General features: G+C 39.4%; 10 protein-coding genes across 12 annotated transcripts in view; 7 read left to right on the plus strand and 3 right to left on the minus strand.

The window, feature by feature from the left end:
- The first annotated feature begins 14,965 nt into the window (after nt 1-14,965).
- On the plus strand, nt 14,966-17,827 carry slc32a1 (solute carrier family 32 member 1). The gene is made up of 2 exons (XM_053316342.1): nt 14,966-15,358; nt 16,640-17,827. Exons 1-2 carry the CDS (start codon nt 14,966-14,968, stop codon nt 17,825-17,827), a joined length of 1,581 nt encoding a protein of 526 aa, XP_053172317.1.
- Nucleotides 17,828-20,569: 2,742 nt separating this feature from the next.
- On the minus strand, nt 20,570-27,845 carry aurka (aurora kinase A). The gene is made up of 9 exons (XM_053316147.1): nt 27,571-27,845; nt 26,962-27,009; nt 25,642-25,954; nt 25,500-25,542; nt 25,193-25,384; nt 23,752-23,890; nt 23,392-23,540; nt 23,089-23,263; nt 20,570-21,371 (listed from the first exon to the last, which is right to left on the minus strand). Exons 2-9 carry the CDS (start codon nt 27,004-27,006, stop codon nt 21,189-21,191), a joined length of 1,239 nt encoding a protein of 412 aa, XP_053172122.1. The 5' UTR covers nt 27,007-27,009; nt 27,571-27,845; the 3' UTR covers nt 20,570-21,188.
- A 1,799-nt stretch (nt 27,846-29,644) lies between these two features.
- Nucleotides 29,645-35,837, minus strand: prelid3b (PRELI domain containing 3). The gene is made up of 6 exons (XM_053316148.1): nt 35,735-35,837; nt 34,342-34,510; nt 32,899-32,988; nt 32,392-32,462; nt 32,194-32,296; nt 29,645-31,685 (listed from the first exon to the last, which is right to left on the minus strand). Exons 1-6 carry the CDS (start codon nt 35,764-35,766, stop codon nt 31,569-31,571), a joined length of 582 nt encoding a protein of 193 aa, XP_053172123.1. The 5' UTR covers nt 35,767-35,837; the 3' UTR covers nt 29,645-31,568.
- A 2,044-nt stretch (nt 35,838-37,881) lies between these two features.
- On the minus strand, nt 37,882-41,415 carry tubb1 (tubulin, beta 1 class VI). Its single transcript, XM_053315415.1, has 4 exons — nt 41,340-41,415; nt 40,024-40,132; nt 39,744-39,854; nt 37,882-39,338 (listed from the first exon to the last, which is right to left on the minus strand). Exons 1-4 carry the CDS (start codon nt 41,394-41,396, stop codon nt 38,212-38,214), a joined length of 1,404 nt encoding a protein of 467 aa, XP_053171390.1. The 5' UTR covers nt 41,397-41,415; the 3' UTR covers nt 37,882-38,211.
- An 8,415-nt stretch (nt 41,416-49,830) lies between these two features.
- On the plus strand, nt 49,831-78,476 carry LOC128355742 (guanine nucleotide-binding protein G(s) subunit alpha-like). Its single transcript, XM_053316081.1, has 12 exons — nt 49,831-50,771; nt 52,488-52,560; nt 56,667-56,721; nt 57,144-57,263; nt 61,633-61,730; nt 72,782-72,836; nt 73,640-73,713; nt 73,905-73,963; nt 74,177-74,297; nt 75,894-76,024; nt 77,123-77,190; nt 78,282-78,476. The coding sequence occupies exons 1-12, from the start codon at nt 50,633-50,635 to the stop codon at nt 78,426-78,428; spliced, it is 1,140 nt and encodes a 379-aa protein (XP_053172056.1). The 5' UTR covers nt 49,831-50,632; the 3' UTR covers nt 78,429-78,476.
- Nucleotides 78,477-84,499: 6,023 nt separating this feature from the next.
- On the plus strand, nt 84,500-100,328 carry ipo9 (importin 9). Its single transcript, XM_053316304.1, has 24 exons — nt 84,500-84,740; nt 87,357-87,418; nt 87,559-87,645; nt 87,752-87,953; nt 89,304-89,392; nt 89,594-89,680; nt 89,868-89,987; nt 90,258-90,358; nt 90,740-90,798; nt 90,917-91,068; nt 91,154-91,252; nt 91,972-92,078; nt 92,249-92,388; nt 92,794-92,956; nt 93,300-93,526; nt 94,792-94,940; nt 95,736-95,864; nt 96,084-96,359; nt 96,507-96,673; nt 96,988-97,121; nt 97,311-97,430; nt 97,720-97,836; nt 98,001-98,077; nt 98,985-100,328. Exons 1-24 carry the CDS (start codon nt 84,581-84,583, stop codon nt 99,093-99,095), a joined length of 3,135 nt encoding a protein of 1,044 aa, XP_053172279.1. The 5' UTR covers nt 84,500-84,580; the 3' UTR covers nt 99,096-100,328.
- Nucleotides 100,329-103,736: 3,408 nt separating this feature from the next.
- On the plus strand, nt 103,737-112,139 carry shisa4 (shisa family member 4). The gene is made up of 5 exons (XM_053316237.1): nt 103,737-103,930; nt 106,354-106,531; nt 109,054-109,190; nt 109,286-109,477; nt 110,681-112,139. Exons 1-5 carry the CDS (start codon nt 103,852-103,854, stop codon nt 110,719-110,721), a joined length of 627 nt encoding a protein of 208 aa, XP_053172212.1. The 5' UTR covers nt 103,737-103,851; the 3' UTR covers nt 110,722-112,139.
- A 1,866-nt stretch (nt 112,140-114,005) lies between these two features.
- Nucleotides 114,006-118,564, plus strand: lmod1b (leiomodin 1b (smooth muscle)). The gene is made up of 3 exons (XM_053316082.1): nt 114,006-114,411; nt 115,631-117,478; nt 117,563-118,564. The coding sequence occupies exons 1-3, from the start codon at nt 114,124-114,126 to the stop codon at nt 117,587-117,589; spliced, it is 2,163 nt and encodes a 720-aa protein (XP_053172057.1). The 5' UTR covers nt 114,006-114,123; the 3' UTR covers nt 117,590-118,564.
- Nucleotides 118,565-122,197: 3,633 nt separating this feature from the next.
- Nucleotides 122,198-128,797, plus strand: timm17a (translocase of inner mitochondrial membrane 17 homolog A (yeast)). The gene is made up of 6 exons (XM_053315030.1): nt 122,198-122,261; nt 124,582-124,681; nt 125,364-125,427; nt 125,859-125,987; nt 126,845-126,955; nt 127,847-128,797. Exons 1-6 carry the CDS (start codon nt 122,236-122,238, stop codon nt 127,921-127,923), a joined length of 507 nt encoding a protein of 168 aa, XP_053171005.1. The 5' UTR covers nt 122,198-122,235; the 3' UTR covers nt 127,924-128,797.
- A 2,842-nt stretch (nt 128,798-131,639) lies between these two features.
- The window catches only part of LOC128354919 (ras-related protein Rap-1A-like), a 20,729-nt gene continuing 9,074 nt past the window's right edge, over nt 131,640-143,294 (plus strand). The window contains exons 1-5 of one of the 3 annotated variants that reach the window (XM_053315028.1): nt 131,640-131,724; nt 139,200-139,291; nt 140,845-140,913; nt 141,255-141,311; nt 142,295-142,435. In XM_053315028.1, the coding sequence (XP_053171003.1) occupies nt 139,235-139,291; nt 140,845-140,913; nt 141,255-141,311; nt 142,295-142,435 (324 nt within the window). In that variant the 5' untranslated portion in view covers nt 131,640-131,724; nt 139,200-139,234. Of the gene's footprint in view, nt 131,725-134,563; nt 134,661-139,199; nt 139,292-140,844; nt 140,914-141,254; nt 141,312-142,294; nt 142,436-143,294 lie in introns of those variants that run through there. The other 2 variants (XM_053315027.1, XM_053315029.1) reach the window with 2 other exon arrangements.

Genomic DNA, 143,294 nt, shown 5'->3' on the forward strand with positions numbered 1-143,294 from the left:
TAACACTGCATACCTAACACAGTCAAATTCACAATGGGCAAATTAAAAAGAGGATCAAAATTGATGCACAACTGAGCAAAAATCATTCTTCTTCTGTGTTAAAGCTGGTGCCTATATTACCCACAATGCAACTACGTTGGTCAGAGATTTGGGTGTTTAATACACCCTAAACTGAAGCTACTTCAGCCTCAAGCAAATTAGAGACTTTAGGTAACTTCTCTCCTTTCCATTTCCACACCCTGAGATTTCCTTTTTTTTCTTTTCTTTTTTTTTTACACTGCCTCAAGCCACATCACATGAGGCAATTTATCATTTATTTGTGCAACTCCCTCTGGAGCCACAAAGGGCTACATACAATTTAACTTTCAATGGATGCCTTTATTATTTCCGTTAAGGTTACATTCTGCCAAATTTTCATTTGATTAAATTATCCCAAAAAGTGAAACACACATTGAGAATCTGATTTTCAGCAGCTAGTCTTGAGTGCTTCTTCAATCATTTTACATAAAATACTCTAGAAAACTCTTGAAACTTGACAAAATTTCAAAGTAATATACATCAGTGTCTTTCCTTCAATTTGACATCAGTAGCTGAAAAATCAAAAAGATGTAGAACTCTTCTTGTTTGATGTTTGCAGAAGAAGACAGGGAGTCAGTACAGGTTATAGCCTGGATCAGTTCTGTCTCTTCGCTGTCTCGGGTACGGCAAAGTGTTTTTTTTTCAGCCGTGTCAGTCAGCCATTTACACAGGGCCCTGAAAACCACCGCTCCCCTGTGCCATTTGAATCACGCTGTTAGCTGTGCCGCCTTGGGGTTAAATTGTCCTTTTTGTAATTGAAAGAGCAAACAGGTTCTTTTTAATAGCACCTTGCTTCTCTCACCTTCCATTAAAGTGGCTTTAAATACACTGTAGTTCTTTTCTTTTTAAACTTTAGTACTTGCGGTAAAACTTGCAGGATTTAATTTCACAGGTTAATGTTAAAACATGTAACTCTAAAGCCCATTTTAAGACATTTGTAATCATTGAAAATTGATCAGTTGAAGGAGGGACATTTTTGAGCCTGTAAATCAAGTGTGAGACTTAATCTATAACATGATCATCTTTGCCTCCTAAAACAGCCCATAATTTACAGCTGCTGCTCAGTACATTCAAAATGGGGGCATTCAAATCGAGCTGGGTCTTTTCACCCGTCAGAAAGCACCAGCTGTAGGAGACAGCATTGACAGAAAGTGGAGGAAAGGGGGGTAAAAGAGAAGGAGAGAGAGGGGGGTGCTATTAATCTCTCCCCTTCATTCACCACTCTACAATGAATTGCAGCTGTGGCTACAGATAAAAACTGAGCTTTTTTTCCTCCTCTGAGTGATTATCTGCAGTCAGGTGCCTGGTGGAGGTATGATCACAACAGACCAGAGGGAGAGAGGACACAGCCAGAAAGGGAAGAGGAGAGGGAGGACTATAGTAAGAGGAGGAGAGGAGAGGAGGAGAGCATGGAAAGGGAACGTAAAGGGAGGGTGGAGTTAAAATAAGAGAACAACATAAAGGGAGGGTAGGATGGTGAAGAGGAGAGGGGAGATATGTTGAGAGCTTGAGGAAAGGTGGATGATAGATGAGGACATAAGAGGCATCATTGTTACAGGAATAGTTTTGGGAAATCTGCTTTTTCACTTTGTTGCCAAGAGTCAGATGAGAAGATCGACTCTTACGTCTGTCTCCATGGTTACATATAAGGCTACAGCTAACAAGCGGCTAGTTAGCTTAGCACAAAGACTGGAAACAGCTAGCATGGGTCCATCCAGATGTGACAAAATCTACCCACCAGCACCCATACAGCTCACTAATTAAAATGTAAAATGTAACTCCTCATAAAATAACAACGTCTTGTTTTTCCTTGTATGTTTTTGTACAAACGTTAAAACGTTTTACAGTTGCTGGTAGGTTGATTTTGTTACCTTGCACAGAGCCTATTTCCCCCTGTTTCAAGTCTTTATGCTAAGCTAGGCTAACCGGCCACTGTCAGTAACTGAGAAATGTGAGTGGTACCCTTAAAGCATATTTCCTAAAATGAAAAACTGTTCCTTTGATGACTGCAGATGATAGTGACTAGGGTTCCTACAAATTTCCTTATTCTCATTCATCAATCAATCTACTGATTCATTTTCAATCATTTGGTCTATAGAACAAACCGAACAAGGAGATAAATACCCATCACCTAGAGCCCAAGGTGATTTTTGTCCCTCCAGTCCAAAATCCAAAGAGACTCACTTTACACATAAGACACATTTCAGAACCTGTAAGCACTCAAGCGACCAACTGATGATCAATAAAAATTGCTGATGGTAGCACCACAGTAGCTGAATGGTTACTGCACATGTCACACACGTGTCCCTGGTTTATGTGCAGCCAGAGACATATATTACATGTCATACATACCCATCTCTTTCTCTCCCCTTGTGTCTTATCGACCTCGAAAAAGCACTGAAGAAATCTTAAAATAGTCACTGATGAATTGACTAATTGTCGCAGCTGTAAAAGTGACAACACCTGACAGAGAGAAACAAAACTAGTAAAAGGAAGGGGAGGCCACTTAACAACAGGGGCAAACTGAAATTGCTCCTAATCCATCTGAGACCATAACCTTCATTGGGATGCACAAACTAAGAGGGGTGGGGTCAGGGGTGGGGGGCACATTACAGAAGACTACAGAGAGCTGCAAGATTGAAATGCAATAAGGCGGCAGAGATGGACTATGCAGGGAGAGATGTGTTTAATATTGTTTGCTGTTTATCTCAACTAAACAGAGGCACACAATAGAGATACTATCTTGTCCACCTTAGAGTGAGAAACATTTCAGATCATGGCGGGAACGTGATAAGCTACATTCAAGAATGAATTAGGGAGCGGTGTGATCTGATCGCTTCACTTCTGTTGCAAATGATATGACCAGAGGAATATTTACGTGTTTTTATAGGAATGTCAAACATCAGCGGAACTGACGGCCATGTAATGTAACAGAAATATTACAAACAGTTGATTTAATGAGTGCAACACAAATAAAAGGGATTGAACATTTGACATGTGTTCCTCAGACACTGACAAAACCAAGAAAAGGCAAGGTCTTCAAATATGTCAAAGTGTAAATGCAGTGACATATCTAACACTGCCATAACAATAATACTGCTTATACTGTAAATTCACCTTGTGTTTAATAATTGAAAAGACTCTCCAATGCGCCTCCATCTTCAAGGTTGGCAACCTCATATACTTTTGTTTTTATTGTTATATACACCATTTTTTGTGATCCATTTTTCCTGAAATGTTACACAACATTTAAATACACAGTCTCATCTGGGCAATTTAAACAAGATTTAGAAATACAACCAAAGAAACTCTGATGGTATACAGTGAAAGTAATTTGAATGTCATAGACATAAACAATTAGCCGCCAGGAGATCATGTCTTAATATAATCCAAAATCACACTATGGAGTTTGGACGAGGTAGCGTCAGGTTCTTCTTCATTGCAGTGATGAAAGGATTGTAGGCCAATATAAAGAGTTTTTAGAAATAGACCCTTGTTAGCGCACATTTATGAAGAGTGTGTGATGACAAGTTCCTGTTTTGTGTTCTTTTGATATTAAAGGACCACATCAGAAAAACTGCAACTTGTGTACACTTGATGTTACAACTGATCATTTTCCAAACTATATCCTAAGTTTTAAGATCAATTTCCTTCATTCTAGACAGCCACTGGTTTCATTTCATTTCAGCATGTAACACTTTCAAATATAAAACATTTCAGATAAATGGGATGAATTTAGTTACATTTACATGCTTAATTAACAGAAGATTGTTTTGTAATTGTTTCTTGTTGATGTTTTAATGTGTTTGCAGGAAACTTGTGTTCACCTATACTAAGACAGATATCCTCCTTCCCCGCAGGTTGTTTTTCATACAGTACCATACTAGTGTGCACTGAATGCATTTAGGGAGGAAATGAATGAGAGAATTTCACTTTGCTTTGGTAAATGGTTGCCAGGACTTGACTGAAATTTGTTAAACCAGAAAGCATGGAGTTTCAGGTTTTGTCAAGAACGCTTCCACAGCACTCACAGGATAATTAAATCTAACCCTGTTTCCTCAAATAACACATTAAGGGGAAATGTGGGTAAATGCAGCTCTGTTAGCTGTGCACGCTGGAGACCAAAACATCAGCCTGTGGTCACATAGCAGGGAGGCTGCTGACAGGACCTGACGTGTGCTTCTGTCAAACTCCAAAGATGAAGAGAATGAAGCATGGAAAAGGACACATCCTACTTTACATATCACAGGTTGGAGTTATTTTGAGCTAATAATGTATACTAATCACCAACATCAACCATTTCTATATATATATTGTCTAATGTTTTCATGATGGTCATTTCATTGTTAATTTCAACAGATAATGGCTGCAGTATGTGAATATGATACAAAATATTAAAATATATCATTAGTTTGCATATTGCCATAATAAAAAAACTCACTTGACATTTAACGGACTGTTCTGCGATGTAGAAAATCATCTGAATCTCTAAAAATGTGTGTATGTGTGTGTGGTCCCTGTCTGGCCTGCACGCCCTCTGCAGCTGTGCATGTGTTTCCCAGTGTTGTGCTTAAACAGTACAAGCAGGAGATCAGAAAGCAATCAGTGCTGGATTGTAGACACATAGGGGGGGAGAGAGAGAGCCTGAGGGCCGCTGCTGAGAGAAGTGAGAGAAGTGTTGAAGTTGAGTTTATTGACAGGTTTGTATGAGACGTGTTACTGCAGTTACCCTCTGGGGAAATGGCTCACTGTGGCACAACTCAGGCAGAAAACAACAGGCTGGATTAACCTCCGGTCTGTCAATGAAGTGAATGAAAGATGCTTCCAAGAGGATACCAGAAGCTCAAGTGTGTAGGACATCTCAGTCAGCTTCTTACTAATGAGCACTTGGGTCCTACAAGAAAACTTTTTTGACAAATGAGTTCTGGTTATTTCACATGAGCAATTTCTATATTTCTTTTTTTTTTTTTTCGGGGCTCACATCTGAAATTGTAATATCTGAACCATAATCTGTTGACTGTTGGTGGGTTGTTTTCTCACTGTCGGTCAAATCTCATTAAATTACACTGACCGAGTTTTTGTGTATTAAATTTAAATCCTCAATAAATAAAGATGCTATTTTATAACTTTGTTGCTCATTTAGTCACTACTATTTAGTGTATTTCCCTGGGCTGTCAAAACTGTGTGTATAAGAATACAGTTTTAGTTTCAACATCATCAGGAAAGAGGAGAGGGAGGATGATGGTAAGAGGGGAGGAGAGAAGGAAAGAAGGGGAAAGGGAGAGTAAAGGAAGGATGAACTTGAAATAAGAGAACTACAGAAAAGCAGAAGAAAGGATGGTGGAAAGGAAAGATGCTGTGGCCATAGACTAAAAAATAATGTACATGGCTACTGTGAGATCACTCATTGGTTTGTGGAATCCTTGCCTTGACTTTGCATTTTGGCCGTCGCCATCTTGAATTTTTGAGTGGAAGTTTTGGAGCCAGCCTCAAGTGGCCATTTGAGGAACTGCAGATGGCTTAATTTTTAACCCCTGGTCATAAACTACATCAAACTTTGCTTGCACAGGCAATACTGGTTTTATTATTAATCATTTAAAACAAATACATAACATCTCTTGACTTATGCTTCAAAGCTACTAAAGCAGGAAAGTAGATTTCAAAGAGTTAAAATGAACACTGATTAAAAACAACCATTTAATTTCATTGCTCTCCTCGAAATATCTTGTACACTCAGTGTCTGGTCTCTTTATGTGCTTTCAAAGCCACTTTGGGCTCTAAAAGGAGTCTTGCAGGCAGGAGTGGTTCGGATCAAACTAAAGATTGGAGCAACACAACATTTCTGTCTGTTCCATAGCTGTATTGACCTGCTGTCTAAATACAGAGGCAGTCATTGGACTGGTGTTGCAGAACGATTATAGCTCTTGAAAGACAAAAACACCTTTTGTAGCCAGCCTTCTGTATTTGTGCAACGTCTCGCACATCAGCCCAGAAATCAATAGTAACATCCATTCTCCTGGTGCGTGTTGTGCATTTTTTGTGTGTTCCTGTGTGTGTGTGTTTGTGTGTGTGTGTGTGTGTGGGGGGGGGGGGTCTTGTGGTTGAGCTCATGATAAGTGCTGGAGTTTTTTCCCCCTGCTCTTGATTGTGCCACTGACAATAGCAGTTAATGACAGCCCAGAGTGGCTGCACAGTACGACTGTGGGGGATGGGGGGACAAGGAGAGAAAAACCCATTTTCAAAAGCATACATGGTTTTTATTCATAAACCTGTATGCAACATGGCCAGCGGTTGCCTTTATTAAGCTTCGAGCACTCTCCATGAGCGCTGCGACTTTCAATTAAATCAAAGCTGTTTGAAGGCCTGCCGACATCACAGGGACAGAACAAAAAGCTTTCAGCAGGTTGTGAATGTAGTCAATTGCAAACAAGATGTGCATTTCAATGAATCATTCAGGCTGGATGGGGAGAGGAAATAGATGGGTTATACTAATAAAAACACAGGGATGCGTTATAATAAACAAAGCATCAATGCTAATTTGAAGAAGGGATTCCCTGTATTGCCAGGATATATTCGTTTCATCTCATCTTTTGATGCAGCAGCCAATATAAAAAAAAGGAAACAATTCATGCTCCTGCAAGAAACACTTGTTAAGCAAAATACAATAATAATGAAATGTGTTTTTAGAAATGTGAACGTTGAATATTGAATGCATGCAGCTCAAGAAGACAACATATTAGATGGATAATGAAAAATATCTTGAAAAATGTATTTGCTTTATTGATTGTTGTAATCAATATACAATCAAATGTTTTGTCCCCTGTCACATCCTAAAGTGATTTTGACACCTAATTTAATACTTCAATAACACTAATAGCAGCAAATTATTATGAGTAGTATTACTTGTGAACCAGTCTTGCATTGCCAGGTGCTGTGGCATTCATCTCTGAGTGAATACTTTTTATTCATAATTGAGGAAACAACAAACAGCAAAAAACAAAAAACACATATAGCTATCATTTAAAAAGGGACATATTGTGCACATTTCCAGGTCTTTATTTATATTCTGGGGCTCTACTGAAATATCTTTGCATTATTTAGAGTTCACAAAACTACTTACTTGTCTTATACTGACTCCTAATGCAGCCCCTCAGTTCAGCCTCTGTCTCTTATCAGGCCGTTTTAGCTCCTGTCTCTTTAAGGACCCCCTCTCTTTTGATAGATAAGCCCCTGGAAACCACCTCTCAGATAACTATTGGCAGCAACAAACATTATTAGTAAGATTTCACTTTTCTTTCTAATTTTTTACTTTCAATATAAACTTCTCAAACACATTGGTACATGTTCGAGCATGAATTCGATCCAATATATGAGCGTGAACAATGCAAACAACGCATGGACAAACCTTAGCAACCAAGGCTACAGAACAGACAGCTCATGGGCACACACACGATGAGCCGATGTCCCTCATCAAGGTAGAAAAAGTCACCTTAGATTAAACATTCAGAGCAGGTTGAAGCTCCGACCTTTGACTTCCAGGAAGCATTAGCGTTAACCTCAAGATTTGGAACTTTGACCACTTTGACACCTTTAAATGAAGGAAGATAAAAACATTGAAATATATTTGTTCATCAGTGTTTTTGATTAATAGTTTTTCATTAATAGTGTCAGTGACAGTTTGTAAAATACCTTTTATAATATTGTCCATTTTATAACAATCTTCAAGTTGAGCTTATCCTAAATCCTGTCTGTTTGTCATGACAGACAAATGAAAACTTAAGTACATTTTTACATACAGGGTGTAATGAAGTGAAGTACACTCAGTAATGAAGTGTATCATCAATATAGAGTTTGATGTTTAACTTAACTAAAGCCCCTAATAACCTGGTTTCAAATCTTTATGACATATGATTTGCTGTATTAATCCTATGTATTTCCAAACTGTGTCAATCAGAATCTCCATTGGGACCATGAATAGGTATGGTAATGTCAAATCAACATTTAGAACAAGTTTTAAATTAAAGAAATATCTGGAAGTCGTCAAAAGCAAACTGTACCTTGGCCTGGATAGCAGAAATCAAAGTTAATATAATGAAGAACTCTGTCTTTATGTTTATATCTGATCTGCTATGTTTTAATACATATGTATACAGGGACGCCGTAACCATTGTTTTACTTGAGTCCTGTTTTTTGGTTGAATTGTTTTTTTTCGTTTATGCATGAGGCTAAGACTAAAATTCAAGTTTAAAGAAATCTGTGCCTCATCAGGCTTATTGAACTGGTGGCAGACTGCCAGTTACTGTGTGTAGTTTTGACTGCGGAGAGCAGCAGCACGAAACAATGTGAACCTTTCAGCTCTCTCAGTCAAAGTGCAGTCTGATTCAAGCATGGGAATCCCTGTGAGATGTTGCTGCTCTCGTGACATAAAAGTTTAATGAGAACAAAACTATTACACGTTGGTTAACCGGTCACTGAGCTCTGCTTGTTTATTGACTTGGCTCTGGGTGACAAGACCACACACACACACACACACACACACACACACACACACACACACACACACACACACACACACACACACACAGACACAGACACAGACACAGACACAGACACAGACACAGACACACACACACACACACACACACACACACACACACACACACCCTGGTTAGCACACATTATCTATTAAACATGCACTTGTGAATATGCACACAGACAATCACATAATGGAAGGAGTTGTCACTGTAGAAGGGATAGGTGTCACATTAATGATTTTCCATCACCTGAAGTCCTGATCAATAAAAAGCTATATCAGCTATATCAATAAACATGCTCCTTGCTTGACTAACAAAATATGTCCAAGAAAATATTAACAAATAATCACAATAATGTTTTAAGTCACTTTTAGACTATTAGTATTATTAATTAGGTCTGTTATTTCATATTTTTGCCCCCTCCCCCTCCCAGCCTGAAGGCAATTGTCAGATGTACATCAGATACCCTACATCATCTGCAGAATTTCAACATGGGGGGAAAAAAAGGGAAAAGAAAAACATGCATGTACAGGTTTTTTTTTCTCTCTCTGTATGTGTATGTGTGAAAAATCGATGGCATAGCTTTGTGCCAGCCTCCGGGCCCCGCAGGTCCCCGTGGACTGGCTCAGTTTATTGTGCTCAAAAAAAGGCAATTACAATGTTAATGTGTCGCAGCAGGAGGGTGAACCCGACCCGCGCCAGGAAGGAGGACGTCAAAGGTTTGATGGAGAGAACAGAGTCACCGTGGGTTAACAACAAAACGGCGTCTGGGGAGCGTTTTCTATCAAACACACACGGAGGCAGAAAGGAACAAACTCACCTATAGATAGAATTTTTTTTAGGTTGATTGAAATCATTTGAGAGATTAAATTTTCCTTTCCCAAGTGGAGAGATACATAAATAGACCTAGTTAGGATTGTTAATTAACTTGCATGCATAGATGATTAGATCGAATAGATAGAATAGATAGATAGATAGATAGATTTTCGGATTGCTGTTTGTCACTGTTGTGTTCTTTGCTCAGGCAGAAGCCATCATGCAGGACTAATGCAAACCCCTTTCCGAGGAAGTCTCTCGGGAGCCCATAATAAGCCATTAAACAGGCACATTAAGAGTAATGAAAAGGCTCTTAGTGGTCTGCCACTGCCACCTGGATTTCTCTCTCCTGATGTGGGCGGCGGCTGTGATTGCCTGATGGCGCGGTTAAAGCTCCATATTGAGGAGAGTGAAAACAGAGAAGATGATGATGATGATGATGATGTATTTGCATGCAGTCTTTGTGTCCAGTATCTCTTACCACGTGTTTGTACAACTTTAACACTCAGATGTGTCTGTGTCTGATCTGGTATAAACACTGTTTTGTATGGGACAGGGTGAAGATGTTCTAACCTCTACAAGGAGTGATGTAGCAAAATAACACGAATGTATAGCCCCCAATTTGATGAGCCCCCCCCCCCCCCCAGAAATGCGTCTGGACTTGCACTTGACTAGACTGTTGGATGAGTTAGTTGGTGTTATTCTTATTTAGTCTCAAAACGCAACTGTGTGTAGGTAAATCTCATGATTTACATGAAAGCCACCTTATTACTGGGATTATTTCTATAATACGTTTTAATATTTTACTTTAAAGCAGCTCATCTTTAAACTGAACCGCAAGTGGAGAAATTAAGGTAATAATACAGCAAATACAACATCACCTGGACATAAATCCTTCAGCCGCATTGAACCCATGGTGGGGCACATTCAACTAGTCTAATATTTAAATTCAGCTCAACTCACTGTAACCTTTTTTATCAAATATCTCAACATGTCTATGAGCCCAAACCGCCATTCACTACTACAAAATGTTTCATCGCATGATATCAAAACCCCTCTTTCTCTTTCTACTACTTTGCACGTAGTGACGTTAATCTGTGAAAATCTCTGTAATAAAGTATTGAATTGATGAATTTTCCCTTTTTAAGAGGCCGGATAGAAACACCCAAACGCTGTCCGTGGTGCTGAAATCTCGACCACCTCATGCACTGGCATTGAAGTGTTTCTCTTTCAAAACGATTTGCACAAAAGTGTTGAGCGCAGACTCATAATATCCAGTCAATAACACAAACAGCGTGCTATATGATTGTGATGCAAATATTAATGGAGTCTGAGGTCCTCTGATTAGCCTGATGTGGGCTCTATACAGTCCCCAGAGAGCCCAGACTGCCTTTTCACTGTCCATTATTAATTGAGAAGTGTGTGGGTGGTATTTTCAGCCAGCAGTCAGCCAATCATGGGTTAAATTATAGGGAATGCAGCACAGAATGAATGCTTCACCTTCCTGATAGATCTGTAAATCTTGTTCTATTCTTAACAGAAAATTATTTCTACATCTCACCCTTTTCTCTCCCTAAAAAAAACCTCTCTTGGTTCAATTTGGGTCGTGCGTCAAACAATTCATGTAACACACTCCTCTCTCTCTGTCTCTCTCTCTGTCTCTCTCTCTCTCTCTCTCTCACACACACACACACACACACACACACACACACACACACACACACACACACACACTCACACACACACACACACACACACAAACCATTTAATGGATGAGGTAATGATAGCCCACAATGAAAGGCACAGGCTATTGTAGACCTACTTGATTGCTGTCAATGCCATGGAAACAAACCCCAGATAGAAATCTTTGGCTTACAGTAGAAAATAAAAGCAAAGGGCCTCTGGATCACGTATTTTCTGAAATATGCTTTTCCATATATTTGTACCAACAAAAAGCTGCAGTGCTAGTTCGTTCACTTCTATTATTACTTATCATAAAGTCATTTAGGAAAAATCTGCACCAAAAAAAATAGGTTTTTATTTTTGATTCGAGGAAAAGATGGGGGGTTGGGTTGACGTCGGCGGCAGGAGGGAGGTGGGGAGGTGGGGGGAGTTATACATGAAGGAGGAGAACCTTGTGCCAGCTCACCCATGTGTGTAATGTGAAAAAGGCGAGCCGGGGGTGAAATACTGAGGGAGGGAGGGGGAGAGGAAAATGTGCGTGCGCGCGAGAGTGCATGAGGAGGGAGGGAGGGTGGGATTGGAGGGGGAGGGGGGGGGGGTACACTGGAGTAAATGAATGAGGACACAGTGAGATTACAATGCCGTTTTGGATTTAGCTTTCTATCACAAAAAAAGAAAAGCCTCACCGGTGGATATCGTCTTTTGTTTGGTGAAACATGCGGCCGGAGCACAAAGCAGCGCAAACTCGGACGCAGATAAAGAGCTTTGATTGCCCATATCTGTATCGACAGAGATGTGGATCCTCCTGGGACGTGGCACCCTGACCCCCCTCCAATGACTCTAGGGATGGGTGATAAACTGAGAAAATCACTTTCCTTCTCATTGCAGATGAAGGATAACCTGCTCTCTCACATCAGACACAGCGTGCGCGGAAGTATAAACTGTGATCAAATGTGCTAAATTACTTACAAAAAGGCCTCAAAAGAACTTATGATGATCTTATTGTCACCTTTGTGTTTGAGGATCGTCTGAAACCTCCAAACTTGTGGATCATATTAGGATGAGACACTTTTTAAAACTATAATAAGGACACAAACCTGCTTTTTACACGCTGTGACAAGAAATACTTTGTCCTCCATCATGTCATTTAACCTACACAATCAAATACCTACACAATAACGAAAAGCTAAATAAAAATATTGTATACATTATCATATGTATTATTATGATGATGAGTACAGCAGGTCGTAAAAAGGTGTCCAGTCTCTGTAACCTGCTGGCTGGTGGTGTCAGGGCTGCTCTTTTCATCTTGCAGCACACTCCATCAGACAGCTCAGAGCGCAGATCAGAGGAGGGCTGCAGTCCGCTGATAACAGCCTCTGTCATTAACTCTTTCACTCAGACAGGATAAAGCAGCCATTTTCGTTCCCACAGCTGAAAATTACAACCAAGAGGAAACACACACACACACAAACATATGCAAAACCCGCATGCAGCAGGAGCGCGTCTTTATTTGCCTCATATTTTATGATTCAAACGCTGTTGTTTAAAATGCGTCTTGAGGTTTAACAGTGATTCACAGCAGCTCGGCCTGTCCTCTCTATCTGAACCTGTGTGTGAAACCATGTGGTGCAGCTTAATTTTATCCTGCATTTTAGCAACAAAATCATTTATATTATATTATTTTAAATAACGAACAAGAAAGCAAACATTATATATTTTGTTCGCATTGAAGTTTGAATGGATCATCCCTCATTTTCCAATTTTAATTCGCACCAAAAGGGTTAATTAATAATCTTCCAAAATATTATTAAAATGATGACTGTACATTTTAAGTTGTAGCCACCTAAAGTCATGTAATGCTCCTTTGAGTCGCTGGCACACATTCATTGCAGGCCTCTCAGACTAATCTGTGTGATGCCCTGAGCAAAAAAAATCATGACTGACTTTTCTTCGCGTTCATGATCATGATCATCATTTGGAGATGAGAATGGACTCTTCCGGCATCACTGGTCTTATCAGATTACAGCGTAACAGGTTCAGAGATTTTAATAGGTCGTGATATTTTTTCTCAAGTGCAGAGTAAATATCCTGCATGTAAACAGCATCACAACGTGTTTCAGTAGTCTGTGTGTTTCAGGCTATTTTAGAGTATACAGAGCGAGGCCGCGGCTTTGTATCGGAGTGATGAACTATGATATGCAGCCTGAGGAAACCTTCAACATGGTGGACACAAAGTACAAGTGACAAGGCAATGTCAACAAACTGTTTACAGCACCACGGGCCTCGGTTACTATCATCACTTAGGTTACATTAATGGGGAAAAAACATTTAAATGCAATTAAACATTTAATTGCATTTTTTTTAGAGACGAAATAAAATGTTGTAAAGAAAAAAAAAGTAGAAGCTTGAGATGATGTTTGAACCAGGTACAGGAGCAAAGTTGACTTTATAACACCAACATAGTGAAGGTTTGATTAGAAAACAAGCTTCTTAAGAATAAAAATTTCAAAACAAAAAATAAGAATTTCAAAAAATAAAAACTTAAGACCAAATCAAGCTATAATTTGATGTGCTGTCCACATCCTCAACATTTCTGGCTTGCGTATTTTTTCATTAACAAATCTCGTAGCAGGCTGCCTCTATGAGACCACCGCCATGTCTCAGACTGTCACATCCTCTTCTCAGACACAAAGTCACTGAATGCATGAATGAATGAATGAATGAATGAATAAGCGACCGGAATGAAGACTTCAGCCTGAAAATAAAGCCAGTGCAATGAATGAAAATCACACTTTTCCGTTTAAATTATATTTTTTAGAGGATGCATGTTGCAAAAGTTGAATTAAAATACGCGCAGTCTCCAGTTCTACATCTTAACATTTTTTCTTTTCTTTTAGCCAAAAACAAAATTTACCAATCAGTTTTTCTCATCAATAACAAACCCAGCACGTTTTTAAACCCGATAATCCCAGAAACAACTACTAAAACGATGCTCCATGTCCTCTTCTGGTTCAAAATAAATAGAAGGCGGTCAATTAGATTTTCTTAAATTACAAAAATGTTGTATGTTACATATTCTGGTCCATAGAGTTTGTGTTTTCGACTATTTCAACCTCCTTTTATACACATAAAGTTATGCAAGATTTGAGGCCCCCGGAATGTCATTGGACGTGAGGATGAGGTATTATAGATTATGGGTTGGGGAAGGGATGGTTGGGGTACTGCAAGCACCTCCCCTAGAAATGCAGCAAATCTCTCCCGTTTTCTCCTGGTGGGGCACTAGGAGGGCTGGAGACGTGCTTTGCATTGGCAGGCTGATGAGGACACGTGTCTCCTCCCTGCCTCCCCCCCAGGCTCCACGGTACCGCATTGGCATCAGTAAAGGCACCTGAAAACCGACAACCAACTCATGCAAAAGGCTGCCTGCCACCTTGTAGCCCGAAAGAAAGCGATATTATAGGCCCTAAAGAAACCTGTGGCTCGCCTTTTTTCGTGCGTAAAGCTTTTGCGCACACCGCTGAACTGCCTCTCCAAGACTGAAAAGGTGCGCTACTCGTCGAGCATCAGAGCGCAGTGCCAAGATGCAGAAACGGAGCAGCGACGTCTGAAGGTGACATGAACCTGGGGATAATCAAGAGCAGCAGGCGCACACTGATTAAGAAGTGGAGATAGCAACTGAAAGCCGTCGGTGTCTTTAAACTCAACTTGCGCTTTTTTCCCTTCCTCGTGGCTTTATCTAATGCAGAGAATCAAGAGCTGCAACCCAAAGTAGCCTCACATTTTTTACTCACTTGGAGGAGAAAAAAAAACACTAATTAAACTGCAGACCGCTGAGAGTCAGGAGAGGAAAAATGGCGACGTTAATCAGAGGCAAGCTTTCTAATAAACTGTCAAATGCAGCCACCGCTGTATCCAACAAATCCCAGGCGAAGGTGAGCGGGATGTTCGCCAGGATGGGGTTCCAGGCCGCCACCGACGAGGAGGGTCTGGGCTTCGCAGCCTGCGATGACCTGGACTACGACCACCGACAAGGCATGCAGATGGACATTTTGACAACGGATGAAATGGGAGGAGAGGCGAGCGGAGACGGAGGGACGCTGGACGGGGACAGCCACTACCAGAGAGACGGCACCGGTCCATCACCCTCAGCCTCAAAGGACGGAGGGTCGACGAACGAGTTGAGTGAAGTCAGACCAAAAATCACCGCTTGGGAGGCGGGCTGGAACGTCACGAACGCAATCCAGGTAAAGACGCACTTCGCGGATTATAAAACGGGCAGTACCGGCTCTAATTGGCTGAGCCGCCTCCGAAACAGCTGTGAAATTCGAGATAAACGCACACCTGAGCCCGCATTAAGGGTTCATTAAAATACAGAGGACAAAAGTCAGCAGGCTCTGTCCCTTAGCATATTTTTCAACTTGACAAAGTTGCTCAAAAGATTTCTTGAACAGCTTTTTTGTCTGATAGTAACAGTATCAGGGCTTGTTTTTGGAACAATACACAGGTTTTAAGAACAGTCAAGGTGTTACGATGCGCTGGAAAAAAGGGAGGTATTTGATGTCCTGTGTAGCCCCCCCCCCCCCCTCCCCTCTACACACACATTCTTTGTCTGTATAGTGATGCTGATGCACGCCACTGATAACAGCTCACCTGATATTCCGCAGGGCAATGAATACATCAATCTGTGAGGGAAACATCATCTTTTAGATTTTGGAAGTATTGTAGTCAAGTCACATTTATTTATAGACAGATTTTATATAGATTTAAATGGTATTTTGGATATATAGGTTGATATAGATTTTTGGGGGTATTTAAGGGCTAAAGGCACCTAAACTAATTGCAGCGATAACACAGAAGCTATGTAGGGAAGTGGGCTAAAATGTATGGAGATAGATTTTTAGTCTAATCAGTCACGTTTGTCCATTTTTTATGATTGTTTTGGAACTTGCATTCACAGACAGAAATGAATAACATAAAGGACATTGATGTTTTTATTTTTATAATACTGCACATAAGTTATCCAATTACGCACAGAGGCCCATGTGCTCGCGCCACTATTTTTGCCCAAAGCGCGTTGATAGCTGCGTGTTATAAGAGAGAGCATCATTTAAAGTGCGAGCATTTACTCCAGAGGGGGAGTCTGGATGTGTGTAGGCTATGCGACAAATAATCCCTAGACTCAATCCTCTCGTGCCTTATAAAGGCTGTGGTCACGGCAGTCATCGTGACGTCAGAGTGTCTCCTCCAGCTCGTTGTGACGTCAGAGGCGGGCGGATGAGCTCAAAGCAAAGTGGAAAACCCACAACATGAAAACGGGGAATGACATCCATGGAGGAGTCAGGCTCGACCAACCCACATTAAAATAGGATCTGGTTCATTTGGGGGGGGGGGGGGGGGGGGATTAAACATCAATTAAAATAAATAATTATGTGTTAATTGTTAATTCCTAATAATAATAATAATAATAATCATGATTTATCAGTTTAACATTCACAATGTTTTCTTTCTTTTTTGTGTGTCTATAGGGGATGTTCGTTCTTGGGTTGCCCTATGCCATTCTGCATGGAGGATACCTCGGACTCTTTCTCATTATTTTCGCTGCCGTGGTGTGCTGTTACACGGGGAAAATCCTCATTTCCTGCCTGTACGAGGAGGACGAAGACGGGCAGCTGGTCCGTGTGAGGGACTCCTATGTGGACATTGCCAACGCCTGCTGCGCGCCCAGGTTCCCGTCTTTAGGTGGCCACATCGTGAATGTAGCCCAAATCATAGAGCTTGTGATGACTTGCATCCTGTATGTGGTGGTCAGTGGTAATCTAATGTACAACAGCTTCCCCAACATGCCAATTTCCCAGAAGTCGTGGGCCATCATCGCCACCGTCGCTCTCCTCCCCTGCGCCTTCCTCAAGAACCTGAAAGCCGTCTCCAAGTTCAGCTTGCTGTGCACGATGGCCCACTTTGTCATCAACGTCCTAGTGATAGCGTACTGCCTCTCCAGAGCGAGGGACTGGGCCTGGGACAAGGTCAAGTTTTACATCGATGTCAAGAAATTCCCCATCTCCATTGGGATTATCGTGTTCAGCTACACCTCGCAGATCTTCCTGCCGTCTCTAGAGGGGAACATGCAGAAACCCAGCGAGTTCCACTGCATGATGAACTGGACTCACATTGCTGCCTGCATCCTCAAAGGCCTGTTCGCCCTGGTGGCCTACTTGACCTGGGCTGACGCAACCAAGGAGGTCATCACAGACAACCTGCCCCCCGGCATCCGAGCCGTCGTCAACCTCTTCTTAGTGGCCAAAGCTTTGTTGTCGTATCCGCTGCCGTTTTTCGCCGCCGTTGAGGTATTGGAGAAAAGCTTTTTCCAGGACGGGGGACGTGCAGTCTTTCCAGACTGCTACGGTGGCGATGGACGCCTGAAATCCTGGGGACTGACTCTCCGATGTATCCTTGTTGTGTTCACCTTGCTCATGGCGATTTATGTGCCACATTTCGCCCTCCTCATGGGCCTCACTGGCAGCCTGACGGGCGCAGGCCTATGCTTTCTGCTTCCTAGTCTCTTCCACCTCAAGCTTTTATGGAGAAAGCTGCTATGGCACCAAGTTTTCTTTGATGTCGCCATCTTTGTAATAGGAGGTATATGCAGCGTATCTGGTTTCATCCATTCAATGGAGGGGCTCATAGAGGCTTTCAAATATAACATAGAAGAGTAGACGCAAGCCATTGCTGGAACTAGATGTTAACTGCAGCTCCCCATTTAGTGAAAAAAACACACGACTTCCTGGCAAGTGCAGCCCTTCTGCTTAATTCATGCGTAAAAAGCGCGCACTCATACAGTCTTGCATCAATTCAGAAAAAATGCGCGCACACACCGAAATAGATACGTGACAGTGAGGGAATCTAATGCATCCACAACACACTACTATATGGACAATACATGTTGTATAAATATGCGAACAAAAGTACATATACATATTTCCAGTGGAGTGAACGTTTACAATTATTGACCTTAAACTAAATTGCAAAAAGGGCAGTTTGTCTTCTCGTCGCTCTTGTGGTGCTTCCCCACATGAGACTTCACTTCATGTAACACTCGAGTTTGTGATGGACGGACATAGTGTGATTTAATGAAGATTAAGATACGCTTATTTAAAAGATTAAAAATAAGAACAAAGAAATGCCACTTTGTATAAGGTAATTTGCAATATGATTATAGGCAATGAATGTGGTATTAAATCCCAGAAACGAAAACAAGAAGGGAAAAAACACAAAGGCAATAACCAGCAGTAGAAACACGTGAATGAATATAGAAATATTTCAAAGAAGTTTCGTTAGAAATGAAGAAATTGGACCTATTTTCCGCCCCGAACAGTTTAAAATACTGGAAATGCAAAATATCAGATAGCACACAGCAGCTATACAAACTATGCATTGAATGTATGATATTTAATACTCACAAAACAATGAAACTGGGAAGTGGAAATCCAAATTTCGATTCTTTCTGCGTGAAAGTGTTTTGATTCTGTTTTTAAGATCTGAAAGAAAAAATGAATATGTGACGCTTCTTTTATTGAGCTTTTACAGAGGCAATAAAAAAAACACACATTCTGGTCCAACCTCACAACCCCTGGCCCACATTTCAAACTAGATGGGGACCCCAAATTTGAAATCCTGCACATTCAATTTAACATGTTTTTATTTTTCATCACATTTGAAACACATGGCCTGTTCTCAAATTAATTTCAAAGACCCCTGTCTTCAAATTCGATGTCTTAAAAATCAAGAAAAAAAGAGAAAGAAATCATTAATGAGGAAAATGTGCATACAGACATTTTTCATTCTGTGCAATCCAATGGGTCCTGTGGAAATGTTATAAAACCGTATGTGTAGTGTGTTATTGTGGTTACAAAAAGATGGAATGTATATCTCAAAGTCGTTATCATATATCGTGAAATTAATATTAAAGAATAAAGATTAAGTGAAATTATATTGTAAAAATGTGTGTGGTTTTATGTAAAATGAAAAACGGTCAGAACATGTATTTTTTTTTCTCTCTATAATAAAAGACAAGAAAATGGTGGAGAAAATAGTCGCATTCATATTCATTATTTTTTAATTAATTGAGGTTAATTATCAAAGACTTCATAGGCCTAATAGATTATAAACTATCATTTACAGTGTGTAAGGCTTGCAGTTGGCTTGAATGGAGTCGATACTCTGTCATAATCCTATTAGAAAACCCCCACTTTTTTTCTTTTTTTTTTTTTACTCTGGGATCTTTATTCTCTGGTTTCATCTGTATAGAAATTCAGAGTATGCGTGTTTTCCACTGTGCGCTCAAATCAAGATGTTGGCGCCAGGTTTTGTGCTAGAGGCGGGCATCAGGCCTTCTGCTAGACCTGTTCATCCACCGTGTTGATTTCCTGCGCGGACATCTGAGTGGTCTCATCTCCAGCTGTTAATACACCTGGTGCATGCACAAATGCACGGATTTACCTTTAAGTCATGAATCCGGTCTACTGCAAACTATTAAACAGGCTTAGAGATCAGCTTCAACTGTAACGAAAGTGCAGAACAATAGAAAAAGAGAAATGCCGAGATCATTTCTAATGTTTCCAGCAGATGAATAGCTGATAAAGATAAAGATAAAGCTTTAGCTTAGTCCGAAAGGCAAAATGTATCATATATAATATATACAAGTAATCATATTGTATGTATTGCCAACGAAGCACCTTTCAGATATTTTACTATCAACCACTCAGAGAAAACTCATACAAACTGGAAGATAAAAGAAAAAAACCCTGACCAAACAAAGAAAATTAACTAAATTAAGTCATTTTGTTATCAAACATAAGACAAGATGATATTCTCCACATCATCTCCAAGACAGCGTTTCACCCAACTCAACATAATGCCTGTGGCGCCACCTCGCGGGCTCAATAGCAACTACTGCAGCAGTTATTAGCTGGACAATGAACATGCGAGCTCATTTAAATATTTATTCACCTCAGTGTTTTCACTTGGCAACTTGCTGGCCTCATAGAAATCTGAAGTAATGCTTAATGTTGGTAGACCCGTTTAGTAGATGTCCTTTCACATGCGCCCGTTTCATTTTTTATGTAAAGCTCTATTAGATCATTTAAACCTTCTTGACTACCATGTGGTCACCACGTCTCTCTGATTTAACATGATGCCCGCAGCTTACTCTCATGGTCTTGACTATATTGATACAGACGGACGTATTCTGTACTGGAGCTGTTTTTGTATTTATTTTTTTTTTTTTAAGATTCACCCCCTGTCTGATCCGTATGCACCTCTTGAAACATGCCCCTGGCTTTATGTACAGCCGCTATGTCAATATCCGGTTTTATTTGTGAGGCAACCTGCAGCACTTTGCAGACAAGTCGTTTTAGTCAGTAAATAATAGAGGGCAGTTACTTAGTTCTTTACATTTAAACTATTTTATTGTAATAGAAATGTACTCAACAGGTTCATTACAGTGGCATTAATACTTTCCCAAAATGTGTAAAATGCTCAAGTCAGGTGTAGTGGTGTGCTGGCGCCCTCTGCTGTCTTTAGATTAACTTGATGGTTTTGAGCATCTCACACACTGGAGACATCTGTGCAAATTCTCCCTTTTACTACAGATACGTGAGACAATCACCTGAGAGCTCAAAATGCAAAGACAAACTAATCACAACAAATCACAATTGACATTCACTGCATAATTCAAAAGCCATATTCCACAAGAGATAATGTTAATTTCAAGTAATGGCATTTTAATAAAGGCCAATAAAAATTTCATAATTATACACAAGAAAAAAACAAAAACAGTGAAATATTTACAGGCAAAAGAATGCCATTCAAACAAAGAAACTTTAAAGACAAAGAGAGAAACGAAGTTTCCAAGTGGCTCAAGATGCCTGCAGACAGAAACATCCACGTAAAGTGAAGTGATTTGTAGTCAGTTTAGTAGTAAAAGCATGTTTATGCTCCACACTGGCCAGCCACGCTCTGACCACAATGCTTCACCTTCACACCTCCAAGATGCTGGGTGGAGAGGAACAGAAATACTCATTGGCTAGGCTCTTCACTGGTCCAGGCTTTGGGCTTTTTGGTGGAGTACTCAACCACCCAGGGGTGGCACAGGACTCCCTCAATGGGCAACCTGTGCATGGGGTTGTGCTTCAGCAGCCTGGCAACCAAGTCTTTGGCTCCAGCACTGAAATTGGTCTGCGGAGGGTAAGTGTACTCCACCTGGACGACAGACAGAAACACAGGTTAAAACATCATAAAAACAGCAAATATAAGCAGAACTGTAGACATGTGAAGGAGAATAAACCAATACTTTTTATTGTCAATACTGTCGTATTGAGATACTGTAGGAATGATAGAAAACATCAGAAACAGACAATGGGGAAAAAGTTATTTACAATAATTTTTGTTTTGCTGATTTGTCCAGTACAAAATTGTATTAGGGATGTCAGTAGGGATTAGGGATTTTTGATTCAGTCTGTTTTACAGGTTTAATTTGTCTTTTTTTTCCAGCAGAGCAATTCAGATAGATTAGTGTTTGTCCTGAGGTGTAGAAGTCCACCTCTGTTAGAAGATGATTCGTGGTCAGAAGTTGTGTGGTGGAGGGGAGCTCTGACCCAACAACACTGGACTGACCTACAAGCTAACTGTTCTATCAGATTGCAAAAAGTAATGGACATAGCCATCATGTCACCCATCTGTTTGAGGACTCCTGTTTTGAAGCCTCAAGTTTGCATTTTGACCATCACCATCTTGGATTTTTTGCAGCCAGAAGTGACCATATTTGGACAAGAAAGTGGAGCTGACCCTAATGCTAACAGCTAGCTGGGTTAGCACAGTGCATTTACAGTCTACAGTAAACTGTAATACTAATTTTCAAAACTAAACACAAGAGCACTTTTAGTAAAACAAAACACTGAACAAGACTTTCTTTGGGCAACTAAAATGTTACAACATTCATAACCTGCAAACACACTGAATCAGTGTCCACTTACAGCAACGCCTACACTGTGAATCTGGGTTTCCAAACATGGTTTCGTTACAGCCTTCATTTTCATTATGGTAGCAACTTACCTGTGATGGCATCACCCCTCAATCAAGGCAGGCACATCTTTAATAAGGCATCATTTTAAGCCTGAACAACTAAGCAGCTGAGTTATACAAAAACACCTCCCTGTACAGCTGTCATAAACGGGGAATCTTGCTACAGAGACCATAACCGTTTTTGTACCACGCTGTAACCATGTTTATTTCTGGTGTACAGTTGTGCATTTTAACATTGGGGGTATTTGGGGAATGATACACTTTTGGAGCCCCGTCTCTAGTCGGCATTAGAGGAACAGCAGTTTTTGGCACTCCGACATTGACTTAAATTTACAGCTCTGGAGGTTGCCACTTGATTTCTACACATCTTAAAACCATGTCTGGGAGGGATGTTTAACTTATACCACAAAATGCTTCAGATAATCAGTGAAGTTGGATTTAAAATATTCTGTCTCAAGAGCAGGCAGCTTGCCCTCTTGTATCAGTGTCATTTCTTTGCAGACTTCCCTTCAGATGTCGAAAAACTAACAGCACGTTCTGATAAATGTCATCCACCCACTCAGACGAGACCCTCAAAAAAAAAACAAAAAAAAAAACGCAACACGTTTTGTCGGTCATTTCAGAAACATCAAGATGTCATTGTCAAGGATGTTGTGTGGGCAGGCCTGCAAGATTGGCAATCTCAATTGTCTGATTCTTTTGGGTACACCCACAAAAATAATTTGACAGATTTTATTATTTTTTAGTCAGCTTTTGCTGTAAAACACTTTTAAATAGACATTTTTTCCTTATTGTGGCCGTTTTATATTGCATGATAAAGTCTCGGTGGATGTGGCATTCAAAAGTTAAATCATACATTATTTTGGGCTCCTTGTTATCGTTATCCTCCCCTTACCCTTGATATTCTGCGGTAGGTGTCCTCATTAGTTTTTGCTTCAAATGGGGGATGTCCAACCAGGAATTCATAGCAAAGGACGCCCAGACTCCACAGATCCACCTTCTCATCATGAGTTTTCCCCTCAATCATCTCTGGTGGCAAGTAGTCCAGCGTTCCACACAGAGTGGACCTCCTGCATGAGGAAATGGGGGTGAGGGGAGAATAAACAAACCCAATCAACATTCCTTTCCAAATACTTCAGTGGTTAGATAAAAGGTCTCACTTTATAAACATGTTAAAGACAAAAGCATGTGTGAATACCTGGAGGAGGGCGTGTGAACAGACCAGCCAAAGTCTGCAATCTTCAGCTCCCCGTTGGCCCCCAGTAAGAGGTTCTCTGGTTTGATGTCCCTGTGAATCACCTTTTTGGCGTGGCAGTAATTGAGGGCATCTGCAAGCTCCATGATGTACTGGTGAAGCACATTAATCATAGTTAATAAAACATGGAAGACTGTTTAAAAAAAGATATACGTTATTCTGACAGTTTTCACACTCAATAAGAAATAGTGGCATACAGAATTTAAAGTGGCCAACAGTGACTAAATGAAACAATACTTATGTGTAGGTTGCTCTAAAGTCAGATTTCAAAAAAAGATCTTAATTTAAATTGACAAGACTTACTGTAGCACTTCTCTCCTCAGAAAAACCTCCACAGCGCTGTAGCTCGCTGTAGAGCTCTCCCCTGGGTGCAAACTCAAGGATGAGGTACACACGCGATGCATCATGGAAATAGCCGTAGAGGCGCAGGATGTTGGGGTGCCTGCAGGACGCCGAGGCAGAGGAGAAATGTTGTTGACCAATATCTTAAGAGTTAAAGCTGGAGTTCAGTATTTTTGTCTCCCTCCTCTGGTAGGGAGAGTAAAGCGTCGTTGATTGCTTGAAACAGGCATGCAGCTCCCTCTCAGACATACCCAAATTGACAGGCACACAAGAGGGCTGGTAAAAATGAATATGCTTTGATGGTCCACCAGCTCACCAGGATTTGTCCCAGTGTGCCCGATGGCCAGTACGCCACTGGTCATAACCTAATGTTGCGGTAAAATGGTGGATAACTTGTTTTGAGCATCACACAACCTCCAAGAAATGACTGAATCAGAATTTGATCCATTCAGTCTTATAATTATAACATTTGGAGAGTCTAGAAGAGCTATGTGATTAACGGCCAGGCATGGGACTGCTGCACTCAACATGAAATTTAAAGATCCTGTATAGCGAGGGACTTTTACCTGCTGGTGATACATTTAAAATCATAAAAATACACTGTAGGTTTAACGATTGAAGTCTTAAAGCTGCAGTTGGTAAGTCTTATAAACATAACTTTGTCATATTTGCTAAGACTGTCACTATGTAAAGTTAGCATTATGTGAAACTAGTAAGCGCGCAGGTCAGCCTCCTCTGGGGGAGGGACTTTGGAGGCAGGGCAGGAGTGCAGCGGAGAGGGAGGGGGATCTGAAAGTTGTACTTCAAATTTGATGCCAAGTCCTCTCTCCTCAAAGTTACCAACTGCAGCTTTAAGCGCAAAGACCGGCAGACCTTCATTCAACAAAATGTCAAAAGAAAAGTCAAAAAGCCTTATGGGATGAGCCATGTCACCGCAGACTGACCACCTTCTGTTCAGGATGAACGACCGAAATAGGTAACACTGACCTCTAAAAACCTGATATGAAGCATTAATTTTCAGCATGAACTCCAAGTGACAAATATCATTAAGAGGTCTGAAACATGTCTAATAATAGACATACATGTCCAGACGGGAGGATGAATGATTATATTATATTATATTCAAATATGCCAATTATACATAAACTGTTTATGTATGATTGGCATATTTGCAGTTTGGCTATCTCTGTTTATGTACTTTGTGTGTCTCCCCCCCCCCAAACAAATATTATATATTACTATATAATATTTGTTTTTTTAAATAAAAGCACAGAGTTGCCCTTGTGTATGAAATGTGTTATTAAAAAAAAAACAACCAGTGTGTCCAACTACCTCTGCTTGTCCTGACTACAGTCAAGGCTGACATACGGCAAAATACAGTATACAGTGAAGACTGCTTTACCTGAGGTGAGACTGGATCTCCACCTCTCTCCTCAGCTGGTGCTCCACCCCCGCCTTCTCCAGTTGCTTCTTGAAGAGCACCTTCAGGGCCAAGATGAACTTGGTTTGTCGCTCTCTGGCCAGGTAGACGTTGCCAAATTTACCTTTTCCCAGAGGACGACCAATGTCGAAGTTTTCCAAGCTCCATCGCTTTCTGTGTGGGCAGAAACGTGCATTGATACAGACAACAACCCATCAAGATTTGTAATCTTTCTAAAGACCAGAATAATGATTAAAGTAGTATTAGAATAAGGACTTATCAGACATACTTTGAATCAGAGACTCTTGAAGACTCAGTCTTTGCAGGCATTTCTAACAAAAGGGGAAAAAAAGGAATTTTTTTTGGTTCCAAACCACACACACAGCTGATGACCATTTCAATTAAAAAACAAAAATACAAACTATACTTACTCTGTGACTTCTCAGGCTTTTCAGATTCTGTTGCTGGCTTGGTCCGCTCCGGTTTCACCTTGGGCTCAGTCATCTTTTGCTGGGAGCCAGGTTTGGGCTGAGTAGCAGGGTTCACATTCTGATCCCCCGGGCACATGGACTTGACGACACCAACATGAGATACAGGTTTCTGTTGGCTCACGGGACGCTGAATGCGCTTGGGACCGTTTGACACACCGAGGACCTGCTGAGGCGGCGTTGGTGTGAGTAAAGCCTTTTGAGTCATCTGTGAGTGTTGGGATACAGGAATCCGCTTTGGTCCATCACTGTTTGGCTGCAATTAAAGAAAAAACACCAAATACTGAATAAACTGGCATCTAAGAGTAATGTGAAAGCTTTGCCTAAAACCTGTACTTTATTTTTGTTGTGGCCTTTGTCATTTCACTGTCTGGGGAAATACTGACAGCTAATTCAGGGTTGCCACTCTTTTCTTGAAATAATTTTCCAGCCGCTACAATATGACAGACACTCAGACTATTATTTTGTCGTATTTTATTATTTCAAACTATAAAGCACTTTGAATTGCATGTGATGTGTTTGAAATGTGCTATATAAAAAAAAAAGACTTAGTTGTGAGTTTCCCCATTAATTTATGCTAATATCAGCAATATGAACAGCGAGTGGTTCAAATGAACATGTACGTCTTTATGTTTCGCTGCCTGCTTTTCTCATGTCAAAGGGTGCGCCATTTCCTTTTGCTCACTCCTTCCCTATGATTGGTCTGTGTGCACTCAGGTGTTGCCAACTACTTTCATTGAAAAGTCACTAATCTCTATCTAATGTCAGCACTTCACTGTGTCCATGTTTCCCATTGAATACAGCGTAAAACAGACTATGCGTGCACAAACCTTCTAAACCTTTTGTGTTCGTTCACAAGGCAGAGAGAAGCAAAATAATTTTCCAGGACATTTGACTTTTCCTCTCATTTTTTGTGTTTTCCACAACTGGAAAATTGGTCAATCACTTCCAGGTTTTCCAAGATGCGGAGGAACCCTGTAATTACTTTAATTATGTTACTGTTGTTGTATTAAGCCTCTTAACTTCACTTCTTTTTTTTTGATGGTATGTTTTAGTGTCCAAGTCAGTCATCATAGTTGTGTCTGGCATCTATACTTAGAACCAAAAACCTGTACAGAGACATCAGAGTGTGATGTGAAATACTGTGCTTTAAAAAATCCATGTCAATATTAAAAGAATAATAAAAAAGGTCAGCAAAGTGAGTAAGCAAATTAAGAGTTAATCAGTTTGATGGTCAGGGTAATGGATATTTTTTTACATTACCTTCACTTTCATCTCTGTCAACTTGGCCCTGGCAGAAGCATCCATACTCTGCAAGAAAAGGAAAGACTTTTATTAACCAAATTGTTAGTATGCTTTTTTTATAAAGTATGGTTAAATCACTCTGAGAGAAAGGCCTGAGGTCAAGGATCTCTAAGCTTTAGTAAAGCTAACATGGACAAAAATACTTGGCCAGACCTCATGATCATATTTTGATCCGGTTACCTCCCTTAAGTGATGGAGAACAACTGGCATGTCAAGAATAGTATATAAAAGCTCCTTTTTTGATAGTTCATTGTCATTAAAATCATGCATGAAGCCTTTTTATGACCCGAGCTCGTATTAAACGTGCATTGAAGAGAGCTCCTGGTTTCGTCTCGTTTTCTCACAAAACTATGTTGCGTACCGTAACACTGATACTCCCTTAAACTTTTTTTTTTAACTGGACAAAACAAACAAAGTACGCTGTAAGACTTTCAATCGTTAGCCGTCACCGTTGCTAAGCTATCGTTACCGTGAGCAACGACTGCAGACGTTAACTTTTTTGGAAACCACACGAAACCAACGCACCCCACATAAAACTTTTAGCAAGTATTGTATAGCATAATTTACCTTAATGTAATATTGCACGGAGACCGAGAGGAACCGCTGTCTGGTAGCTTATCCAGAATTCAACTAGAGCAGGCAGAGTTTGCTAGCTGGCCAACCTAGAAGCTAACAGTTGAGTTGGCGTTTGTGGCTACATACATAAGTTGTTGTTTTTTAACACTCTATCCTTAAGGCTAGATTTAACTGGCGTCGATGTTATAGATAGATAAAAATGGACAAGGCAAGATGCAGAATCGATAGAGTTCCGAGGAGAAATGTGCTTAAAGCGGCTTCCTCTCGCCCTGGATCCAGCTTGTTTGATTTCAAATGTCCCTCTGTTCAAACCTTTAAATATACCGCAGGCTCCGATTGGCTGAGGGAATGCTCTGTAGGCGCTCCCCATTGGCTGGAATGGTGATTTTAGAACGGGTGAAGGTTTACGTCATATTGAGTCATCCACAACAGCAGAGGGCAGCAAGTAGCAAACAAGGCACATAAAAATAGATACAAAAATAAAAAAGATAAATACATTAATAAATAAATGAATGAATAAATAAATAAATAAATAAATACAAATGACGAATACAAAAACAATCTGTTCATTAGCCCAGTATGCAAGCCATCCATGACGCAAGCACACAAGGTATTTGTCTCTGGCATGCTCCCACAGCACACACAAGATAACGATAAGATGTATCTTTATTGATCCTTTTTGGGAGAAATTCAAATTGACACAGCAGTACAACCAAGGATAAAAGTGATAAAATGATAAAACTATATACAGTAAAACAGTTCTGTGTAAATCAATCCACAATATATAAATGTGCAATATGCAGAAATTCTTGAGATTAAATACATATGTGCAATGTCATTTTTTTTCTTCTTTCGGAGCGGCGATTAACTTCCGCCTGACACTTCCGGCAAGGATTGGCTATAGGCTACAGTCTATGGATATATATGAGCGGCGATTGACTAACTTGGCACAATGAAGAATTGAAAGTTGTCGAAGAAAAGTAAAACTAATAATAAAAATATAAAAAACAAGAGTAAGGTTATAACAATAACACAAATAATAATAAACAAAAAGTTTATAACTAACAAAAGTAGTACCAAAATTAAATGAAACACTTTTTAAAAATGACATTACAGAAATGGAATAGTAATAGTTCTGACTACAAAATATTGACTGTGCTATAGACCACCACCCCACTACTTTTAAATGAATGCTTTGACTACATTTTGCTGCTAATACCAATGCTAGACATTTTATTTAAGTTGGATTTTTAATGCAAGACTTTTGGGGTACTAGTACTTTGGTGGTTCAACATGATAATTTCATTCAGTTTGTATTCATTGCTGTTGGGATAACTCAAAAGGTATCTTGTAATCTCTCCTTCACCAGACAATATGGTATATTATATTTGTACTCGTTTTCACTTAATAAATAAATACATCTAAAATTGTCTATATTGATGGATTCAGACCTGAGTAGAGGGGAAACACATTCAGAAAGAATTAACTGCACTTAACACCCTAATATCAATGCTACACACAAGAAAAACAAATGCCACAGATAATTTAGATAACTTTAATTTAAATAGTTACATGTCACATTTTCTTCCAGCCAGTAACTTTAAAACAGCAGCATCTTATTAATTCATTCTGTCAAATGCAGATCTTCTTTCTTTCAGATGACAACATTACATAGAAGCCAGAGTCCCCCATCTTTAAGTTTCTCAAGATGAAATTGGAAGTATAGCATTGTTTGGCCACAGTGTGGCAGCATGTCGCTCTTGCAGCTCAAACATGCTGCTGTTCCAGAACATCAGTGGATTGTCCATGATAAAAGAATGCAGTTGTTCTGGTCACCAAGTCTTTCTACAGTATGAAGTGAGATATAGTGTCTGCAAAAATATATTTTAATACTCTACAGTGACTAATCAGATAAGCTAATATTTTGGCAGAATCATATTTTCATCAGAAAAAGCTTTCACATAATCATTTTTGCTATATGAATTAAATTGGATAAATACCCACCCTATAATAAATAGTCTATAACTTATATTCATGTTAAATACTAACTCAACAAGAGGACATTTACTTGTTAAATATATTAAATTTCCCTTCAGTGGCAACTTTTTCTTATTCTACAGGTATAATAAAGAATTACTGGCAAACATTTTCTATGAAAACTCATCAAAATGTTTTATTTCATCACCACATTCTGCAGTTGGTGTGACCATTTCTTTTTCAGAGGCACAAGTCACAGTTTCTAGCTACGCATCACATTTCTCATCGGTCAACCCAAGTCACAACTCACTCCATCAAAAGCAACTGTTCTAAATAAATATTCCTGTTACAGGGAAAAAATACATTAAGAAACTAAAGCATTCACCATCACCGCACTGCTGCGGACCTTCTCAAATGCCTTTTGTCCAAAATACTCAGGAACTATCTGCTCTCTCAGCTTGTGTAGCAGCTGCTTTTTTGTTAAAATGTATTTTGTAAGTGCAAATCAATGTAAAAGTCTCAACCTTTACATTGAGAGAATGTGCTGAGAGGACTCTATTGCAACAGACGACTGTTTGAGCTCAGCAAACATGTTCAGGCAGGGGCGCCGTAAGGAGGCGAAAAGTTAGAATGATTCTTAGGTCCCGTAACTAACAGGGGCCCTAAAAAATATTAGAACATTAGTTAATTTTTAAATTAACCTATCATCATTAATAGAATGTTATTTACAATGTACTTATTAAACTAATGCCATATTTTTGTTGTTTCTGGAATGAATTAACCATTCAAAGCCTCTGTATTGCCCAAACACCCTCCTCTTACGAGCAGTGAATTGCGAGTGAAGAGGAGCACTATATGAGCACAGTGTCTTAACAGCTTCATAAAATACAATCAGGGTTGCAAAAATGACCACATAGAGTTGCTAGCTTGCACAGGTGTAGGTGTGGTTACAGCAATTGTGCATGTTTGGCGTAGCCTATGTGTATGGTGGGACCCAATGTGATATCTTTTCATGGGTCCCAAAATCCCTGGTGGCGCCCCTGTTGAGGTACAGTATGTCACATTTTTACTGTTCAGTTTGTGTCTAGTCGTCAGACTGAATTAGTTACATGAACACAGCATTTGAGAAGGTCTTCTGTATTACTTTAAACATAAATATGGCAAGTACCTTGATCCCTTCATTTAACTTAAATACCTTAATAACAATATTAGTTATTGCATAATAACAAAATACAGTTTATACTCAGGCTTGTTTATGATGCCCGATACAGTGCATCTTGTTATTATTGAGGTCCCAGAAGAAAACAATGTTGAGGAGATGGATGTAACACAAATAAACCGGCCAGGGACACATTTCACTGATGTGTCACTGTCAATGCTGTGTTACACCAACGTCTCCAAGTACCCTTGATATACAGTACATTGCATTTGACCCCTGCCTCGACAAGGCATTGTTTTCTGCCATCATATCTCAACAGGAGTAATCCTCGTAGTCACTTCTATACATCTCACCATTAACTAGCAGAGGAGACTTGCTGGTGTTATGAGGTGTTCTGCCAGATGAAAACACAGCTGGCAGTGGTGTTTTTAAGAGGCTCGACAAAAAGCAGTGTGTCTGCGTTGGCACTTCACAGTTCACCCAATGCCTCCGGTACCTCTCTGCCAATGCTACATGTTTTCAAACACATATATAACAGCAGTGTTTGAACTTGTTCCTAAGCGTGCCATCCACACTTCCTCCCCAAGTCTCTCTCTTGACACTGTGGTCCTGCTTAGTGGCATCCCTCCCGCCCCCCGGAAGCACTCCACAGAATCCCTTTATGTTGCAATCCACTGTTTTAAAATATATCTAATGTAGATAGTAGTGTGTACGAGATGTTTAAAATGAACCCTTAAATAATACAAAAAAAATCCCATAGCACCAAACAGGATTAGAGCATCATAAAGGGAGGCTGGTGGCACCATATAGTTTTTTTTCTCAGACTCTACTGGAAAAAAATGAGAGGCAGGTGTCATTTCTCAGTGACTGCAGCAGCCATGGGGGTGCGTATAGTCCCACGTGCAGTGGCTGCCAGCTCCTCGATTTCTGCGTTCAGTCGCCTGATAACCCACTCCATGGCTTCACGGCCCTGCGCAAAGAAACACCAAACAAGAAGAATTAGTACACTGGAGGTAATATTTAGCGGATTTCATCAAGGACAGGAGTTGGATACTGGATACAGGATACTGTGTCATATGTTCCCATTAAATGAATTCAGTGGTTCCCATCCTGGAGATCACCATCATTCCAAGGGGTGACAGGATATATTTGAGGGGTCATCGGATGATTGAAAAAGATAAAAGTGTCAGTATGCTTCAAACAAAGGGCGACTGAAACCGCTCCTAGACAGCAAAATGGGGAGGGGGGGGGGGGGTGCTACTCAAAATGTAGATAAATTCAAAAGGTGGGAAAGTTGGCAGGAATTAAATTTTTCTCTGAAGCTCTTCTTTCCTTCTTCACACAACTACTTTTTGTCACTTTTTGAATGTATAGTCTCTGCATCGTTGGGAACCACTGAAATGAACTCTAAAGCCACAGTTTTATAAGTAGTAAAAAGGAGTATCCATAAGCCACATATGACAAAGAGGATATCTCACCTTTCCAGCGTTAGCAGAGATGGTACTGGCCATAACTCCCTCCAAATAACTGCTGAGACTGACTCCTTTTACAGAGATGATAGCCTCCTGTGTCAGTATGGTTCTACAAAGAAAAGGAGGGGTTAAGAATATTTTTTTTAAATTGCTTTGAACAGCTTTATAGTCCTGTTTGTTTCAGAAATTCATGATTTAACTTACTTCTCTTCATCTTCTGGGTGTGGTTTGTATGTTAACCGTTCATCCACAGACACCAAGTTTGTGAAAGTGATCTACAGAGGATTGAAAAGACACAATGTTGAGTTCTGTAATGTCTCATATCACATTCAGAGTTGTCAGAAAAGTCTCAGCAGTGTGAACATACATTGTTGAAATGCGAGCTATCCACCCTGTGTAACAAGCACAACTTCATTCCAGAAATGAGTCACCATTTAAACATACTAAGCTTATGTGTTTGGGAAAATGGAGGTCATGAAAAGTGAATCTAGACAGGTTATGGCTGTTTGATGTTGAAATATCCAAAATAAAGCATGTTTTGTAAACAGCTGAGAGTTTGATAAGAATATGTACAGTAAAAAAGTGGGTCATAATGTTCCAGGTTTTTGTTAACTGTTACCTCATTCTCCAGGCAGATATAAAACTGTTACTGTATGTCTATAGTATCTAATTTCAGCTGGTAATATACAGCCATTTAATAAACATACTTACATTTGTGGACTGAAGTTCGAACATCTTCTCTTTAGGATCCACAACCGAGTCCTCCTTAATGTACGTGCATGTTCGTGTGTTACCAATGATCTGAGGAAATAAAATATAGAGATGCATTTTACTTCAAACTGAAATGAACTTGATGATGTCCGTGTTGTCAGTAGAACTACACCAGCTGTACACTGCATTTGAATTACATGCAGTAAATTTGACCTAGTCACGCTCATACCGACCTGCTACTTCAAAAATGCAAATTATATCTTTTGTAATTCACAATTAGCTTCTTTGGTATTATACTGGGTCATTCTTAAGAAATAAAAGAATACTTAATTTGTGAATTTTTTTCTTCTTTCTTTTGACAACTACAGCTCCCATGAGGCTTTGACAGTACCCCATTGTCTTAAAACATAAGTGATGGGTCCCATTTCTGTCTCAAGACTTATGTTCATCATTGTAAACTAAATAAGAAAAAAACCCTAATGACCTATTTTATTCTTAAAGAGTGCAGGAGTAAACTGACGTCACAGGAAGAAGACGTCTTAAACGATACATCTAGGTTACACTCATACAGTCGAGCTTAGGAGTGATTTGCTTGGAGACAATCTGATTAAGGGTTATCAATCACTGGGACAGTCTGTGTCATAGACTGTCCTTGGAATTAAATAAGCTATTCATAGACGTAGTCACAGACTACAACATCATCCTCAGACATCTAAGCAAAGGTCAATGTTGAAGAACAGCAGCTGATTGACTAATGACTAAAGTTTACATTGCCTAAAACATGATAGCGTAGCAGAGTATTATCACAGCCTTATCTTTACTGAGTTCACAAAGTCAAAAAGACAGGAGAAGGCTTCAAATGACAAGCTGCAGAAATCCAAAGGCCTCCTCCACTACTCCGTACTCTAGTGGCCTCTACTTTTAACCTAACTGACGCAGAGACATAAAGTTACATCACAAGCCGTCATGGGTACCTCAGCTATGACAGAAATGGTACTATAGTGTTCTGTACAACACGAGCTATGGCACACAGCCATGAACTTACTCCGGCACCAGTAGGAAACCAGGTCTGCTGCCGCGGCCCCCAGACAGAAATAGCCTTACGGGTTAAGGTCAAACTTACTGGCTGGAGAGTATTAACCTATCTCCGGTACTGAATGTATTCAGTATATATAGCTGGATACTTGCATGGTGTCAAATAGTCTGACTTTTTTGCCAAAAAAATTATGTATTTTGTCAGTGATATTTCAACACTTCTATATAACGTTCTTTTCTCATACTACTTTGACTCAACAACCTCACATAAAGGGCAGCAGACACAAACTTGCACATAAGGTCATGCTTTTTCCCTCCATTCAGTTAAACATGAGGCCAAAGCAATTAAAGCACAAGCTTCACATGATTTTTGCAGGTGAACTGATGAAATAGAGTTTTGACACTCACAGATTTCACTATAGACGGGAGGCCCCATTCTGTGCTGAGCAGTCTTTTACTGTGGAGACGTCCCTGTTTGTCGATGGCTCGGTCCAGAACATCCACTCCAAACACGCTGGGATTCATGGGGTTGGGATACTTCTGCATAGCAGCCTTGATCACCGTCTCCCAAGGATGGCTGTTGAAGGCCAGCCAAAAAAAACAAAAACATTATTTTAACATTGCATTAAATTGCATACTAAGTAAAAGCACACTGTTCTATCTGATAGTCAGTTACCATGTATTTACATTTATGATTTTGGATTAAGCAATACTTCCTTTACAATTTCACACAAAAACTACTACACAGCTACTTACACATTTGTCAATGATAATAATCAATTAATATAATATACAATAGCATAACACTTACAGACGCTATAGATGTTTGATATTGTAACACTGTGATATGGCATAAGTGTTGTCTTTCCCTGGCTTTAAAGACTGCATTACAGTGAAGTACATTTTCTGAACTTAGCAGACTGTTCCAGCTGTTCTACCCACCTAAAATATTTATTCCTAAAATATTGTTACAATATCGATATTGAGGTATATGGTCAAAACTATTGTGATATTTGATTTTGCCCATACTGCCCAGCACTACAGCAAGTTAATGTCAAGATATTTTCAATAACTATTTTAAATTTAGCCTGGTTTCAGACCTTTCGATGTCAAATCTCCTTTTATGGATTGAATCATATTAATCTAAATCTAACTCCGTCTCATTATCACGGTAATTTCACTGTAGTAGCAGCAGCAGCAGCAGCACTGAAAGGTAAAGATGAAGCACTTTATATAAAAATGCCGGTCGTGTCCAATGTGGTAGTGAATGGTTGCCATGGAGACCCGTGAACGCGCCGTCGTTCCCTAGCCTGTGACGCAGACAGGCAGAATGTAGGGGAAAGGTTACGCGCAGAGGGGCTGGCTCAGACCGGCTGATTATGCAACTAGAAAGCTTTTTTTCACACACAATTAGCTATTTCATGTATTATATTCACTTTCGTTTTTACGTCTATTTTTTAATCATACCTGCGCTATCTGTGTGTGTGCGTATCTACAGTGTTGTAATCCGTCTATGGTAAAAATGCACCGACTACCGTGAAGGCTATGTAAGGTTACTAGCTTTACGACTAGCATACCAGCTAGAAACACAAAAGTAACGCTAGCCATTCACAGTGTTTCTTTTGTCTGGTTAAATAGTTCAGTCATAAACTATATCTGTGCTGTTTACTGGGTTAAATACAGCCCCAGCTGATGTTACTACTTTAACCGCCTGAACCACACAGTGAACACCATGACAGGTGGACCATCTCTAACTAAACACACGGTTGGTACAGTTATTAAAAAACGAGTTAATACTCACTTGAAAACGTGCTCAGATGTCCAAATCTTCATGGTTACAGGTGAGTTGACCGGTGCTGGTGATGCCGGGAGCAGCAGACTGGTGGATAAGCCGGTAAGTACTGTCTGACTGCAGTCACTGAACCACGTTCAAAGACAACCACACGTCCCCTCCCACTGCACGGAGAAGTCACATGAGGAGTAATACGCTCTTCCGCTAAATGCGTCCACTGATATACCATGTGACACCGGCTGGTAGCTGAATGAAATAGCTCTTATTTTCAAATTAGACATTTATTCCCCCATTTAACGCACCCAACCCCACGTATTATCTTCTTCACCCAAAATTGTAGCATGCATGAGCTTATATTAGTCATATTCAGATATTTACTCTTAGGTAATGTCGTCCATTTAATCTTTGGTGTTACACAATTCAGCTCAGTGAAGGTTGAAAGGTCTCAGCAACCTTGAGTGAATGGGAGTAAGTGGGTCCTTGACGCAATGAGATCAACTTAGTGGTCAAACGTTTGTGTAAGTATTTGAGCATTTTGTCAGTATTGCACTGGAGTATGTCTCTGTAGGCAGGGGGGGTGACCATTTAGGATGAATTTAAGGCCCTGTGACTGACAGGGGCCCTAAAAATATTAGAACATTGTTATTATTATTAACCTATCTTCATTATTAGGTATTAATAGAATATTTTATTTACAATGTACTCATTAAACTAACAATTTATTTTTGTTGTTTCTGGCAACAATGAACCATCCAAAGCCTCTGTATTGCCCAACACCCCCTATTGCTAGCAATGAATTGCGAGTGAGGAGGAGCACTACATGAGCATAGTGTCTTAATAGCTTCATAATATAGGCTACCATCAGGGTTGCAAAAATGACTGCAATAGAGTTGCAAGCCTGCACAGGTAGAGTGTGGTTACAGCAATTGCATATGTTTGGCGTGGCCTATGTGTGTGGTGGGGCCCAAAATCTCTGGTGGTGCCCCTGTCTGTAGGTTAGCCTATATAGGTGCAATAGTTTTGTGGGGGTATTCATTTTTCTCTATGCAGCTATTAACACAAGATAGTATAATATAATTTGTTATTGCAGTAACTAGCCTTGATAATTGTTAAGAATATGTCTAAGTAAATGCTGTCTGTTGAGTCATGATTAAACTGTAAGACGACCACTACTCACCATCTGTTCATTGTGCACACCTTGTAGCCTACAAGTTCCCATCAAGCGCAGTGTACACGTTTCTCATATAAATGTGGTTATTTGATTAAATAAATTCATAAACTTTGGCACAGGCCTCAGGTAAGATATGTCTATAAGATTTGCAGGTGGAGTTGATATTATACTTCAGGGGACCATTTGCTTTATAGTAACACTGACAAATGTGCAGTTCCAAAAGCCATTTAACATGCAGTGGATCTGTTTTTGGGGGGTTGGGGCCCTGCAAGTTGGATAAAGTGTGGTGATCCAGCCTTGTGTTGAGTGAGTGATGGGTTTATCTCTAGCAGTGCTGTTTTACATATCCAGTCAACAGCAAGTATTTTTTCTGAGTTTTCTGAGAAGAGAAATCTTATTAACACATATAGTGCTATTCATGCTGCCTGTTACCCCACTGATAATATTTATTTTTAATCAACTACACACATTTACTAGACAAACTGAGTTTTCCCCTCCTTGACCTCATTGCCACTTTGTAACTTTAAGACAGATTACACTCTGTTCAGCAATACTATGCATTTATCACCATAACCTATATACACATATGGGTTACAAGCAGTACTATCTGCCATGTCCTAGTGTATGAGTGGAGTCAACTTTATGGCACTGCTGCAGGGACATTTCCACGTCATATGTGCTTATCGCAGAGCACAGGCACTCAGGCCAAGTTATGTGTAATCTCTATGTCCCAGACTCGTTGCAGTGGGAGGAAACTGTGTGGCAGCCTTGCACAGTATCACTGTGCTGTCAGTGTACTGTCTGTCACTCCAGCTGAGTTACTTTTAGTACACTTTAACTTCAAATGACAAAAATAAAATAAAAATGTTCCAGTTGCATTTTGTTGAATTTACTCTCAGTAGTCATTACTCTTTGTTTTTAGTGTGTTTAATCATAGTTATTACATAAATACATACAATGCAACAAAGATTTTTAAAAAATACTTAACAAAAGAATTTAACATCACAAATAGCAGTTTTTAAAAGCAATATATAAAACACAGTTAGTGTAGCCTATATACACAAATGCTGATGACAAAAAAACCCTCCAATCCTTAAAACAAGCAAACTGGCATCAGTTTTAGTTTTAAAAGAAAACTTAAAAAAAAAATGTAAGTACTATTGTGTAAATATGTCAGAGCATGTAAGTATGTTTATCCGCATAAATTATACTACAACATAAAAAATAGTTCCTTTTCAAACCAAAAACTTCACAATTCTTCCACGTTCTTACAACAGGGTGTCAAATCCACACACCAAACTATTCCCCATGTCTTCTACTCATCTATAGTCTCTTGACTCGTTTCAGTCACTGTTTCCAGTGTAACTTCCCTCCGAGACTGAACCTTCTCGGCCACCTCCTCTTCTTCTTCCCCTTCCGATTCAGGGTGAGCAGTGGCATCTTGGTACTGCTGGTACTCGGACACCAGGTCGTTGAGATTGCTCTCTGCCTCAGTGAACTCCATTTCATCCATACCCTCCCCTGTATACCAGTGGAGGAAAGCCTTCCGCCTGAACATCATGGAGAACTGCTCGCCGACACGACGGAATATCTCCTGAATGGCCGTGTTGTTACCGATGAAGGTGGAGGACATTTTGAGGCCAATGGGTGGGATGTCACACACGGCAACCTTGACGTTATGGGGGATCCACTCCACGAAATGGTTGCTGTTTCTCTGCTGGATTGCAAGCATCTGCTCATCTACCTCCTTGGTGGACATCTTGCCACGGAACATACCAGCCACCGTAAGGTAGCGCCCACGTCTGGGGTCGCAAGCTGTCATCATGTTGCGGGAATCGAACATCTGCTGGGTGAGCTCAGGCACAGTGAGGGCACTGTATTGTTGGCTGCCCCGCGCTGTCAGGGGGGCGAAGCCTGGCATGAAGAAATGGAGGCGAGGGAAAGGCACCATGTTGACAGCCAGCTTCCTCAGGTCTGCGTTGAGCTGTCCGGGGAATCTCAAGGAGGTTGTGACCCCACTCATAGTCATACAGACTAAGTGGTTGAGGTCCCCGTAAGTCGGTGTGGTCAGTTTCAGGGTGCGGAAGCAGATGTCGTACAGGGCCTCATTGTCGATGCAGAAGGTCTCATCTGTGTTCTCCAGGAGTTGGTGGACTGACAAGGTGGCGTTGTAAGGCTCAACCACCGTGTCAGAGACTTTAGGGGAGGGCATGATGCTGAAGGTGTTCATGATACGGTCGGGGTACTCCTCTCGGATCTTGTTGATGAGGAGGGTTCCCATGCCAGAGCCAGTGCCACCCCCCAGTGAGTGAACCAGCTGGAAACCCTGCAGGCAATCACAGCTTTCAGACTCGTTCCTGACTCTGTCAATCACCTGGTCAACCAGCTCTGCTCCCTCGGTGTAGTGACCCTTCGCCCAGTTATTCCCAGCTCCTGAGTTTCCTGTAACACCAAAAAAGAGTTAATCTAATTCTGTTATTGGCCAAGATAATTAATGGATGGAAAACATACTGGTCATAACATGTATTAAAATCATTTAGAATACTTTATTCTTTCACTTTATGAAAACATGTTCTTCAATGGCTTGAAATAATTCTCCACCTTCAGGTTTATGAAATATTCCCAGAGCCATTGGACAAAGTAAAAAACAAATGTTGTCACCAAGCTGTTTTTCTTCAGAATACAAACTTTTCACCTCACAGTTTCATGAAACACTCAAGATTTAAGAAATATAAGATAGCATCAAAAGGCCTTTTTGCAGCACGAATATTTTCAGAATCACAATCAGGACCAGGTTTACACATACAGGGAATGTGTGTGTTGTGGTACTTATGTTATTTGTCTCACCATGGATGAAGTTATCTGGCCTAAAAAGGGTCCCGATGCGGCTCCCCCTTACACTGTCCATGGTGCCAGGCTCCAGGTCAACCAGCAGGGCCCTGGGCACATATTTACCACCTGGAAACAAATCAGAAATGGGCATCTTGAATTCAAACATGTCTTTACTGTGTGTCGAAGTTCACAGAAAGCAAAATACAAATGCAAAACTAAGCAATGAATTATAGAGAAATTTACATCTAAACACAAGCAAATTGTCAAGCTGCATGACATATATGGTCTGTATTACCATGCGCCTCATTGAAGTAGACGTTGACCCTCTCCAGTTGGAGGGGGCAGTCTCCCTCATAGATACCGGTACAATCGAGCCCATGTTCTTGACTGATCACTTCCCAAAACTAAGAAGAAAAAACACATAAAAATACCATCATCATGATGACAACATAATTCATGGAAATCATGAAACAGGTCAGTTGTTGGTAGGTCACGGAAAGTTGAGCTTTAAATGAGTTTTCATCCAAAAAGTATCTTCCACCATTTTGCACATTTTTGTCTGTTACACTGTATGGCTGTTGAGATTTTATATGCAGCTGTGGAGTAAGTATATATTGTTTTAAATTTACCTGTTCAGTCAGCTTGTGACTATCTGGCAAAAATATGCCTATTCTGACTCTTCTCCAAATGGGCACATGTTAAAGTGAATTATATTTTTATATTACATATTGCATATTTCAATTTATTGCTCTTATAGATTGTTAATATTTTATTTATTTCTTAAGTTGTTTTTAATTGTATTAAATGTTCGTATGGTTCAGGGAGTGCTACCTACATTTCGTTATATTGTTGTCTGATCCTCAATATAATGACAATAAAGCTAGTAAACTAAACTAAACTCATTAATCTCGGAGTTCAAACTAAGATTTTGCCCACTTATGATGTCCACATAACAATCATATAAATAATATTGATAAATATTTAAACAAGTAACTTCTTATGTTTCAGACTGTCACGATCTTCCCCGTCAAGTAGAGTTATGCGTTGCTTTAGCTTCAGCTGTATTATCTTGTAGCTCCTCTCTCTTGTTTTGTGTTGACTATGATAAAAATGTCCCACCCCTACCAGTCTCACTATGACTCTTATCTTCACACTGAATGCAAGACAGGAAACACCCTGTGTCACTCACAACTGTTGGTGACAACATGCAAAGAACATATCAGGACAAATGTCATAATAAATGAAAGAAAATAATAATAATTATAAAGATAATGTTATGCTTTAGGTGATATAATGTAAAGTCAAATAAAACAAGTGGGTCTTAACATTCCCACTTGCCAGTTTGACAACACCCAATTCTTCTCTTTTAAATGAATTAAATTGTCTAGCTGACATGGCATTAGTAGCTTATATTGCAACAGATGAAAATCACATACTGGGTTTTAATGAGACATAAGACACTTTATTGTCATTGTAGGCATACAATGAAATAATGCTGGTCATGGAAGTATAGAAAACGTTAGTAGAGTCTTAACATTATCCACAAATTCAGAACTAATGTACATTATGACTTTAGCAGTGGAGTTTAAGGAGTAAAGTTTATTTTGTTACCTTTGAGCCGATCTGGTTGCCACATTGTCCAATTTGAAGATGTACAATTTCACGCATGATGATTTGATAAGTTACACCACACAGAGAAGGTGGGGGTGTCTGATATGGTACAGTTCTCCAACTCGTCTTATATACCAGGAATGATGTCATCAGTGATGTCAGGGAGTCACCCTCTTCGTTATGAGGGGCCATAATATGTTATGTAACCCTGAGCATAATAAGAAGTATAAATTAATCCTTATATTAAGGATTTTGCCATATTTTACTATGTTTTCTGTATGCTTAATTGTGTTTATTACATATAAAACATGCAGTGGAAAAGCAATGTGCACTCACCATGTACTTCATAAAGTAATGAATGATCAAATGTTATAGAAGGAGGCATTGGGTTACAATGATCCACCTACTGAATGGATGGATAGATGAAAATTAGCTATAAGCTAACTCTGGTCCAGTACATCAAATGGTAACATGTATGTCTAACACTGTTCATGTTCCCGATAAATAAATTACTGCTACTACATTTTACAAAGCTACTGTACATCTGTGACCAGCAGGCAACAACAGGAAGGAAGTGTAGCCAGGATGAATGGAGGCACTGTCAGATAACGCCCTTTTATTAATGACATTAACATTACAGTACTATACACACAGGCAAGTACTAAGCACATTGTTCCCATGTCTGACAGGAACATTTTTTAACTTACTAAGTGATTTGGCCTCAAATTGTGTAAAAGTTTGTAATATTACAGTTCATCTTTTTGGTAACACAGAATATTATACATGCCATATTTTCCATTCTTAAAAAACTCACATGCTATCAAATGAACAATATTTCTATTTTAGCTATTAAGTCAGTGTATGTGTAATAATAAGGAGCAAATGTGCAGTAATTGGGAGCCCATATATGAGGGATGCTACCATCTAGAGGACTGACATGGGCACAACATGAGCTTATTGGATCAGTTATATCACATATTATAGATAGACAAGTAATTGAATTTATAAATTGTAGAATTGACTCATTCATTTATTTTTGCCCACTCACTCTTTCAGCTCTTAAAGGACTAATACAAATTGTTTTATAATCACAATGTTGCTTGTGGCCCAAATTTATGTATATTTTCACCACAGTAAGACAGATATTTTGATCATGTTCTATAAATAATTATATAAATGAGCCCCAGAGAAATAGTTAAACAATAACTGTTGGCCAAATAACTCCACAGTATCCTTGTTCTTATCCTCACATATTGTACTTGTGTACTTGTACTTGTATGTTAGAAGTACAGCAAGTACATTTGGCTGTGGGTGCCCGGATCACGCCCGCATCTTAAAGAATAGGTTCACAATTTTTCAAGTCTGTGTTAAAACAATATAGTCAGGTACCCATATGAACACTGGAACAGATTTTGCTTGCTGTAATCATTCCTTGTGTTCATCCAGGCTGATCTTGCTCTAATGCACCTCTAATGTATGTGATGGAAGAGAAAATGCTCAGGTCTTGCTCTGTGTAAAAACGTATTCAAAGTTTTATATGAAACCTCAGTTGTCTGAATTAGTTCAATCAAATTAGAGTATTTTTTTAGTATGAAATTCCCTCTTTGTGTTTCCACAGATGTGTTTCCTTGCTGAGCTTCCTTGCTGATCCTCTGTGGATCGATAGAAACAAAAAGAGGTAATTTCATATTAACGAGGATCACTTACATTGAAACTGTATTCGGAGAGGTCTCTTTACAGCCACAATAAACAGACGAAACAGTAACAGCAAGCAAAACCTGTTTCAGTGTTCATACATGCAACTGACTATTGTTTTAGAACAAACCTGAAACATAACTGATTTGTCCTTTAAACAAGTTAAGTTTTGGTCAGATGGAGCCTGTGATAGGTTTCCTAATATATATATATATATTATTAATTATGAGTAATGATTCGGACCAATTGCAAGCTGCCAAGGTATTTCAGATACTTGTGAGCTCATTTTTAAATTGTTCTGTGTGTCTTCAAAAGATGAGAAACGTGTTGATAAAACTCCTAACCTGTAGGTATCTGAAAAAGTTTGGGTAAGGCTGATGATTATAATGGCTAGGCTTTAAAAAAAAAGGTATGGGATATCGACAAATGGGATAAGCAGTGTTGCTATACCTCGGTATGTTGATAAAGAATACTGAAAAATCACACAGTCAGAAATGTCCCATGAATTAATGTATTTTCCAACAATGCAAACAATTGCACAAAGGTCCAGTGTTCATAGGTAAACCAGTAAAACTAGACATGTACCAGATACTGGGGCCTTTAGATAAAAAGCTTCCTGGTCGGACCGCATTAAGTTTAAACACAGGAAAAGTTCAGTAGATAGTAGGACAGGATGGGGTCAGGATGAGTGTTTGTGTTGTTTCAAGAGGATGGGATTAATTTGCTTCTGAGATTTAAGTCATTACTTCTTCAGTTGTCTGGTGGGGTTCATTAGAGAGCCACAGTAGCATTTAGCTGTCATTGATGACCTTTATGTGTTTTGCCCTGAGCTTCTTTCCCTCGCCTTTTGACGTATTTGCAGAGGGAGGTGTTTGTGTATGTGCTAGTCTGTCTGTCTGTCTGTCTGTCTGTCTGTCTGTCTGTCTGTCTGCTCCAGTATGTGTGTCTGTCTGTGGGTGTATGCACACACACACACACACACACACACACTTTGCAAGGGGAAAAAGCCGGCAAGCTAGGAAGAAAAGCCATTCAATTTATTTGAATGATTTTGGAGTTTAAAGGTGCTCATACAAACCATCAAGTTATTTTGACCCATATATACTGCGGGATAGATAATTGTACTTTTTTTAAAGCCAAAAATGAGCAGCACCACAGTGAAAAACATCATCATCTTTAATATTGTACTTTTTCCTTGTTTTTTGTTTCTCAAGCGTTCAACCACACCTTATGGCCTTCTTCTTCTTGTAGATGGAGATGCTCAGCTTACATACAGGACTGGGCAAAAGTTTTAGGCACTAAAAGAGGATGGTTTCCAAAATAATACTATAATTTACCATTTAACTTTGTACAAAGCTCAGTAAACAGATAAATGAAATTATCCATGGACCTGCTTTGCCTAACCCTTATTTAATCAACTGTTTTCAGTTGAATAAATAAATATTAAATAACGATCAGAAAATAATGTTATTGTTGCGTTATCGCAATTGTTAAAAATATGAAATAACAGGTATCATTGGTGCCTGATTGTAGCTACATCAGGGAGAAGTTGCCACAGATCTTCATCTTCATCTTAATCCCAAACTGACTCCATGATGTTTTGATCAGGTCTCTGTGGGGCCACCATCTGTTGCAGGACTGCTTGCTCTTCTTGTTGCTGAAGATAATTCGTTATGACTCCGGCTGAATGTTTGGGGTCATTGTCATGTTGCAGAATAAACGGGGGACTAATCAGATGCCTCCCTGTGTGTTTTGCATTATGGGTAAGAACCTAAACGTGCTCAAAGTGCCTTCAAACGTTTGCACAGTACTGTAGATATGGTTTAGTTTGTTATCACAAGACCAAAGTATGGAATTTCAGTCACTGCTAACACTGATAACAGATACCTATTTCTGTTGTTTTTAAAAAACAAACTCTAGTATTTTTGTCCTTGATGGACACAGCATGCATACTGCACATAGTTCAAGGTTTTAAAGCTGTGGTATGAGACAACACAGACGAAATGGACATCATATCTTGAGTGTGTGTGTGTGTGTGTGTGTGAGTGTGTGTGTGTGTGTTTGTGTGTGTGTGTGTGTGTGTGTGTGTGTGTGTATCCCAAACGTATCAAAATTCTGCCTTTTATTGAAGCCTGACCCAGAGAGCCTCCACTTTGGGTATATAAGGTAGTAACCTAATTATTTTATTGTCCTGGCTTATTCTTGGGATTGTACCAAGTGTTTTAGGAAGGTGTTAGGCCACTACTGGTCTCCAGAACAGCATCAGCACTCTTTGGAACAGATCCTACCTGCAGTCTCTTGAACTCTCCGGGGTGAACGGACAGCATTCTTCCAAAGTTATTCCCTCATTTGGTGTTTTGATTACAGCGATGGTGATTACTGTCTCACATAGGTTTAAAAATCTCTCATTAATTGTTCGGTTGAGTTGAGATCTGGTGGTTACCGGTTTACCTCATTTTCATAATCATCAAAAACATTTAGCAGCAAACCTTTACATTTGTATCTCTACTGTTTCATTTAGACTTTTCTTTATCCTTCACTATTCTGCTTTTTTGTAGTTTACTTTACATATTTGTCAGTGTGGATTTTCCTCCAACGTTTATGAAACCAGAGTCACAGGAAGTTGAAACTCACTATTTATTATTATTATTATTTTTTTTTTTAAATTTTGTCTTAATTTCACATAACTAAAGATGCTACTGGGGTGATCAAGATCCTGCATGGAATAACTTGACTGAGGAGATTTATTCAACAAAATTATTATATTTCATTTCTTTATTATTATTAATAGTAGTAGTAGTAGTAGTGATATACAGTATTAGTTATATTCTTATTAGTTGTATCATATCTGTTAAAATATATATGATGACATTAACAGTTTATGTTGTTTTGTTTGGATATTTTTTAATAACTTATTTGCATGTTTTCAGTGAAATTGATTATTGCCTTTTTGGTGGATATAGGTTGATAATCATTTTGCTTCAAAGAGGGCGCCTCTCCCCTTCTGTACCTCTGCTTCATGACGCTCCGGGCAATCATGTGATCCGACCCTGCTTCATTCCAGATGCGTCAAGTGTCAACAAGGAGGAAACCGGAAATACCGTAAGCCTAACTTCAAATTAAGAGCACAGCCTATCTCTCTCCTCTGTAGAAAAGATAAAAGTGAAGATTTTAGTTGTTTGTGGATTTTCATGTCTTTCCTAAACTTTATATAAAAGTTTTTATTAATAAATCTATCATGTATGTATAACATTGTAATTGTTTGGAGTAACAGGGGCATTTTCAAGTAAAAAAAATGCAATAATTATTTTTATCTGTAACTTCAGCGTCATGCTACAATATATTATCCAAAATAACTAAATTGTGAGTTACTATAAAAAATAGTATAATCATTTCTGTTATTAAGGCCTCAATCTTGAATCTTATTTATTGAAGATGTTCATTGGGTTTGGGTCAGACGTAAGGAAAAAGGAAAGTATCAAATTACATTAAAATTGAAATAACTAATTAAATAGATTGTTCAACTGACTGAAATCTAGCAAATATTTTGCCAAACTCTCTAGTTTCAGCTTCTGAATTGGTAGGTTTTTTTGTCTTACGTTATCATGAATTAAATATATTTGGGTTAGAACTGTTTGCAGGACAAAACACAAAAACATCAAATTAGAGAACATGATGGGAATTTTTTAATATTTTCAGAAAAAAAATATGAATTGACCAATTGAGAATATAAATGGAAGATTTATTAAGAGTGGTTGTACCCCTAAGTTACATATGTGATGGTACGCACTACATGTTTTGTACAAATGTTTTGTACTTTAAACTTTCTGTGTTGGGGAATTGTCCATGTAAATGTTTTCCAACCATTTTGGCTTCTGACTCCTAAAAAAGAATCATTATCTACTTGAGAGCCCTTATCACAGATTTGACCTTAGTGGAGCTAAAAGTTGTGGATAGTTCAACAACAGAAGTATTTTTTCCTTCTTAGGACTGTTTTATTTGAAGGACATTTAGAGACCCTGTTTGGGCTTCATTGTGAAGAATGATGTATGTGTGGAGTTTGACACTCGATGGATTTTTGCACATTCATCTGCTGAAGAGAAAATTTTCTCTGAGCTCATTGAAAATCTGATTTTTCGGGGTGGGTCTACAAGCAGGATTTGTGTCATCACAACTAGTTTGTAAACTGATTGTGGTCCAATATTCAACTTACACAACTGTGATGTGGAAACTTGAAGCCTCCAGTGCACAAACTTTACTGACAGGTGTGCTTGTATTCATCTTTTGGAAATTTGCACTTGTTCTCTCCCTTAATATTTTTCCTTCTCTTTTTTCCCTCTTGACTTGAATGGGTTTGGTTTTAGTCTTACTGGTCAGTCGGTTTTTACCCAACAGCCACCAAACTTCATGTGCTACCTCAGGTCACACCACCAATCACTTACTGAATGACATTTGACCCCCACCTGCCTTTTTGTCTGGAGGACTGGGAGAGGACTTTGTCTGGAGGTACTATTGTTGCACATTACTTTAATGTGAGTTCATTTTTTAATTTCTTGGACTGGAAGTATTGTTGCACTTCTTGCGCTCCAGTTGAATATCTTGCCTAGGGTACCAACATAATCAGGGCCAGCCATGTCTGGAGGGGATGTTAAAGCCCCCTCCCCTCAAAAACATGTTTCTCTTCTTGTTCCTTCAGTTGGATGTTTGAGCTTTGTTGTGCAGAATGATGTATGTGCAGAGTTTGATGTTTTCATTTTCATCTGCTGAAAGTCTATACACGCTTAAAATCCAATTTTAAGGGGCGGGTCTACAAGCATGATTTTTTGATTATTCATATTTATTTTATCTTTATTTAATCAGGAAACTCTCATTGAGATTACAATCTCTTTTCCAAGAGAGACATGAACAAAAAACATTCAGAACAGAATCATAAAAGACTCCAGTTTTGCCAGCATTAGTGCGTACCTGAGGGATGTCTAAGCTTACGTAGTTACTGGATCATGTACTGTAGTTACTTGAGACACGACACGTGAGGTAACATCAACACTGGAGATTTATATGTGGGTAACATGAGATGTTGTTTTTCCTTCTTGACTATAAGGAAGTCCTACCAACCTGGTGATACAGAGAACAATGATGATTCTAAAATTCATCATTTGTAACAATGCGTAATGTACTATGACTCACGGGTAGAGATTTGTGGTAACTCAACCATATTAATCTTACACAAGTTTGAAACGTCAAGTCTTACAGTGAAGTAGGAGACATCTTGTGTCCAACAGTTCAACTTCTGAAATAAAATATATTTCCATATATATAGATACTGGAATTATTTCCAATGAGGGAGAAGGAGCAGCAAGGCCTTACACGCATTCACACACGTATACACGCACATTCAAAGTAGAAAATTTAATTCACATCTGGAGAGGATCTTTATAGAATAAAATAGACATCTTTTTAGTAATTGGAGCAATAATAATAATAATAATAATAATAATAATAATAATAATAATAATAATAATACGCTAATAATAATGATGATGATAGGGTAATAATACTAATAATAATAATAATAAAAGTAATAATAATAACAATAATAGTAATAGTTTATTTGTATAGCACTTTTCAAAACATGGTTACAAAGTGCGTTAAAAAGGTTAACGCTATACTATAAATAAATAAAAACATGTAACAGGTAAACACAACATGACCATAAATAAAAACATACAACCTTTAGACTGTATAATTGAACATGTAAGAGGTAATCAGTAGAGCGTATGTTGAGCTTTACTGTGAAAGCTGTAACCGGAGGTGGAGCGTCTCATCCCGGGACGCTTGACCTCCGTCTCTCCGTTCCCAGGGTTCCGTGAGAGCCGTTTTGCCCCACCCCACCTCTTCAACGCTATCTATCTCAATGTACCATTCTCAGAGAAAAAAGGGGGCAAAAATAATTCAGAGTAACACCGCAAAGAAAACGACTCTCGCCTCCCCGACCGGTTTCATCGGAGCAGACGCGGACTGACGGCGGTGAAAAAAAAAAAAGCCAAAAAAACAAAAAAAAAAAGAACAGAAAAAAAAAACACACACACACCAACACGAGTGTGTCGCCGTCGGATCAGTGATTGAAAACACCGCGGTATGTTCATGTATCATGCACATGTAACCATAATCTACCATACGGATTCAAAGGGAATACTAAAAGCTGAGAGACCTGACAGCGGGCTGTACCTGCGCCAAACGGGAAAGTAACGGGGAGGATTTTCCACCAATATCACCTGGATATATTGCGTTATATTCAAGGACATCCAGCTGCCAGAAAAAAAAGCCTCCCTTTGCTCAGCCTCGGAGAAGCTTTTCCGATGTGAGGAGAAATACAAATTATTACACACAGAGAGAGAAAAAGGACGGAGAAGGGGCCTTTTTTTGGGGGGGGGGGTCTGGTCAAACCCTCTCTGTTGACGGGGGGAGAGAGAGAGAGGATATCATTTTGGCTACAAAATAACCAAAACAGGATATTATTGATAAGGTTGCTCACATCAACGACAAGAATATATATATGTGTATCCAAAAAAAAAGAAGAGGAAATAAAAACAGGGTGTATATAATGTGACGGGCTGTTGTGATCTAGAGAAAAAGAAGCTCCGGTGTAGTCTGATGATTCACATGCCGTCATTTTAAGAGGAAATATTTATTTTTTAATTTTTTTTTTCTTCTCTTCTTCTCCCACCCGCCCTCTGATGTGCTTTGGTTAGGTGGAGAAAAGGATTGCAAAAAAAAAAAAAACAACCCTCTAAAAAAAATAATAACCTTACATATATATATATATATATATATATAGGCCTATATATATATATTTATATTTAAAGGGAGGGGGAGAGAAAAAAGAAGAAGGAAAAGAAGAAGAGGAGGTCGAGGAGGAGAAAAAAAAATTGGGCTTTGGTTGTGAGTGGAAATGAATTGAATGGCAGTGTGGAGATATCTGCCGAAGATGGGCTCCAGAGGAGACATTTGCTAAGAAAATTAACATACAATAAGCGTGAATATAGAACCTTTTGATTTTTTTTTTTTTTTTTTTTTTAAAGCACCTCTCTCTTCAAGGAAAAATCAAGGACCACCGACCCTTTCATTCATGTGCATTGCAAGGCTGGAAATCTCACATCCACTGTCATATCAATGTTGATGACTTCATTGCGGATTTACAGTGAAAAAACACAGGAATCAAGCGTCTGAGAGGGCGGCATCGTTGCTCTGCTCCCCCTTTTCTGACTGATCTGTGTTGATGATTTGCCAGTAAATATCCACATCCATCCCTACAAGCCTTGGTGGAGCCCACCGTCTGCTAACTAACTAACTAACTACCTAACTAACCAACTAACTAACAGGTTCACATCTGTTTTAATTCAGCATCTGGCAACATAAATGTCACCCATTTTGAGCCAGGTGTTCCTCTGTTGGGCCAGTCTAGGAATTTAGGATTAATTGATTTCTCTCCTGATCAACACCTTCCCTTCCTTCCTCCCTCCCTCCCTCCCTGCACCCACACCACCCAACCAACCACCCTGCCTCCCCTCTGAACCTATCACTGGGTTTTTGGGAAGATGGGCTGTCTTGGCAATAGTAAGACCGAAGACCAACGAAATGAGGAGAAGGCACAGAGGGAAGCCAACAAAAAGATAGAGAAGCAGCTCCAAAAAGACAAACAGATATACCGGGCAACTCACCGGCTACTACTATTAGGTAGGTTTTCTGTCATTTTATCATTTATATATATGTGTGTGTGTGTGTGTGTGTGTGTGTGTGTGTGTGTGTGTGTCTATCTATCTGTGTCCTCGCTGTCCATTTTGTGCTGAATTGTTCCACCCATATAAACAATACATGTATTTTCACTTGTCTAAATACCAAATGTAACAGCTATTGTTTCAGATTGTACCTATGACACACACACACACATAAAAAAAAAATGTTTCTTTTACGACAATTTCCTCAGCCGGTATCAATGAAGCATCAACAAATGATGCAATGACATGATGTCACTACACGGCCGGTTTTACAGTGTCTTTCTCGACACAGGACGGTTGGTTGCTGCTCACGGAGCATGATTACAGAACATGTGAGAGACGGTGGACATGACACCCACCATTTGTGTTGAAGGCATACACACATACACACACACAGAGAGGCAGGCACCATGCAGAGGCTGGGAGGCCACCAACAGGAGATTTGCATGCTTGTTTCTTTAAATTCACACATAACGACATACAGGATAGCACCCTCTATAAAAATGTGTGATCTTGTATGTTTGTGTGGATCCAGAGGGCCTTCACCTTGACTCATTTAGGCTTATATTCACGATCGGGGCTGTTTTACAAAACCTTTGCATCATCGTCTCCACACCAGCTTCTCTAGAAACGGATATTCTCTCATCATTCTCTTCATGCAACGTTATATATATTTAATCCGATGAAGCTATTTGTCACTTAGGCCTCGATGTCATGATACAACCTTAAGGCTCGGACTCTTCATCTGCTAAACTGATTGTGAGCACAGAGAGCGAATTAGGATTACTATTTGGATTACTAGCATTTCCCTTGAATGACGGTCCCGTTCATTCTAATCTGAAATTGATCCAAGATTTGTTCACTTAGCCTCTAAATGGCTCCAAGTGTTCAGAGGTAGGAGATGCTACATCTTAGCTTCTTTCATTTTCATTTTTCTTGGATTAATGACACAGTTAGGACTTTTTCTCTGTCTTCTTCCCCCTCGTGTAATGTTTCAACTCATTTATCATGCCCCCCAATCATGGAAAATGACATTTCCTTGATCTTATTTGCTGTTCTGACCGGCGTCTCAATATTCTGCTCCGATCTGGTCAAGTGGTTAGTCCGATTCCTTCCTGTCCTCGTCCCTGATGATGAGAGTCCTTCTCCAGCCTCACTCGGCCCTCTGATTGGCTGGTTTGAGGTCTCACCATCTTGCTCAGGCCTTCGCCCAAATGACTGCACATTTACAAAGGACCTGCAGGATTTGAAATATATCAAGGTTTACTATGGATAAGGATTTTGAGATTTTGCTTTTATGTGACGAGGAAGCATTTAGCAGAATTCAGGAGTGTTCTCGTGCAGTCTGACAGTCTGACAGTATTTTGATGGTGCAGAGAAACAAAACCCCAAAATTCAAATTTATGGAGAAAATCTTTGTCATCAAGGTTGTATCTCTCTTTCATTTCATCTTTAACATGATCCCATCCTCCACCAAGACACCAGAATGCCTAAATGTGTGTCCTCCACAGATCCACGGTCCAATATTTTCACCCATAATCCACCAGGTTCAGATGGATCCATATATCCTGGATATTTAAGTCAGAGTTTTGTATGACTCTGAGTACCTAATGACTGATATTTCTCTCTCTCTCTCTCTCTCTCTCTCTCTCTCTCTCTTCTTTCTTCTTTTCAGGGGCCGGTGAATCCGGGAAAAGCACGATAGTCAAACAGATGCGAATATTGCACGTTAATGGCTTCAACGCAGAGTAAGTTGGTTTCACTCGCGCTTTATTCTGTTTCTCTGTTACTAATCGCACACCTGCAACACCTTTCACATTTACTAAACAAGCACAGACAGAGAGTTTGTGGTGCTTTTACATCACAGAATATAGATGAACATTTAAAGGAGACTCAGTAGAATTGGGCAATAGTGAAAGTAGAAGGTACAGAAATGATGTTTTTGGTGGAGAAATATTGGAGTATTCAGAAGATACAAATGATAGAAATGACATGCTGTGTCACTGGTGGCATGTAAGTACAGTAGCAGCGCCATCAAACAACATGGCCGATATTAGAGCCTAAACTATGAGTCGATTAACACATTTATCAACAACTGTTTTGTATTTTTAAAACATAAATGCCAAATATTCCTCAGTTCAAGCTTTCTAATTCATGGATTTCCTTCTCTTATTTGCAACCCGTAAAAGACTTTAGGAAAAACAGAGAGGTGCTAGAGATGCTAGATTTAATTTCTAAGAGACATAGAGAGGCTTTTATTTTAATATTAAACTGCATTTAAAAGGGATGACTTACTTTACATGTAAGTTTAGAAATGGGTAATTTAAGCTTTATATATAACATTATAATACTCAAATTTGAGCCAATATAGATCCTCATCATTAAAATATTCTTAAAGATAAAAGCATTATAGCTCCCTCTAATACCAGCCATGATAAAAGTATAGAAAAATCACACATTTCTTGTAAATTGAAAATGAAAAAAATAGTTTTATTGTATAACTTATACATATTGTAATCCCTAATAAGATATTTTCTCATATAGGAGGACAAACTTGAGCGGTTTAAGTGCTGTCAGTTTTCTTGGTAATACAAAAAAAGCAGAATATGATGAGCTTTTTGTTTTGAAATATGTGCTCTTCTGTCCTTGGAAAAATATCTAATTGAATTGATCGTTTATAGGAAAACTTTTAAACATGAGGATTATTTTTGACTGGTTCAAACTTTTTGCCTGGCTAGTAAACAACAATTTATTTTTCCTAATTTCTGGGAATAGAGACGTTATCTCTCGTTGTTGTTATAATAAACTAATATGGACTAATGAAGAAAATGGAGGCCAATGTTTTGGGCAGATTTTTGTAATGTTTTGGGAGTAAATACTCATAAGTTGCATGACACAATAAGAATGCTTTATCTGTTCAAGGTTTTCATGGAAACATTGCCCAGGGTGTTTTCAAGCCACCCCGTCTTGTGAATATTCTAAAACTCAATCCCAAGTTGATGCAATGGAAACAAGTCACATTTTTCTATTCTTAATCATCAGTTTCCTAGAAAGGGGTTTGGGGGCAAGAGCATCATCATGTGCTTATTTTAGGGTCATGTTGAACAGATGCACCTCACAGACCCAGACACTCTGGTGTAATGACAAATCCACGGTCACGCTGGGCTCCAGGGTTTGTTGCTGCACTCTTTGGGCTGCAGGGTTTCACCTTGCTGCTGAGTATCCCTTGCAGTGCAGCTAGGGCAGTGCCAGGTAGTGCAAGGTGCTGAGGGGGGGAGGGGGGAGGGGGGCAGAAGGAGGTGATGGGGAGTGACACAGTAATATAGAAAAGGCATGAAAGGAAGGGAGGACAGGAGGAGAGAGCGAGAGTGGGGGGCAGTATGGCTGAGGTGAGAAGAGATCAGTATGGCAGTTCACTTCAAAGTGGGTGGTGTTTCTTTTTTTTTTCTTTTTGTGGAGGTCCCAGTGTGAAGAATGTAGTCTTTCTTCCCTCTGTCGTTCTGCTGTCGCTCCCAGTGAAATAAAGGAGCAGAGAGAGAGAAGCTTTCTGAAGCAACTCCCACCAAGTTTAACCTCTGTGTTTCCCAGCACATGAAGAAATAATCACATTGATCTGATGTTTGGTGATCTTCATGTCATTTGTCACCCTGAGTGTAAGACCCTGTCATGGTCAGCACTGATAAACATAATCAACTCCAGATATTTGATCAATCGACTAAATGAGCGACAGAAATATAATCTGCAACTAATATAATTGATTATCTTTTTTTCCCCAACATTCCCAAGTTCAGCCTCTCTGTTTAGGAAATTTGATGGGTAGGGTTAGATTTAGGGTTAGGGTTAGTAAGGGTTATTAATCAATAATGAAAATAATAGGAAGTTGCAGCCCTATAAACAAGCTTCTGGCATTCTCTTAAAACCAGAGATTTGAGTATTTTGACTAACTAATGTAAAGTCAGGAGCATCTTCATCTTCTTCATCTTCATCAAATAGAAAACACAAAGAAATCAGATTGTTTGGCTGAAAACTTCCATCTAGGTTTATTCCAAAACTCAAAAACTGTTGATTAGTTTTATTAACGAGTGATCTGCTGGTTATTTTCACAATTAATCATTATAAATTGTTATATAGTTGTGAAAAATGATTTTCATACTTTCTCAGAGCCCACAGTGATGTAATCAGTTTGCTTATTTTGTCCAATCAATATTCCTAAAGCTCATTTTTCATTTACTGCCACACATGACAAAGATGAGCAGCAGTGTTAGTTTACAGTGACATAAAGAAAAGAAAAGCAGCAAACGCTCACATAAGAGTTTCTGCTTTAAAAAAAAGTCAAATCATTTACTGATTATCAAAATAGTTGCTGATTTAATTTTCCACTGATTCAGACGTCTGGCTGGAAGTGAACCAACAGTTTTTAAATTACCTTTAAAATGTAGGAGTTTTTTTTTTCTCCACATGCTCTATGATCATTCCTTAAAAGTCTCAAGTATTCTTTGAAAGCACTACCTCAAATATTTTGTCAGTCAACTGTATTTTGAAATATGTGATTTAGTCAGTATCGCCACAAACAACGTGACAATTACAAAATGTTCACTAACCTAAAGAGGATTGTTTTAAGAACTATGAGAACCCTTTTGAAAGCTGAAACTGTCTTGTCTCCTATAAGATCAAGCCAGAGTTACTTTAGCACCAAAGTCACCAAAGAATATAGAAACACATTCATTACTAAATATTTTCATCCAGGCTGTTCATTTGAAATCTTGTCGACTCAACAACAGTAATACAGGTTTGATTTCAGTGTTCGCAAGACTCTGGGCACCGTCTGCCGCTGTATTGTTGACAAAATATATATACTGCACAGTGTACTCACACACACACACACACACACACACACACACACACACACACACACACACACACACATATATATACTGTAGATATGCAATGCTTACAGTAGTGTCCTGCCAGAGATATTCTGATCATCTTGTGCCATTGTGCAAGCGGCCCTAAGTGCGTTACATTTGGGGAATTTCAGTATCAATTTCGACTTTCAATCGTCAAACTGGTCTTTTGTCAGGACATTGGAAAGAATTGAACGCTTACAGTGGAAACTCTGGTTTTCTGAAAGACTTGTGTGACGTTAGAGCACATTACTGCGTACACTGGTATCAGTGACGCTCACAGATAAACTGAACTCTGGTGAAATTCTTTGGTGCATATAATCGTATCCGTTAATACTTTGAATCTGGTATAACTCTACTTTGTGCTTGTGGTCGGTTGTAGTTAAAAACTGCCTCAAAATGTACAGTAACAGGCTGTGTAAACCCCCCCCCCACACACACACACACACTCTGCTGTTTTCTCTTAAATAAATGTCATTGCCAAAATTAAGACACATTCTGCTGTTCTCATTTGGTATCAGCAAGTACACACAATTCAGGAGTTGCACTTTGTCAGCAAATGAAAGGTATTTGTGCATCTGGAGCAGCCATAATACTCCTGATGTCTGGTGTAATTTACCTTCAGGCTGACAGAGACGTCCTGGAGAAGTTTGTTACACAGCATATTCCTGCTAAAAGCTGCTGGCACAAGCTGTTAAAAGACTTCCTTTTGTATCTGCGATGAAATTGAATGTAATTTTAGTTTGTACAGCTGTGTTATTCATGTTTTGATTTACAGCTGATATCTTTTGCACCTAGTTTAGGAAATCTTTTCCAGTTCCCCATGGAGCCGTTCTTTTGATAATAATGACGTTTTTATTAGTGTGTAAGCAAAGTGGCAGTCGTCAGTGTCCTCCCTGTCTTGCTTTTGTGTAAGAAAAAAAACTCAAAGTCTTTTTTGTTCTTCACAGGGAGAAAAAACAGAAAATTCACGATATAAAAAACAACATTAAAGAAGCTATAGAGGTAAGAAACTGATCTTTTGACACATTTTGAATGATTCAACCTGAGGTTTGGGACATTTGAACAGTTTGTAGTGATGCTTCTACCATGAAGGCAATGATAAAGATACATAAATACATTTATAGTACTTCATGTTGGTAATAAAGAAGAACCTAATCTGTTTGAAAGTGTGTTTGTATAATAGTGTGACATCAAAAGCAATTTTCAATATTTCTAAATTATTGCCAACAACAATTTTTCTGGATGCTTTAAAATGAACTTCAGACACACTTTTCTTTTAAAAATGAAAATGAAGCACATTCAAATGAAGCTCCTTATGCAGTGAAGATGTAAAACAACTTTTTATGAACTCATTTGTACTGTACGTGTCTTACTGATTGTATTGTATTTATTACAAGTTTTCTTCTTCTGCTCTCTTCATCCAGACGATTGTGTCAGCCATGTCTACGCTCACACCTCCGTGCAAGTTAGCCTGCCCAGCAAACCAGTCCCGAATTGATTATGTCCTGAACCAAGTACACCAGAAGGATTTTGAGTTTCCTTCGGTAAGTTGCACCTTATTTCCTTTAGATATATATCGACTCTTTTGACTTCTGTGTGGTTGTTTTCACAGCGGCTTGTTTCCTGTTTTCTTTTATGCATTTTATGCTACTAACCACTTTTAATTGAATGTCTTCTGGAGATCCATGAAAGGTTTTTTATTATCGTTACCAGACACAGTTTAGAATGAATCAACCAACATCTGAAGCAAATCTTGTGGCTGTAGAGGCAAAACCTTAAAAGGTCGCAAATCTTATTCACAATTGAATAAATATTTTGTAGCTTTTGGTGTAAAATTGTAAGTTAGATTAAAAATTTTAGAGTATCAGAAAAATGCTACAGGTGCTGGCTAGGTGTGAGTGTGCCTGGTGTGTTTGTGCTGTGATTCAGTAATTAGCAGGTGTGTTCCCGCTTGGGAGGCTGTCAATTGAATGAGCTTCTCACCTGAGAGATCCACACCACCTATTAACACTGATTGTCTGTAATAACCCTAAATGTGTCTTGTGGGACCTGTCCTTCAGAAACACAGAGACTCAGAGGGATTCCCCCCCCCCCACCCCCGGGCTGCAGTCGGCTCCCGGGGGCCCGTCAGGGAGCCACTGCAGGTCCCACTACCGGACCACATAGTAATTTATTTATTTACTAACCTTTTTGTGGATGATCTTTTGGTGTTTAAAACTGATGTTACAGATTAGTTGATCTAAAAAAAAAAAAAAGTTGTTAATCCTAATAGCATCTGATGATAATCCTGTAAAGCTGCAGAGACTAGAGGCTGTAATCTGGAGCTTCCGAATCCGTTTCATTAGATTCATTTGTGGCTTGTGTTGATTCACTTAAAGGTGTAATGTATGTATGTGACTGTGTACTGGTAGGATTGGTCAGTGAGTTGAGAATGGACAGGAAATTGTCACTGTGAACTCTCCTGCATGAACACATGAAGCTGTCCAACACTTAAGATGAAAGCGATGATACCGTTCAATTAATAAGCCCTTTGGTCAGTCATCACAAATGGTAATGAGACCATAAGCAAGTCCTGTTTCAGTGAAAACCGACTACTGTTGAACTCTCCTAATTGGATGAGACTAGAACTACAACCAATGATTACTTTCCTTATCAGTTAACCAGAAGATTGATTAGTTGTTTAGTCTATAAAATGTCAGAAAACAGTCCACAACTAGAAGATATTCAGTTTACTATCACAAATCACTAAAATAACCAGAACATATTGACATTTGAAAAGCTAAAACCAGAAAATGTCTACTTTTTTTTTTTAATGAATGAAAATGATCATTGCAGCTCTAGACAAAAATATGTAATGCTACCCTTAAAGTCACTGTTAAAGTTATGATTCTTTTTCTAAAATAGGTCATGCTTCTGGTTTACTGCTCAGTCATGCGTGTGATTTATTGTGAAAGTTGTATAAGATTATACACAGTAAATCTAGAAATGTCCATTTTTGATGTGACAGTCTAAAAGATATCAGTTTTCAGATTATTATGACTTTTTGAAAACATATGTAAAGACTGGCATGTAGTTTCAAGCTTTAACAGAGTATAGATGTGATATTGTCAAACGTTATTCAGTCAGAAAATAAATGAAGAACTTTTTGTTAAATAGCTATTGGGTTCTTTTCCAATAAGGGAACAGCTTGGTAGAGGAAGAGGAACTTTTTTCTGGATCAGTAGCTTCTCTGTTTAAACTGCTGTTTTATTTTTTTTTCTCGTAGCGGCTGAGTTTCCAGTGAAGTGTGCGTGTATTTGTGTGTAAGCAAAAGGTAGTCTCCTGATATTGTCTCTGCAACGTCATGGCACATTTATTATGCGGGCCTATCTCAAGCTGACCCTTCCCTCGGGCTGTCAGTCATTAGACTTCCACTGAAGACCTGCAGGGTCTCGATGGAGGCGAAGGCCAGCCCCCATGCTCTGATCTGACACCAAGCTTGCTTTTTTTAATATGGAGTTTAGAGGCTTGAAGCACGTTAAATGTGTTGTTGGGGTTATTGGAGCAATGTTAGCACAACCTTTAATGAAGCATCAGTTCCAAGTAGTAAAAAAAAAAGTTTGGCTTAGGTTGAACCAAATTGAAGTGAATGGGTGTTTGTTGGGGAAGAGAATAGAAGTAGAAAACTTTCTGATAGGCTCAACCTCTCCTCTGACTCCTCCACCGCCTCCTCCTACTCCTCCTCAGCCTGCTGCCCCCCCCACCCCCCCCTCTCGTCTGGCCTGAGGCCCTACTGGAAACCAGTTGGACTGGTTGACTCTGCCTTTAGCAGGAAAAGAGAGAGAGAGAGAGAGAGAGCGAGAGAGAGAGAGAGAGAGCATAAGCACAAGGCCTGGGCTGAATCTGTGTAGCCTTTGAGCTTCGTTTCTCATCAACGATCCTCGTAGTTATAATTTACACACACAAAAAAATTCTCCTAAAATGATTGGTCAAAGAAAATGTTAATAAAATGAACCACACCTGTGAGCAAGATAAAAAAAAATGTGACTGGGAGTATTTGCTCAGGCTCTTTTCTTCCTTGCAGAATGATAACTGTCATGCCCACCTGTCCTCAGCTTGCTGGCTCCCAGCGTAGTACACAACAGCAACGGCTCACTTTCAAATCACAAGTTGATTTCAATTCAAAATTAGGAATAAAAAATGCTTTAATGTATTTCTTTGCTCAGGTGGACTTCTCAGACTATCAACTTGTTCTTTCTTGATTAGTCTTACAAAGAAAAAAATAGCTGGAAAGCCTGACTTTGACCTTGTTGACCTCTGTTCCTGAAAATTCACTAAGTACTATATGTCTGATTATTATTGCTGTGAGGTCAATCTGGTACAATTGCAGAAAGATGACAAACACAATCATCAGAGAGTCTATGGTTACACCCTGGTGTATGAGATTTAAAGCCATTCATTAGCCATCACATTATTCTTCATTCTTAGTTGAATTTTTGAACTTTTGAACTTTTTAAAGCTGAATGCTGAGTATTTATCTGTTTCTCTTTTACAAAGTTGTAGCTTATTTTGACTTGGGTTAGGGTTTCTCACTCACTGTCACTTTGACAGTAGAGTCCTGAATTGTGTTGCTGATTCAAAATAACTAGAGCTGACAATAACTATTTTCATTATTGTTTAAACTGACAGTCATTATTTAATAAATTGTTGAGTTTAGAAAAGGTCAGAAAAGGTGACAAAGCTAACTCCAAGAATGTTTTGTGTTTACCAATCAACAAAATAAATTCAATTTAAAGTTACATAAGAAAGAAAAGTGGCAAATTGTCACATTTGACAAGCTGAAACTACCATATTCAGCAAACTTGATACTGAACTGTAAAATATGAATGAATGATCCAAAAGGCTGTTGATTAATCTTCTGTTGAGCTATTACTCAACTAATTGTTTCAGCTTTAAAAAAGTTCAAATCAAATCTTTTTTGCTCATAAATCAACTAAATAATCAACTTGCATATCTTTAACTTGCATACCAACAGATGAAAGAAAAGTAAAAACCCAGTCTGTAAACCAAACTTTTACCCTTCCACTTTAACTCCCTTGTTGTGCCTTGTGTATAATTTCTAGCGCTTGTTACAGGCAGTTACTGGAAAGAAAAGACAAATTAAGGTACTTAACGGTGTTGGTGATAATCTGCTTTATTCCTGTTTGACAACATTGTTTCGTGCTAAGAGAAAAAAAAAACTCTGCTAGTTTAATCTCAGTCATCCTGTTCAGTTTCCCAAACTTCTGTATATCTGTCAGTCTTAACTCTCCCAGCGGAAGTTTTTAAGAGCATCCAGCATAACCCTGTTGCTCATAAAGGCTTATTTGTGCCTGACCATAGTGTGTGTGTGACCAGCTGAAGATCATAGAGAAGAGATAGGCCCCTACACAGTGACAGCCAAGCCTTGTGTCAGTACAAAGCTCTCCATTTCTTCATGAACTCAGTGAACTTTTCTGTTTCCTGCCTCTGCCAGAGCCCGCTCATCTGCTGCTCCTCTCCAAATCGGCCTTAAACTTCCAAACTAAGCAAGGGAGTATCGCTGCTGCCTCTCCCCATCTGTCCTAACACATTTTCACCCAACCAGACCCAGACGAGGGTCAACCAAACATACCACTATACCAACTTTCACATTTAACATTATTTTTCTTCATTGCTCTGGAAAAACTTTTTTAAAAAAAAGAAAAAAAAGAAGATGAATTAAACTTTTTAGGATGCCATGTTTGGACTGATTGGATTACTCTTATGCTCACATGTGCATCTCTCCTGCAGCTCTTCTCTTTTGTGATATCACATTGTTATTTCGGGGCTCCTCAGCCCTAAAACAAGCACCCGACTTGCAGTTATTTCTAGGTGTGGTATGTTGCTGATCCAGACCCCTCTTTCTCTTTCCAGGAGTTTTATGACCATACAAAGATCCTCTGGCAGGACGAGGGTGTGCGGGCCTGCTGGGAAAGGTCCAACGAATATCAGCTCATCGACTGCGCGCAGTAGTAAGTCTCGTCTTTTCACCTCTATACATACACTAGCAATTAAACACATTGCACACACATATATATATATTACAAGTGTAGGCAGACAAAGACCTGCTTCCATTTTCTTTCCTTTGCTCTTCTTTAGTTCACACATACACTCTCACAAGAAACGGCTCAGCGTGCACACTGTGGGGAGCTCGGGGTTTTTCACTGTGTGGTTTATGTGAGCGTAAGGTGTCAAGGTTGCTGAGGTGAACCTTACGCCAACGACAAGTTTGTTTAAGAGTAGGTTGATAAGAGCATGACTGGAATTCATCAGAACCTGCTTCATGTGTACTTTGAAGTTTAGTTTGTTAGATAGTAGAATGAGGACTAAAACTTTTTCAGAGATGGTTAAAAACATGAAAACCTTTCAGCCATCTTTACCTACTTTTACATCTTTAAATATGATGATATAAAATAAATATAGATCTAGTTAATTTAAATAAAAAGGCTCAATACATTTCCTAAAACAGCCTGGGCGCTGTTACTCAAACAGGAATAAAAGTGAATTTGGTCTGAACTATTTTCAGCTGCAGATTTGGTGCTTAAGGAGTATTTACAGCAGTAGGATAGAGTATGTGGGGCTGACTGAGTATAAACTATTTCGCCCATGTTCAGGTTCACATTGCACATTGTGTTGGTCTGTCTGATCCGTCTACCACTCTGGTCCAGACTGATGCATGGCCATCAGACAGTCATGGTGCTCAGGGGATAATTCCCTCTGACTTCAGGGGGTCTTCTCATTTTTCCTCTCATGCCATCAAAATCCACAAAGTTCAAACTCATCCTGTGAAACTTGATGGATCACCACATATATGGTGCTTTTAGTTTTGTGCTAATAAGCTAATGTTAGCATGCTAACACGCTGAAATAAGATGGAGAACATGGTGAACATTATACCTGTTTAACTTCAGCATGTTAGCATTGCTATTGTTAGCATCTAGCTGAAAACAGACACTACTTTCTAGTAGGATCAGTTCATCACCAGTTTTGATCTTTACATGGGACTAAATGACGTTATAAAAATGAAGATGATCACCAGACTTGTCCTGTAAGATGTGTTAGTTGATTATTTCAGGTTGATGTTGAACAAGCAGTTGCAGGATTACACTTTTATGTGTCTGCATGTGTGTGTGTGTGTGTGTGTGTGTGTGTGTGTGTGTGTGTGTGTGTGTGTGTGTGTGTGTGAGTGACAGTGATTGCGTCCTAGCCTCGCTGACACTTTGGTGTTTTTGTGTATCAGAGTTGTTTGTCACAAACGTTGAGACACTACAGCTTCCACAACCTCCTCCAGCTTGGCTCTTTCTTTCTTTCTTTCTTTCTTTTTTTCTTCCTTCCTTTCTTTCTTTCTTTATTTCTCTCTTTCTCTCTTTTTCTTTCTTTTGCTCTCTCTTTCTTTTCAGTTTTTTTTTTATCTCGGTCAGGCCTGCCCCTGTTATAAGGCATGCAGTGGTCACATGAAGTCTGAGCTGTTGGACGGCGGAGGTAGTCGTGTTTTTTTGGATACAATTTTGGATACATTACTTAATGTGTGTGTCATTTACCCTGCGTGCACAGCCACAGGTGTTTGCCCACTTTTGGGTGTTACTGTACGTTTTTTTTGGGGGGTGAGATCGTGGTGAATGTGAAAAATCTTCCTTGTAGGAAATATAATAGAGGAAGAGAGGGCTTCCCTGCATTGCGGGACCTCTCCTCTCCTCCTCTCCTCTCCTCCTCTCGTCCTCTCCTCTCCTCTCCTCTCTCCTCTCCTCTCCTCTCCTCACTCCCACACCCAGCAGCCCCAGTGTTATGGATCAGATGCTGGGCTGGGTGGCCAGACCGGAAGTGCTCCCCCTCCCCCCTCTGTGTGCTTATGTAAACGGAGAAGCAGAGAAAGAGAGAGGGGAGAGCTATTTTTAAACCAGGCAGGCTGCAGAAGGAGAAAGAATGAGCGAGTGTGTTCAGAGAGAGAGAGAGAGAGAGAGAGAGAGAGAGAGAGAGAGAGAGAGAGAGAGAGAGAGAGAGAGAGAGAGAGAGAGAGAGAGAGAGAGAGAGAGAGAGAGAGAGAGAGAGAGAGAGAGAGAGAGAGAGAGAGAGAGAGAGAGAGAGAGAGAGATTCAGCATTATTGATGAAGGTTGTTAGCATTAAATGAAAATGTCAACCTTGGATCAGTAGGCAAAAGTGAGGACACCCCATATACCCCCCCCCCTCCTCCTCCTGCCTCCCCCCTCTGCCTCTTTCTTTCTCTCAGGTAAATGATATCATCTGATTCATGTCCTGATGATAAAAATAAAAAGGCGAAGAAGAAGAAGTTGACAGGGCGGTGATGCTTTGTTGTCTCTGTCTGACAAGAAGGAAGTCACTGTAGCTTCCCTGACTGGCTTTCTGCTCCGTCATGCTGCTCCACAACGTGTTTTTTTTTATTATTTTTTTTATTGTTTGTTGTTTTTAAAGTAACACTTCCTGATGCCTTTTGTCACATGCTTTGTTTGCGAGGATGTTGTCGTCCTTGAAAACGTGGACCTCGTGTTCGGCAACTCGCAAAAAAACAAACAAACAAAAAAAAAAGGTCCAAACAGAGCGAAGGGTTATTTTTGATCCATAAGGAGATCACTGAGTTGTAAACTTGGTCCTGAAATATTGGGCTGCTCTCCTCTTTTTTGATTGTGAATTACTGAAGAGACTCTGAGAAGAAAGTTTAACGAGAGTCAGTCTAAAAATTAAAATATCTACACATGTTAATCAAAGCCTTGTTCATTTGAATTACAATCATTCTTCATTGTGCCATTAAATTAAGCACAGAATAACTATTTTTCAAAATAAGATGCTGTAATAACATATTTAGGATAACAGAGATTTATAAAAGTGTAGTTTTACATTATGTTACTGTTGGTTTTTGGATTTTAACATTGAGACATTTATGGCGTTTGCACTGCTTTTGATTGAAATAAACAAATCTGGGCTGGTTGTCAAATATTTGTCATTGTTTAACAGCAGAAACCAGCTCAGTAATTATATTACAGTTACATTCATGTTTATTATCTATTCAGCTGTCCATTCATTACATTATCTTTTATAATAAACTGTAGAGAAACAATCAATTCATTCATTAGTCGTAAGTTGTAAGAAGATTAAGTAACAGTGGCAAATTAGCTTCAGGTAGCTGCTCTATAAACAAACATCTGTAGCATTGCTCCTCCCTTTGTAACCATGGTGATCTGTAGCGTTCTAAACAAATACATTTAGTACTTCAAACTTTCTATCCACACTGAATTGCTCATTTTTGGCATATTTTCTACCCAAAGATGAACTTAAGAAAATGAAAGGATAATGAAAATAAGTGTGAGTTACAGCTGTATTAATAAATGGTGACGGTAGAAGAATTTAAATTGTCTCATAGTATCGCCAAAAATTCAGATCACTAAGTTTTAACGTATTTTATTAAAGAAAAAATGCCAAATGTTAATATTATAATATAATATTAATATGATGATTTGTTGTTTTTTTCTGTTTTGTTTGTATTGAAAAAACAAAAAAACAGATCGACAATGAAGCTAACTGTTATTTATTCATTTATTTAGGGAAACGAGCTGTAGTAGCCTAATTTTCAGGCCTTGCACCAAGTTTTTATTGAGGGCTTGAAACGTAATCAGAATGAGTTAACAGGTTGATATTTGTGTTGAATATTTTTTGATGAAACCAGATGTTTGGATAAAACTGAGACTGGTGTGTGAAACGACACGGACACAGGAGGAGGAGGAGGAGTCTCCCGGCCCAGTGTTACCAACGACTTTATTATCCGTTGATTCTTTGAATTCTTGTCCCAGAGATAATGTGTCATCATGTGCCCAAGTCCCCTTGATTTACTTCTCTGGCATCCTCCCTGAGCCTCCACCTCCTCCTCCTCCTCCTCCTCCTCCTCCTCCTCCTCCTTCCTCTCCTCTGTCTCTCTCTCTGTCTGTGATGTGTAGTGGTGTTTCTGCAGGGACAGAAAATGGCTGGGATTGAGTCTCTGACTCATCGCGAGGAGGGAGGGAGAGGGAGAGAGAGAGAGGGAGAGAGAGAGAGAGAGAGAGAGAGAGAGTGAGAGAGTGAGTGAGAGAGAGAGGCAAAAAGACAAAGTGATTGAGAGAGGGGAGGGAAGGAGGTGCAGGATCAATACTCAGTGTTATTATTGTGAATATCCTGTATGTGTGTTTTGAGAGAAGTGTGCAGATGTGTGTGAGCTGCAGATGTTGAAGTTGGTCACGCTGCTGTGTAGCATGAGTCAGGTACATCAGAGCGTGTGGAGGGGCGAGCTCGTTACCCGTCGTCTTTGGGAAACTGTAATCTGACTGTATTGTGATTTAGTGAATGGTGTGTGTGTGTGTTCAATGATTGTGCCGCTCCCCAATGTTCAGCTGCTGTTTAACAGGCCAGTGTTCCCGTCCCTGGCTTTACACTCCTTCTTTCTTTCTTTCTTTCTTTCTGTCTTTCCTGTTTTTTTTTCCTTTTCTGTTGCCTTTTTTTTCCTCTAAATTGAAGAAATAAGCACATGCTTGATTTAGTTTAATAGTCATTTTTAAACTTAAATCCTTTATTTCTCTCCAGTTTTTATTTCTTTGGTCTGTCTTCATTTCTTTCTCTCTTTCTATATTTCTTTCCTTTTTTTCTTTCTTTCATTCTATCCTTTTGTCTTGTTTTAAATTGTTTCTCTTAATGGCAGAAAAAGACACATGCTTGATGTAGTTTAATAGTCATTTTAAATTTAAATCCTTTCTTTCTTTCGTCCTTTCTTTCGTGTGTCTGTGTCTATCTTTTCCTCATTATTTTGTCTTTTTTTTACTTTTCTTTTCACATTTTCTGTTTTTAATTAATACATTCTTATTTTGTTGTGTCTCTTCTTTATTTTGTTTTTTTTTTCTCTTTTTTTTCATTCGGTCTCTGTCATTTAAATTTTTTCTTGTCCGACTTTTGTCTTCAGTCTTTTATGAATTTGTTAATTCTTCTTAAATGAGTCTTTCTTTATTTGTTTCCATTCTTTCTATCTGTCTATTTCTTTGTCTTTTTGTCATTCTTTTTTTATTTATTTTCTCTTGTTTTTTTTATTCTTTCATTAATTGTTAAATTCTTCATTTGTTCAGTACATTTTTTCTACCTTCCTTTTTGTCCTGTTCTGGTGTTGTTTCTGAACTTCTTTAGTTTGTTCTTTGTTCCTTTTTCTTTTTCTTTCTTTCCTTTCATGCAGTTCTTCCTCCTCTCTCTTTCTAACCCACTCCATTCCCTGCATTTCTCTCTGTTATCTCTTTGTGTCCCGCTCTGTCCCCCCCCCCCCCCCCTTCTTTCGCTCTCGTCTTTTCTTTCTATCTGTCGTGCTTTCTCTCTTTCTCTCTTCCTTTCTCTCTCTCTGTCTCTTTCTCTCTCTCTCCCGGTCTGTCTCTCCCTCTTTCTGGCCCCACTCCAGTCGCACAAGATTTGGAGCCGATTGTCTATTTATAGCGCCTGTGGTTCTGTCGCCATGACAACCAAGCTGGAGGCCAGGGCGCCAGGGAGCTATTTTTGGAGCAGCGCTGTAATGTCAGACACAGCCTTCTCTCTCTTTTCTTTCCTGATCTTTTCTCTCTCTCTCTCTCTCTCTCTCTCTCTCTCACTCTCTCTCTCGCACTCTCTACCCCCCCCCCCTTCTCTCTCTCTCCCTCTCCCACTGGATGTGTGTGTGTGTGTGTGTGTGCGTGTGTGCGTGCGTGTGTATGCGTGTGTATGCGTGTGTATGCGTGTGTATGCGCATGTATGTGTGTATGTATGTGTGTGTTTGTGTGTGTGTGTGTGTGTTTGATTAAGGATCGGCTGTTGAAGACTTTGGCTTGGTTGGCTCGCAATGTGAAACGTTAACGTTACAAAGAAGCCCCCTCGAATCGCTTCGCTTGGCGGGCTGTGCACGACCCCCCCCCCCCCCTCCTCCTCCTCCTCCTCCTCCTCCCCTTGAGGAAGCCAAGACCATTTTCTGACTGTGTTTCGGAGGCTTTTGAAGCTCCAGTTTTTTCCTGTGCACAGATTAATTTTTTTAGTGTCCTGAAATAACAAATGAAAGTGTTTTTTAAAACTCTGTGTTTGATAAAAGACTAAAAACTAAAATTTACTTTAAATTTCCAAGTTGTTCAGTTAAGTTTAATGAGACTTTAATGCCACGTTAACTAAAAGTCTTGCTAATAAAGATCTCTCTTTTTTTCATACATGCAATATTTACAAATGTTACAAACGGTAATATGTAATATATAAACACATTTTATCTTCTTAGTATTCATTTGAAATTAATGTAAGTTTCTGTAACACTAATAGTAAACTCTTATTGATTTAATAGTGATTCATCACATATTTAGTGATATTCTGCATTTTCAGTTTCTATTTTCTAACCTTCCTACCTGTTTTATTCATACATTAACATTTTTACTGTTTATTTACTCCATTCTTACATTTTTTTCCCTCTATTAATTAACTTTATTCTAGATTATTTCAGTGTGCTTTCAAAAGGAGATGATTTGAGTATTAAACTCAAACTGTTTAACTTACTTTCTTAAAACACTAGTTGATGTTAATGGATCTGGACAGATGTGGAAATAGATGCTTTTTAAGGACATAATCTCCAGATGTTGTGTTTATGTTTAGTTAATCACATAAAGAAACGCTCTTCTAATTAAAGTCACTGGGGTCGGTATTAAAGTTGGTTACAAATGAACTCTGCTTTCAAATGAAAAGGAGACTTTGCCAAACTGATGTTAATATTAGATTATGATATCATGATTTAACCAGGAATGTTAAGGTCAGTGAGTTAAAACAATCTTTTTATAACCTGCTCAGGGTGTCATTATTATAAAGTTCATTTTATAAATAAATGAATCTAATAATTCCTCATATTTTCCAGCTGTAAGTGTGCAGGGCATGACAAGTCAACACCACTGTGAAGCTTAGAGCTGCCTAATCCTGTGTAGAGCTGGAGATGTATACTAGCTCATAATCTGGGTAATCCTTTGTCCTAATACTGCCACTTTAACAAGATGAATGCATTATGGGAGTGTTATCAGCTTTGTTGGGCGGCGCTGTTGATGCTGTGGCCTCTTCTGTCCCTCCAGCACGTGAAGATCTCGGTTAAGATTGGGGAGTAAATTCTCACCACAGGAAATATAGTTCAAATGTTGTTGTTTTTTTTTGTTTTTTTTTGTGAGTTGCAGCTTTGCTTCGTTTTGAGATGCAGATCAGTGGTAAAAGATTAAATGTCCTCTTATAATTTGGATTTTGAGTGTGGGAACGGGAGAGATGAAATGATTGTGAAAGCAAGAAAAAGTCTTCACACTGCAGCTCCCAATGCAGTTAGATTTAATAGTATATCACAAGTGACATTTCAAGCTTACTGCTCCTCTTCAGAGATGACATCATTATTATTATTATTTTCAGGAAGTTTATTTATATTATTATAGCAATAAAAGGGGAAGTTGAAGGAGACAATTGCAGAAGTTCATTTTGTAGATTTGTTATTTTTAGAAATTGATTTAGAAGAGAAAGGATTTTAATTAAAGTCTTAAACTTTTTGTTCTTTAAATCTAAATGTGCTTCTAATAAATGTTCCCCCCCCAAATTTCAAAAGAGGCCATTTATACAGCAGTAAAACAAAAAGTGAATCAACTAAATAGATAATGTTAAATATATATTTTAGTTTTGTTCTTTCTATCCCCAACTGTTGAACCCACAATCCCACATAATGATAACAAAGTCAAATTCAACCAAGAGTTTAAAAAAAGAACTTTTATCTTGTTATGTAAATACTGAGTTATTTTCACTCACCACACCAGTGTCTTGTGTGTATTTCCAGAGTTTAAATCAGCCTGTCTGCTACCCCAGAATACCCTGACAGGTTATACATAACACCGCAGACCTCTCTGTTACTGGGGCAGCCACTATTATTTAGTTCAACTTACTATGCACAGTTATTATTGGCACTTATCCTATTAATAGGGAGAACTGCTAAAAATTGAGCAGTGTGTTTGTTCTGGGCGTGTCAGCGCCTCAGACCAGAGCTGTAGATAAACACGAGTTTGGCCTCGGCAGATGTCGGTTGCAGCCATGTTACTTCTGTCATAATTCGAGCTGCAGCTTCTGCTTTACGTTCTGTTAACACGCACAATATTTATGTTCTTGGAAGCTCAGCGCAGGGATGTTACAGGAGGAGGAAGTGAGACGCTCGCAGGGTGTGAGCTGTGGATACGGGGAAGCGACGGGCGGCTTGGTTCAACAGTTGTTCACTGAGAGCTCTGGGTGTGCTGGCACAGCAGAGGCGCTGTGGTGTGGGAACAGCTGAGCCGCTCGGCCACTGCAGAGAGCCCATGGTACCAGACTGGTTGGCTGCTTAATTGCCTCAGTGTGTGTGTGTGTGTGTGTGTGTGTGTTTTTATATGAATATCTGTGTCAGTGTGCATTTATGCGGAGATACGCACTCACTCTCTTTCAGTCTCACACCGACACTCTCTCCTTCTTCCTGACTCGGTGTCCTTTCCCCCTCTGTCCTTCCATCCGTCTGTTCAGCTCTGCAGTGTCCACAGGCCCAGCCCCCTATTCCTCTCAGTGTGTTACCTGCAACCCTCTTGTCACATTTCACTCCTGCCCGCCACATTCCTAGTTATATCAGAGGGGGTTACATACCTGCCCCCGACAGGCCGCTATGAGCAAGTGTCTCGCCTTTCTAGTCGTAAGAACGGTGGGCCGGTGATCAGTCAGAAACAGAGAGAAGGGCAGGCCGGGAATCAAACATGGAGGCAAATATGTTTAGCAAGTAATCAGGAATCCTTATGAAAGTCTTTTTAGCTTGTGAACCAGCACAGGGTTTTTTTTTTCTTCCAGGAAACAGGTTAGTGGAGATGGTAAGTGCTGCAGTGACACGTCTCTTCTTATTATCAGTTGACTAGATGACAGTGTAAACAGGGTAAACAGTAGCCTCATTTATTAAATAAGTAGCCTTTCCTCTGGAGTTTAGCAGCTCTGCCTCTGTTTCCATGAACTTTGAGACTTTTGGAGTTATTTCTCCATAATAGTACACTGTGAAATTCCTAAAAATGAACCAATTTACTACTTAGAACTCAACCCCCTCCCTTTTTTTTTTGTTAACTTAATTTTAGAGACCTGGAAATTCTAATTAATTCACATGAAAAAAAACAAAACAAACAAACATTAGAGGCAACTCGGAAAAACATAATGTAGTGTAGCAGAAACATGTTTTATATGACGGCTTTAGATTTATCTTGCCGTCCCATCGTTGGGGGTCCTGACCTGCAGGTTGGCAACCCCTGCTCGAAAGCGCAAGTCAGGTGGTGAGAAGTGGGTTTTTTTTTTTTTTAAGCGATTTCGGTGGTTCTAAAATTTACAGATGGAAACTGATCGTTCAATAGATTAGGCAAAGTAGTTTTTCAGTATAGATTCCAGTCAGTCTCCAAACTGATTTGAGATGGTACTTTTGACATTGATAAGAGTCAGATGCAGACAGGTTGGCAGTATCTTTGTGTTGGGGCTTCAGATAGTAAAGGTTGAGGACATGTGGACGATGTTTGAGGTACATTTTCACAGAATAATATGTCTAATGTTAAATATATCATTCATACCACACACAAAGCAAAAGCAGCTGCTTCAACAGTGACTGTCAGCCACCCGGTGAATTTGTGAAGTTTATCGTCTTATGTCAGCCGTACACAAAGTTTCTTTTGTCTTCGTGGGCCGACAGATGTAGGTGTTTTTAAGATGGTACCTCCACCCTTAAGAGGAACTACTGTGGGAAAACCTGTTGGATGCAGGCTTGTGGGACACTGTAGCTTAATGATAATCACCAAATTCTTCCCAGATGAAGTGGTCTGAGTTCATCCATTGACTCCTGATCTGCTTCCTTAATAATGAGTCTTGTATACATCTGAAGACAGCTGGGGTGATTAAACATGTTTGAACCTCTGTCTCCTTCGTGTGTGTTTGTCTGTGTGTTTTTAAGGCCTGAAACAAAATCCAGCAGCTCACTCAATTTTGTACGCAGTCCCCACACACTCTCCACGTTCACATATATTGTGAGATGGCAGCCCAAGTACGTACTGTAAGGAGGAATGGTTATTCAGTTTCACATGGACTCTTAAACGTCTTCAGCCTGAGATTCACAAAATACATTCAACGTCTTATTTCCTGGACTGATGCTCATGTAAATGTTCCAGTAGTCTTAAACTAGACCGAATGTGAGTCCTGACTTGTTGCAGTAGACACCTCCAAGCAGGCGACCCTGATACAGTCATCATGAAAACATCAGGGCAACACACACACACACACACACACACACACACACACACACACACACACACACACACACACACACACACACACACACACACACAAACACACACACCTTATAAAGCAGTGCTAATTTAGGCCAGTTGATCGGAACAATTAACATGCGTCGAGCAGTGCTTCACTGGGTAGGCGCTCTGCAAATCTGAACTCACTGTAGGCCTGCATAACCGCCCACGCACATACACACTGCCACCGCTCACAGACGTGCACACACACAAACACATACACACACACACTTACTGACATATACACACACACACCTCTCCTCCTGTGCAAGTACTACTACAGCAGCTCCATTGACGAGGCTTCTCCGGTCTGACAGAGCAAACGGCTGCTGGTGACTCAGACTGGCTGCCTCTGATCTCACTGTGAATTAAAACACACGCCCCCTGGTGGCTGTTTAGGGAGCTGCGGCCTCCATCTTTCTCCTACAATCATGTACTGGGGATGTACCGTTCTGTGTGTGTGTGTGTGTTTTGTTCTCACTATATACATCAGCACAGCATAGGTTAGTCAGTACTGTCATGTTTTAAAAAGTGTACAGTAAAGTTTTATATCTGAATGATTGCTATGTGAAGTGTGTAGTATAAATACACGTTTCACTGTCATAATGACCATATAATTGTTTTATTGTGTTATTATAATGTGAATATGTGCCTGCAGCTGAACCCTAACCTTATTTTTGTTCTTTTTGCAGCTTCTTAGACAGGATTGATGTGGTCAGGCAGAATGACTACACACCCACTGATCAGGTGAGACCTTCAGCACACACCTGCATCATGAAAGGGCATCTGCCTACATCTGTGTTTAGTGTGTTTAAACAATTAGCCGATAAATGGCGTCGAGTGGATCAACAGAAAAGTATTCGTCAACAATTTGGATTCATTGTTTAATTCATTGTTAGAGCAGAAATGCCGAATATAGGACTTTTCCACAGAGGACATTTTGACTCATCACAGTAGTAAAAACACAGCTGTAAAGAATAAAAATGACTTCAGGACCTGGTTTTAAGCATGTTGCCTCAGTGTCACACAGTCATGGTTTATTGGGACACATGAAAACACCAGAATCACCATCAATGTTATTAATAACACACTCCATTTTTTGTACTATGACAAGTCAGAATGTCTGTCATGAAGAAGGATTTTCTTTGTAACATTATAATTAACTGTAACATGTGACAAACATGAGCTATTTAACTGATATTATATCAAATGTGACATGAAATTTGCAGTTTTAAGTGCTAGCATGCCTAGAGATAAACTGAGTTATAAATTAATGATTATTTTCATCTGTTAATCACATTAGATAGTAGGCATGAAACATCTCCTTAATTCACAATTTGAGTTTATTTACTCCATATTCTTCCTCTCTTCTTTGATACCTTGTTATCCTGTCATCATTGTTATATTTCAATTTCTCTCTTATGACCGTCTTCTTCTCTTCATCACTAATCTTTTCTTCTGAATCCATCATTTCTACATCTCTTTCTATTTTACTATTTCTTCAACTATTAAAGTATTTATCTTTAAAACTGTCCGTCTCTGTTTTTCAGGACCTGTTGAGATGCAGAGTACTGACATCTGGGATCTTCGAGACAAGATTTCAAATAGACAAAGTCAATTTCCAGTGAGTAACCAAAGAGTTTAATTCAGTCCGTAAAAAAACCTGAAAGTAAAAAGGCAAAAAAAAGAAATAAAATGAACCAACAAAATGTTATGCTTAATGTTCTAGTGTACATAAATTATCCACAGATTTTCCACAGACTTAAAGCTGCTTTTACTGTGTAAATTTAACCTGTAACTTCCTGTTTCTCACAGTATGTTTGATGTTGGAGGACAGAGGGATGAACGTCGAAAATGGATCCAGTGTTTTAACGGTAGGATGTTTGTCAGTTTTGAAATAATAATCATTGACAAGTACATAAATCCTAATTTTTTATCATATATTTGTGTTCAAGCCTTTGTTTCTAATTTTGGCAAATAATACATGTGTTTATTTAAATTTCTAAATGTGAGGAAGTGCATGTATCTGAATGTTTTGTTCCATTTTTACTGTGTTAATCCTCTTCTATTGTGTGTGTGTGATACAGATGTGACAGCTATCATCTTTGTGGTAGCGAGTAGCAGCTACAACATGGTGATCAGAGAAGACAATCAGACCAACAGACTACAGGAAGCCCTGAACCTTTTCAAGAACATTTGGAACAACAGGTCACAAACATAAAACACAGAACACTTTCTGCCTCAAGCTGTGCTTTATTTTTCTTTTTGTGGTTTATTTCAATGTGGGTTATCTCAAAGTGGAGAGACAAATAAGGACACATTAATAGGATATATAATATTCACATACAATAACTGAATCCACATCAACCACGTGCCTGTGTGTTCATTTATTGAACGAACAGGAAGGTTTTCAGAGTCCACCATAGACATTAGGACAGAGAACATATGGCTGCTGCTTGACTCAAGCATGACTGAGTAGACCCACTAGAAGCTCACAAAGCTTGATGTTGACTCCAATGCTTCTCTCTCGTTGCTATGGACACGTCAACTCTCGCAAGCTGGCCAGTAGCTTGCTTGTTATGAGACGTTATGTAAATATTCATTTCTGGTAAGGCGTGTCCTTGACAAAATGTAAGGGGTTTAGGTTTTCTTAGCGGCCATTCAAGTAACTAACATAAATTTAGAAACCCCCAGACTTAAATAGGCAGAGATCTCTGATATCTGCTATCGAGAGAGTTAATAAGAGACCTACAACATCCTCCTACAATTTATTTGACTTTGTGTCGAGCAGCATTTTGTTTTTATTTCTACCTGTTATCTTGAAAGTGAGGGACATAGAAAAGACAGATCCTAGAAACTACAACAATGGTCTTCTCTTACAGACCTCAGCAGGATGCATGCCAGTCACTTCCTGACCCACCGCTGCACTTTTTTGTTGTTAGTTTTCCATCAGGTGCCTGTCTAGTTTTCGGTTTGTATTAGTACAGTCTGCGGCAAAGTCAACAGACGACTTATAGAAACTGATGCTGTGATAAACAGATATGTTCACTGTTTGATGCTTTGGATTGTTTTTTTAATTCAGTTTCATTCAAAAATAATTCAGAGATTGTAGTTATAATAAGTGATGAGATAATTCGTCTGTACACGTTACCACAGTGCTCTCACACAAAGTGGTGCTAACAATGGGTGAAATCAAAAGCTGAACTATAAATCAAAACCATTCTGGATTTCTAAAACCACCTCTAAAAACCCTGCTTCCACTTTTTTGTGAGTATTTATACTTCAGGATGAATATTAACAACACATGTGAAGCACGCTGAAACAATGATTCCAAACACATTTTGATTAAAAAAAGTTTAAACTCTTATTAAGATATCATTCAAAAAAAGCCATGTCACATACACATCCTCCTCTACACAACTGTGTTATTTACAAAAGGGTCTATAAATGAATGAAGTAAGAAAAGTTAGGTCACATAAAATACACAAAATATGAGGCATGTTTAAAACACAGTAGTGTGTATAAACAGGGTGCTCAGGGCATACTTACAGCAGGAAGAGTGCCTCTTTCTCTCCCTGTGTGAGCATATGGACTGTTTATGGCAGGAGCTCTAAGACCTTTTCAGCCCAGAACTCCGGAGAGTAAATTAGTCCCCTGTTCTTCAGCCAAAGCCTATTAAAACATAATGCCACTTGAAACACGGGGGACTCTCCAGCAACAGACCTGTAACCCACTTTTTTTTGGCCTGAACTGAAAAATCCAAAGAAATCTGGCACTCAACTCATTCTTCTTTTCCCTCCACAGGTGGCTACGGACCATTTCGGTAATCCTCTTCCTGAACAAACAGGACCTGCTCGCTGAGAAGGTTTTGGCAGGGAAATCTAAAATTGAGGAGTATTTTCCTGAGTTTGCACGCTACACTACACCTGATGATGGTAAGATGTCGACACTGAGAGCTGTTAGTGTTCGATACATAACACACATCACCATTTCTTTCTCTTTTCTCAGCCTAATTGAAATGGTTTGATATAGACGATGAGCCACAGTCAGTTATAATACAACAGTCTTGATTAAAAATAGGCTGATTATTAAACAGCATCTAGTTCAACTGAAATAAAGCTGACAGAATGTCCTAATACTGCCAGTCTGAATTAAGCGGTCATTATTACAACTTTGACCTGTTTTTGCAGGTTTGACCATCATAACTTTTGACTTAAGAAAGATTACTAAGATGGTGGAACGTGGGGAACAGGGCGAGAAACTTGAGAATGGAGATGATCAGACAAGTTTAAAACAAACTTATTAAATGTGAAACTGTCCAGTGTAAAAAAACTCATTGGTTCAGCTTTGGTCTACCGTAATTACCATAGCTGCGTGCACAGGGTTTTTTTTGTGCAATGAGGAAATATTACTCAGATTCCTGGTGCGATTGCTTTCAGTTTTACCTCTAAATAAAACGTTTGAAATTGTTTATAACTTGTCTGACTGATGGTGTTTGTTGCTCTGCTGGGCTTCATGGTGGTGATATTGCTGTTATCACAGATCTCAGTAAAGGACGACCAAAACCTATGAATACTTGCAATAAACCAGAATTTTCTTTTGAGTGAACAGGTTTAAAGGAACGCCTTGACTTTACTTCAATTAGAATAAATGAAAAAAATATGACAATGATGACTTGCAGTTGAGTGATGATGATGATGAATTGAATTGGATGAAGTTCTAACCTGTTATATCAAGTATTTCTTAACTTATGAACTATCACATCCTATGTATGAAAATAGTGCATCATGTGACCAAATCAAACAGGGGCTGACTTTTTACAGCCCACAGTGTGAGTGTGGGTCCAAGATAACGCTCTGTCACACAAGCATAATATAATCTAACTCCCTTTAATGAAAATAAAGTGCAATATTTACATGTTTTGGTCACCATATTTCATTAAATCGGTTGTAGTTCTTCTCTTGATGTGAAACTACAAAATTATACATGGAATAAATGACTTTATTATGACCACATTTCTCTTTGTCCAACAGCAATACCAGAGCCAGGTGAAGATCCACGTGTCACGAGGGCAAAGTACTTCATACGGGATGAGTTTCTGGTTTGTACACTGCTCTTGTTTTACCTGTTTAAGTTTGATCTGTTTCCCTCTATGTTTTACTTTTTTAATTTTTATAATTGTACCCAAAGTGTAAGATGTGATAAACCAAAGCTGTTAAACACCAGTTAAATTGAGTTAGATGACGTTTCATCGATGAAAGACTGAAACCAGAGTGGATCTGAATAAACCAGCAGCACAGTCGACAGATCTAAACCTGCTAAATATATTGTTGATCAGATTTTCTTTTTTTTCCCCTTGATACAATTCATGTTTTCAATTAAAGAACTTCACTGTCATCATAAAAACACAATGAAATTACAATTGATGACGTGTAGTTGGTACAGAAATATTGCGCATTTTCTGTCCACTGCAGAGCAAACTTGAAAATGATTTGACATGATGGAGGTAGAGGTAAAGTCAAGAAAACACCAAAGTTATTAGGATTTATTGTGTAGACATCATGAATAGCAGTATTGAATCTCAAGGCAATCAATGACTGATTTGTTCAAATATTTCAGTTTGGACAGATAGACCAACATTTATATTTTAACAGAGCATGGCTAAAATATTTATAGCTAAACACCAAAGATGTCTCCAAAATCCAAACTTGACTTTACTTGACTTCATTCCATTCAGTTCTGCCTAGATTTGAATATTATAGAAGTTGTCGTCTCAATCAAAGTATGTGTCTGCAGTTGCCAGGGAGCAACTGCAGACACAGTTGACACAAGTGGAAAGATTGCAGCTCAAAGAAAATTGAGTCCACATTAGCTCTAACATCTGAACATTATGTTGCAATGGAGTGTAAGAAAACTAACAACTGAGGAGGACGTCTAAACAGTAAATGGACAAATGGTTGAAACAGTTGTCAGCTTCTGGACTCCAAGCGGTCATTTATGAATGAAAACCTGACCAAATGGACGTCAACACCTGACAGTTGAATTCTAAGAGAAAAAAAATATATATATATAATTAATAGTTAAAAAACATCCAGTTTGAAATCCATTTAAAGGACTCATTAGGGTCACATAACGTGTCTGTACTGTCTGATAATGCTGACTCCTCTTTTTTTTCTCCTGTGTCTCCTGCAGAGGATCAGCACAGCCAGCGGGGACGGACGGCATTACTGTTACCCTCACTTCACCTGCGCCGTCGACACAGAAAACATCCGCCGCGTCTTCAATGACTGTCGCGACATCATACAGCGGATGCACCTACGGCAGTACGAGCTCTTGTGATGGGCGGTGGCCATCCGGTCTACTTATCTACCTACCGACCTACCTATCCCCCCCCCCCCCCTCCACCCCCACCCAACCCTCACCCGCCCCACCACCAACACCATCACGACCAGTTAGCCGATCACCCCTCCACTTCCACCGACTTCACCAAACAAACGAACCGAGTGAGCGAGCGAGGGACTGACCGCCCGCTCGCCCTCCCCTCCATCCCGATACTCTTCCTCTTCCTCCTCCTCCTCCTCCTCCTCCTCCTCCCGGTAACATGATTTCAGAAGAAGCCTATAAAACAGAACAGTGGAAAGACTTTAAAAAAAGAAAAAAAGAAAACACAGTTAACAGTTTCATCATCTATTAGCCAGGAACACTGTATCAGCTACACTTTGACCCAGGAGGGGAAGACTGGAATCCCTCAGTGCAGGCTATCCCTCCTTTTATCTCTCTCTCTCTCTCTCTCTCTCTCTCTCTCTCTCTCTCTCTCTCTCTTTCTCTTTTGTCTCTCTTTCTCTCTCTCTCTCAGATATATGAATAATACACACACACTTGCAGGTACAAACACACTACAGCAGTTTGTCTCATATCACACACACACACACATAAAAACACACACACACAGACCTTTTTCAAACCTTCTGCTTTTAACAGTTGGCAGAGGCTGAATTAAATAATGCATCCTGAGAGAGAGGAGTTTATTCACCGCGTGCTGAAGACGAATCAGGAGAAGAGAAAGGAAAAGAAAAAAGACGGACACAGTGGAAACGGACGGAGGGGTGGCAAACTGATAACAGAGGAGGGCTGTGAGCCTTTTTTTTTTTTTTTTTTTTTTTTTTGTACCCCGGGGACGGACTTATTGACTAACGTCTGCCTGTGGACGTGAGCATGACTCGAACATAAGACCACATGGCTCACATGACCCAGTCAAGGAGGGATGGATGATAACAAAAAAAAGAAAAGAATAAAAAAAGAAAAATACCATACAATGCATAAAATCATGCATACCAGTGAACTTCATGCAGTGCAAAAAATCCAAGCTATATATATAGATATTTATATATGTGTGTATATAAATATGTATATATATAAATATAAATATTATATATTCCTGTAATAACACAATTCAACTTTTAAGTTTTTGTTAGTTTTTACCCCATGTTGTGTGTTGGTGTACACTGTGTGTGATCTGCCTTTGTGCACCATTTAAACCCCTCTACCTGCCCACACACACACACACACACACACACACACACATACACACAAATATACATATCCTTGACCCCCGTGCCCCTGCTGCTATTTGACAACTATTCAACATATGAAAAATAAAGGAGAGGATTTATTTAATAAGGAAAAAAGAAAAAAAGACGCAAAAGGAAAGCATGAAGTAAATGACTTATCGAGACTGGATGCAACATTTATACCTGGGAACACACACATACACACACACGCTCCAGCCCTCATCAAAACCACACACCCCCCTCCCACCTTTCGTCTTGTTCTCTCACCTCTCCCAGTCCCTCTCCCTCCCTCCCTCCCCCTCCTCCCGGCTTTAAGTACGTCTGTCTTTATTTTACTGCTGGACTATTATTCTTGTACAGACTGTAAAATGTATTATTTTGTACAACTTTATTGAAGACAAAAAAATAACTTGTAGAAGATCCCTGTGCCTTGATCACGACTGTACGTGTAAAAATGAGCTAATATGTAAGTTATGTTTCACTGCGCTGTACAGCTGGACGGGTCTGTCCCACCTTGTCCTTGCTAGCTCACCCCCCGCTGGGGGCTGGGGGAGGGGCAATCGGATCGGGGCGGAGGCCTTTCGTCTATTGCTATAGTTTCCATCCCCCCTCCCCCCCACCACATTTGTTTGTTCGTTGATTCATTTGTTTTGCTTTGACTCTCCTCTGGTTTATATAATAGGATTTGAAAAGAAAAAAAAAGAAGAAAAAAAAAAGATAATCAGACACACCTTAATGCTGTGTAGTGAAAGATACTGAACCCTAACACAATTTAATATATATAAAATATATTTCAGATTTTATATTTTATATATATGAACTGTACACTTATATCTATCTCCCTTGTGAGCTATCCCCAGGTTTCCTTTGCTTTCTGTCAGTAACATCTGCATACATTTTCAGAAGGTTTTTTTTTATTTTATTTTAGCTTTAACTCTTTTGAAGGAGAGGGGAATATCCAATTGCAAAACATTGCTTGTTTCTACATAAACCAAATTCTTTTTGCTTAAACAAGAAGAAACGGCTGTATTAGTGTTTGGTTCATTCCTAGGCTCAGCACGCTCGGTCCTCTCACCTGATGTCCAAATACGGAGGACCACAAGTGTCACAGAAATAGTAACAAAGCGTTTTATTCATCTGTATCTAATTCTACAACATTCCTGTTCTTTTTTATTGTACAATCAGATATTTAGTGAAAGGTAATGATTAGTATTTCTGTGACACTTGTGGTCCTCCGTATCCAACACGCCACACGCTGTAAGCTGGTCAACATCGAGGAATCTGACTGGTTTCAACCTTACTACTTTTACTGAACTCACACATTTTCTTTCACATATGGGAACATACAGAAGCAGTTAGAGCGTGATTTTCACCAACATTTCAGATGATGTCTGTTTTATTCCTCATGATTTTTGTCACAGATACAAAGATGGTCTCATATTACCACAACCTGGCTATGAAGATAATGGTGACAAAAGGGCCTTGTTTCTCAAATGTCTCAGAGTTTGATGGTTGATCGAAGATTACACACTTTCAGTTTGGTCTGAAAGGGAAAATTGAACACTACTTAATACCCTAATACATGCACCAGCCCAGCAGAGGGGGATATTTGCAAGTGGTAAAAAAAAAAGTGCATTTTCAGACCTTCTCACCTCTCCTGATGACTGCAAAGGACAGCGGAGATGTAGACGTCGACCCACAACTGTCACCACGTCACACAAAAAACACTGACTGGGTTCCTCGTCGTGTGCTATCTTAATATTCAAGTGTGAAATGATTTGACTAATTTTCAGAGCAATCTGTGTCTCCAGATTCACTTTGGTGAGTTTAATCCATTGGAGCTGTAACAACGACAGAGATACACCCACTCACCTGTGTTCTCCTTTAATGCCACACAGGCTGCAGAGATAACTGAGAGTCATTTTAGCTAAAAGTGAGAAAAAAACACCTTGATTTTTCAGTATTTGCTGGTTTTCTGTATGTCTAAATTACCCTGAACCATTTTGTACAAAGACTTAAATTACAGGTTGGAAAACAAACATGTAACACAGTAAAAAATAGTGAAAAATATTGCAGTAAAAACACTCCTGAGACACACACAGGTACATAAACGTTAAAGGGTCCAGGTGAATTTTAGATTAGTTTGGTCTTATTTGAGTTGGCCTGAACATGCCTGACTCATCGTTGATGGCACACAGTGTTGCAAAAGTAGTAACATGATGAAATGACTGGACTTCTGGATGAAAAATGTTAACACCACAGAAGATCAAAGCTCCTCCTTAGAAGACTGAAACGTAAGAAATTCAACCAGCATGTTAAGATTCTCCATCTCCATCCAAAAAGATTTAATAAGAGATAAACATGTCATCCTCATCTCACTGCTAATGCTCTGTTTCCTTATTGGAGCGACAGGGTTATGAGGAGAAACTGGTGGTTCCTCCCTCAGTAACATGACCAACAGTCACTTCCAGGGTCACAGTGTGTACAGACTTGACTGTCACGCCTCACAGAGAGAGTCATTCATTCATTTAACGGTGGTTTAAGGTTTCTTTCGTCCATGTAAAGAAGGAAGAAGTCTGTAATGAAAGGCTCTGGCTCCTCTGAGAGCTCAGGTGAGATTATACCTGTGAACAGAAGATGCAGGGAGGTTTCACAGTCTCAGGCATCGTGAAATATTTTAATGTCAGCCATTTAAAGTGCTGTTAGAGGTGAAAAACTGTCCCTGCATCATCTTCTGCCAGTTGAAATGTACAGTATATGGCCAAAAGTGCTTGGATGACCATATTATTACACATATTACACCTCTATGTGATTTCTGAGCATCTCACTCCTAGATTATGACCATTAAGATGCTGCTATAACAACCTCCACCATGAAAGATTGTCCCTGCACTAATGGTGGAGTAAAGATGAGGGTGTGAACAGTTAAATAGATGAGTGCAGACCAGTCAAGCTATTCTACATCAAACTGGGAAAACATTTCTTTACGGGTCTAGCTTTGTGTTTCTGATTTTAAAAAATGATGATTTTCACAAAGCTGTAAGCACACTATAGCCTAAAATGTGTGGTTTGTGAGATTTCTCTTAGTATGAACTAATGGGGCTTTGCCTGGTGTGAACTGGGATGTCGACATACTTTTGGGTCTATAATATAGGTGAAGTCAGGTAATGTGGGAAATAAGGTTTTACATATAAGGTTTTGTTTGGGCTTTTTACATATTAGCAGCCAATCACATCAAAAATCAAAACATGTTGTTGCATAGTTGCTACAAAAGTCCTTTACATGAAACAAATATTCAGATTGGTCTGAGGTAACCAGGATGGGTGAAACAAAGACTCATAATGTAACGGATCCCAGAACTTGGAAAGGTAAGCTGTGTTGTTAAGTTGATTTTTTTTTTGTAATCAAAATATTTTCACAATACACTTTATTTTTTTATAGGAAAGGTTTTTGAGTGACTGCCTGATGCATTCACGTAAAATGGGACATTTTACTGACGTGTTTCTAGGCTATCAGGTGCTATAAAATCATAAGTTATTATGCTATAGTCATATTACAGGTTAAATCCATTCATCAGTGCATTCAGTAACTCATTAAATGATTAAATCATCAGTGTAACCTAACTATTCACTAAAAACAATGAAAATTGTCAGCTAATTAGTAAAAAAAAAGGGTTAAATGAGCCTAAAATGTCCAAAAAGTCAATTTTCTTAGCACCTAAAATTAAATAAACCATCAGTGAATGTCCCATTTTACTTTACCATGAGGTATTTAGGGTTTTTTGATGTGTTTGAAGGTCCAAAGTATTTTACATGGCAACATATTTTCTTAATAAAAATATAGCCAAGATCCATAACATAAAAAAAGGTCATTTTCATAATTTTAGGAAGTAATCTACCAAAGTGTCTCACATCACCTGACTTAATTCGTCATTGCACTTATGACTACAATAGTCAGTGATGTCAAAGTTTAGCAGTTGTTGGGGTGTGGTCCACACTGCAACATGCAGGCAAGTTGTAATCCATAGAGGGCAGTGCAGCAGCAGGTTCTGATTTTAGAGATTGTAATCACAATTTACAGCAAACATATTCTCAGAGTGGACAAAAATTTGTACTGGGATAGCATCAATAACTTTGGTAGGTGACCGTGTAATATTTCAGACAGGATAGTTTCATATTTTTTCAAGTCTGTCTTAAAACAAAAGTCAGGGTTTGCTTGCTTTTAAAATGTCCCCTGTTCATACTGACCATAAAGAGATCTGATCTGAATGTGTTCACAGTGTCATGCATGGGTAATTAAATCCACAGTCCTCATTTTGAGCAAAGAAAAAAGTTTAAAAAATCAAATGGAAGCTTCAGCCATATCAGTCAAATAAAGTGGGTATCATCCACAGTTACTGTCTCACTGGACTGTGTTTTGCTGTTCAATTTGGCACTAAAAAGACTAATTTTGGAAGGTATTGGTTTGATTTGACTAATTTGGACAGATGAAACCTGATTATGTTGAAATGAATTTATAAATACACTTTGCATGGAGGGAAGATTGTGGATTTTGTCCACCAAGTGCTTTATGAAGAGATTTCTTCATGACCAGTGTGAACAGGAGGAATATTACAGCAAGAAACATGTGTGTCAATGTTCATTTAAGGAGACTTTAAGAAGCTATCCTTTTAAAACAAGTGTTTCCCCCGATCCACTGGAGGGAGCCAGAGTTTAAAAACAAAGACACACACACAAACACATGCACACAAAAAAATGTGTGCTTCCTCTGTTTCCTCCTGCTAAACCCCGCCTCCACGTTTCCATGCATTGGCGCGCTTCGCTTGTGTGCTGGCCGTGGCGCTCTGCTCCTCCCCGGGTTGCTGCTGCTGCTGGTGGTGGACTGACTCCATAGCGGGCTGCCGGTGAAAACACAGCAAGACATGAGTGTGGCGGGTAGTACTCGGTCCGGTTCGGCCGCCGGTCCGGTCCAGCAGGGACTAAAAGAGGCTCTGATCGAGACGCTGACGGCCATCCTGTCCCCAGTTCAAGAAGTGCGTGCCGCCGCGGAGGAGCAGATCAAAGTGCTGGAAGTGACAGAGGGTGAGTGGTAGAGCCAGTAGTTATCGGCTAGCTACTCTGGGATGCCCCTCACTCAGTCACAGTGTGGGGTCCTCAGCAGAGAGAGAGAGAGGCAGAGAAAGATAGAGAGAGAGAAACCATGCGGGCTGCTTTCATAGTTGCTAACTTTGACTGTGTTGGCTAACTAAAGGTTGAGGAGTAGCTAACAGTCAGAACGCGTTAGCCAGGTGGGGGACTGTCTCTGCTCCCAGTAGCTAACATTAGGCCATGCTGTCAACAAGTTAGAGATGACTCATTTTAAGCTTAATAAATCTCATGAAAACGTGCTATCCTCCCCTCTGCTTCTACATGACGGAACAATTCCCAGCTAACATGAAACTAGTGTAACGATTAGCTAGTGAGTTCATGTTAAAGCACATGTGGAGGGTGCGGACCCCGGCCTCAACTGCACAGCAACAGGGTCTACTCTTCAACCCCCCTCCCACCTCCCCAAAGTAATAAAAACATGTCAAGTTCTTGTAAAATGATGTTATAGTTGTTATATTCTCAGTTAATGCACGGGGGGGAGAAGCGGTGAGCTAATTATTGTCACTATAGCAACAGCAAAATCTAATAACGTCACTTGGTAACGGGGGGGGGCGGTAGGGGGGTATGACAGCTGTCGTCCTGGTAAGTAATTACCGTCTAAACATCTTAAAAACTACAATATCTGTCAATTTCGTTTCCAAATGAACTTATTACACTCCCAAAGCTGGCTCTTATTCATTTGTCACACGGTCCCTATGGCAACCTATTATCGCCTAATTTGACACATTTTCCCGCGAAGATGTCTTCTGAAGGGGGGAGGGGGGCTTCTCCCGAGGGTCCCGCCTAATCTAACATATATAAACATATAACATAATAAATGTGTGTTAGGTATATGATGTGCTCTTCCCTCTCTCCTCCAGTCCAAGCTGTGTTGACAGAGTTGGAAATGATGCATGGCCTACATTCAGAATCCAACTGTAACATAATGTCAGCACAGTTGCACCTTGTTTCTCATGTGTATAGTTATTGAAAGTGTTATGAAGGTGTCTAGTTAAGTGTCTGAAATCATGTCAAAGGAGGCCTGAAATGGTCTGGCATCCAGCTGAAACCAGTGTGACTTTACCTGATGCATTTTGCTTAAAGTCTTAAATTGTGCGTTTTTCTTTGCACATTTATGACAGAAAAAGAGAAATTAAACCAGTTACACACTCAAAAAATCCATTGCTATTCTGTTGCTGTGCAGAAGTGGCTGAATTAGTTGATTTTCCGTTGTAACTGGCATTAACATTTGTCATTAAAGATTTCAAAATCATGATGATGGATTTGTAGGGACCTTGGATGTTGAACTTTGCAATATATTTTATGTAATATCAAACTACTGTCATTTATTTGACAATAAAACAAATTAAACGGGATAGATGCAGGGTGAAAAATTTACTTTTTGTCCATCGGCCATATGGTTAGTGAATATTCAGATTTGATCAGCCACTCATTAGATAACCATTGGTGTTTTTTTGGCTGATGAGTGAAGCAGATCATATTTTACCAGCATTCGACTGGTGTGTGGTGCTAATTTTGTTTCCTGGAAGGATGGATGGACGGACGGATGGATAGATGAATGGATGGATGGATGGATACAGTACGTAGTGGCTGTAGCTTATTCTCATTTCCATTGTCTGTCCTGCAATCCTCGTGCCGCTGGTCAAAGGCTGATTGTGCGCACTGTCTGGCGGCTGTGCTGCAGTGTCGCAGCGAGGCCGACCCTTTCCGCTGGCCCCTCTCTTAGGCAGCCGCTCTGTAGGATTGTCAGCACTAACATTGTCTTCTGGCGCCTGATGTCACTCTTAGTAAAACCCAGTCAGAGAGAGCTGAGGTTGATGCTGATTCTGAACTCTGTTTATCTCTCGCACTCTGCATGCCTGTCAGGCCAGGTTCAGACCAGCAGGCTCTGAGTTATTGCAACGTTTTTATGATGTTGTTTGTCACTTTTTATGGTGCAGGAACCTTTCAGCAAACATACCTGCACATTTGTCATGTTAAGCTTCAGCTAAGAAACAGTCACATGTTTGTTTGTTTGTTGGACCACATCCTCCACAAAACTCTGCTTGTTATAATAAGGCTTACTCGTGTTTTCTCATTTGGCATCGTACAGTCGATCCTTGTCATCATCAGTTATCTTGTGTTCCCATGAGTTCGACTGGGAATGTCCTGCCATTTCATATTTTAAAATAAAGACGCAAGTTTCCATGTTTTAATAACAGGGAAAGACTCTTAAATGTCAAAAGTTAAAACAAATGATCTAAACCTCTGGCAATATAACTTAACTTTTAAACCTGAAATACATATTTGAAACATAAAATAGTGGATTCTAGTCAGCATTTGCAGCCTTTCGATCAGTCTAATAGTCATTACATCCACACTGTATGATTCAGTGTTATGGAAATACAAAGTTTTATTATTCCTACCCTTCTCCCTTTACTTGATATAATTCCCTTGTGTATTTGATTGCAGTAAGCCGTGCACTGAGCTTACACTGTGTACTATAAGCTGGATTCTTTTTTTCTCAATTCATTTATTTTTGTCCTCCTTCCTAATTTGCCCATGTTGTAGAGTTTGGTGTCCACTTGGCAGAACTCACAGTTGACCCTCAGGGAGCGCTCGCCATCCGTCAGGTGAGTGGAGGACAAAACCAGAGCAGACTGCTTTCCTGACATTTTTGATCTTGATTTGCTGATGTGTTGTACATGATTTTAACAGCATGCATTACTGTTGTGCTACTTTAATTAAAGGCTTCTTTCTTGTGTGTTTGCAGTTAGCATCAGTCATATTGAAGCAGTATGTGGAGACTCACTGGTGTTCCCAGTCAGAGAAATTTAGGCCTCCTGAAACCACAGATCAGGTAAACCAATCTTCACCTTACATGCTTTTATTTATTTTTTTTGCTATCTTTCCTCACCCTGACCTCCAAAAGGATTGAAGCTAAAATCCTGCTCTCCCCCCTCCAGGCTAAAGCTGCTATTAGGGAGCTGCTGCCCGGTGGTCTGCGGGAGGCGATCAGCAAAGTCCGTTCCAGTGTTGCGTACGCTGTGTCGGCCATCGCTCACTGGGATTGGCCTGAGGCCTGGCCACAGCTCTTCACCCTGCTGATGGAGATGCTGGTCAGCGGAAATGTCAACGCTGTGCACGGGGCCATGAGGGTCCTCACAGGTGTGTAATGATATACACATGAACACACACTGACGCTCTTCATGTACGTTTTCTAAAACTGAAGCTGTCACAATATATTGCAATACAGCGCTGTAGACAAGCCAGCTGCAACAACCATGTAATGTTCTGTGTTTTCTTTTTTCATGACTCTCCACTCTTCTTAATTTAGACTTCAGTGCATGTGTATTGAATGTTTGGCGGTAGTTTTAGCGCTTCCAGCCAGACTCCATTCATAAATCACAGGCGGGACTTGGTTGTAGGCCAGCATTGTTTCCCGCCACAACATGAATTTATGTGTTCCTTGTGTTAGTCAGGTACTGCCACTCCATTCAGTCAACACACAATCAGACTAACACGCACATTGATTTTCACACAAAAAAAAGGCACCAGTACCACATAGACTGCATACCATGCTGTTGAGCCACCCTGAATCAATGCAGGGGAAATTCCCAGACTACGACAGCTAGTCTAAAACATGCTGTTAAAACCTGAGAAAACGTGACCTAGATTTAGAGAGAGAGATTTTTTTTAGGATGCAGTGGAGACGCTAGTTCAGGAGAATGCAGTTTTCTGTTTATTTTTCACAAGTGGAGCAGCAGTTTTCATTATTAACATTCCTTGCTAATATCATCCAATGCCAGTAAAATGAAATATTCAAGTTACCTCCATTTCACTCTGTCAGGAACCTGAAATGAAACTCTAGTTCAACCATTAAATGTATGATGCTGCATAAAAGCATCAACATGTTTATATCACTATAAATCTACATTCAGCTCATAGTAATTTGTATTTTTAATTTATAAACTTGTGTTTCTAATAAATGAACACCATTGTTAGTCACGCTTCTGATATAATTGTAACGATGTTATCTTAAAAATATTTCTAGCACATTAAATCTAAAATGAATGCATGTGTAGTTACAGGCTCATGTTGCCTTCACGTCTCAAATAACTTGAAATGTAAAAAGACAGCTGGCATCAAATCAGTGCTTAGTATCTACTAAATCATTAGTTTAAGGTATCAGAACAGTTTCAGTGGAGAATAATAAGTGGGCTTCCTTAGTATCTGTCACCACCATGTTGTATTTTACATAGAGTCGAGTTATTTGTATGTATTTATAAAGCACCTTTCATACAGTGGTTGTAACTCAGTGCTACACATATAAGAAAAACATTAAAATGAAATAAAAAAAGGTAAGACATTAAAATGCACTTGTACACTGAACATACAGGATGTCCTGTTTCTCTGTTTCATTTTGAAGAACACTTGAATCCACCTGTAAAATCATAATTTGAGCAACAAATGTGTATTTTTGTAGATAAATGCAACAATCTTTTTATGTGTTTTCAGAGTTTACTCGGGAGGTGACAGACACACAGATGCCGCTGGTGGCTCCAGTCATCTTACCTGAGATGTACAAGATCTTTACCATGGCCGAGGTGCTGCAATGACTCTTCTTTAACAGTATAGGAAAGAAAAGATGATAGGCATTCATTGTGAAGAGACCTTGTGAAAAGTTAATGGATAACTGAAGTGTTAATTAAAGCAGTGTCTTTTAGGATTTATTTTTTGTCCAGATGCATACATTTTGTCAAAATAACAGTGAGACCTGCAGTTCATTTTAATGTTCATCTCTGCAGGTGTACAGTATTCGCACCCGATCCAGAGCAGTGGAGATATTCACCACCTGTGCCAACCTCATTTGTGCTATTGAGGAGCTTGAAAAGGTGAGACAGTCACAGCTACATTTGACTTTTGATTAAAATTAATAAGTGTTGTGCTGCTCTAGTTACTCCATTATCACAGTTATGTTATTTTTTTGCAGAAAGGAAGTGATGTGAATGTGTAACTTGTTGATATACTGTGTTTTTTTTAAAATTGTAACTGTTCCTCTGTACACGTGTGTGTGTGTAGGGTGCAGCCAAAGCGTTGATCTTCCCTGTGGTGCAGCAGTTTACAGAAGCGTTCGTGCAGGCTCTGCAGATGCCTGATGGACCCTCGTCTGACAGCGGTCTGAAGATGGAGGTCCTCAAGGTGAGAGGCATGGAGTCGGTGTTTAATGGGACTGTCAAATGTGTCAAAATATCAATGACAGACATCTTTACAAAAGTTTGGAAAAAATGTTGGTGTAGTGAAAATGTTAAAAAATAAATACACAAAATATGAAGTTGTAAAATCTGCGCATGCTGTATATTTGAGCTGAAGTGTGATTGTGAAACATGGCAGTGTGAAGCAGAAGTCATGAGATGTATAACAGCTACAACTGAGGCTTTAAATGTCTTTCTTCTTCTTCTCCTCTCTCAGGCAGTGACAGCGCTGGTAAAGAACTTCCCCAAACCCATGGTGTCGTCCATGCAGCAGATCTTACCCATTGTGTGGAATACGCTGACTGAAAGTGCTGCTTTATATCCTTTTATAAAACCAGCTGTGTACTAGCTACTGTCTTGCTGTTACAGTCACTGATGTCCACAAGTACCAAAGCTTTGCTGTATCCATTTGGGCTAAAAAAGCAGTACTTAACCATAGTTAACTTAGTTTTGAGTTCCTTGTGGTCTGAGCTTGTGTTGTTTTTTTGTTAAAAAAAAACTGCTTCTCTAAACCCAAAATCCACCTCACTGCAGCGTCTCGTTCTGCTTTGTGGTAGTTACCTGCTTGCTCAGCATTTTTTCAGAAAGAAAACATTGCAGTGGGCTGTGATGGACACCTACAGTAAATTCTCCTTTTCCAAATTGAGAGGAAAACCTGAAGCTAAGGAGACTGAAACTGTTCCTTAACCACATGTTCACTTATGTAAGAACAGAGGTCAATGACACAGAGGAAGTGGATGATCCAGTAGACTCAGATGGTGAGCATCTGCTCTCATTGCCACATATAACACGGGACTGGCAGCAATGACCATGTTATGAATTCACTGTAAAAGCACCCTCTCATTTTATGTTTTTATTGTGTTTTTTGATTTGCAGGTGAAGTTCTGGGTTTTGAGAACCTGGTGTTCAGCATCTTCGAGTTTGTCCACACGCTGCTGGAGAACAACAAGTTCAAGAGCACAGTGAAGAAGGCTCTGCCCGAGCTCATCTACTACATCATCCTGTACATGCAGATCACAGAGGACCAGGTGAGGAAGGACTCCAACACGTGTGGTAGAAGTAGCTGGTTGTGAAGTAATCAGGCCTGATTGTTTTGCCTTGTTGTCTGTTCAGATCAAAGTATGGACAGCAAACCCTCAGCAGTTTGTAGAAGATGAGGATGATGATACCTTCTCCTACTCTGTTAGGATCTCTGCTCAGGACCTGCTGCTGGTGAGAGAAAAACATACAAATTCATAATAATTCTACATGAATATGTAACATACATATAAGACTCTTAAAAGCCCAAATTAGCCCAAACTCCTTTACTACATCTCACCCCTTCTTCATCTTCTTAAATCAATCTATACTGGTCTTGTGTAATTATATAATGGTGTTTTTTCTACACAGAAATTCATCTTTAGCCTGAAATGTAGTCTCTCTCAAAGTTGACATTTCTTAAACCCAGTGCTTTCTAAACTGTTCAGAAGGACACTATTTTTGTCTTATAAGGAATACAATTTTGCCTCATACCATTCAGTGAATTCATAATGGAAGAGCCAGAAGAATTTGACAGTAGTTGAGTTTTGTGTTGCTATGTACAGATAGTAGAGGATAGGAGGACATTCATGCCTGCTAGGGGATTTTTTTCTACATGTAGTCCTGGAGAAACATGCTGTCATGCTCTCCTCTTTCCTCTCCTACACACAGCCTACGCAGACTCCAATGTCATCTGCTAAGTTGCTCTACTCCTTCTTAAGGGTTGTTTACTATGAACAGTGTGCGTGTCTGTATGCAGAGTTTAAACATGAGAGGGCTGAGCAGCGTAGCCTACATGTAGAGCAGGAGTCAGAAAAGTCCTGCCTTCATAAGTTTGCAGTGATTTTATAAGAATACTCTATAGTCCAGCCTGAGAGTGAGTATAATGATTTGACTTTGACTCGTGCTTGCAGGCTGTTGCCACAGAGTTTCAGAATGAGAGCGCAGCAGCGCTGGCAGCAGCAGCGACCAGACACCTCCAGGAGGCAGAACAGGCCAAGAACAGTAACAATGAGCACTGGTGAGGAGAGACTTACGCTGTCTTCTATCTCTAAATGACTATGTTCCTGTTTCTGTTCTTCTGATTTTGTGATTTTTAGCTTCTTCTTTTCTGGTTTCTTTGTGTCTGTGACAGTACACGCATTATGCAGGTGAGACAAATCCTCAATGTCTCGTATGTTTTTTTTCCAGGTGGAAGGTCCATGAGGCCTGTATGTTGGCCCTTGGCTCAGTCAAAACCATCATCACAGAGAACGTGAAGAACGGTCGCATCCAGTTTGACATGCACGGTTTCCTGGCCAGTGTTATCCTGGCTGACCTCAACCTGGCAGGTGAGTCCTAAACTGACCCTCACAGGGTTAAGGGAAGTTTATGATACTGATGACTTCAGATGGCCTGAACTACAAGCTTCATGAAATATTCCCTCAAGATAGACACAACAGTAGAAAGATCTCTGACAAACAAACTGACTTTGATAAGTTTAGGATGAATGGTTTCTAAACACCCTGACAAAATGTTAGTCTTCTGTGGTTTTTGTTTCTTCTTTTTGTTGTCTATTAAACACCTTTTCAATGTTATTAAATAAACGTATGCATTTCTACATTATTGTAATATTTTTTCTTGTAAATTCTGTCAAAACAGCACATTGCTACAAAAATAACCAATAAAAAACAAATCAATTATTTCTCCATCTTATTTTTCTTCTTCTCGTCTTATTCCTCTTTTCCGTTGACCAGCGGCTTCTCCGTTCCTCCTCGGTCGGGCTTTGTGGGCGGCCAGTCGCTTCACAGCAGCCATGTCTCCTGAATTAATCCAGCAGTTCCTGCAGGCCACAGTCAGTGGCCTCCATGACAGCCAGCCACCTTCGGTCCGCATCTCAGCAGTCAGGGCTATCTGGGGGTGAGCAAGATGTGTTTTCAAACAGTTTTTTATCCCAACCAACACCCAGACACACAACCCTTGTGTTGTTTTAGTGATCTCACACAGCAAGCATGAACAGCTTTATCAGAACAGGCTCAGGCACACTGAGGAACATTTGTTATTGGACAGGCTGATCATTATTTAATGTAAGGATAAACACTACTACATATGGTTTTTAGGCAAATATTATAATTATTTGATTTCATTCAAGTTACAATAAGTATTTTAAGAGTTAGAAAAGGTTGATAAATGAACATAAATATATAAAAATGTTGAGCAAATTATGATCATTGACATCTGCTGTCAATATGTCGTTCTCCAGATACTGTGATCAGCTGAAGCTGTCAGAGAGCACCCATGTCCTGCAGCCCTTCCTCCCCAGCATCCTGGAGGGACTGGTCCAACTGGCCGCCCAGTTCAGCTCCGAGGTGCTCACCCTCGTCATGGAGACGCTGTGCATCGTGTGCACCGTCGACCCGGCCTTCACCACCAGCGCAGAGAACAAGATCTGCCCCCTCACCATCGCTATTTTCCTTAAATATAACAATGGTACTGCTCTGTCTCCTCTCCTCCCATCCTCTCTAAAAACTAAAACCTGCTGCTTTATTTAGCTACAGTCAATGTGGCCTTTATATGGCCTCATTTTTCCACTTGTGCATAGATAAGCTAGACTAAGTAAGGGAAGAACTGGTATTGTGCTGCATTTCTCTTAGCAAAGTGCAGTGCTTTTTTGGTGTGATGCTTCCCCAGAGAAAACAAGGCAAGGCAAGGCAAGGCAGTTTTATTTATATAGCGCATTTCATACACAATGGCAATTCAATGTGCTTTACATAAAACAGAAAAACATGTCATTTGAGAAACTTAAAACATAAAATTAACCTCCACCCCACCCCCATAATAAAAACAAAGTACAGAAAAATAGAAAGACATAAATAAAATGATTGCAGCATAAAATAATAAATTAGCTTTAAAATCATTAAAAGGACATAGAGTGCAAATGAAAGATTAAAATGTAAAGTGCTTTAAAAGAGCTCAATCATAAGCACAGGAGAAGAGAAATGTTTTTAACCTGGATTTAAAAGTGTTCACTGTTGGGGCTGATTTCAGTTCTGCTGGTAGTTTGTTCCAGTTGTGTGCAGCATAACAGCTAAAAGCTGCTTCACCATGTTTAGTTTGAACTCTGGGCTCAACTATCTGACCTGAGTCAGTAGATCTCAGAGCTCTACTGGGTTTATATTCTACTAACATGTCATTCATGTATTCAGGACCTAAACCATTCAGTGATTTGAAGACCAGTAGCAGAACTTTAAAATCTATTCTATAGCTGACTGGGAGCCAGTGTAAAGACTTTAGAACTGGAGTAATGTGCTCTGATCTCTTTGTTCCGGTCAAAACTCGAGCTGCAGCGTTCTGAATGAGCTGCAGCTGTTTAATGCTTTTTTGTGGGAGTCCAGTCAGAAGACCGTTACAGTAGTCGAGTCTACTTGAGATGAAAGCATGAATCAACTTCTCCTGGTCTGTTTGAGACATAAAACCCTTCACTCTGGATATGTTCTTAAGCTGATAGAAGGCTGTTTTGATGATTGATTTGATGTGACTACTGAAAGTCAGATCTGAGTCAATCAGCACGCCAAGGTTTCGGACTTGGTCCCTAGTTTTTAGAGAGAGTGACTCGAGATGTTTACTGACAGCAATCCTCTTCTCTTTATTGCCAAAAACAATGACCTCAGTTTTGTCCTGATTTTTTTTGTCCTGAACAAACAGAAGTTAGTCTCTTATCTTTTCTCAGGCTCTGTCTCCTCTCTTCTCCTCAGACCCCGTGGTGGCGTCCCTGGCTCAGGATATCTTTAAGGAATTGGCACAGATCGAAGGCTGCCAAGGCCCCATGCAGATGCGCCTCATCCCCACACTGGTCAGCATCATGCAGGCTCCCCCCGACAAGATTCCCTCTGGACTCTGTGCTGTAAGTAGTAAATGATACAAAGATGTAGAAAAATGTTCAGAAGAAGCTGGTTGCATAATCATGATGGGGTCTTTTTTCAGTCCATAACCAGTTAATGGTTGTCCAGATTGGCATGATATTTGGTAATTGAAATATTAATCCCAAATGGATTTATTTTGATTTTGGGGCCTCTGACTGTTTGTCTTGTGCCACCATCAGTCTAAACCTTCCCCTTAACCCCCAAGTTTCCCCATTATGAAGTATATCACAAACAAATATTCAGATTCCACTGAAGTTTCCTGCTCTTGGATAGAAAAATGTTTGAGGTACCAGTATACACCATCGGAAGTGCCTGTCAGATGCTTGAATAGCCATAGAAACACCCCATCCTCCGCACCTTTCTGACATCAGAATTAGAGCTTCATGTGTCCAAATAATTTCTGTATGTTCTCTCTGTAAGGAGAGACTGTGTGCCATTGTTCTGTATTTAAACAATTATCACATCTGATCTCTCAATGAGAAACAAGAACAACTATAAACTATTTTACCTTCAGATATGATTGGACAACACCTCTCTGTAAACTTCTTTTCAAGTATAACAGGTTTTTGAATGTCTTTTTCCTTCAAAACATTTGCATTAACAGACATTTTTCTCCTAAAACTTTATTTTTCTGGATATTTTTCTTATTTGATCAAATATTTCAGGACCAAGCCCAAATCATTGCTTCTACATGGTAATGAAATCAGAGGTTGTTTCCTCAGACTCACAAAAGAATGACCTCTCACCTTCTTTCTTCCTCTCTCTCTGCTCCACAGACGTCCATAGACATCCTGACCACAGTCGTACGCAACACCAAGCCGCCTCTTACAGAGATGCTGGTGTGCCAGGCTTTCCCTGTGGTAGCACAGTGCACGTTGCGCACGGACGACAACACTATAATGCAGGTAAACCCAACTTAGTGTGCATTTCATCCAGACATAAGCACATGTATTCTCTTTATAAAGACTAGTTTAAATAGAATATATGAAGAATGATAAGAAAATGAGCAACAACATGCATGTGATTTCATGTGATTTACTGAAAAACGCATGAGGGAAGTCTGACATCTGTGATTCACTAACCCTCCTCTCACCCTCTCTCTCTTTTTTTTGTCCTCCCTCCAGAATGGCGGCGAGTGTCTGCGGGCGTACGTCTCCGTAGCACTCGAACAGATCGCCCAGTGGAGGGACGAGCAGGGGAACAGCGGCCTCTGGTATGTCATGCAGGTGGTGAACCAGCTGCTGGACCCCAGGACCTCCGAGTTCACGGCTGCCTTCGTGGGCAGGTTGGTGTCCACTCTGATCTCTCGGGCTGGAACCGAGCTCGGGGAACAGCTGGACCAGATCCTCCGAGCCATTCTGAGCAAGATGCAACAAGCTGAGACTCTGAGTGTCATGCAGGTAAGAAAGGAAGGAAAGATGCAAAGTAATTTATGTCCCGCAGCTAGGTCTTTATTTGTTGCTGAGTCCGTTCCAATAGATGCTGTTATCTGTCAACACCTCACTGTTTATCACCTTTCCTCTAATTCTCTCTCCCTCTCTCTGCAGTCTCTTATCATGGTGTTTGCCCACCTGGTTCACTCCCAGTTGGAGCCTCTGCTGGAGTTCCTGTGCAGTCTGCCCGGCCCAACGGGGAAACCTGCCCTGGAGTTTGTCATGACAGAGTGGATGAGCAGGCAGCACCTCTTCTACGGACAGTACGAGGGTAAAGTCAGGTTAGACAACTTTTTCAATACAATTTTAGTTATTCATCCCACAAACTCTAGTGTTGCTCACATCCACTGATTACAGTTTGTGATCGCTCTGATCAATATTATTTTATTACCTGCATACATTTTGTGCATGGAAACATAATGTGAACAAACTGCTGCTACTATTGCTCTACAATCAGATGATATTTGGCTTTAGGGGCTTTGTATTAATTACACCTAATTCATTGACAGTTCAGGCTTCTAGTACAGCTCTAAAACAAAGTTGTGCTCACTATATTTCTGAAACTTTTGTCGTCTTTGTGTTTTATCCCCTGCAGCACAGTGGCTCTCTGTAAGCTGCTGCAGCACAGCCTCAACGCTGATGACAAACGTCTGCAGGACATTGTGGTGAAGGGAGAAGAGATCTACAGTCCTGAAGAGGGCATCCGAACACGCTCTAAATCTGCAAAGAGTAAGACGCTGAACAAACTCCACTTTAATATTTTTTTGTAGCATATTGTTCTGTGTTATGAAAGTTTACACTTTAATATACAACTATAATACTTCATTGATACTGTGATATTACATGTACCAAAGGACAGTGCTTCAGTATATTGCTGATAACACAGTTTTTGTTTTACTGTTTATTTCTCCTCCACAGATCCAGAGCGATGGACCAACATTCCTTTGCTAGTGAAGATCTTTAAATTGATCATCAATGAGCTATCAACAGTGGTGGAGGCAAACGCCAGCAGGGCCAATGCAGCAGACTGGAGCCAAGGTGAACTTTTGGACTAGTTTAAATCAACTTGCACTAGACATTACTTTTACTTTATGGTGTAAATATGTAAATATACACTTGAAATGCAAAGCTTCACTGTGGCTGCACACTCCATCCGTCACATCACCAAGTCATTCTTAGATCATTAAATGCATGATTAGCTAATAAATAGTCTCAGTGAATTTGTCTGGAATCTTGATGGGGGCAGATTTGGTGTCATTTTTCACAAAATTGCAAACTGCAGAAAAGTGTGTCAGACATTTTAATCACCATCTGCTGTTTGTCTCAGACTCCAGTGGTATGTGGGAGGAGCAGGAGGAGGAAGACAGGGAGGATGATGATGATGATGAGGATGAAGGACTCGCAGGGCAGCTGCTTTCTGATATCATCGCCTCCAACAAATACGGTATTCGTCAGCACCTCTGCTATTCCTGTATTCTAGCCTCTTTTCCACTTTCTTTAAATATATAGCTCTCCATGCTCACACTGGTGTAGTGGCTTTGTTTATAACCGTGTTTCTGTTAATCAAAAGAAGTTTCAGAATATCAAATGTGTTTTGTTTTTTTACAGATGATGATTATTATGAGGATGATGAGGAGGACGATCCAGATGCCTTGAAAGATCCCATATATCTGATTGATCTTCAGGTACAGACGCTAAACTGTTGATTTCACAACTTATCTCAAATAAAATCATTAGTTAAAAAGGAGTATTCTGTATGTGAGCTGCTAATGTTCCTATTTTAATAACAACATTAGTGTTTGCAGTGAGCGGGATATGTGTTTATTCTGATGGTCAACTAATAAAGCCTTTTTTCTGCCATTGGTATATTAAAAAATATATAGGTCAGCAAATTAGAAAACTAAAAATGATGATTTGCTAAAAAATGTAAATGTGTATCCACATATTTGTGTTTTGGAGGAAAATAGAGGCACAAGTAAGATCACTAATTGATGTTAGACTGAGCTTAAATATGTTTATTATTGTGTTAAAGAGGCTTTTAACGATCACACAATTTTTAACTTTAAACTGCTGATGAGCAACATTATTTTCTAGGACTTGTATTTAAGTCATGGTCATATCCCCTCTTTTGTGGACAGTGGTTTCTTACCTGTGCATCTTGATCAGTGTCTTCACTAGGGCCCTACCAATACTGGATTTTAGGAGCTGATGCCAATACCAATATTAGGGAGCAACAAAATTCTGATACTGATATATTGGCTGACAATGTTGTATGCACACATTTGTTTCGTAAAGTTCCCTCAAATCTGGTTATCAAACATGTTATTGAGGAATGATATTTTACATTTTAACGTCAGTGCTCTAAAAGAGTAAAAACACAGTTGGGAATCACATCACTATCAGATCCAAGTAGAGCTTCCCTCGTTCTTTACCCAGTTTAGTAAATCTGAATTTGTCCTCGCTCCGGGCTAGTTGTTCCACTGCTCTCCCTTTGTTGACGTATATTTCCCAGCAAGCATCAGCTGAGTCTCACTTTATCACACTGATAGGATCATAGTTGACCTCTTCTTTGTCTCATGTGTCTTTCCCCAGGCTTATCTGACAGACTTCCTGACGCAGTTCGCCCAGCAGCCATGTTACAGCATGTTCTCAGGCCACCTCAACAACGCTGAGAGACAAACGTTACAGTCTATAGGCCTCTAGCCCCACCCTCTGCTGCTCGACATCTTCTGCCATCTACAACGCCCCCCCTCAAAACCCTCTTCTATTACCCCATCACTTATGCTCTCATGATGAATTTAACAACATAGCAAAAAAAAAAAAGAACAGAAAGAAACTTGAGTATGGGCTGATGGGCCTAGCAGAGGAAGGGGATGGGATGGGAAGAGTCACATGCACTTACCCATAATTCCCCTGTTTCTCCCTACTTGTGATGGGATGAAGGACTTTGCAGATGTGAAAGTGAGGAGAATGAAGAGGTGAGAGACTGCACGGGTCTGCTCTTGAAGGGGGTCAGGTCAGTTTTGGGGGTTGGTGTGTCTCCTCAGCCTCCTCTGACATTTAGGAGTGACTTCAGACTGGACGAGAGGATTGAACAAAGAGGTCGAGGCTTCGCGGTGGGCCAGGTGAATCATGACATATGAACGGACTATTTTGCCATGTCCTATTTGTAACTTAGCCCGTTATTTTTGTGTTTCTGTATAAACGGAGTGAAATGCAACATGGAAAACACTTCCTGAAGACTTTACATTGATTTGAAGGAAAGTTGTTTAAAACAAAAAAAAAAAAAGAACTTCCTGATCTTTGGAGAAGGAGAGAAACATTGGCGGCCTTATATTCCAGAAAACTGTTTCTGACAGGAAATGAAAAGCTCTCAGTGGTTTCCAACCTGGGGGTCGGCACCCCCACAATGGGTCGCTGTATGGTAGAACAGGATACGATAAGGAGGGGGGAAAAAATATTTTGGACACACAAAATCAGACCAGAGCTGCAAGGTTAGCTGGCTAGCTGATCAGCAGAACATCATTTAACAAATATTTTGATAATTGAATATATTTGGGTTTTAGACTGTTGGTGAGACAAAACCAGACATTTGTAGATGTAACCTTGGACTGTGGATATCTTTTAACGGATGTTTTTCACTATTTTGACATTTTTTGGACAAAACGATTAAGTGCTGTATCAAAACTTAACTGGTAGACAACACTACGTGTGACAAGGTGTCCCAGGTAAGAAACTGCTTCATTTTAAGGGGTCACAGGCCAAAAAGGTTGGGAACCACTGTCATAGACCAGCTGTCATGTGTCAGTTACGGTGGGTATTTGGGAATTCACACTGTTGCCATGGTAATTCACAGCCTTGTCATTTCCTTGTACCCATTTGAAATTTGGGATGAAAAGATTTCTAAATAAACCTTCCGAATGGACAACATTTCCAGATCGGCTTCCTGATTCCTTTTTTTTCTAAAATCTCTGATCAAGAAACAAAATTCAGTATGAAATTTAAAACCTGAAAGATTTGTGTTAAGATAATTTCTAATCACGCCTCAAACTAACTTCTTATTGTGCTGCATATTTATTTCTATGTGGAAAAAGTTACAACATTCAAGCATTCAATGTCAATAATTTACACATTGCTACATATCATAAATCAGCATTGGGTAAAAAATGGATGACTTTATGTTTTTACTTGATGGTTATGCACAATTTTATACTTATCTTTAGATGTTTCGTGAGTAAATTTGATTTAAATTAAACACACTTGACACTGAATACAACCTAAACAAATACAGTAAACAGACACATAAATTGTGACATGCGCTGGAGGCAGAGAGAACTGATGTTTTGCTTTTAGGTTTCAAGTTGAGGAAGTAGGGTTCAAATATGTCTCGTCTCACAACAGGCAAGTCCAAATCGAACATTTAGTCCTCGTTTTGACCTGGTTAAATATGGGAACAATTATTTATAATTACATGTGGAGCCTCACCATAGACCCTACATTGTTAATTATTAGCCTTTATAATGTGTGTGGAGCTTATAGAATAGGTTTTATGTTAAAGTGGGTCTTAAAACAACAGTCAGGTCTCCATATGAACACTGAGAGGTTTTCCTCACTGTAATCATCCCTCCTGTTTATACTGGCACTGCAATGGAAGCATGAAACAATTAAGAATGAATCTTCTCCACAGAGAACAGAGAAAAGCACAGGTGTAAATAATAAAACTGATGATGTTACCTCACTATTACGCTATCATGGTTTAAAAGTCAAAATGTCTGCAGTGAGAAAGGCTGTAATAAAGACTTCAGAGTCCTCAGGAGAGGTCTAATTAGGCTGAAAGTATCTGTTTGTATGGCCCTGAGGTAGTTTTTGTTTATTTATGCGTGCACTCTTTTTAGCCATTCATTTACCTTTTTTTTAAGTGGATACCATAGGTGGATACCCTCTGAAAACTCTTCTAACGCCTCACATGTATAGCAGCCTACAGATCCTCCACCAGGGGGAGCTGTGAGCAGCTTTTCTTTGCATCCATCATTAATCATTAAAACAAAGATGGACTGACTTTTGCTGCAGCCTCACGTAGCTTTAAAATGACCTCCAAGTGTTTGTATGTATATATTTTAACATTCAAACCAAAGCATGTACAATACGAAAGTGTTTTTATCTCCTACTACTAGTGGACTTTTAAAATATTTTGTTTTTCTTTACAGTACATTTACCACCATCGCAGGCCATGTTTAACACTTCCTTCTCACCGTGTGACATTATGAAGAGTAGTTCATTATCATGTGCATGGTAAAATCCAGACTATGCCGAATTCTGCTCCCTCCAGTAGGGCAGGGGGAGGTGGGGGACGGAGGGGATGTGTTGACCTGCAATGGGTCTCATGGTGCATTCAGGGCTCCTCGTAAATTTACTATTACTTAAGTTTAAAAATGTACAATTCGTTACATTTGCAAAATTAGAGCATCTTATTGATTGTGCCTGATTACAGTTTTTTTTTTTTTAATGCCTGTTTGTTGATTGGATATTTGAAGATGTCACCTCGGGCTCTTGAGATATTATGACAGGCTTTTATTTGTTTGTTACTATTTTCTTCCATTTTACTGACAAAATGATGGTCAGATTAATTGATAATGAAAATAATTGTTAATTGCAGCCCTGGATATGTGCTGTTTTATTGCCTGCATGTTGTTAGCAGAGTGAAAACATTACATACACAGCAAATCTCGAAACATTGACTGCACCGGTTCCTCACACCAGCATCTTGGTCAGTATGGAGGTTACCAATATAGGTTAAAGGATAGATTCACAATTTTCAAGTCTGTCATAAAACAACAGTCAGGTGTCCATATGAACAGTGAATGAGGTTTTCCTCGCTGTAATCATTCCTCCTGACTATTAAAAGGTACCCTTCAAATGTGTTTGCAATGTAAGTGATGGAGACCAAAATCCCCAGTCTTCATGCAGTCATTTTGTGAAAAAATTAATTTAAAGGTCCATCTGAAGCTTATGTGAAGCTTCAGTTAGCTTCAGAGTTAGTCATATCATGTGGATATCTGACACATTTACAGTCTTTTTAGAATCAAATTCTCTCGTTGTGTTTCCTCTAGTGTTAGCTGTAGAGCTGCAGAGGAAGGATAGTAACAAAAAAGAGGGATGTTGGCACTAAAAATACTGTAACATTGAAAGATGTCTACTTGATTTGACTCATTTGGACGTCTGAAGTTTCTTATTGGCTTCAGATAAACTTTAAAATACATTTATGCACAGGAGGAGGACTGTGGATTTTGGTCCTCCACGTATATATGAAATGCATTATGAAGGGATCAGCTAATGGTCAGTATAAACAGGACTGTTGCTTTAAGATTGTGAACGTGTCCTCTGAAACTACTTTGTCTCAGAGTTATCTTTTAACTTGTTAGATAATGATTGAATAAATGCACTGGGACAACAACTACAATGGAAACTGAGATGTGAGATAATTTTTAACTTTATATATTGCCAATGTTGCTATGATGATTTCTGCAAACTTAGTGCTAAAATATCAACAAAACCGATACTATTATCACATACATGACAGTATAAAGGCTTGAATTACAGGAGCTGGTGCTGCTGAACTATTGCATGTAAGCAACTCATTTGGACGACTGAAGCTTTGGAAGCATGTCTATGTTCCCACAGCCCTATGTTCCCACAGCCATTTGTTTCCTCAGCCCTATGTTCCCACAGCCATGTTCCCTAAGCCTTATGTTCCCTCAGCCCTATGTTCCCATAGCCTTTTGTTCCCTCAGCCCTATGTTCCCACAGCCATGTTCCCTCAGCCCTATGTTCCCATAGCCTTTTGTTCCCTCAGCCCTATGTTCCCACAACCCTATGTTCCCACAGCCTTTTGTTCCCTCAGCCCTATGTTCCCTCAGTTTAACAATACATTTTCATAGATGAAAAACAACAACACGTTATGTACATTAGGGAATGGCCATGCCTGTGATGTAGGAATGTAGGACAAGGCAAGGCGAAGCTTTATTTTTATAGTGCATTTCATACTCAGGGGCAACTCAATGTGCTTTACATAAAAACAAACATTTAACAGTAAGAATTGTTAACAAAAATCATAAAAACATAGTCAGTATGAACATGGATCAATGACTACAGCAAGAAAAAAAAACTATTTAAATGTTAATTTGGGCTCTTGACTGTTACTTCAAGACAGACTTTAAAAAAACCCCATTGTGAACCCATTTGTTAATTCTGATGTTGGAGGCGGTACATGAACGCATCACCCTGCTCGTCCCGGGTGAACGGCGTCACAGGCTCGATGTGTCATTTCTACGGATAAATAACGGAGCGTCGGTCCCGTCCCGTCTCCCGAGCACAGGATAATGTGTGACGGCCAGCGTTAGTCACAGTATTGACCGTGCACGGCCGCTCTGTCTCACTGTCCCCGGCTTTCATATTTGTGATGAAGTCTGCGACAGGCAACATGTCTGTTATCGCCTCGGCTTTGTGGCTGCTCGCTGTCGTCCTCTGCTCATCTCCGGGTAAGATTATGGCTCTGCATCCAGGCCGCGCCGCTAGATAACAGTAGCCCTCCTTTTTTAATTGCACAAACATTATTGATGTGCAATAGCAGTCCCCGCATCTCCCTGCATCTCATCGCAGAAGCAGCATGACCTCACGCTGCTTTCAGGCTGTTTACCCGCGTGATCTCTCTTTAACCTCGATGTTTATTTCAGGCCTCTAACTAAAAGCACCGGTCACTCTGGCCGTTATCTCTGTAAGCCGGTCTGACCGGCTTCTTTAAAATATTTGTTTTTTTTAAATTGTTGTTTAAATAGGAAAATAAATGAGTTGCTTACATGCAATAGTTAAGCAGCACCAGCTCATGTAATTCAAGCCTTTATACTGTCATTTATGTGATAATAACGTCTTTATTGTTGATATTTTAGCACTAAGTTTGCAGAAATCATCATAGCAACATTGATAAAATATGAAGTTCAACATTATATCATCTCAGTTTCCATTGTAGTTGTTGTCCCAGTGCATTTATTCAATTGTTATTTAATAAGTTAAAGCTTTGGGACAAACTAGTTTTAAAGGAGATGTTCACAGTCTTAAAGCAACAGTCAGTCATGTCATTATCCTGTTCATACTGACCATTAGCAGATCCCTTTATAATGCATTTGATATATAAGTGATGGAGGACCAAAACCCACAGTCCCCCTCCTGTGCATAAATGTATTTTAAAGTTTATCAGAAGCTAATAAGAAACTTCAGACGTCCAAATGAGTCAAATCAAGTAGATATCTTTCAATGTTACAGTCTCTCTTTTTTGTTACTATCCTTCCTCTGCAGCTCTACAGCTAACACTAGGTGAAACACAAAGAGGGAATTTGATGCTAAAAAGACTGTAAATGTGTCATATATGCACATGTTGTGACTAACTCAGACTGCTGAAGTCTCATATAAGCTTCAGATGAACCTTTAAATACATTTTTTGCACACAATGACTGTGTGAACACATTGTGGATTTTGGCTTCCATCACTTACAATGAAAGCACATTTGAAGTAGATCCTTTAATAACCAGTTTGAACATAGGAAGAATAATTACAGTGAGGATAAACCCTCTTTCAGTGTTCAGGTTCATATGGACACCTGACTGTTGTATGCAGCAGTGTAAACATCTTAACTTAGAAATAATAACAGTAAATAATAATATGTTATGTGCAGGGCGAGTATCGTGGGTCCCAGCAAACCTCAAAGGTCATCATCCAAAATGAGTCTTAAGAGGGTTAGGAGCCAAGTCTAAAAAGATCCTGGCTAAACGCTGTCCTGCAGACGTCCTTTAATGGAGCTAAACAAAGAAAAAGCAGCTTTCTAACTTTAATTATGTTTTATTTACACACAGTATTCACTCAGATTGTATAGTTCAAGATACTCTGAGGGGAAAAACCCATATTTAATGTAAAAGGTGGTGTGACCAGGCTGTAATTTGGTGGCTCTAAAATCCAACATTGTGGGTAACAGAATTATACAGATTCTCTACACTTAAATTTAGGGGTTTATATGTGTTTATACTTTTTTTTTTTTTTTTTTAAACGGCATATCCTTCTCAGTCTCCAGTTTTGAGTTTTATTACTCCACTTTTTTTTTGTGTGGCTTTTTAAAAAGAGTCCACGTGTTCATGTGATGATTAGATGTTAGTTTACTGTGACAAAGAATATTCAAATGACTCAAAGCTGCAGCCATCAGAAGATTAATATGAAACTATTTTGATCATAATGAATTGGGTTGTTGAGGTCAGTCTTTAAGCACAAGTGTTAAACATTTGATGCTTCCAGGTCTTCACATGAGATCATTTGATGCCTTTTCTTTGTCCCTAAATAGAATTTTTGGGTTTTTAGAAATTAGTTGATGTCACCTCGTGCTGTAGGAACTTTTTTTTCTACTGCCTGATGTTTAACAGACCAAACAGTCAATTAATGGAAAAAAGAATTGACATTTTAACTCATAATAATTAAAAATATATTGGTTACACTGTTTTTCTATTTCAGATTAGTCCTCTAAATTCTTGGGATATCTTTCTTGAGCCCTCATCAGTTTTCAACCTTCTGCCTCAGGGAGTCACTGAATAATACATCACAACTGTGTTTGACCTGCAATAAGAAAGACGTGAAGAAAGAAAGAGTCAATACATGTTCAAATTAAATATTTGTTTTTGTCTCCAAGACTGAACAAAGTAGCTAACAGTATGTGAACAGTCCAAAAATGTCTTGCTGTGGAAATATGTGATGAAACATAAAACAACAGCATGTCTGTAAGAGTTGACGCAGAAGAACCCCAACGTGCTGCTTTCCTTCATTCCATCTCTCTCACTTTCTCCGCTTCCTTTCTTCTCAACGCCCTCTCTGATCATCATCGCGTCATCCCCGCCTCACACTTTGTTTTTTTTGCTCTTTGCAGTCAGCGGGAATGAGGACTGTTTGTGGTACGTGGATAAAAACGGCACCTGGCACAACGGCTTCGACTGCCCTCTCATCACGTTCTGCTGCGGGAACTGCCACCGGCGCTACTGCTGCCTGGACGCCTTCAAGATGATCACAGAGCGGGAGCAGAAACGCTGCATGCTCTTCCAGTTCAGGTGGGGGCAGCAGCAGGGTTTGTTGGGGTTTATTTTTGTAATTTAATGACTTAGTTATTTATTTATTTATTTATTTACTTGACACCAGGAGTCAGTGTTTCATAATTCATAATTCAAGGCTATCACTGCAGGATCGTTTATCTTTGATATCCATGAAGCAGACCAATACTCTGATGTCTGTATAAAAGATATTTGGTCCATACACACCCGTGAACATAAATCTAAACATACATGATATATTCTACACTCATTATACTACTTTGTTTCTTAAAATAATGTATTTAAAGTAGGGATGCTCGATATTGGCTTTTCTGCCGATATCCGATATTGTCCAACTCTTAATTTCCGATACCGATATCACCCGATACCGATATATGCAGGCTTTTTATACCAAAACTGTTACTGTTACTGGTAACAACATAACATATCTCCTATTGTAGAATTAACACATTTGGATGCTATGAACTTTTTAGCCACAGTTAGCAACCCACGAGTCTAGCGTGTTGTTGTTGTTATACATCATCAAGCCCGTGCCAGTATACGGGCCTGCGTTCATGCAGGCTTGGAAATGCTGAAGCCTAAACAAAAAATCGTTTATAAAAACCAGATACCGATACTTCCCGACATGCCTAATTAAAATGCTTATTTGATGTGCTGTAGGGACTTTTTTTTTTTTTTTTTGCATTTTACTGGAACTGAAATAATCAGGGAAATAATGGATATGTCGATTAACAGAAAATTAATCTGCAACAATGATAATCAATGAATCGTTAAAGTCAATTATCAAACAAAAATGTTCTCATGTGTCAGCTTCTCCAGTGCGAGGATTTGATGCTTTTCTCTTGTTCAGTTGTAAATTAAATCTGTTTTAGGCATAGGTTTTAGGTTGTCGACGTTTTGGGCAAAAGGTCGGTTTGAAGAGGTCACTTTGAGCTCAGGCTGTGTCATTTCCCTCCTATTTTCTCATGTTTTATAGGCAAAACTATTACTGGTAGTTTGGATTGGGGAAAAAATGTTTGAGGCAAATGATCCCAGAAATAAGGAAATACTGTGAAATATAGAAACATTAAATTCCAAATATATTGCAAAACATACACTGTTAATTAGATAATATATGTTTCAGATTATATGGAATGTGTCTGAAGTGATTGATCCTTCTAAAACAGCAATATATAATTGACAAAATAATCTGAACTCTCAAGGCTTCATAGCTTTATTGAAATTTTCAACTGCATCTCATGGTCTTCATCAGTGAGTGGAGCCGGGCTCCTGCGTCATCACATCACTTGTTATAACTGGAACTTGTATAGCTGCGAGCTCGCTCCATTTGCAGATGAAAGCCCTCAAAAAAGTGGGAGTTGAGTTGGGATTATTTTCACATAGTGTGACAAATGCAATCCAAGTTTAGCAGGAAAAAAATATATAAGATTTACTTGACTAAAAGTTGTATTTATTATGATGAACTATGAGGATTTTGTTTTATTGTGTCCAAAATCCAAAAATCCAAATAGTTTATCATGTAAACAAAAATGTATTTATCCTATATGGGGAAACTTCAATGTCACAGTAGAAAAAGAGTACAGATATAGAATATAAGTAACCTTAAAAAAACTAATACTTTTTACACTATGAGCAACATGAAAAAGCATAAAAAAGATACAGTAAGGTACAACACACACCTTATATAAATACTATAAATAAGAGTGGTGGTTCAAAGTGACTTGTTAATGTTAGCAGTGATAATATTGTCTTTGTAAACATGAAACAGTTTAATCTCATGATGGTATTTGGATTTTGGAGATAACGTCATGTACAAGGTGATGTAAATATAGTAGCTGCAACATTTTCTGGGCGTTTTTTTAAACCGATTAAGAAAATGTTTTCCACCATCGTTGTGCAATCTAACACATTTTATGGTAAAAGTCAAGACGCTCCCACATGACTCTGCTTTGGTCCCCACGGTGTCTCATTAGTTGTTCTATCACATCAACTATTTGTGTGCTCAGTGGTGATTAACACCAGCGAGTCCCCTGTGAGGGAATAATGCTGCAAGAGGTAAGCTTATACCTGAGAGGCTGCAACATGGCAGATCTCCTCCACAGCAGCAGCCACACTGGAAATCATCCATCACTGTACAGTAACGAGCAGACAACTTGCTGCTTATTGAGCCCGATGGGAGATCAGATCAGTGGGCGGCAGAGGCTGAGATGAAACCGAGAGGCTTTGACGCTTTGCTGAGACTATGAGATGTTTGAGTGTGGTAGAGGGAGGGAGAGATGCTGCGTGTGCTGCATGATGCTGGATTCAGGTGTGATTTCAGGGTCAGTCTGTGCTTAAACAACACGAGTGAATCAATAGCGTCTCCTCGCTTCACATCACAGCCATCTCTACTTTAATCTTCTCTAAAGTGAGTCACAATTAGGGAGATGTGGAGAGGTGACAACATGAGGCCGGCTGATCAAAGTAAGAACAGGAAAGCTTTGTAACTTAAATCCTCTCCTCTCTTTGCTCTCTCCTCTCAGCCCAACGACTTTAGCCGGCATCGCCTCCTCCGTTCTCCTGTTTGTCGCCATCATTGCGACCATGGTCTGTTGCTTCATGTGCTCCTGTTGTTACCTCTACCAGAGAAGGCAGCAGAGGGGCAGGACACCTTATGAGGGTAAAACCTTTACCTGTTTCCTCAAGTTTTGTCCACATAAACATACGATTACAGTTTCTCTTCACAACACTTCTGGTTCTTTTTCTGACCCTCAGCCCAGCAGATCCCCATGGCCAGCTACCCAGTGGAGCCCATGTATGACGCTTATGGAAAGCCACTAGGACCCTCTGAGTATCCACATCCAGGTTATCCAATGGCGCCGCAGTATCCAGGTATGCCTCCGCAGTACCCAATGATGCAGCCTGGACCGTATCATCCACACCTGATGGATCCTGCATACAGTCAGGGTAAGGTCAAAGAGTGTTGTAAAGATTTCTTGCCATGAAATTAAGTCTAAATTATGTTGGTAAATTGTGTTTGAGAAACATATTTTGTTAATGACATATGTTTTTGGAAATCTCTCACTTCACTCACACGGCCAGTTAGTAACTACTTAACTAAGTGGATCTGTTCATGATATATCATCCTTTGGATCAGAAATCCATTTATTATACGGTAGATACTGCAAAGTGCAGACCACACATTTCAGCATTCCACGACCCCAGGTAACACACTATAACATAGGAACAGGCTGCATATGACTTTGAAACGTACACCACCCTCACGTCAATAGTCATTCTTTATTAAGATTCAACATTTAAGAGTTATTTATTGTCATTTGCATACTCGGAAAGAAAGGAGATATTGTTTACAACTAGCTCCACTCAGTGCAAGAAGAGTAAGTCTTTAATAGGTGTGTGTGTGCGTGTGTGTGTCTGTTTACTAGCCTTAAAGCTTGTAGGAAGAAGCTGTTCAGGATCCTGCTAAATCAGCAGCAGATGCTCCTTTACTTCTTTCCAGTCGTCAGGAGGGAAAACAAGCCGTTATGATATTTTTTAAAGAAGATATTTACATCAGGGTCACATTGTCTGTGGTAGTTTACATCTCTTGACATATATGACAGTATACACACCTTGCATTGTGCTATTAAGTTACTTTGACTTGGATAAGACAAATGCACATATATTATATTTGAGATGGAAATTGTCGCCACCCCAAGGTTGCTTGTAACAGAAACTTGTCCCAGTACAACTTTTCAACTAACTTTTATTGATGCAGTTATAATTTATGATAATATTTCTTCTTCACCTTACTATAGAACATCTAATGAGTTAAAATGGAAGCTATAGATAAACAGTGGTTGACTTGTATTGAGGTTTTGTAAGTTTAACATTTGTGTTACATTTGTTTTTTTATTTAAAACATCTGTTATTCAGTCATTATTTGTAGTAGTCTTTACACTTGAACTTCAAATCAAACTTGTGTTCAGCTTTTCCAAAATTTTCCAATCATCAGTATTTGGAAATATATGATGGCCAATAAACTATAAGCCCATAACTAACTTTAAAAATATCCTTCGCAGGCTTCTTTTGTGGTTTCATAGATATTGATTGTTATCCTTTTAAATATACTGGAGAGCTGACTTTAATTTCTTTCTATTTTATTTTCAGCCCCTCCACCTTACTCTCCACCTCAGTATCCTGGTCATTGATGGGCTCGTCTACACACACATGCATCCACATACACATACACACAAACATATGCACATACACAATGGGAAACGACGGCAACAGAGGGAAATGACTGTTTCAAAAAGGAGACGGCAGCACTACTCTCTCTCACATACACACTCATACACTTTCACACACACACACACACCCACACACCCACACACACTAATAAATGCTACAGTTTGACTAGCAGTGGTTCGCCTGTAAAAGCTAACAGGAGGCACTTTAAGGGTTTTATTTTTATGTTTATTTACAACGTTGTCCTACTTTTCTGGAGGATTTACATAAGTCACATTGTGTTCTGCAACCTGACGCCTGAACGCTCCCAGCGAGTTTCACATAGGGTGTCACACGTCCCTAAAGTGAGGAGGTATCCGGTCTCTGTCACGACACTGTGCTGCTCTGACACGTTCACCTCAGTGACCGGGCGTCACCTGAAGACAGGGCTCATTATTGTGTGAAAGAGGAGTCAGAAGGGATTTACAAAAATGTTCATGGACTCCCTCTTCATTTATTAAAGGGAAAAAAAAATACTTCCTCACTTTCGTTAAATTTTGAATAAATTGATTACTGCCTAAGGACACATTCCAGGTCATCTCGATCCACATTCTCCCAATATGATTACATGATGTCTTTTATCTGTATTAGATGTTTCTTTTGTATTGTGGTAGAGGCTAAAGGGAGGCATGTTTGATTCAAATCTAAGGTGATGTGTCTGGATCGTAGGCAGTGTGAAGCTGCCTTTACATCACTTAGATGGCTCAGTGGATTTTATGGTACTTCTAATCCTCTGTAAGAAGCCTTTAGTCGCCCTCTTTGACTCTTCTTTTTCGTGTCTGACTCGACTTCTTGCTTCAAGGTTGTACATTAGCTGCGTTATTCTAATGTAACATCCCAACATCAGCATGCTACCCAAACATCTGTCTTCTCCTGCTTCTTTTCCTTCTTCTTTAAACAAATTAAAAATGAGTCTCTAGATTAATCCTAACATGCCAGATAGGATGTTTTTACAGTGAAATCCATGTTAAATGTTTTATTTCTTGTAACATATCAGGTCAGGGGAACTGCAGGTCATGCTGCTGGATTAAAACAAAATGTCCCGCCTTACAATAATTAGCCGTGAAGAGAGAGAGAGAAAAAAAGGAAGAGATTAACTATTGAAAAAAATATTTTGTAAATCTGTTCTTCAGCTGAATATTTTATGATATTGTTGTTTAAAAGTTATTTTAAACCTGTAATGTTATTGTAACATAAGATATGATGTTTTAAACATTTTGGCATCTTTCCATTTGGTATTTATTATTATTATTATTATTATTATCGAGGTTACCTTTTACTGTGAACGGGTTCTTCTCACCTTCTGGACAAGCTATAAAGCCAAAAATCACTACCGTTCAAAAAGTTGTTGACCTCTCCATGAAGGAATAGTTGAGACATTTTGGGAGATATACTTAGTTGTTTTCTTGCCAAGAGTTAGCTAGATGGTAAATATAAAGTTTATATTTACAGTACAGGAGTGAGAGCGGCATTGATCTTCTCTTCTAAATATATATGTATGTATTATATGTATTTCCCAAAATGTTGAACTATTCCTTTAAATTTTCACTTCCAGATTTCAGCTCCAGTGAGGTCAGAGCCTGTAACCTGTATATTTATCTGTCACTGGGTCTAGTTTAGCATCTGGCCCAGGAAGTAACAGCGCTGCGCCCTTTTTAAGACGTCTTAAAACAGGGTGTTGATGTAATTGTTAAGGTATTGAACATCTAATCCTCAATGTCAAATGAGGCACATAATTAAAAACACAACAAACCCGCTCTGTCATGCTGTTCAGAGAAGCCTGGGCTTTCTCAAACCTTTCCTCCAGACTTTGCTGTATCTCGCCTCACTGCAGAACCACGCAGTGAATCAGACGAGAGGTATTCCCCCCCCTCCAGAGTTTACAGCATAAATGATTTGTTGAGCCTTTGTAAAGCACAAAGAGATTACTGGAGTTTTCTTTGTAAGATGCTTTTCATGTAGTTTGACATAAATTTGTTCAAATAATGTTTCTGTCAATTTGTGCTTCTGACCAACTCCATGAGTGTTTAATGAAACTGACATCGATTGCGAAAATAACTTGTCTAGATATGGCTTCTTTTTTTGTCTGTTGTCATATGGATGGTATGACTTTGTAATATAAAGTGAGTGAAAAGTTTTTATTTCTATTAACATAAAATTTAACTTTGGAATGTAAAAACAAATTTGTCTGCTGTGTCTTTTATTGTATTTCTTTTAATGGGGACAGATGTTTCCAAATATATAATCATGGAACATTTAAAAAGGGGAGGTCAGTGTGTATTGACATCATTTTGACCACTAGATGTCCATATTTACCTCCAGAGAAATTTAAATATGTTTAAATGAATTCATGCCTATAAAATATTAACGTGACATATTTGCACTTAAGCCTGTGTAAAATTGGATTGTATAGTTTGCTTTACAACTGCAACATTTTACATTGTACATTTTTATATATTGAAAAATTGTACAGCTCACCTGCACATATACACACTAACATTATATGTGTATTTATATAAGTTGTTTATCTTATTCTAATTATTAATATTTTACTAGACATTTAGCACAGCCTCAAGACTATAACACCCTTTCATTTTACTGTTCATATCAACTGAGCTTGATACACAAAAACTCTGAATATTGCTTTTAACAAATAATTCACGTTTTCCCCCCTAAATCATTAAACTGCTGCAAAAGCAGAAGGATATGTTTTAATCCAACTTTTTTTCCCCAAAAAAGTTGGCAGTGTGTTTTTTCGACAAACTGGGAAGTAGGAAAAAATCTTGTGGCATATTATCTAAAGTTCAATTCTCAGATGTTAAAATTAGAAACATTACGAAATAACTAATCAGGAAGTGGTCTCAATATAAATATGAATTGTGTAATAGGAAGTCTTTGTAACTCTGCTTGGGCATCTCTGTAAACTTCAGCCCTTCCCATTACCTTTAAAGGAGTGTGCACCCTGAACTAAATATGGACATGCACTTTCACAGGATTTCAAAGAATGTCCCAGCCTCACAGTCCACTTTGATGATGTGAGCCTCTTGCAGTTCGTCACTGGTACCCCTCACTGCAAGAGCCGAGCCTCTTTGCACCAGGATTGATGCCTCTGGTGGCTTTTTGGTGAGCAGGACGCAGCAGGACAGCAGGACATTGGCTTTGGTTTATGGGAATATTCGACCTCTTGCCATAGGAGAGAAACTACAGAATAATCTGATTTTCAATAAAGGAATACAGTGTACTAACACCATCAGCACCTCCAAAGAAATCAAATTCTTCTGTTCTTCTCCACGGGTGTAGCCTTTACCCCAGATTTTTTGGCAACCATGTCCAGGAGAAAAATGAGAGGCCTGACCCGTACAGGTCGTCAGGTCAGTGAGGACCCAGACCTGGACAACCTGCTGTCCACCCTCTCCCCTGAGGAGGTAGAGGAGCTGGAGAAGGACATGATGAAAGTGCCAGACGCCAACCCAGATGAACGGAAGGTCATCGTCCAAGGGGAGAGCCAGTCTGCGCAGCCACCAACGAGCAACAATGTCCAGGATGCTAAACGGGACTCTCAACGGGAGAGTGACACAAAAAAGAGGCTCAGTCAGAGGGAACAGTCCATTGAGGTATGATACTGAATCCTTAAACTGATTCTGCTACTGGCACCCATGAGTGTTCTGTGAACTTGAAATACAATCTGCATGTTTTTAAGACCACTCACTGTCTTAAAATGTTTTTATTTGAGCTCCTTCCAGCAGTTTTTCATGAAAAAATAGCCTATAAATAAAAATCTGAAGTTAATACAATAAAAAACAGTGTATATTTGATAAAATCAGCATTACATAACATCCACTGTCCCAAGGTATTCTAATGATAGCTTTGTATGCTGTTTTTCATTACAAACGGCCAACTCGACCCCCTGTACCCCAAGACCATCAGCCCATAAATAGTCGTCCCAGGAGTTAGCTTGTGTGCCAGGAAAAATACTGTTTTCCCTTCTGAGACTTGCTTGCTTACATCCATTTCACATTATTTAATCCTCCTCTCACAAGCAGAGAAACATGCAGGCATGTCTATTATTGCTGTGACATGCTTTAAAAGTTTCTGGTAGATGCATTTTTGTCACAGAGCCCTCCCTGGCTGAGTGTCAGGGAGCCAGATTTCTAGCAGTTTGTGTATTTAAAGGGGAGGCACTTCAGTAGATGGAGCTGCGGCCCTGCGGAGCTTCTTAATCCCGGCCTGATGGAATTCCTTGGTTGATTGCTCCTACGCTCACTGCCTTTTAAGGATACATCTGCCAGGGCCACGGCCTCACACAGCAAAACAGATGGAGACACACAAATCAAACACTTACCAAGCTACTCGCTGCAAATGTATCCCTGTGCTATAAAAAATGGCTCCTTGTCCTTTTGCCGACTGTAAACACACATGCCATATTGTGTCCGAGAGGCTTTGTGTGTTTACGGTGGGCAGATGGATGGAGAGATGTTTTACAGTAAAGGAATACAGTATTTGCTCAAGTATTAGCTTCATTAAGTGTTATATCATATGGTACATATCTTGCAATATATACTGTATGACTGTAAGAGCAGGTTCTGCTTCACTTTATAATATATTTACTGTAGATCCAATATAAATTCAAAATTATGAAACTTTGAAGAGGTCTTTAAATTCTGCAAAACAGCAGCCTTTTGCTCTGATTTATTTTGGTTTATGGCACTACTTTTTCTTCTGCACAAGAAAGTTTGATTAAAATAACTCTATTGTTTGCTTTTGATACTGTCTGCTTTACTTTCCAACAAAAAAAGCTCATATATTCCATATCACACTCATGTCTTCCTACAGAGTGACCAAAAGAAGGAGAGCCGGAAGCAGGAATACTTGAGGAAGATGGGCCTGAGCCAGGAGGGGAACGATGACGTGACAGTAGGGTTACGAAGACAAGGGAGCCTGCTAAATGAAAAAGATAGCAAGGTAGACAACAAAGACAGCAAAGGTTCTGACAGTTTGAAAGAGGAGCGAAGTCGGCTTTCAAGTAGATTCAGGAAGCAGGAGAGCAGAGAGAGTGACGTGAAAGAGGGGACCAGCGAAAAAGACAAACGTGAGGACAACAAGCTAAGAGACAGGGAGAGCACTAGTAGCAAAACAAAGGATATGATCTCCAAGTTACAGGACAAAAAGGACGACAGCAAAGAGAGGGAGAGAAAAGAGGACTGCAGGAGAAAAGATGAAAGCAAAACCAAAGACATTATCTCAAAGCTACGAGAAAAAAGTGAAAAGGACGCAGGCAAGGAAAAAGAGAGAAGATCAGAGAACTTCAGGACACAAGGACTCGTCTCTAAAATGTTGGAGAAGCAGAACAAAGCACAAGAAACCCAGGCTCAGGAGAGTAAACCAGAGGAGAAGAAACCAAAAGCAGATGAGAAAAAAACTGAAGATAAACCAAAGCCTGAAGTCAAACTCGAGAGACAAGCATCCATGAAGCCTGACGGCAAACTCGAGCGACAATCATCCGTGAAGCCTGAAGGCAAACTTGAGCGACAATCATCCGTGAAGCCTGAAGGCAAACTCGAGCGACAACCATCTGTGAAGGGTGATGCGAAGGTGAAACGTGACAAGGCTGAAAAGAGAACAGACAGAGAAGAGTTGGTTAACCATAGTGACCACGTGAAAGAGAAGGACAAGAAGATCACCACAGAGAAGAAAGTAGAAGAGAAAACTGAAAAAGAGGATGGGAAAGGAAAAGTTAAAAAAGCTGAAGAAACGGAGAAACTTGGAAACTGTGTGGCCAAAAACACTCCGAACAGCAAGAAAGAGGAAGAGGAAGATGAAGACTCTAGCATGTTTGACGAGCTGATGGAGCAGGTTCGAAGCAACGACCCCTCACTGACTGAGCTCAATGTGAACAACTCGGAGGTCATCAAGACGAAAACGCTCATGGAGTTCGCAGAGGCTTTGCACAAGAATACTAATGTTAAGAACTTTGCTTTGGCGAACTGTCGAGCAGACGACCACGTGGCTTACGCCATTGCGGGCATGCTGCGCAGCAACAAGACTATCACCAGCGTCAACCTTGACTCCAACCTTCTCACTGGCAAGGGCATCCTGGCTCTCATTCAGTCCCTGCAACACAACGCTGTGCTAACCGAGCTCCGTTTCCACAACCAACGTCACATCTGCGGCGGGAAAACCGAGATGGAGATGACCAAGATTCTCAAAGAAAACACCACCTTGCTGAAACTGGGCTACCACTTCGAGTTAGCCGGGCCCAGAATGACCACGACAAACATACTGAGTCGCAACATGGACCGGCAGAGACAGAAACGCCTGCAGGAGCAGAAGCAGGCCCAGGCCAACGGGGAGAAGAAGGGAACACTGGAGGTGCCCAAGATAGGTGGAGGAGGATCTCGGAAAAGCTCACCCAAACCTTCTCCCATACCCTCACCCATACCTTCACCAAAGCTGACTCCCAAAAGAGGAGCTGGAGGTCCTACTCCACCACCACCTCCACCTCCTCCTGGGGGTGGACCGCCACCTCCTCCGCCTCCAATGCTGAATATGGACAACTTGAGGAATTCTCTGACTCCCGTGTCGCAGAGGAAGATGGATGGAAAAAGCCCAGGTGCTAGTAAGAACTCAAGGGACCAACTGCTCGCCTCAATCAGAGGAAGCGACAAGAAACAACTCAAGAAGGTATGTAAACTGCGTTTCTGGATATATTTCCTCATCCACTGTTCATTCAGACATACTTACATTTTATTTTTACCTCCACAACAGGTACCGGTGCCAAAGTGGTTGCAGTAACATTTCCTGTTGGAATATAAAGTGAAAAAAAGATGAAAGAGGGAGAACAGACATCTCACCACAAGTTTTCAAGGAGATAAACTCTACAATCCCCTCAGATGCAGTCAATGTGCTGCGCTGTGGGACGTTCGGACGAAGATGAAACATGAGATGCCCATTGGTTGGATGACAAGCCCTCACTATGAGTTCTCCCCTCAAACACTGGACCAAAGGGACTCTGTGGAGAATGAGTATCGTAGGGGTCTCTATTAGCTGACTGCAGAGAGAGCGTTGAGTTTGTGGTTGTTTGTCTTCAGTTCATATTGATGCTTTGCTGGTTATTTGCACTAGGTAATATGATGCCGATCATATAACATGTTGGCTTGTGTATGCAGCTGAATGTGAGCATTGTCGGGAGTGTATGGCGAGCTTTAATAAGAGATTCAAATAACTATAAAATTCTAATATACAAAAGTCTATCAATGATATAGTGGACATTAAATTGACCATTTATTTATTTGTGGAGAGGGAATCCACTCCGTACTCATCAGTTGTAAATCTGCTCAAACTGGGAATTCTGAAATAGTGGAAATATCAGGGAATAAACAAACATGGCGGCCTGACTTAAGTAAATCACATTATTTAGGTAAAGAAATAACAAAGGTCACGGTGGTCTTTGATTGTGTCTCATTTCCAAATCTCAAGACATCTCAGGCAGAGTTTTAATGGATTGGAAAGCAGCCCAGAGGAATACTGGTGCATGACGGAAGAGTTTTAACATGAAAATAATTACATAATACTTTTTAATCAGGAAGTGCAAATGGCTGTCCTTCTGTATCTGAAGATATAATTTGTGCAGAATAGTTCTAGCCTGGGTGTTTTAATATCTTACATAACTTTTATGTAATACATCTACATGTCTTAACCTTGGGGGGGATTTGGAAAGCCATTACTGGCTTATATCAACCCTCCTGTTGATTTATGCCATTCTTTTAAGTGAATGTGTGATAAACAAAACACAAAAAAATCAGAGTGGCACTCTGCTGACAACTATGTGTTTTATCCAATGAATGATTTTCTGTCATATTTGATTACACATGCCTTTCTTACAGAGCCTGTATGTCTTCAATAAAAGATTCTGGTATGTTTGCAATGACAAGTCACAAGTGTGATGTGATGTTGTGCCTGGCTGATATCATTACGTGGAATATGTACAGTGTATGGACAATGAAATACAACTCATTTTAAAATCTAAACCATTTTGCAACATTTTTTAGTACGATTAATGACATAAATGTGTGTATTAAAATCTACTGCCATTGTTTTTATGCTTTATATGAAATCCTCTTTGACAGGTATTTCCATTTCACTTTAGCTCTATCTGTCGCAAGGGAAGCATAATAGTTATCCACAATATATTCACATCCATATATAGATATATGTATCCATAGCTAACAACCATAAGCAGCATAAACCATATCTCCAGATTTAAAGTAGAAGTAGTAATTTGTTTATTGGGACCATGTACAGTGTTAAACATAAATGCTTAAAGGATAGAACTTCCACACTATAGTCCTACTTAGTGTACCTCCTGACAACTTATTTAAAATGATTTCAAGACCCTCTGCATCACTACACACGCCTATGCTTTTGCATCCAGCAACAAGGAGTATTTACACAATCTGTTGGCTTTACATAACATGTTTAAGGCAGCAGGAAAACATTGGGAGCTGTGTAGTGTCTATCCACCAGCTGGCAAGGCAGACATCATCCTGGGTGTTCAGAGGAGGAGAGGAGAACAGCAGCAACAGGCCAGTTTATGTCTCCATCGCCCTGCCTCAGCCTCTGCATCCATGAAATGCCTATATTTGGTCATTTCTCAATGAAGGCTTGCTCTGCAATTCATTCCTTTCTTGTTCCTAATAATGGGCTGCTGGCCAGCGGTCTGTCTCTCTCTGGCTGTAGCTGCTCTCCTGACCAGCAGCACTGATCTGATGGAGGGAAAAGAGGGGAAGGAATGAAAATGTTGAGATTATTGGTTGTCCAGTGCCAACAAAGGGGATCTGAGGAGAACATGGTTATGATTTGTAGACAGAAAACAGCACATTATTATATCAATCACTCTGCATCTGCGGTAATCACACTTTGTTCTTTGTTCTCTTGTTACTTTCCCACATTAAAATGTCTAGAAACAATATAACATAGGCGATATAACATACAATAAATATGTATATTATATGTAATGTTGAGTTTAATACTTACATTACCCCAAATGTTTCAAACATTGTTCAAACCCAGAGAAATCTAATTTTTATTTAGATAACAGTCTCATTTGGTTGGCAGTCATTGGCACCATATCCCCTTTGTGCATGCTTCATCATAACTTAACTTGTATACCCAGTTTTAAGACAAATATTTATGATATACTTTTTAGATCTTGGTCAGTTTTAACTGTATCCTTTAACCAGATGAAAGATTTGAGTCATTGCATGTCTGCATCTTAAGTAATTAGAGTAAATGTTAGAGAAATACTTAAAACTACTTTATTCAGTGTTTTTACCAGTGTATAGTCACTGGGTCTGGAGGAGGCATCCCAGTAAAAACCTCCTGAATGATGAACACTGAAGGAATCCTAACAGGGAGACAGTGGTTTTAGTGACGACTATGGTGGTTGTTTTAACAATGGAGACAACTCCCATGATCCCACGCTACATCACAATGTCAGATGGTCCTTTGTAATTGTTCTTATTGACAAACCCCTAGAGGCAGAAAATGACACACTGTGTGTTTAACTCTATGTTTAGGTTCCTTTCTCTCTGTAGCATGGCTTGAGTTATCTTCTGTTGGGCTTTGTTGCTAAAAATACCTCATCAATATGTGATTCAAAGCAAATGTATTCATTTACGCAACATGCTCAATATCAGGTAATATAATAAAGTTATTGAAACTAGATTTTGACACAGGAACCCTCTTCACTTGTACTTTAGTGACAGCTTATATTTTTTTAATTACACCACAAGCTAATGTCAACACAGTGACTTTGGGGCTTAAGGCAGCTTCCTGTGGATCCAGTCTTGCTCTGTAGGAACCACTGGCAGACATTCTTTTAATATTTGTGCTTCATTGTTGACACTGGATCAACACATTAAAATAATTTCAACAACTGCATATAAAACGGTTTCATTTTAAAGGAAGTTTGAATCAGAGTAATGTTGCTACTGTAAATGTAAACCAGCCACCTCCTACATATTACAGTAAAGACCTGCCATGTGGTACCATTCATCATAGACTCAGACAAACCTTCTTTTTCTTACTATTATTATTGCTAAATCACTGTGATTCTGCTGTTGCTGTCTGTGATGAAATTATACACTTTATGACTTAATTAATTCTGTGTCTGTAAAGTGTGTCTCATTTGACAACACAGGTTTACCTCCTCCTTCAAACTGGGCATATCTTCTTTGAAAATATCAAGCAGTTGTGTTGTAACAACATCCATTTATTGTACCTCCAAATAAATATCCGTTTCCACAGTATAACATTTTAGTTCCTCAAAATTACAATTTATTTCATGTAAGTAGCACTTGGCTCCCACTACTGGATAAATCCAAACAAAATGTTGGACTTCCATTGGCAGGCTTTAATGTGGCTTCAATGATTTTTTTCTCTGCCATTGTAAGATGCTTTTTTGAATCTCTTATCACAAGGACTAACAGCCTAATTACCAAGGGAGGTTTTATAACGTGTAGTCTAATTTTCTTATGTATGTAAAGGAAGTAACTTAACAGGAAGTAAATATTCCTACAATTTGGTTTTGATACATGGTGTCCTCTTCTTTATTTATTTATTTGTCTCCACATTTTGCTTTGTTTTCTTCAAACTTCATCCAAATAATCAAACTTTGTTGGTATAGCACTTTTCCTACATAGTTAAGTAACACAAAGTGATTAATATAGTAAAAAAAAAACCCCACCAAACTAACAAACAAAAAGACTCAATAGAAACAGGAACTGAAGACACGCTACCATAACTCTCATGAATCTGCAATGAGGAAACAGAAGTAAGATAAAAATGTAAAAAAGAAAAAAAAAGAATTAAGAAAATAAGAGCTAATAAAAGATTAATAAAATATAATAAGATATAATAAAATAAAATCACTCAGAAATAAAGTGGGTAAAACTGAAAAGGACCAAAATGCAGACAAAAATGGCACACATAGACGCAGACAGCTTTATCTCTGTCTCTGCAGGTGACAGGAAATTATGTGTCATTTGGAGCAGATGGTCATCACCCATAAAGTAGCAGATGGAGAAAGCTGAATTATATTCTGACAACACATTAATGAATTGATTAAAACATTACATTACACATTTAAAATAATTGGCAATTTCCCAAAAAACAGAACTGTGAGGAGGGGTATTAAAATAAAAAAGATAAGAGGAAAATAAAATAATACATTCATTTTAAGAGTAAGTTCAGTTTGTTCTGTAATTATTTTTCAGTGATTTAAGCTACAGAAAAATGTGGAACTATGTTTCATCATGTTTAATAACGTGGACGTGACGTGAGACTTGACTCAGGTGAAATGCACCTTTAAGATGTTACTTGACGCCGTTACGTCAGGTTGTCGATAAGCGTGACGTCAGAGGGAACACCGAGAGAACAAAATGGAGGAATATGCCAGAGAACCATGGTGAGTCTTATAACCAAAAAACACAAATTACCTGTACGCTGTTTCGCTCAGAAAAGTCAGTGTTTCTATTTGAAATAACTAGCAGGAGACGTGTGTGTAATCATTTTTATTTTACGTCACATGGCTCATTCGGAAAAACCTCCAAATCCGGCTGGTTGGCGAGCGTTAGCAGCAATGCTAACATTACATATGTTTGTATTGGCAGTGTGTGCTAGCATTTACACCGCTGATGCTAAATCACGTTGTTAGTGACCTTGTCGGCTTTTTCACCCACATGTCTTCACGTTTAGTTAACCGACTCCAGTCACCGAGTTTGTATACACTGATGTGGTGATGCAAAGTGTGTGCGGCAGTTTTAGCATATTAGTAGAAGAAATGTTGACTTTGGTGAGTTAAGGATTAAAGTGAGCTAACGCTAGCTGAGCTGTCTTATCTGTTGGGGCAGCCTGAGGGTTGCACAACATCTGGAGAGTGGGACCTCAAGACAAGTTCATTTTTTATCTGAACATGTTGTACCAGAAATGACATATGTCGCTATCGAGTTAAATGTGTTAATTTTGTCTAGGATCAAGGGCGTTTGAAGGGTCTGGGGTCACGTTTGGATCATGAAATGTTACGTAATGTAATGTGGCACCTTTTTAAAAATGTGAGGTTTAATCTTTCGTGAAGCAAAATACTTTTTATGCAGTGTGAAATGTAGCTTTTGATCTTTATGAACATTGACAAAAGCGAATCAAAGATAATACACGTGCCTCTGACTTATCCTGAATGCACACATGTCAGACCCAGTATATACTATGCAATGAGTACATTGTGAACCTGTTGGATTATTAACACGTGTGTGTGGCCATAGTCTTGTAGTATGATGGTCCTAGATCAAGTGGTACAAACTACACTAACCTGACTAAGAAATAATTTGAATAAGTCAAATGAATTTCTGCATTACCTTTTAGCTGTTTAGCCTCTGGATTAAATGACACTGAAGCTGTTCTCTTGTTTACTTTTGTGTCCTTGTCCTTGCTGGTGACCTCAGCTGACACATTTAAGGTCGGCAAGAGTAATTAAGCCATAGTTCTGTTTAACGGGCCTCTTCTGCTCAGAAATGTGTTTTTACTGATAGTCACAACACTTCGATGTTTGAGCTTCACTGTGCAGAGTTTGAGACTAGAGGACTGTTTTACATGTTCATCTGCTGAAGGGGGAAAAGTGTCTCTCTCTGTCCTCATTGACTATTTAGAGTTTTAAGTGGTTGACTTTTGTGCACCATATGATCGATCACAACACATTTGGTGGCTAATCAAATGTCCTGTATGTAACTTATACAAACGTAATTATGTGTAAACCTGAAGCCTCCAGTGCACATACACCAAGAAAGGACTTTTCAGTGAAGGTGGAAACATCTTTTGTCCAGTAGTTAAACTTTGAAATTAATTATATTTGCATATTTTGGATTTTTCAGTGTGGTACAACGATTAAATTGAGTTTTTGGATTTTTAATGACATTGTTGTTTCTTTCTTAGGAAATGTATTTTACAACATGTCTGAAATATAAGATACCATTAAATAAACAGTGAGCTCAGATATATTTGTCTTCATTTTTACATAATATATAATAGAGAGAGAGGGAGATACAGTGTATTGCTGGGTGGTATCAACAACTACCTGTTTATTTACCTTCGGTGTATTTGTAATATGATGGTGTGATCATATCCATTGTTCAAATTGAAGTTTACTAATAAACTGTAAATAAATTTGGAGTTCTGTCTGATGTAATACATAATAATGGAACACAGCTCATTGCATTGCTTATAAATTACAATTACAATGACAATATGTGATTTTGCATAATTTCCTTCACATTAATGTTGTATGCAACCATATCAACCATACTGAAATTATGTGCATTTTAGGTTGCTTGATTTTCAGAGTTCATTGTATGCCAATTACTGTACCCTTTGTTTTAATGTATAAAGTTTCATGCTATATTTGGTGAGTGATGTGGTGACTTGTGTAGGACTGTGTTTGTTCAAAAAATTGTCTTGCATTTCTCAGAGGTTTTGTTCCTCAGTGTGTGTACACTCACAATTTGAAATCTAAGTTTTCATATTCATATTAATGATAATAAGAATGTACTGCTTCCTCTACAGTCACCTTTGATATTTTCAAAACTTGCATACATCCATACAAATGGATATCACACTTAACAAGCCAGCACCTGCAGAGTGATCCCAGAGATGATGATGATGATGATAATAATGTGTAAATGCAGTTTCTTTCTATGTACAGTACTTTATACTGACCTTTGCTAATGTGCTTTCAGTCCCTGGAGGATTGTGGACGACTGTGGGGGAGCGTTCACTATGGGAGCTATCGGAGGCGGGATATTCCAGGCAGTAAAAGGCTTCAGAAATGCACCTTCAGTAAGTTCAATCATAACACGGTACCAGACCATTTCTCTTGGTTAAAGACAACTATTGTAACATCATTTCACAAATGAGACGGGTTTGACACCTGCAGAGAGAAAATATTAGTTTCAGTACCCATAACCAGTGAATTTTGATGGCCAGCCTTCCCCAAAAAAGAGGAAATATCATGAAAATGTATTCAAATTTGTCATAGATGGTGGTCTTATTGAGGACCACACATAGGAATATATCTATATTTGCATCTACAGAATAGGTTATGGTGAATTACATGATTCGAAATAATATGTGCACAAACAGAAACAGCTTTTACCACTGATGTTAATACAGTCCATGCTCGCTGTGGTTGTTATTCAAAGTGTAAATGTTTCCTGCACAAGCTCATGTATACATGCATGTACATGTACATAAATAACATTATGTAACTGCGGTCATGACCAGTAAAGCATCAATAAAATGATAATATACAGTATACATAATGGTTTTCTGATATAGCATGCTTTACAGTATAACTCACACAGTGTTGTATCTTTCAGTAACATTTGGCTTTTTCCATGTTTTCCATAGTTATAATCTGCAATTTTAGGATTGTTAATCTGTCAAGAGACAACAGCAGGTAGATATCAAGAGTTAACAAAGAATTTCCACTGATCTGTTTTTTTGTTGCTCCGTCTTGCAGGGTATGAGCCACAGAATGAGAGGTAGCATGACTGCCATCAAGACCAGAGCCCCACAGCTTGGAGGTAAAAACAACTGCAGAATATAAATATTGTCCTCCTCAAAGTTAGACTTGACCCAGATGCGTCCTTTTATTCACAAATACTCATCATCTGTTGACTGGAAAGGTCGCTGGAAAAACGTTTGTTCCCACATTACCGAGGACAATTGTCAGCCGTGTCCTCAATATGTTTCAAACTGTCATGTTTTCATCAAAATATGGCTAAATATACCGCTTTCAAAGCCTTTCTTGTGGCTGTGACATGTCACTTCAGCAATCCATCATAACTTACATGAAAACATGAATCCAAGCTGACTTCTCTTCATGAAGGAGAAAAATGTTTTTACATGCACAGTTCAAGCATACAGTTGATGAGTAGTTGATACTGAAGATAAAGTACATTGTGTCTGAACCGTGTCTTATTCAGATTGTGTGAAATGCTCTTTTGTGTTGCAGGCAGCTTCGCAGTATGGGGAGGCCTCTTTTCCATGATAGACTGTGGTTTAGTAAAAGTGCGAGGGAAGGAGGATCCCTGGAATTCAATTACAAGTGGGGCCATGACAGGAGCTATCCTCGCTGCAAGAAGTGAGTAAGCTCAGAAGAAGCTGGTGGTTGACAGTTAACAGACAACAGTTAACGCATAAAAACCTCATGCAAACTGAAAGCCATGTTACTATTTTTTCACTGAACACTGAGAGTGAGAAATTAAACCTGTTGTGTTACTGAAACTCTGCTGACTATGCAAACAAGTATCAGTAAGGCTGTTCAACATGTGGCTGCAGTTGAGTAAAGCTCCGATATGTTTTATGTGGCCTGTTTTTAGAAAGCCGGCATGTGTTTTTTTTTTTTTTCTCTCTCTACTGTGCCTAAAGGTAAAAATTAACTCATCTTTTCAGTAAGGCACTGTGCTCATCAATGATTATTTTCAAAACTGTCCAAGTGGTTGATGTCAGCGTTTTTGCACAGAAATATTCCATTGATGTACAAATTGTGCATTATTATACAAAATCATTGTCCCTTCAATCATGTGTTGCATTAATAATAAAACCTCTATGTGGGAATTACCTACTTAATTAAATCTTCATCCCTTGTGGCCTTGCAGTGTTTAAAAAAAGCATCTGATGTCACCTGTTGGACAGTGATCTAGAGTAAACTTTGTTCTGCAGCTAATTTTAGATGAGTGTCAGTAAAGGAGTCACAACTGGACATGATCCTGACATCCATGACATCATTGACTAGAGATTTATTGAAATTGTTTCAGTTCAGCCAGTTTGCAGATTTAATGTAATAATTAGAATTTGAGTTTTTAAGTGTTCTTACTGGCCTGTGTGTGAGGTCTTAAATGTCCACTTTTATTCATTTCATTGAACTTATAATGAAAGACCCTATACTTCTGTACTTTGGTTGTACTAATATATTACATAATCTCCTGTTCTCTGCAGACGGACCAGTGGCCATGGTTGGCTCTGCAGCCATGGGAGGCATTCTGCTGGCTTTGATAGAGGGCGCTGGTATCTTGCTTACTAGGTTTGCCTCATCACAGTTCCCAACCGGTAAGTGACAGATATAATGTTGTAAGATAATACACTAAAATTACTTAGTAAGTTTTATAAATCAATTTTAACACCAGCTGTTAATATTAAGTCAATCAGACAGACTGAATGTAGGTAGAGAAACTCACATTTTAACTGAAGGAGGATTTAATCAGAGTATAATACTAACTGCCTGACTGTTTTTCACTCACATTTAAATCAGTGAGCTCAGTTTAACATGGAGTATAAATACCGTGTGTGATATGTCTATTTTTCTACAAACTGTGAAAAGGTCTTTATTTGTATTTTCACTTTAACTGGCATTACAGGGTGTTTGCTTGATAACGATGATAAAATAAAGTAAATCACACTCAACATTTTTGTTTTTATGAAAGTCATTTTGACACATCACTGCTGAAAAGCCCAGGTGTAATCAATAACATAGAGTATGGTGGACATGCAACACAGATCTGCTGCTAAAATTGATCACTGTAGTTATTTGCCATGTGCCTGAATCAGTACAGGTGCACCAAGTGTACTTATTTAATCTTTTTCCCAGTGTGAACACACAACATGAATGAGTTGATCAACACAAACTGTCTCTGCAAATCTTTTAAAACAAAAATTGTAAACATTCATTGCATCAAGCAACACAAAATGTGAATTTCTTGGTTTTTTGTGATAATAAACTGATTTTAAAAAAAATGTATATATTGTGGACTGCAGTTTTAAAAAATCTGTACATCATTTATAATTATTAAATAATTAGTAATTATTTGTAACAATCTGCTTATAATTAGTATGTAATGTGTCATTTGACACAGTGAAGTTATATTTATTTTAACTACTAACAGCTGTTAGACCTCTGATTGGCTGTCATCTCATATGAAGTGTCTTCTTCTTTCTCTCCAGGACCCCAGTTTGCAGAGGAGCCCGCCCCTGCTGGCATGCCCGCCCCTTCCTTTGGAGACTACAGGCAATATCAGTGAGAGGACCTCCCCACTTCTTATCCACTAGGCTTTTTTTTTGAATTGCTGAAGTTACAAAGAAGATACGGACATACGTGATACCACACATCAAACAATAACAACTGCACCCAACTTCATGGACTGTGTCAAAGAAATGAAGGACAACAAAAATACATCTTCATTATCCTTCATTCAAGAGCCATGTACAGATCTGCCTTTTGCCATTCTCAGCCTTGTCATGTGCACCTTTTTCACCTAACATTGGTCAAATACAGATATGTGGTGAGATGTGTTGTTTGATATTTGTGGGCTCATGGGGATGAGGTGTGTTTTTTTTTTCTATTTTGTTCATATACAGTATGTATACATGTAGCCCTACATGTGTGAGTAAAAGGCAGACGAGCTCTGGATATTGTTGAATCTAGCAAAAACACATGTCACACACGGAAAGTAATTAATTATACTTATGTAAGTATGATCCTTATGTGTATATAAAGTAAAAGCTTTCCGCTCGTATTAACTTACATTATTAGTCTTTATTTTCTGTAAATGTCACCTGCTTGGGCTGGCCACTGACATTTGGCTAGCCTTTCTATTTGATTTTGTTCACATATGAAGGCAATCATCTATCCGATACAAAGATATTCCTGGGATACTAGTTTGTTTTAAAGTGATTTATTTATTATAGATTGTTAAGAGTTGTACCGGATTGCTCTATTTTATGTGACGTGCGCTTTTACATTCAACACTGAGATGTGGGAAAAAGGCTGATGAGAAATAATGATGGCATAGGCAGTACAAATGAATGGAGGAACTCAAGCAATGGGGTTGATGCATACTGTATTAAAGCTGTAAGACAGATTGTATTATAATACAATAATTAAAAAAAAAAGTCGTAAAATGTGTCTCTTGTAGTGCTCTGAATACATTTATACCATTAATTCTCACCCACATTTAGTGAGAATGAGTTCACCTCTATTTTTGTTTATAAGCCATGATGCCAGAGCAGGATTACTCATTCTCCACTAGAGGGTAGTCCTCACAAACACATCCACATCAGCATTGCTCTTATTTATCTGTGGTAACTGTCTTTGAGGATGTGTTTACAAAGGACACATAAGGGAGCACTTTCCTCTCACATTCTTCTACGTGTGTGTCACTGCTCTCTCTTTGAACCCAATGATGTGTAGCTGCAGGTGAAGGACAAGTGGAAGAATTAAGTGGACAGGACCTTGACGCAACTTCTACATCACCAGGTTGATATGTGGAGTCAGGGATTGTTTATTTCAAGGCAGAGTAGATTCAAGGCTTGATACCTGACTTAAATCACTAAAGACTTGAGATCTGAAAGCAAATGGGGCTGCAATTGTTTTCATTAGCAGTGTAATATTTAGTTAATGATCTGCCAGAAAACTGAAAAAACACCCATCACAATTTCCTAGACCCCAAGCTGACATTTAAATGGCTTGTTTTGTCAGACCAACAGTCCAAAACCAGCAAATATTATTTATACAGTGACAGAGATTTAAGAACAAACAGCAAATACAGCAAAATATTTGATAAGCTGGAACCAATTAATCTTTGGTATTTTTGCTTGAAAATGGACAAAATTGTCACTGATGCTGTCAATCGATTGTTTCTGATCCAATTAGGACTTATATAACAATCAACGATTAACATTTCTTTGAACATTGGCGGTGTGTCATTTCCGATGAGTAATCAGAGGTTGTAAAGACTGAACTTTGGGACTCAACCATAGACTGAAAAACTGCTGTGACTTATGGTGTGTGTAATCTTTGATACCTTGGGCAATAACAGGATGATTTCACTTTGACAGATTTCACAACCATAAAATATCTAATCTACCAAGGTAACTGTCATTTAATGGTCACAATTCAGAAACTGCACAGGAAGACATGAAAGTTGCTTATAAACGCTGACATTCATGGACATCAGCTTCGACTTGGACTTTCCCCAACAAGACTTGCTGACAACTATGCTGACAACCTCTCAGATCCCAACTCTAAATAGTGTTCGAACTAGATTGGGGAAGTCTCAAGTCTAGGTGCATAAGACGAAGCATGAATGACTTGTCATCCTTCACATTGTAATTAAACCCTTTGTGAACGTAAAAAAGGGTGTGTCGTTCAAGGTTATTATTCAGAGGCTTAAAGACTTAATTTTGAGTCACCCAAATACACTTGAAAAGGCTGTGAGTCATAGCTTGTAATCTTTGATACCTTAGGCAATGGTGTGATGGTTAGTTCAGTCACCTACTTATTTTTGCCTGTTGTACTCGCTGACAGATTTCACAAACAGAAAGTAACTCATCTATAAAGGAAAATGTTCAAATGTGTAATTTTAATAGTCAGAATTCAGAAACTTATTGTAAAGACTTGAAAGTTGCTTATAAACGCTGACATTCAGACTCCACTTGGACTTTCCCCAAAAGATTTGAAACTTTGCTGACACTTTCTCACATTCCAAGTCTAAATATTTAAATAGCTGTGTGTAGCCAATTCGAACCCTTTTGTCCAACAGGACAGTCCAAAACACTGAATTTAGTATAGTGTCATGAATGACGAAGACAACTACCAAATCTTCACATGTAAGAAGCTGAAACTAATCTTTTTGGGGGCATTTACAGTTCACAGTTGTGTATAAAGACTTGTGACTTGACTGGTGCCAGAACTCTGCTGCCAGCTTCTCAAATGTGAAGATTTGCTAGTTTCTCCAGTTTTCCATGACAGTATATTTAACATATTTGGGTTTTGGACTGTTGGTCAGACAAAACAAGTTAATGTGGGGATTTTCCTGAAATTTGATACATTGAACAATCAATTGATTACGAAAAGAAAAGAATTGTTGTGGCCTTATAGTAGGCTACTCCTATGACGGAACAATACAACAGTGACCTCACTTTTCTGTGAGCTCAATATATAAACTATTAAAGTCTTTAATCTAGACCTCCTCAATACTAGGTTTAAATAATAAAGCATTAATGACCTGCCATACTTCATATTACACTTCAATGCTGCAAACTCATTTATAATTTAATATAAATGATGTATAGTTAACCTGGGTTGATGTGTTGGTAATCCAGCCTGGGAATAGACTATATTCATTTAGTCTGGATTAATTTTGATGACCCAAAATGAGTAAAAAAAAACTAATCTGACATGGAGTTTGTAATCTCAGATCTTTTAATCAATAATCAATCATTTATAATGAATAATTATGTGGACCCAAATGACGTGGGTTGATTTGTTGGTAATCCAGTTTTGGAAAGACATTAATTTAGTCTGGATTAATTTCGATGACCCAGAATGACAAAAAAAAACAAAACCCTAATCTGACATGGAGTTTGTAATCTCAGCTCTTTTAATCAATAATTAATCATTTATAGTTCATACTTATGTGTATAAGGTGTAAATAAACCTGGGCTGATTTGTTGGTAATCCAGTTTTGGAAAGAGCTATTAATCAATAATACATCTGGTTCACTTCATACACAGAAACACACTTTCCTTCATAAACTCACTCCCTTGTTGTCACACCTCATAACCACAATTGAACTCGTGCTTTTTAAAAATAAACATGAGTAGCCGCTTTGTAATGCATTAGTAACAATAATAATAATGCTGATGATGAGGGTGTGGATGTAATTCCTCATGTGGGCTCCGTTATCATGCAAATGATGCAGGGGACGAGTGGCCGATGCCCTTTTAAGAAAAATGAGAAATAGTGGGGAGTGACGTCTGCTGCGCACAGAAGCAAAGCTGACACTTGCGGAGCAGCGAGAGAGACAGCGGAGCGAGAAACGGTGAGTGCAAATACTTTAACCCCCCCTTAAGTACAAAAAGAAAAACTTTACTTGGCTGCTAAAAAACACACACACGAGAGGGGGTCGAATAAAGTCATTTGTGTGTTTTAGGGTAGGTGGAGGTTGTGTGAGTGTGTGTGTGTGTGGGGGGGGGGGGGGAAGAAGAAGAAGAAGAAGAAGAAGGAGAAGAAGGATAAAAACAGGAGCAGTCGGCACTTGAGAGGAGAGAGATATAGATATATAGGAGTCCCCGGCGTTGTGTGTTACATGTGTCGGATACACGGAGAAGGATTGTCCGCAAGTAGGTTCCGAAAACGAGCACTCCCCATTTTAAGTCAAGGCCAGACGGAAGGGCAGGTACTGCTAGCTACACGGGTTAGTATCTTTACTCCGACTGAATACAACACAAGGAGGGTTATTTTTAAAAACCTCTAATAATTGAGCTTTTATTTGCGTTTGTAATATTCGTGTTTTTTTGTTATGTGTGATGATAACGCCGTAGTGGTGATAATGGTGTGTCCGGCTAATGCTAGCTAGCGCTGCGTGCTAACGAGGCTAGCTGCTGGTGAAGTGTCTGTCGGCCCGACGCTGCCACTTAAAGCGAGCTAGTTAGCGGCATTTTGCTAACCAGCTTTATAACGGGACTTAGTGTAGTTGCTGGTATATGAAGCTAGGTTGTTTATGAGCCCCCCTTTCCTCCCCTCTTCCCCTTCCCTCCCTCTCCTCAAGGATTATAGATTATGTTTTGTAAAGCTTTGTCTTTTGTAATTTGATGAATGTTATGGAGTGTGACTGCTCTTCTCTCTGTGTGTGTGTGTGTATGTGTGGTGTAGCAGTCCCAGCCACAGATTGCAGGGATTTAGCATGACCTGGAGGTGATAAGTGATAAGCATATGCTACAGCCGTAAGCAAATTAGGTAGATTTTTACAGTGAGATAACCTAAAAGAGCTCATATGACTTTCTCCTATACAGCCTGTTGCAGGATATTTGTGCTTGCAGTGTGACGTGAGACTAGAAAGGTGTGTGTGCGCCCTAATCCTCTAACTACAAACATACACACACATCAGGTCATTTTTTATTAATTATAGATGATCATATTAGAGCACACCATCAATTCCTGCAAAGAAGGTGGCTCTCTACCTCTAAAAGGCCCCATTTGCCACCCTGTGTTGACTGAAATGACACATCTGTCTCATCCTGTGCCCTGAATCTCTTAACACCACAGGTTTGATGATGAGATACAGGCTATAAACCTCCTACCACCACCATCCCCCTCTGTCTCTGTCTATGCCATGCAAGCCTGCTGTCTGGAGTCTTGAACAGGAACAGAGACTGGAAGAGGCTATTTTAGTTGGTAGCTACTCCTTTTCCATCCGATCAGCATGAAGCCTTCTTGCGCTCTGGAAAGAGGATGTGGTTACAGGTCAAGGCCCCAGTAACACAGATGCGCTCTACTGATGGTGTTCGTCAGTTACAGATCTTTGTCATAATCAAGTCACAGCAGTGTTTTCTGTGCCTGTTCGCAGTTTTGCTCTGACTCATGAGGACATTCAGGTTTGCAATGGACCTGAAAAGAAATGTAAGAAGTATGCAAGTTGATACCAGGAGGATGTGAAGTCATTTTTCTTCTTATGAAGATTTTTGATAGAGCTGAACATGCATCAACTTAGTTTTGTCTTCAGAGTGATGGACATATTAGTGCTCAAAGTCTTATTTTTAAGTTTGACATCAGAAACATCCTCATTACACAGAAGTCTTGTTTTATACAGTTATTTTAGTACGCTGATATCACATCACACATGAACACCACCTCTTCAGAAAGTATCATCATAGTCGTTGCCACCGTGAAAAAAAGTCTTTCACAAGTCTGTAAATTCTCAGTAATTTCCTGAGAAGTTCCCTGGAAAAAAACGGTTTTATTTGGTGTTAATTATAGGTAAAGTAGAGACGGTGTTAAATTGACACATACAGTTCATTAACCCAAAGATTATTTAGCCTGCAGTGTTTTACTTGGTGTGCAGAAGGTCACCCTAACTTGCAAAAATGTGCAATTTTCTGCAGGCAAGCACATGATTCAACAACACAACAATACATCTTTATTTTAGTTTAAACTGTGCAGCTCCTCTTTCAATACATGTCTCTGGATATCAGCAGCTGCTTTTAGAGTCAAAACGACCAACTCAACAACCTAAACAGCCTCTAAAACATAGTATTATTATTATTATTATTATTGTTATTATTGTTGTTATTATTATTATTGTTATTAGGATATTTGTTGGAAATCAGTTGTAAAATAAAGCTCTGTCTTCTTTTTACAAGCTCTTCCTTTGGCAGGTTTACTGCTGACAGCAGCTTCTGGGTTATTTCCCTAAACTTGGTGGTTTTTCGCTTAGCTTGGTGTGAACATGCTACATGTGGTTTTGGTGGAGGTAATGAGTAACCAGCAGCGTATCAACATTTTATAAAACATCCCAACCAGAACAACTTTTTGTGTCTTACACGGTTTTTTTTCTTCTCTCTGTCCCTAAACCTCAAGTTGATATTGTGGGTTTTTTTTCTTATCAGCGTAGCTCCTGTAATTTTCATGTGGGTCAGCAAGCAGCCAAATAAGAAGCTGGCAGAAGAGTCGATAGCGTGCTGCTTAACCATCGGATGTGTGCATTTTCATCATCCGCACTGGGTGGAAGAGACATAAGGCGGCTGTCAATCATGCCACCCTGCTGAGTCAGTCGCTGTGACAGCTTCATCACTGTCAGATTAGCTTTGCCTGACCAGGAAATGGTGAATGTTGCTGCCCGATCGCCTGCACTCTAATTTGAGTTTTGTTTAGTTTGAGGCATAGTTCATCCGAACTCACATTCGCTGCAGGCTTGCTAGCAGCGCTACCTCATCCAACTCCCAGCCATAGATGGATACATACCTTTGGCCGTAGACGGTGAGTGATGCAGTGATGTCATGGTGGAGCATGTTTTCTGTGGCGTGTGGCTTTCCCTCACTCCTTATTTGCTGGGGTTACTACGAGAGCGACGCGGCAGCATGTTTGTTTTGTTGGGAATGACAGTTTGTAGTCCAGGGCAGTGGAAAAAGGGAGAGGTTTGGTTTTAAAGGGAGATGTCCTTAAATGGCCTTGTGTGTGTGTGTGTGTTTGTGTGCCTCGGTTGTGAGCGAGCATCTGTGTGTAGGCAGTCGGTTGAGAGAGAACAGCACCATGTGTAGTTTTCCTGGTATGAAAGTTTGTATGCAGAGCGAGATGTCAGAGCGAGAGCATCCTATTCAGTTGTATTTGGCAGCCTGTTTTCACCTTTTCTAGGAAAGGCTGTCGCTACTTTATGAGAGGAAATCAGTTTGAAGAGAGAGAGAGGGGTACAGGTGTCGTTGACTAATTGAACATGTAGCGGAAGTTCAAGCCTAAGATCAGTGAGGTTGTACATGTTAGAGACGGTGGTTTTTGTGTCTTGGCAAACATCAAGAAGAGTCACTTTGGCTTTCTGGAGAACATCAATTAACACTCAAGCTGAGAAATTTTGTCCTTCACTTCCACTCAAGTGCTTTGAAGCATGCTCAGTATGTTGGGCTCAGTAATAAGTTATTCTTTTATTCACATGATTTGTGAATCCTTGTATAATAATAATAATAATAATAACAATAACAACAATAATAACAATAACAACAATAATAATAATAATAACAACTGTATTTGTGTAGCACCTTTCATAGAAGAAATGCAGCTCAAAGTGCTTTGCAACAAGAAGATAGACACCAAGTAGGCTTTCTGCCGATCTGATCAGTTATAACGGATTGGTCAATATTTAGCATTTTATGCAATTTGTGAGATCGGCTGTAATGTTTTAATTCGATGATCCGATCAATGTCGTCATTGTTGTGTTGAAACTTTTTGCAGATGCTCCCGTTGCATAGATTGCAGGTGGCTTGTGTTTTATCTGTCTTATTTACTCCAAAGAAGTTCCACACTAACATGTTTGTTTGAATCCGACAGCTAGTTTTGAGCCCTGTCACGATGTGACGGACAATATTTTTTTTATCTTGAATGATTAGCTGTCGGATTCAAACAAACATGTCGGTGGTGTGGGACTTCTTTGGAGTAAATGAGACAGATAAAACACAAGCTATTTGAAATATGTGCAAGACTAAAGTACCTCGTGGGGGAGCATCTGCAAAATGTTTCAACACCACAAATGTAATCAGGCACCTGGATAAGGAACATAAGGAGGAGTATGCTGAGTTTAAGAAACAGAGCGTGGACAAAGAAAAACACCGAAAGGGATACTAAAGCAAACAGTAAATTAAATACACATATTGCTCCCTCACGTGATCGGATCGGTGATCGGTTTATTTAAACTCACTAATCGGTGATCGGCCCCAAAAATCCTGATTGTGTAAAGCCTACCACCAAGTGCTTTACACATTAAAAAGAGCATAAAGCGATGGAACAAAACCCCAAAAAACACTAATATCATATAAGATAGAAAATAATAATAGTACTAATTTAAAAATATTATATAGTAAAAGTAGCTAAAACACAGAATAAATAGAGTATCAAGTAAAATATAACATTGTAAAGAAAATCCATCAGTGTGAAGATGACTGATAGAAAGTTAGATAGTTAAAGGCCTTAAGTGAAGAGGTGAGTTTTTAGGTCAGAATATGACATACGGATCAATAAAAAGGGCAATAAAGGTTCAGCAAGGACAAGACTTCTAAGTAACTGCTGCTTAATGATACTACAAAGGTGGGTCATATTGTATTTTTATAGTGCTCAAAAGAGACTTTGATTTCTCTGTCTTAACATTTAGTTCATGGTCATTAGTTATGTTGTATTTTTTATAGTATAGTATTAACAACTACATTAAAAAGAAGAATAATCTCTATTATTAGTTCTCTTCTTGACACGACATTTGCTACTTAAAGTGTACATGTCAAAATAACAATAATATAAACATTAAACGCTACAAAGAGAGCTCATTATTTCAGTTTTGTATTAATAAAAGAAAAAAGAAAGAAAACAAAATTGTAGAAATACAGTTGGCGGCACAGGTATTAAACTGACACGCAGCACTATACGTTTTTTTTTTTTCTCAGTTCTTCTTCTTCACTTTCTTTTTCTTGAATGAATCATGTGTGAAACTATCGTTAACACGAGATGACCCGTGTATCGTATATGTGCGGTGAGGAGGTGGGTTGATGTGTGAGGCGAGCGCAGGTCAATGTTAGTTCAACCTCGTGTACCCGAAATGTATAGACTTAAAAAAAAAAAAAAAAAGACTCCTCAAACCACTGATTAAACCAGATCGTCATGAATGTTTTACTCATGGTCTTTTTTAAAAATATTTGATGGTGCACTTTTTTTTTGGAGGAGCATATGCCCTCTATAACGACCTCTGAAGTGGTCACATGATTATCTAACAGCCGCTGCCACAGAAGTGGGCTCCTGACGTCATCCGTCTTAGTGGGGGGGGGGGAAGAAACATGACGTGCAGATATCTGACAAGTGAAGCCTAGCCTAAATCTAAGTGTGACATTGTCCATCTCGACGTCGTATATGTAACGCTGTGCACGTGCTCTTGACTCTGTACTTGAATGTTTACATGAGTGAGTGTTTGCACGACGCTCGGGGCAGCTCTGCTCTTTCTCTTTACCCCCCCCCAAACGGCACCTCCCTTTAATTGTGCACAGAGAACTTCTCTTTGTGAGTAGAGGATTAGCGAATATGAATTATTCACAGTCGGGGCTTCATATCCTACATGGTCACTGCTTGTGATTGAAGTTGGAGGTCCTTAGTCCTTTGCGCCACCCCCCCTGAGTATTTCCATGCAGCATGCTGTAAAAAGAACAGTGTAGGAGGGGGAGATCATCTGCTTCCCAGAATGGCTGCTGATTTAGCTTTTCATGGTCTCCAAAAGGGTTTGATTATCAGGCGAGGGTATACTGTCTTCATGGGGACCTGATTTTCAATACGGTCGTCATGCCAACAAGCTGCACTTTTCAACCCGTGACCCAAAAGTTTTAGTGTCTACTTCAGGACCCAGTTTTCTTTATTTGAAGCATCAGCTGGCTTCAAGAAACATGATGTAAAAATACAAGCAGATTTAAAGCTTTTATCAATATTGGAAAATTGGGGCACAGTCAGGCATGAGGATGGCACCACACAGATACTGAAGCTCCTAAAACTATATATATATATCCATGAGTGTGCTACTTGTAAGTCGGCACAAGTGGATTTTTAAAATATTTTGGCAGGAATTGTTTGGGTCAGGGAGGGAACCGAGCCGAACGTCCTGTACTGAACAGTTCGGGACGAATACACAAACTGCTACACCCATAATAGTCAACTATACTCAAGTCTATTCTCTATTTTCAGTACAAGAAGATTCATTTATGTTCAGTAGACTACAAAAAGTGAATTTTAAACAAGGGATAAATCATTTCTACACACTTTGTTTTATTTATATAAATGGATATATAAATATATTTTGCGCTGTACTTTTTAAGTTAAATAAACTATTAAAATATCAGAAAAATGAAAAAAAAAGAACAAGAAATAAAAAGGCTAGTTTTCGCCTTTTTATTTCTTGTTCTTTCTCATGAAAAGACATGTTGGAGATGTATGGTGGTACATTTTGTAGCTTCAATCAATCATCTGCAGGGTGTTGAACATCATTTTTCTACATAAATATAACTTGATACATCATGAAGTCAGAAAGTAGACAAAAGGAGCAGAAATTCCCCCACTTCACTTAACTACAACTGAACCTCAGTGGAGCCGTCTCTCCATCTCCGTAGCCCAACTTGTAGTGACCCAGTTGGCTAACCCAACTGACTCGACGCCACAATGTGTGCCAGTGATTCAAAGCCTGCACGTCCCTTAAAGGGATATTCCAGTGATTTCACAGTTTCCTCCCCATTCGCAGTCTCCGCTTCCCTCAGCTGTTTTCTGTTATTTGTCAGGAAAAAAAGGACTGACACTATGTTGCTGTTTTAAAACACCAAAAAGTGAGTGAGCGACTGAAACATCTGACAGCAGGGTGTGTTTTTTGGTGTGTGTGAAAGCCAGATGATTGTGTCATAAGAGGAATATCTGCCAGATCCATGTATCATCTCCCCTTCGGTTCCCTCCGCACTCGTACACACCACAGCTGGTTTGTATTAGAGAGGGGTCACATACTCTTCACCTCCTCCACCCTGAAGCAGCTCCACTTATGGGTGTTCCCTCCATTGTTGTGCTGCCTCTTGTCCATAACCTCCAGGAATGACTAGAATCCTTCCTTTCTGGAGTGGGAAAAACTCAGAGACGAGACTGGGAAAAATTCCTTTAGTTTTTCGCTCGAGAAGAAAGTTGCTTTGAACGGATCGTGTTTTTTTATTTTTTATATTTTTTTATGTTTTCTTTCTCTTTTTTTCACACCTTTTCTCAATTTGTCTTTTCTACTTTGCTTCTTTTCCCATTTGTCCACAGCAGACTGTTTGGCTGTCTGGTGAAGCGATCCCGCCATGCGTGAATACAAGCTAGTGGTGTTAGGTTCTGGAGGTGTGGGCAAGTCCGCTCTGGTGAGTATTCCCTCCTGACCTGCTTCCTGCCCTGTACTCCCCCTTCTGTGACACCTCAGCAGTGTGTTTCCTAAAGACTCTGTAGGACTTTCTGAAGCTGTTTTCTCACATGAACTCCAGATGATGTCTGGAGATTCAGGTCCGGACATTGTCTGGAGTTGCACTTTCACACATGTACCAAACAACAGGAGTATCAGATCAGTTCTCACCTTCTGGAAATAGTAATTAGACGGGTGGAGGCGTCTGGGTGGAGCGGCAGGACATGATGCAAAAAAAGTACAGTGTGTGAATTTAGTGTTTTGTTCACAGCACATGGAGATGGCAGACGAGGCTACTCCTCCATAATGATGACTGTCTTCGTGTTTTTATCAGTGCTACATGTATTTGGACATATCAGCAATATTATCAAATATACTAATTGACCCTTCTTCGTGACCCTTGGATTTTTGTATTCTTCTGGTTTTGTGCCATTTGCATGAAATAAACAGCATCAACAGACCTGTTCTATTCACACGCGGGCTCAGTCGGACATTACACAGACTTTGTACAAGTGAGCTGGCAGGGTAAAGTCCGTTTAATGTCCGGTTCACATACAGCTCCTCCGGGTAATGTCCAGATAAGTTCAGCGTTGCAGTGCATGTGTGAAAGTAGCTTCAGATAACTGTCAGTCAAGTAGACAAACTTTTAGGAGAAAACTGTGTGTGAAAAGACAAATCAGGAAGGATGATTTTTGTTATAGGAAGTCACAAGACCACATACGAAACTGTCCTTTTCCTCATTTTTTTCCTCTAAATATTTTAACTTTCTGCTCCTGATTATTTATAGGTGGCACGCTTGTGTTTCCTGACAAGTGTTTAGATTTATAGTAATCTAAACCAGTTAAAAAAATTAGCTGTGTGTGCTGCTGGCTTGTTGTGTTGTGCTTGTAATTCCTAGTCTTTCAACACAACTTAGTCTTTCTATGCGTGACATTGGTTGTATATATATAAAGAAAAAATGCACTTGTTTACATTAAAAACATTGAAATGATCACCCAAATAGTTCAGATTGAATTATTTTCACATTTTGATGGGGTTTGATGAACAAAATCTGGAACAATTACGTGTCACCAGCTGTTTATCAGGAGACCACAAATGTCTGTGAAATGTTGCGAGCTCTGCTTAGCTAACTTCGACCAGGTGTCAGATTCAGGTTAATCCCTCGAACTGGCAGGCTGACATGTTTAGACTTTAAGATGTTATCAGACGAACTCGGTGTACCCCTAATGTAAACCTGCCATGAAGCGCAGTGCTGTATGTAGCACAGTCCAACTTAGACTTTTTAATTACATGTATATGTGACGTCAGTGTCACTATGTCTGCATCATGGCCGCACTGACACATTATAATATTTATAAAATGTACCTCTTCCTCAATGTCCTGTTGAATTGTTGTGATTACTGTAGATGGCTGATTGAAGCACAGTTAGGATAGTTCAGCCACATTTACTCTCATGGATGGGAGGTCACATTGATCTGATGTCGGTTCGCCTTGTTTCTGTGTCTTCTCTTACAGACAGTTCAGTTTGTACAGGGAATCTTTGTGGAAAAATATGACCCTACAATAGAAGACTCATACAGAAAGGTGAGTGTCCCGTGGGAGGAGGGAGGAGGGAGAGGCAGCAGAGAGTTGCTGGCCTGGAATGAGCTGATTGCAAGCAGCTGCTCTGCAGGTTCACGTCATGATATTGTGCTCTTGTTTTCTCTCGTGTAACTCACATCATCCCTCTGTTTCTCTCTCTGTTCTGTTTTTCTTTTTTTTCCCTTCTGTGTCTTTACATTTATTACTTTTTTCCCTCGGTTTGTTTCCTCTCTTGGTTTTTGTTGCATGCAAGCTTTCAAATACAGAATGTGTGACCGTTGACCTGAAATGAAGCTTTACAATATTTGTGCCAGTTACATAAACCATTTGTTCTTTTCTTACAGCAAGTGGAGGTAGACGGGCAGCAATGTATGCTTGAAATTCTCGACACAGCCGGCACAGTAAGTGAACTCTACGCCACTGAAATCTGTCGATGCCCACAATCTAAAAGCTGCCTATAGGTATTCACTGAGTCACTCTATTGAACACTGAAATTGTAGGTGATGGGAAACCGTATGAAAAACAAAAAAGTTGTTGGTGATTCGATGAGCTGGAATTGGATTAAAATATTTGATCAGCTGAGATGCCGTTCAGACATGACCTGACACACATAATCGTAGCATGCCATACCAGTTTTTGCATGCTATGATGTTATTTTTCAGCCATGCTAGTGGTGTGGCTCCAGGGATGGCAGTGTCAGTAGGTCCACACTGAAATAGCTCAACAAGTATCAGATGGATTAAGATAACATTTTGTCCAGATGTCCAGATGATGAATCCTCACAACTTTGCTGATCCTCTGACTTTTCCTCTAGTGCCACCATGAAGTTTACATTTGTGGTGTGTAATGAAATGTTTTATCTGTCACAGACTTTAACTCCCTTGTAATTCATTCAGTACTTTGGTTTATCATGAAAAACAGCGGCATTCTCATCATTCTTAGCACTTAAATTAAGATATGTCAACATTTAGCACAAAGCACCGAATGAACAGAAGTGTGGCTGTAGACTCTAAGTCTAGTTTACATGTGATTAGTGCTGCACAAAAGTAAAAACTTGAGTGTTAGAAGAATGTGGGTATGCTTCTTGTATGTGTATGTAGGATTATGGTGAATGAGCAACATACATGTTCATGCATGTTTGTAGTGGAAATAGTGGTGCTGATAGTCATTCCACACTGCACAATGCTGTGAGTAGTAGTATGCTGAGGGGAAAACCTGAAGACAGATCCTGTATCTGTCACTGCATCCACTTTATCTACTGAATCTCAAAGCAGGCCACGCCAATGTGATTTCTTGCTACATGCAATGTACTTGGACAATAAATGTTAACCGGTATATGACTGAGCTCATGGCCTCTTCTTCCTCTTCATGTTCTGTTTTATAGGAGCAGTTCACAGCAATGAGGGACTTGTACATGAAGAACGGCCAAGGCTTCGCCCTGGTATACTCCATCACAGCACAGTCCACCTTCAACGACCTCCAGGACCTGAGAGAACAGATTCTACGAGTAAAGGACACAGAGGACGTAAGTATGCGCGCACACGTACAAGTATGTTCACATCAGATCAGTTTCACAGATTTAATAACAAACGTTTATTTCATACCATGGTTGAATGAGTTTGTTGTCAACAGGTGTAGTAGAAAAGAGAGTACGGTTAAAATTATCATGCTTCCGTGTTGTCAGCTGCCTACACTGTTCAGGGGAACTGATCGCACTGTTGCCATGGATACCATTCAATGCCGCAATCATTGCATCTTATGCCAGTTAATTACTGATTTGTATTACCTCAACATAATGCAGGTGTTGTCACTGTGTCATTTGTTTGTTGTATGACAACAATGAGAAAGCACTCGTGTGAAAGCACTCAGTGATTCTTGTGTACTGTGCGTAACCCAGCAAAAACCAAATATTAGTGCGGTGCATGTCCCGGCGGTTTGATTACTTCATCTGTGTTTAAACATGGACTCAGAGCTGTAGTCCCCAGTTAGGTAATGGTCTTACTGTCTGTGAGGATCCTCAGCCATCCAGGTCACGGTTATCCAAGGAGGGTTGAATTGAGGGCAACTGGACTTGGTTGTAGATACTAGACGTTGGCTTTTCACCTCTCATCCAACGGCTCTCACTGTTGGTTCCAGTAAAAAGCAGGAAATGTCTCACTAGGGGATTTTCAAGCTTTAGTTTTGCTTTTTGTTCATGTATTATTAGGTCGTTTCTCCCTTGAATACCCCTGTGGTTTGAATCTGTAACTCTTCTAATAAAAGAGGACATGTCATCTCATTATTTTCTTAGTTTGCTGTTTGTCAGCAGCACACTTCCAGTTTTCTGTATCTCTGGTAGATTGTGAGGCTGTTGGAGTGAGTAAGCCCTCAATCCCCTTTCTGGT

The sequence above is a fragment of the Scomber japonicus genome, chromosome 3, assembly GCF_027409825.1.
Source record: "Scomber japonicus isolate fScoJap1 chromosome 3, fScoJap1.pri, whole genome shotgun sequence".
Lineage (NCBI taxonomy): Eukaryota > Metazoa > Chordata > Actinopteri > Scombriformes > Scombridae > Scomber > Scomber japonicus.

Coding starts and splice junctions, on each gene's coding strand:
- lmod1b (XM_053316082.1), top strand. CDS start 114,124: ATGTCCAGGAGAAAAATGAGAGGCCTGACCCGTACAGGTCGTCAGGTC. Junction 114,412..115,630: donor AGAGGGAACAGTCCATTGAG/GTATGATACTGA, acceptor GTCTTCCTACAG/AGTGACCAAAAGAAGGAGAG. Junction 117,479..117,562: donor ACAAGAAACAACTCAAGAAG/GTATGTAAACTG, acceptor CCTCCACAACAG/GTACCGGTGCCAAAGTGGTT.
- ipo9 (XM_053316304.1), top strand. CDS start 84,581: ATGAGTGTGGCGGGTAGTACTCGGTCCGGTTCGGCCGCCGGTCCGGTC. Junction 94,941..95,735: donor TTCCCTCTGGACTCTGTGCT/GTAAGTAGTAAA, acceptor TCTGCTCCACAG/ACGTCCATAGACATCCTGAC. Junction 95,865..96,083: donor ACGACAACACTATAATGCAG/GTAAACCCAACT, acceptor TCCTCCCTCCAG/AATGGCGGCGAGTGTCTGCG.
- tubb1 (XM_053315415.1), bottom strand. CDS start 41,396: ATGCGTGAAATTGTACATCTTCAAATTGGACAATGTGGCAACCAGATC. Junction 39,855..40,023: donor CTACTTCAATGAGGCGCATG/GTAATACAGACC, acceptor ATTTGTTTCCAG/GTGGTAAATATGTGCCCAGG. Junction 39,339..39,743: donor GCCAGATAACTTCATCCATG/GTGAGACAAATA, acceptor TTGGTGTTACAG/GAAACTCAGGAGCTGGGAAT.
- timm17a (XM_053315030.1), top strand. CDS start 122,236: ATGGAGGAATATGCCAGAGAACCATG. Junction 125,988..126,844: donor AGCTATCCTCGCTGCAAGAA/GTGAGTAAGCTC, acceptor TGTTCTCTGCAG/ACGGACCAGTGGCCATGGTT. Junction 126,956..127,846: donor CTCATCACAGTTCCCAACCG/GTAAGTGACAGA, acceptor CTTTCTCTCCAG/GACCCCAGTTTGCAGAGGAG.
- LOC128355742 (XM_053316081.1), top strand. CDS start 50,633: ATGGGCTGTCTTGGCAATAGTAAGACCGAAGACCAACGAAATGAGGAG. Junction 57,264..61,632: donor AGGATTTTGAGTTTCCTTCG/GTAAGTTGCACC, acceptor TTCTCTTTCCAG/GAGTTTTATGACCATACAAA. Junction 74,298..75,893: donor AAGAACATTTGGAACAACAG/GTCACAAACATA, acceptor TTCCCTCCACAG/GTGGCTACGGACCATTTCGG.
- aurka (XM_053316147.1), bottom strand. CDS start 27,006: ATGGATGCTTCTGCCAGGGCCAAGTTGACAGAGATGAAAGTGAAG. Junction 25,955..26,961: donor TGACAGAGATGAAAGTGAAG/GTAATGTAAAAA, acceptor CTTTAATTGCAG/CCAAACAGTGATGGACCAAA. Junction 23,264..23,391: donor GTTCACACGCCCTCCTCCAG/GTATTCACACAT, acceptor TTCCTCATGCAG/GAGGTCCACTCTGTGTGGAA.
- slc32a1 (XM_053316342.1), top strand. CDS start 14,966: ATGGCGACGTTAATCAGAGGCAAGCTTTCTAATAAACTGTCAAATGCA. Junction 15,359..16,639: donor ACGTCACGAACGCAATCCAG/GTAAAGACGCAC, acceptor GTGTGTCTATAG/GGGATGTTCGTTCTTGGGTT.
- shisa4 (XM_053316237.1), top strand. CDS start 103,852: ATGAAGTCTGCGACAGGCAACATGTCTGTTATCGCCTCGGCTTTGTGG. Junction 106,532..109,053: donor TGCATGCTCTTCCAGTTCAG/GTGGGGGCAGCA, acceptor CTCTCCTCTCAG/CCCAACGACTTTAGCCGGCA. Junction 109,478..110,680: donor GGATCCTGCATACAGTCAGG/GTAAGGTCAAAG, acceptor TTTTATTTTCAG/CCCCTCCACCTTACTCTCCA.
- prelid3b (XM_053316148.1), bottom strand. CDS start 35,766: ATGAAGATTTGGACATCTGAGCACGTTTTCAA. Junction 34,511..35,734: donor ACATCTGAGCACGTTTTCAA/GTGAGTATTAAC, acceptor GGCCTTCAACAG/CCATCCTTGGGAGACGGTGA. Junction 32,297..32,391: donor CACCCAGAAGATGAAGAGAA/GTAAGTTAAATC, acceptor TTTTCTTTGTAG/AACCATACTGACACAGGAGG.